This window comes from Nicotiana tabacum, chromosome 7 (assembly GCF_000715075.1).
Source record: "Nicotiana tabacum cultivar K326 chromosome 7, ASM71507v2, whole genome shotgun sequence".
Classification (NCBI taxonomy): domain Eukaryota; kingdom Viridiplantae; phylum Streptophyta; class Magnoliopsida; order Solanales; family Solanaceae; genus Nicotiana; species Nicotiana tabacum.
In genome coordinates, this window is record NC_134086.1 from 46,281,847 (window position 1) to 46,426,025 (window position 144,179).

The 144,179-nt window shown below is 39.5% G+C and overlaps 2 protein-coding genes and 3 long non-coding RNA genes across 10 annotated transcripts; all 5 read right to left on the reverse strand.

Moving 5' to 3' along the window:
- Positions 1–549: 549 nt before the first annotated feature.
- On the reverse strand, positions 550–2,286 carry LOC107773414 (uncharacterized). Its single transcript, XR_001645291.2, has 3 exons — positions 1,901–2,286; positions 1,651–1,747; positions 550–1,521 (listed from the first exon to the last, which is right to left on the reverse strand). It is a non-coding gene; the product is annotated as an uncharacterized LOC107773414 (long non-coding RNA).
- A 70,805-nt stretch (positions 2,287–73,091) lies between these two features.
- On the reverse strand, positions 73,092–76,791 carry LOC107773444 (uncharacterized). The gene is made up of 2 exons (XR_001645303.2): positions 75,550–76,791; positions 73,092–74,978 (listed from the first exon to the last, which is right to left on the reverse strand). It is a non-coding gene; the product is annotated as an uncharacterized LOC107773444 (long non-coding RNA).
- A 4,141-nt stretch (positions 76,792–80,932) lies between these two features.
- On the reverse strand, positions 80,933–84,079 carry LOC107773429 (F-box/kelch-repeat protein At3g06240). Of its 4 annotated transcripts, XM_075257189.1 has the most exons (3): positions 82,816–84,079; positions 81,448–81,483; positions 80,933–81,326 (listed from the first exon to the last, which is right to left on the reverse strand). In XM_075257189.1, the coding sequence occupies exon 1, from the start codon at positions 83,931–83,933 to the stop codon at positions 83,019–83,021; it is 915 nt and encodes a 304-aa protein (XP_075113290.1). In that variant the 5' UTR covers positions 83,934–84,079; the 3' UTR covers positions 80,933–81,326; positions 81,448–81,483; positions 82,816–83,018. The 4 variants fall into 4 exon arrangements, with proteins under 4 accessions (XP_075113290.1, XP_016448342.1, XP_016448339.1 ...); XM_016592856.2 differs by lacking the exon at positions 81,448–81,483; XM_016592853.2 differs by having other exon boundaries at positions 80,933–81,483.
- Positions 84,080–85,830: 1,751 nt separating this feature from the next.
- LOC107773421 (uncharacterized) lies at positions 85,831–94,690 on the reverse strand. Its single transcript, XR_001645296.2, has 2 exons — positions 92,728–94,690; positions 85,831–86,231 (listed from the first exon to the last, which is right to left on the reverse strand). It is a non-coding gene; the product is annotated as an uncharacterized LOC107773421 (long non-coding RNA).
- A 2,776-nt stretch (positions 94,691–97,466) lies between these two features.
- On the reverse strand, positions 97,467–100,532 carry LOC107802282 (F-box protein CPR1). Of its 3 annotated transcripts, XM_016625749.2 has the most exons (3): positions 99,314–100,532; positions 98,421–98,614; positions 97,467–97,827 (listed from the first exon to the last, which is right to left on the reverse strand). In XM_016625749.2, the coding sequence occupies exon 1, from the start codon at positions 100,027–100,029 to the stop codon at positions 99,367–99,369; it is 663 nt and encodes a 220-aa protein (XP_016481235.2). In that variant the 5' UTR covers positions 100,030–100,532; the 3' UTR covers positions 97,467–97,827; positions 98,421–98,614; positions 99,314–99,366. The 3 variants fall into 3 exon arrangements, with proteins under 3 accessions (XP_016481235.2, XP_016481233.2, XP_016481234.2); XM_016625747.2 differs by lacking the exon at positions 98,421–98,614; XM_016625748.2 differs by lacking the exon at positions 97,467–97,827 and having other exon boundaries at positions 98,043–98,614.
- Between the last annotated feature and the right edge of the window lie 43,647 nt (positions 100,533–144,179).

Here is a 144,179-nt window from a genome sequence, read left to right on the forward strand (position 1 = left end):
AGGATGAGATTTGTTGTTAAAAATCTCTCTTTTTTTCCTAGAAATTCAAAATTTCCGATCGAATTCGGTCGGAAATTATGAATTTTATTTATTTTTTAAAATAAATTAACAATTTACAAATAATTATTTAATTAAATAAAATTATTATTTTTAAAAATTTTCGATTGAATTCGGTCGGAAAATGAAAATTAAAAAAATATTTAATAATTTTCGACCGATTTTCAGTCAGAAATTTGAAAATTAAAAAATATTTAATAATTTCCGATCGATTTCGGTCGGAAAATAAAGTTTGATAGTCAGTCAACGTGTTGAAGTTTTCGACCGTTTTCGATCGGAAATTTCCAACCAATTGCGGTCGGTAAACGTTTGCGACCATCATTTTCTCGTCCAATTAAAATCGGTCGGAATTTGGTCGGAAATTGCGGCGAAAATCGAAATCACCTGATTTCTAGTAGTGTTTCCAAGTGGCTTTTTGCATGAAGTCTTGTGGCCAAATACTCTTACATAATTGGTACATGGCAAGAGTTTTTACATGTAGCATTTTTTTAAAAAATTGCTTGACAAATGGCCTTGCTAAGCCAAATGTCATTTTGCATGGGATGTGTTGTCATCTTGCATAAAGCAAATTTGACAAGTAAAACACTTGTCTTGTGTAGAAGCTTTCCTTAGGCGTATATATAGCCATGATTAGGCTATCATTCTTCGATCATCGAACACCAAGAAAAGCTAATCATTAGCAAAAGAAGAAATTCTTCTATCTTCTTTTCCTCCTACGGCCCTCTCCTTCTAATTTCTTCTTCTATAATATTTTAATTGGCATAAAATATTAGTTGCTCTTTCTCTTCTAACTTTGCTGGATTTATTATTTAATTTTGTTGATTTCTGTATCCTCTAAATAAATAGAGATGGGCTTGTTTAATCATGGGAAAATATTTCACATTGCTGAAATAGTTTCTTAGGATAGTGTCTAACCTTACTCAAGTAGTTGGTGTATTTCCGCTCACAAATAATTTTATTACAGTATTATTATTATTTTTCCGTATCATTTCCATACAAACAATCCCTCTTATTCGCATCATCAGTTATTGATGACAGCGGGATCCAGGACAGTAAGCATAATCTTCATAGTCTCTCAAATACAGCAAGTTATGGCACGTAAGATTGTCATGCAGACAGTGACATGAATTTCCAAGTGTAAGCTAAACTTAATCAGCAAGTAAGTTTTCTAAACAATAGAAAGAATCAGCCATTCATGTCGTTACAACTTCCACCGAGTCCCAGTAACATACATGAGTTTGCTAGTTCTAGCACAAACATATAAATGCGAATATATGCCAGAAGAATGATTTAAGACTTTTGTATCTCCATACTTACCAGTTTTTTTTGGCTAATTCCACCTCTTTCTTCTGGAAAGATGCCTCGTCACCAAGGAACACTAAGGAACACTGATGAACCATCCCCCTCAAACACTGTACTACCTTCTTCTCGGTCATATATGTATAACAGAAGTGATTATTTGCTCTATCAAAAATAATAAAATTGATTACTAGGGCCGCAAAATAACACATAGTAAGCACGTATAAACTGCGGAGGGAGGTCATACGACTTGCTTCATAATACTGTAGGTATTATAAATGGAAAGATAATTACCAGGCATGATCAGAATTATACTCCATGTCTAGACACGTACTTTCAGTAATCTCTTGATTTTGATCTTCAGAGGCACCATTGTGTCATCTACTCCATCCTAGAAGGAAGTAAAGCATAGGTAAAAAATTTAAACAATGTCCCTTATTAAACTATTTGACAGCACACAGATGGCCTCATATTTAGCAACATAGTGCCCCCAAGCCCAAAAGAAGGAAGGAAGAAAGATGGAAGTTTGACTACAAAGCACTACCTCGGACAGAGAACATTTTGTAGAAGACATAATCAAATTGGATTTTCCACCATATCTAGAACTTGAAGATCTTGCTGATGACCCAGATGAACTTACCACACTGTCCCACTGTGGGGTCCATCCCATAAATCAAGGAAGAAAATTTCTTCCTTGATTAGCAGCCCATGTTTCTTTCCGCATTTGTCAAATATGGCAAGCGTGCAGGTGAAAAATGTCAAGCGTAGTAGGCGAGGTTCTGCCCATAAAAGGAGAGCTTCGGCTCTCATTTTGTACACCAATCTCAGAGGAAAAATATATCTGAGAGTTAGAAAGAAAGAATGAGGTTTCACAGACAGGGTATAAGAAAATAGTCTGTGAGAAAAATAGAGAGTGAGTGATATTGTAGTGAGGTGGAAATATCAAAAGAGGGTTATTTCTTTTGAGTGTTGTATTGGTCTTTTAAGTATTTTACTCGGATCTATAAAGTATAAAATTCCTTGCTATAGTGATATCAGTTGCTCTTCTTAGGGTCGTGGTTTTTTCCCTTATTCAAAAGGGTTTCCACGTAAAAATCTTGGTGTTGTTGTTACTCTTTTATTCTTGTTAATTACCGTATCTCGGTGCTACGTTATTATTCCGCTTTTATTACCGTAAAATTATTTTTGTAGAGGGTTTATTCCCAACAACTGGTATCAGAACACAGGTTCTGCTCGTTCACTGAAATATTATTCACTATCGGTAGTACTATACTCGGTGAAAAATAAAAATGTCCGGAGTAAAGTGCGAGGCATCAAAATTTAACGGAAATAATGGTTTCTCAACATGGCAAAGAAGGATGAGGGATCTGCTCATCCAACAAGGATTACACAAGGTACTAGATGTTGATGCCAAAAAACTTGATACTATGAAAGTTGAGGATTGGGCTGACTTAGATGAAAGAGCTGCTAGTGCAATCAGGTTGCACTTATCAGATGATGTGGTAAATAACATCATTGATGAAGACACTGCACGTGGAATTTGGACAAGGTTGGAAAGCCTATACATGTCCAAAACGCTGACAAATAAATTGTACCTGAAGAAGCAGTTATACGCCCTACACATGGGTGAAAGTACGAATTTTTTGTCATATTTAAATGTATTTAACGGACTAATCACATAGCTTGCCAACCTCGGAGTGAAAATTAAGGAAGAAGATAAAGCCATCTTGTTATTGAACTCATTTCCATCTTCGTACGATAATTTGGCAACAACCATCCTGCACGGTAAGACTACTATTGAGTTGAAAGATGTCATATCGGCTCTTCTACTCAATGAGAAGATGAGAAAGAAGCCTGAAAATCAAGAACATGCTCTCATCACAGAAGGTAGAGGCAGGAGTTATCAAAGGAGTTCGAGCAACTATGGTAGATCCGGATCTCGTGGGAAGTCAAAGAACTGATCCAAATCAAGAGCAAGAAATTGCTACAACTGTAATCAACCAGGTCACTTCAAAAGAGATTGCCCAAATCCAAGGAAGAGCAAAGGTGAAACCAGTGGCTAGAAGAATGACGACAACACAGCCGCAATGGTGCAAAACAATGATAATGTTGTCCTCTTTATAAATGAGGAAGAGGAATGCATGCACATGTCAGGCCCAAAGTCGGAATGGGTGGTTGACACAACGGCATCTTACCATGCCAAATCGGTAAGAGATCTTTTTTGCAGATATGTAGTAAGTGATTTCGGCACAGTGTGAATGGGTAACACAAGTTACTCAAAGATTGAGGGGATTGGTGACATTTGTATCAAGACAAATGTCGGATGCACATTGGTTATAAAGGATGTGCGGCATGTACCTGATTTGCGGATGAACTTGATCTCGGAAATTGCTTTAGACCGAGATAGATACGAGAACTATTTTGCAAATCAAAAGTGGAGACTTACTAAGGGATCATTAGTGATTGCAAAGGGAGTTGCTCGTGGCACGTTGTATAGGACAAATGCAGAAATATGCCAAGGTGAATTGAACGTGGCACAAGATGAGATTTCTGCAGATTTGTAGCACAAAAGAATGGGTCATATGAGCGAAAAGGGATTGCAGATTCTTGCCAAGAAATCACTCATTTCTTATGCTAAAGGTACAACGGTAAAACCTTGTGACTACTGTTTATTTTGTAAGCAACATAGAGTCTCATTTCAGACATCGTCTGAAAGAAAATTGAATATACTTGATTTAGTATATTTTGATGTTTGTGGCCCAATGGAAATTGAATCAATGGGCGGTAACAAATATTTTGTTACTTTTATTGATGATGCTTCACGAAAATTATGGGTTTATATTTTGAAAACCAAAGATCAGGTGTTTCAAGTTTTCCAGAAGTTTCATGCTCTAGTAGAAAGGGAGACGAGTCGAAAGCTAAAGCATCTCTGAAGTACAATGGAGGTAAGTACACTTCAAGGGAATTTGAAGAGTACTGTTCAATTCATGGGATCAGACATGAAAAGACAGTTCCTGGAACCCCACAACACAATGGCATAACCGAGAGAATGAATCGCACCATTGTGGAGAAAGTGAGAAGCATGCTCAGAATGGCTAAACTGCCTAAGTCATTCTGGGGGGAAGCAGTTCAGATAGCTTGTTACCTAATCAATAGAAGTCCATCAGTTCCGTTGGCGTTTGACATCCCAGAGAGAGTTTGGACCAACAAAGGGGTGTCCTACTCACATATGAAGGTGTTCGGTTGTAGAGCTTTTGCACATGTACCAAAAGAGCAGAGAACAAAGCTGGATGATAAATATGTTCCCTGCATATTTATCGGATATGGAGATGAAGAGTTCGGGTACAGATTGTGGGATCCTGTAAAGAAGAAGGTCATTAGAAGCAGAGATGTAGTCTTCCGAGAAAGTGAAGTTGGAAATGCTGCTGATATGTCAGAAAAGGCGAAGAATGGTATAATTCATAACCTTATTACTATTCCTTCTACTTCTAACAATCTCACAAGTGCAGAAAATACTACCGACGAGGTTGCCGAGCAGGGGGAGCAACTTAGTGAGGTTATTGAGCAGGGGGAGCAACTTGATGAAGGTATCGAGGAAGTGGAGGACCCCACTCAGGAAGAAGAACAACCTCAACCTCTGAGGAGATCAGAGAGGCCAAGGTTAGAGTCATGCAGGTACCCTTCCACAGAGTATGTCCTCATCAGTGATGAGGGGGAGCTAGAAAGTCTTAAGGAGGTGCTGTCACATCCAGAAAAGAACCAGTGGATGAAAGTCATGCAAGAAGAGATGGAATCTCTACAGAAAAATGGTACGTATAAGTTGGTTGAACTTCCAAAGGGTAAAATACCACTTAAATGCAAATGGGTCTTTAAACTCAAGAAAGATGGAAATGGCAAGCTGGTCAGATACAAAGCTCGATTGGTGGTTAAAGGCTTCGGATAGAAGAAAGGTAATGATTTTGATGAAATTTTCTCACCCGTTGTCAAAATGACTTCTATTCGAACAATTTTTAGCTTAGCAGCTAGCCTAGATCTTGAAGTGGAGCAGTTGGATGTGAAAACTGCATTTCTTCATGGAGATTTATATGGAGCAGCCAGAAGGATTTGAAGTACCTGGAAAGAAACACATGGTGTGCAAATTGAATAAGAGTTTTTATGGATTGAAGCAGGCACCAAGGCAGTGGTACGTGAAGTTTGACTCATTCATGAAAAGTCAAACATACCTAAAGAACTATTCTGATCCATGTCTATACTTTAAAAGATTTTCTGAGAATAACTTTATTATATTGTTGTTGTATGTGGATGACATGTTAATTGTAGGAAAAGACAAGGGGTTGATCATAAAGTTGAAGAGAGATTTTTCCAAGTCATTTGATATGAAGGACTTGGGCCCAGCACAACAAATTCTAGGGATAAAGATAGTTTGAGAGAGAACAAGTAGAAAGTTGTGGCTATCTCAGGAGAAGTATATTGAACGTGTACTAGAACGCTTCAACATGAAGAATGCTAAGCCAGTCAACACACCTCTTGCTAGTCATCTAAAGTTGAGCAAAAAGATGTGTCCTACAACAGAGGAGGAGAAAGGGAACATGGCTAGAGTTCCTTATTCTTCAGCAGTCGGAAGCTTGATGTATGCAATGGTATGCACTAGACCTGATATTGCTCACGCAGCTGGTGTTATCAGCATGTTTCTTGAAAATCCTAGAAAGGGACATTCGGAAGCAGTCAAATGGATACTTAGGTACCTAAGAGGTACCACAGGAGATTGTCTGTGCTTTGGAGTATCGCATCCAATCTTGAAGGGCTATACAGATGCTGATATGGCAGGTGACATTGATAATAGAAAATCCACTACTGGATATTTGTTTACATTTTCAGGGGGAGATATATTATGGAAGTCAAGGTTACAGAAGTGTGTCGCACTCTCTACAACTGAAGCGAAGTATATTGCCATTACTGAAGCTGGCAAAGAGATGGTATGGCTCAAACGGTTCCTTCAAGAGCTTGGATTGCATCATAAGGAGTATGTCGTCTATTGTGACAGTCAAAGTGCAATAGACCTGAGCAAAATACCATGTATCATACAAAGATGAAGCATATCGACGTGAGGTATCATTGGATTCGAGAAAGGATAGATGATGGGTCTATGCAGGTAAAGAAGATCCATACAAGTGAGAATCCTTCGGATATGCTGACCAAAGTGGTACCAAGAGACAAGTTTGAGCTATGCAAGAAACTTGTTGGCATACACTCAAACTAGAACCTCCGGTGTTACCTCCTTCAGGTGAATGGGACTGGAGGGGGAGGTTTGTGGGGTCCATTTTGTAAATCAAGGAAGAAAATTTCTTCCTTGATTAGCAGCCCACGTTTCTTTCTACATTTGTCAAATATGGCAGGTGTGCAGATGAAAAATGTCAAGCGTAGTAGGCGAGGTTCTGCCTATAAAAGGAGAGCTTCGACTCTCATTTTATACACCAATCTCAGAGGAAAAATATATCTGAGGGTTAGAAAGAAAGAGTGAGGTTTCACAGACAGGGTATAAGAAAATAGTCTGTGAGAAAAATAGAGAGTGAGTGATATTGTAGTGAGGTGGGAATATCTAAAGAGGGTTATTTCTTTTGAGTGTTGTAGTGGTCTTTTGAGTATTTTACTCGGACCTACAAAGTGTAAAATTCCTTGCTATAGTGATATCAGTTGCTCTTCTCAGGTTTGTGGTTTTTTCCGTTATTCAAAAGGGTTTTCCACGTAAAAATCTTGGTGTCGTTGTTACTCTTTTATTCTTGTTAATTACTGTATCTCGGTGCTACGTTATTATTCCATTTTTATTACCGTGAATATTATTTTTGTAGAGGGTTTATTCCCAACACCCACGGGGAAGCAACCCTGCAGGTATGAAGGTTTCTTATTAATCATGTGCTGACAAAATTTTGCAAGACAATGCCAGTGTTAGAATTTACAACCCCTATACCAACAGAATGAGGAGTACGATCCCCCAGCCATGGAGAAACAAGCTGAGCATTAGGGAAAGCACCAAGAAACATTGGGGAAGGTGAAGGCTCATGATGCCTGCTACTACTATTTGGAACGACTATCACGATGAGGGGTATCTTGCCCAAGCCTTCGCGAAAGCGATCCTTCCTACGCAGACGCAATGAACAAACTCCCAGGGTCCCAGCTGCTCCAATTTCTCTACGCGAACGCGACGCCTCTCACACTTTCGCGATTCATTGGAATCCAAACCTACATGAACGCATCCCCTGACTCACGAACGCAAAGAGCATTTTCTCCCCTAAACCAAGCTATTCTTCGTGAACGTGGGACAAACTTCGCGAATGCGAAGAACAAACCTCTACAACAAAAATACCAGAAATCTGCTACCTTTCTAAAGTCCAAAATGATCTGTTAACCATCCAAAACTCACACGAGGCCCTCAAGACCTCAACCAAACATGACAACACATCCCATAACATCATTCAAACTTGTTCCAACCTTAGGAACACTCAAAACAATATCAAAATATCGAATCACCATCGAATTCAAGCCTAAGGATTTCCAAACTTCCAAATTCTGCAAATAATGCAAAAACCTATCAAACCTCATCCGAATGGCCTGGAATTTTGCACACGCGTCACAAATGAAACAACGGACGTACTCCAGTTTCTGGAATTCCATTTCGACCCCAATATCAAAATTTCCACTGCCGACCGGAAAATGCCAAATTTCCAATTTCTACAATTCAAGCCCAAATCTTCCACAGACCTCCAAAATACATTCTGATCACGCTCCTAAGTCTCAAATCACCTAATGAAGCTATCCGAACCATTAGAATTCACATTTGACACCTTTTTCGCATAAGTCAATATCCGGTTGACTTTTCCAACTTATGCTTACTCAAAAGAGATTAAGTGTCTCATACCTATCCAAAACAACTCCGAACCTGAACCAACCAACCCGATACCACATAATATAGCTGAACAAGACATAAAGAAGTAGAAATGGGGGAAACGGGCTGAAATTCATAAAACGGCCGGCCAGGTCGTTACATCCTCCCCCTCTTAAACAAACATTCGTCCTCAAACGAGTCAAGAAACATACCTGAAGCCTCAAACAGGTGTGGATATCTGCTCTGCATCTCCCGCTCTATCTCCCAAACAGCCTCCTCCACGAGCCGATCTCTCTACTGCACTTTCATTGAAACTATATCCTTTGATCTCAACTTTCGAACCTGACGCTCCAAAATAGCCACTGGCTCCACATCATTAGTCAAATCATCATCTAACTAAACTGTGCTGAAATCCAAAATATAAGACGGATCACCAATATACTTCCAGAGCATAGAAACATGAAACACCGGATGCACACTCGAAAAGCTGGGTGGCAAAGGAAGCTCATAAGCCACCTCCCCAATCCTCCGAAGCACCTCAAAAGGCCTAATGAACCGAGGACTCAATTTACCCTTCTTCCCAAATCTCATAACACCCTTCATGGGTAAAACTCTCAGTAGAACCTTCTCCCAACCATGTAAGATACATCGCGGACCTTCTTGTCAGCATAACTCTTTTGTCTCGACTACGTTGTATGAAGCCGTTACTGAATCACCTTCACCTTGTCCAAAGCATCCTGCACCAAGTTTGTACCCAAAAGCTAGCCTCACCCGGCTCGAACCAACCAACTGGAGATCTACACTGCCTCCAATACAAAGCCTCATATGGAGCCATATGAATACTCAACTGGTAGCTGTTGTTATAAGCAAACTCTGCAAGCAATAGAAACTGATCCCATGATCCTCCGAAATCAATGACACAAGCATGCAACATGTCCTCTAATATCTGAATAGTGCAATCAGACTGCCCGTCCGTATGAGGGTGAAAAGTTGTGCTCAACTTAACCTGAGTACCCAACTCTCGTTGCACAGCCCTCCAAAACTACAAAGTGAACTGAGTACCTCTATCTGAAATGATGGAAACTAGGACACCATGCATGCGGACAATCTCTTGGATGTAAATCTCTGCTAACCGCCCTGAAGAATAGGTAGTACACATAGGAATGAAATTTGCGGACTTGGTCAGCCGATCCACAATCTCCCAAATAGCATCCAACTTCTTCAAAGTCCGTAGGAGCCCAACTACAAAGTCCATGGTGATCCGCTCCCACTTCCACTCTGGAATATCTATATGCTGAAGCAAGCCACCCGGTATCTGATGCTCATATTTCACCTACTGACAATTGAGACACCGAGCTACAAATCCCACAATATCCTTCTTTATTCTTCTCCACCAATAATGCCATCTCAAATCCCAATACATCTTTGTGGAACCCTGATGGATGGAATACCGCGAGCTATGGGCCTCCTCCAGAATCAACTCCCGAAGCCCATCTACATTGGGCACACATATCCGGCCATGCATCCTCAATACTCCATCATCACCAATAGTCACATCTCTATCATCGCCGTGCTGAACTCTGTCCTTAAGGAAAAGGAAATGAGGATCATCATACTGGAGCTCTCTGATGCGATCAAACAAGGAAGACCGAGAAACCACACAAGCTAAGACCCGATTGAGCTCCAAAATATCCAACCTCACAAACTGATTGGCCAGGGTCTGAACATCAACTGCAAGAGATCTCTCTTCAACAAGAATATACGCCAAACTGCCCATACTCACCGCCTTCCTATTCAACGCACCGGCCACTACATTGGCCTTCCCCGGATGGTACAAGATAGTAATATCATAATCCTTTAGCATCCCCAACCATCTCCGCTACCTCAAATTGAGATCCTTATGCTTGAACAAGTGCTGGAGTCTACGAGGATTAGTAAACACCCCATAAGACACACCATAAAGATAATGCCTCCAAATCTTCAACGTGTGAACAATGGCAGCCAACTCTAGATCATGAACAGGGTAGTTTTTCTCATGGAGCTTTAACTAACGAGAAGTATAAGCAATCACTCTACCCTCCTGCATCAACACACACCTGATACCAACTCTCGAAGCATCACAATACACTGTATATAAACTTGAAGCTGATGGTAGAACTAACACTAGAGCTATGGTCAAGTCAGTCTTGAGCGTCTGAAAGTTCTCCACACACTCATCCGACCACATGAAAGGAGAACCCTTTTGAGTCTTTTTTGTCAAGGGTGATGCTATAAATGAAAATCCCTGAACGAACCGACGGTAATAGCCAGCCAAACCAAGAAAGTTGCGAATCTCTATGGTTGAGGGTGATCTAGGCCAACTCTAAACTGCCTATATCTTCTTCGAATCAACCTGAATACCCTCACTGGACACCACATGCCCCAAGAAAGCCACTGAACTAAGACAAAACACATACTCTTGGAGAACTTTGCAGAAAGCTTCTCCTCCCTCAACCACTGCAACACCACTCTCAAATGTTCTGCGTGTTCCCCCTGACTATGCGAGTACACTAGAATATTGTCAATGAAAGAATATCATCAATGAATACAATAAAAAACGAGTCGAGATAAGGCCGAAACACGTTGTTCATCAGATGCATGAATGTTGTTGGGCCATTGGTCAGCCCAAAAGACATCACAAGGAACTCATAATGACCATATCGGGTCCTGAAAGCTGTCTTAAGAATGTCTGAGTCCCTGATCTTCAACTAGTGATACCCTGAACGAAGATCAATCTTGGAGAATACCCTCGCTCCTCGAAGCTGGTCAAATAAATCATCAATACGAGGTAAAGGACACTTGTTTTTGATTGTGACCTTGTTCAACTGCCTGTAATCAATGCACATCCTCATAGTGCCATCTTTCTTCTTCACAAATAGAATAGGAGAACCCCACGGTGACACACTAGGCCGAATAAACCCCTTATTAAGGAGTTCCTAAAGTTGCTCCTTTAACTCTTTCAACTACGTCAGTGCCATACGATACGGTGGAATAGAAATGGGTAGAGTGCCCGGCACCAAATCAATACCAAAATCAATATTCCTGCCCGGTGGCATGCTTGGCAAGTCTATAGGAAACACATCCGGAAAGTCCCTCACTATAGGAACTGAATCAATGGTAGGAGTCACTGCACTAACATCCCTCACGAAGGCCAGATAAGAAAGATAACCCTTCCCAACCATCCGCTAGGCCTTCAAAAATGAAATCACTCTACTGGGACAATAATCTGTCGAACCTCGCTACTCAATCCATGGAAACCCCGGCATATCCAATGTCATTATCTTAGCATGGCAGTTCAAAATAGTACGACACGGAGATACCCAATACATGCCTAATATCACATCAAAATCAACCATACTAAGCAATAAGAGATCCACTCGAGTATCCAAACCCCTAATAGTCACCACATATGACCGATATACACGGTCCACAATAATAATATCGCCTACTAGAGTGGATACATGAACAAATAAAACAAGAGACTCGCGAGGCGTATCTAAGTAATGAGCAAAATATGATGACACATATGAAAAAGTGGAACCTAGATCAAATAATATAGAGGCATCTCTGTGGAAAACTAAGAAAATACCTGTAATCACAGCATCTGAAGCAATAGCATCTGGTCTGGCTGAGAGGGCATAGAAATGGGCCTGACCACTACCTGATCGACCTTCCCCTCTAGGGCGACCCCTAGCTGACTGACCTCCACCACGAGCTAACTGAGCGGGTGGGGAAGTAACTGGTGTTGAAGTTGAAGGCTGAATCCTCTGCTAACATGAACCTCTCGTAAGACGGGGACAAAACCTCTTAATATGACCCAAATCTCCACACTCGAAGCAACCTCTCCTAGTAAATGGTGGTGGGAACTAAAGGGATCCCCGAGCACCGAGATGCTCACTAGAAGAACCAGGCATAGATGGGCCCTGAACAGATGGTGCTTGAGTCAAACTCTGAGCTGGAAGGGAACTGAGAGATGAGTGACCCTGGTGTGAACTGTGAGAACCATGGCCAGATAACCCACCACGGTGGCCCGAATGTGCTGGCTGAGCATGTCTGAATGGATGGCCTTTGTCGTGCTGAAACTGACCTCCCAAAGGAACACTACCAAAACTACCAGACCCCCGAGGCCTCTTGACCTACCTCTCAACTTGCTCCTGGCGGCGAACCAACTCTATCTCTCGATAAATATCAATCACCTCCTCAAAAGAAGCATCATACACTTTCTCTCTAGTCATAAGAATATGTAGCTAATTAACGAGCCATCTATGAATCTCCTGATCCTCTAGGAACCAACCAAACAGCATGATGGGCTAAATCAAAAAACCTCATCTCATACTGCATCACAGTCATATCATCCTGGCGCAACTGCTCAAACTGCATGTACAGCTCCTCTCTGCGGGACTGCGGCTCATACTTCTCTAGGAAGAGAGCGGAGAACTGCTGCTAAGTAAGAGGCACTGCACCAATAGGCCTATGCCTCTCATAAGCCTCCCACCAAGTGAAGGCAGCTCCAGAAAACTGAAAAGTAATAAATAAGACCCCACTAGTCTCCAGAATACCCGTTGTACGTAACATCCTCTAACACTTGTCGAAGAAACCCTGAGCATCCTCGCTCTCTGCATTACTGAAAGTCGGAGGCTGAAGTCTACCAAACCACTCCAATCGATGCTGCTCGTCATCAGGCATAACTGGAACTACATAATCCTGAGCAGGTGCAACCGGTTGGGCTGGTGGTACCTCCGGTGTCTGCAGTCCCTGAACAACCTGCTCAGGTATACGGGCGGTGGGAGTCTGAGTGCCTCCCACGGCCTGAGAAGTAGCTGCTGTAGTAGTAACTGTGACTGCCTAAGCAAGACTGGTGCACACGGTCAGAATCTGAGCCAAGGTCTCCTGGAGACCCGAAATAATAATAGGCACAGTCGGAGCCTGAGTTGGTGCTGCTGGAGCATCCGCCGCTAGATCCTGATCATGAGCTGGGCCAACTAGTGGATCTGCAGGTGCTGCCCTAACTGCGGTATGAGCTACACCCCTGCCCCTACCATGACCTCGACCGTGGCCTCGGACTCTAGTAGCCCCAACTGGTGGTACTGGCGGTCGTCCATCCTGACCGGTAGCACATGTCCTCACCATCTGTGAGAGAATAGAATAGCAGAAGTTTAGTACTAGAATCAACAGATTCGCATGACAAGAATTCATGAATGTGAACTTTTTCCTAAAGGTTCTGCAGCCTCCCGAAGATAAATACAAACATCTCTGTACTGATCCGCGAGGCTCTTCTAAACCTACTCAGGACCCGTGAGACCTATGTAACCTAGGCTCTGATACCAACATATCACGACCCCAAAACCGATCCGGTCGTGATGGCGCCTATCGTGAACTAGGCCAGCCAACACATTTCCAAATAATTCATACTTCATTTAAAATTTAAGTAAAACCATGTTTCCAACTGAAATTCGATAAAAGATATAAAGTAAAATTCAAAACAAAGCGGAAAATACAAGCCCAACCTTGGGTGTTACTAAGTCATGAGCAAAATACTACAACTGTTCGGAATAAAATAAGGCTAGCATAGTCTAAGAATAGCCAACAATACATTAAGAGGAAGATAAGGAAGGAAAAGGCGGGACTGCGATCGCCAGGCAGCTACCTCGCCATCTCCAAGGAAAATCCACAACTAAAATGATCAGCAGCCACCACCGTGGCCCAAGATACCTGGATCTGCACACAAGGTGCAGGGGGTAACGTGAGTACACCAAATCAGTAAGTAACAAGTCCAAACTATGGACTGACAGGTAGTGACGAACCAAACCTCAACAGGTAATACAATTAAACTGTACAGAAAAGTAGACATGCTTGCAGTTCAAGTAAAAACTCAACAGTAAATAAATACAGTCTGAATAGTACGAAGTATAAAGCTTAGGAAATCTCTATGTACAAATGCATATATAGCATGATCAATGTTCTGTGTACCTCCTCTCACAAGTGCTCGACCACTCGGTACTGTATATGGTCATCCGGCCCAGGGAAGATCCATCCCAGAATATATACACATCACTGACCGCAGTCATCCAGTACCGAGGAAGGCCATTTCAGCCCTATGGAGAAGATCCATCTCCAGGTATAAATACTTCGGACAAAATCCATGTCCAGGGAAGATTCATCCCTCAATATCATCAACTACGCTCACTAGGGTGTGTTATAGATTCCGAAGGGGGTCCTACAACCCAAGCACTATCATAATCATCAATATAACCGCTGCGGCATGTAGCCCGATCCCTTAATTGTCACTCACAATCAGGCTCTCGGCCTCACTCAGTCATCACTCTCCAGTCTCACAATCACGGACTCACAATGTCATGAAACTAGCCCGAAAGAATGATATGATGTGCCAAATAATTATAACTGAGACAGAGACATGATATGATAAGCATGAGGAAGACTGAGTATAGAATATAATGAGATGACAGCAAGAAACGACCACTCGGGCCTCAACAGTATCAGCGTAAAGCCCTAACAGGATACCTAGCATGTTTTTATAGAACATTTACTTAATCACATGATAGAAATACGGATATCAATAAGAAAGAGTTACTAAGTGGTGCATTGGAATGATCCAAGCCGCAATTCTCATAGTGCACGTCCACACGCCCGTCACTTAGCATTTACGTCACCTCAATAGTAGTCATAGAACACATAGTTCGGGGTTTTGAATCCTCAAAACCATGTTTGGAAGCGTTACTTACCTCAAGCCAAGCCAAACTCTAGCCCGCGACGCCCTTGCCTCTCGATTCAGCCTCCAAATACCCTGAATCTAACCAAAATCAGTATTTATCATCAATATACGCTAAAGGAATAAAACCCATACGTAAATTATCAAATTAACTCAAAAATTCCGAAATTGGCCAAACCTGACCCCTGGATCCACATCTCGGTATTCGATAAAAATCACATCATAAAAATCCTCATCTTCCCACGAGTCTATACATACCAAGAACACCTAAATCGGACCTCAAATGGCCCCTCAAATCCCCAATTTAAACTCTCCAATTCAAGCCTTAATCCCTCAATTTTTAACCCTTAAATCCCACAAATTTCATGTCTAATTAGGTAGAAATCACCATAGAATCGAGTATTGAGTTCACAAATCTTACCTCAAAGCGTTATGCCTTGAATCCGTCTTCAAATCCTCTCAAAAAGCTTCAAAGCCGTTAAAAATGGTGAGAAAAGAGCTGAAAATCGCGAAGACCTCTATTTATACTTTCTGCCCAGGTGCTCCCTTCTTCGCGAACGCGGTCAAAGCCTCGCGTATGCGAAGCACAAAATCACTGCTCAATCATTTCCTCTTTCGCGAACGCGAGCTCCTTCTTATGAACGCAAAGCTTTAGCTGCCCAAGCCTTCGCGAACGCGATCCTTCCTAAGCGGATGCGATGAACAAACTCCCAGGGTCCCAGCTGCTCCAACTTCCTTACGCGAACGCGACGCCTCTCATGCGTTCGCGATTCACTAGAATCCAAACCTATGGGAACGAGTCCCCTGACTCATAAACGTGAAGAGAATTTTCTCCCCTAGACCAAGCTCTTCTTCGCGAACGCGGGACAGTCTTCGTGAACGCGAAGAACAAAACTCTATAACAAAAATACCAGAAATTTGCTACCTTTCCAAAGTTCAAAATGATCCGTTAACCATCCGAAATTCACCCGAAGCCTTCGGTACCTAAACCAAACATGCCAACACATCCCATAAGATCATTCAAACTTGTTCCAACCTTCGTAACACTCAAAACAACATCAAACATCAAATCACCATCTGATTCAAGCCTAAGGATTTCCAAACTTCCAAATTCCGCAAATGATGCAAAAACCTATCAAACCTCTTCCGAATGACCTGAAATTTTGCACACACGTCACAAATGATACAACGGACCTACTCTAATTCACTACCGACTGGAAAATGCCAAATTTTCAATTTCGCCAATTCAAGCCTAAATCTTTTACGGACCTCTAAAATACATTACGATCACGCTCCTAAGTCCCAAATCACCTAACGAAGCTATGCAAACCATCAGAATACACATCCGAGACCTTTTTCACATAAGTCAATATCCAGTTGACTTTTCCAACTTAAGTTTACTCAAAAAAGACTAAGTATCTCATACCTCTCCAAAACTACTCTGAACTCGAACCAACCAACCCGATGCCACATAATACAACTAATTAAGACATAAAGAAGTAGAAATAGGGGAAACAGGGCTAAAATTCATAAAACAACCGGCCGGGTCATTACACTATGACTCTGTAATTACGATACGGATCTAATGCTTCAATAAAAACAGAAATTGGAGATCATTTGTTCAATGTGGTACCATTTATGCTTGAAGAACGACGTCGAAACATAAGAAAAATGAGTGCAGCACAACTCAAACCTATCTGAAACTCACCTGAGCCTCTCTAGACCTCGTCTAAACATGCCAAAAAGTTCCATATCATAATACGGACCTACTCGAGGCCTCAAAACACACATAACAATGTCGAAATGATGAAATGCAGCTCAAATCAAACTTAATGAACTTTCGACTTCCAAAAACTCACGCCGAAACATATCAAATCAACTCGGAATAAACCCAAATTTTGCACACAAGTCCTAATACATATACGGAGCTACTCGTACCCTAAACTACCGAGCGAAGTGCAATGCTGGCCGTCGTTATATTCATCATCAGTTAATGGGTGCCGATTGCAGCTCAAGCTCTAGTTGAAGAGACTAAATGTATTTCTTGATACAATGTGTATGACTAGCTTTCTGGTTTCATTATCTAGAATGAGAACAAAAGTTGGCTCAGCATGTAATTTAGATTCTGACCAGGTTATTCTACAAATTAGATGATGCATGACGTAGAGATGCACCTTCTTAGAAGCAAATTGCTTTTTAAAATGAAAAGTAATATAGTTCATTTTATGTAAATACTGAAGAAAGGAACTTAAATTCTGTTTATTTTGATTGTCATTTGCTGGTTAACTGCCCAATGTTTCACAGGAATGATAAGGAGCAGTAGCATAATGTTGTCCCCCCCCCCCCCTGCTTGGTTCAGAAAATTATTTTGCGCATGGTGCAAGGGTTGGTGTAGCCTATGTGTTGAGTGGATTGGCTTTGAAGCTCTTTTGCTGTCAATAAAAGTTGATTATGCAAATGGTATTGTAGTTTTGCTTGTTACTTTGTTTGTACGTTTGACAAATCTGCATCATCTATATTTATACTATATTAAAATTGAAAAGCTTTTAAGTGAAAAGTTAAATTATGATAATGCCCTTCTTATTAATTTAAATATCTTATTTAATTTTTAAAAAAAATTAATACATATGAAGAGAAGCAACGCTTCAAAACCCTACTTTAAAGAACACACACCTGTTTACCTTTACTAACGTGCTTCGACTGATAGTTACTCTCTCACTAACCAATTTATGTCGTACTTCTCTTCTATCACTCTTACTGAAAATTCATGGTTCATTCTTTTCCCATCTGAAATCATGTAATTTATTTCATTCTTTTTTCATCCTTCACAATTTATTGTTAATAGATTCAATAGGACAAAAAGGGTTAGGGGGTGGGGGAGAAAGATTTGCGAAACTTTTTAGATTGGTAATCTAAAGAGTCAATGGAGAAGAACTGCGCTTAGAAAATAAAATAAAGTACTAAGACACAATAGAATAATGAATCTTGAACTGAATACGGAATTTTATGGATTTAGTATACTAAGAATGAGTGTATAATCCTTTATATATATTTTACTTGAATTTCGTTTGTGGTTTAACTGGTCTATTAAGTTAAACATAATTCAGTAACAACTATTTGTCTGCACTACTTGTGCTTGTTGAAAATCTTTAGAAGCTTGAGAATCACCATCTGAAGGTGTCCTTATTTAGAGGTTATTTGATGCGAAACTTGTTACAGATATTTTCGTAAGACCACAGAACCTTATTTAGGGGTTTTACGGTATGTTGATAATCTTATTTCTTGAAAAGAACATTATCTATTTTGACTTTTGATGATGCACTCTTTGATAACTTCTATTTTGTGTTACTGACAATGGCTTATGATATAGGTGTATTACATTAGAAAATTTAATTTATGCTGTTGTTAAGGAATACCAACAAACTTCAGTAATGAGTAGTACAATATAGTGGTGTAGTCATTTTATAATGAAAAGCTTTATTATGAAATATGTAACTCTGTTGCCAAGTTATTGAAGTTCAATTTCTTTGAACTATTTGTCATTTCCTCTTGATGCTCTGTTTTACGTTTTTAGTTTAATAAGTTCTTTTGGGTGTTGTGTATAGGATCACTCTTCTTATAATATATAATATCAAATTGCTGAGAATTTAATTTTCAAAGAGAATCACATTTACTCCGTTACAAGATTATTTAAAACTTAAAATATATGTTGTATTAATTTGTATTACTGTTGCGCTTCACTCCCATAGAATTAGCTGTAATTTTTTTTTTATGATCGGAGTGTTGTCGCAACTGCATCATTCCCTTCACTCTAATTAATTTACTTTTTCCCATTCCTTTGGAGTAAGACATAAGGTCTGTCATGGGCTGCTTTCCAGACACGCACCATGACCCCTTGGCCACGCCCCATGGCGGCCTAGCAAGCCTCACAATGTCTAGCGCCATGGTCGGCCCCGTGGTCTTGGCTGCGCCAAGTGACAAGCGCGCATGCGCCTCTGTCGCCCCACCGATGCCTCTCGCCAGTGCCCAAGGGCTGGCCAATGACAACAGCGCCGCGTGCCCTGACAATGCCGCGCGCGCAGATCCTGATGCCTCGCCAGCGCCCAGCTGCAGACCCATTCCAGCAGCGCCTCGCGCACAGACCCTGATGCCAAGCACCAGCGCCCAGCCTCAGGCCAGCACATCAAGTGTCGCGCGCGCCCACAGCAACGCGCGCGCAGACCCTGACCCGCAAGACAAAGTTGCTGCCATCGGACTTAGTTTTACCTTGTAATAATCTAAGTCCTTTTCATTGTAATCATAGGCTAGTTTACATCATTTTCATTTCAGTGTGCTTCTACAGCTTTATTAGGACTAGTCATGTAATGTTGGTTTATTTTTTTTAAGCATTATTAAGGGGGACCAAACAATCAAACATTTTCAAGCAAGCATTTTCTGGTGTCTCTCCCCCTCGACACCGCATCTTTGTAATCAGCATTTTCATTCATCAATAAAATCATCATCATCATTCAAAACCCAATTCTCTCTCAGCTTCCGCAATTGCTCATGACATTGGTTTTCCCGCACGGCACTGACAATCTAGTCTAGCGTGCGGAGGGGACCTCATTGGCGGACAACAACCGCACTGACATCGGTTGCTTAGCCTTACGTTGCCCTTCCAAAGAACATCAGGAAGGCATTGCGTAACAGTTGGTATCAGAGCCTAGGCTCGACATCGGACGAGGGAACACATTTGCCATTATCACCATTTCTGACCATGGTGAATCATGGGGAGCGTCTAGCATCCCTAGAAGAGACGGTTGACCGATTACGACCCATCGTGGATACGGTGCCTGATCAAAACAACAACCTAGTGCAAAGGTTGGACGACCTGGACCGCCGAATGCGGCAGGCCAAAAATGACATTGCAAACATCAGTCGTGACTCTGACGACGACCGACAAACGACAGCCATCGAAACTGCCAATATTCATGGAAAATTTGAGGACCTCCAACAGGAGCGTGCCGAAGATTTAGCCCATCAGCAACAAGAGGCAGACAGACTAACTGCCATGCAGCAAACCATAAACAACTTGACAGACAAGCTCAATGTTGTTAATGTTGCCTTACAGAGCCTACTTCGAGAAGGCGACAATCACATCAGGGGTGCAGCAAATCTCACCCCCATTCCACAAAAGCTTAAGATACCGGAGCCAAAGCCATACGACGGATCCTGGGATGCTAAAGAAGTGGAAAACTTCATCTTCGACATCGAACAATACTTCGAGGCCGTGGGCCATTTTGGAGGAATCCAAAAAAGTAGCGACTGCTGCCACGTAGCTTCAGGGCGATGCCAAACTTTGGTGGTGGGTCAAATACGAAGCCATCAAGGCCGGTGAAGATACTCTCCAGGCATGGGATGAATTGAAGGTAGCCATACGCCTACAGTTCTTCCCTGAAAATGTGGAATACAATGCAAGGAGAAAGCTACGGGAACTCCGCCACACCAGATCAGTGCGGGAGTACGTGCGCGAATTCTCCGCACTCATGCTAAACATACGCGACATGGGGGACAAAGACAAACTCTTTGCATTCATAGAAGGTTTGAAACCTCATGCCCGTATGGAACTACAAAGACAACGGGTAGACACCCTGCCCAAGGTCATTCAAGCTGCAGAATGCCTTGGCGATTATCATTTGGGAACTCAGAACGACAGGCCCCAGCCGTCTGTCCGAGGGGGATTCAACGGGAACCATCCCAGCAATGGTGGCCCAAGCAAAAGTGGGGGAGATCGGAGTGCATCCAAAACTAAGACTCCTCCCTCCAACAGCAACAGTGTTGCATCCATCAACAACAATCAGGGGAGAAAGCCTCCCTCAGAATGCCATCATTGCGGCGGGGCACATTGGAACAATGAATGCCCAAACATCAAGGTCAATGCTCATCAGGCTGTCGAGGATGAGGCAGACGCATCAGACACATCAGAAGACGACCAGGTAGGCGCCTTAAATGCAATTGTTGGCTCTATCCCACATGCCTTAGCGGGGACCAGTGCATGTCCTCCTAAGAAAACATCAGTCCCGATCACCAAGAAAGGGAAAGAAAAGATGGACAAGAGACCTCCTAAACAAGCGAGGACCCTAATGTTCGTTGAATTGAAAGTGAACGGCAAGCCCCTTCACGCATTGATAGATACAGGTGCCACCCACAACTACTTGTCATCAACGCAAGTAGAGCGCCTAGGTCTTGTTTTACAAAAGAGCAAAGGCCGCGTCAAGGCTATCAACTCACCACCCCAGACATTGGGTGGAACAGCTACAAATATCCCAGTGAAACTTGGCCCATACAAAGGAAGCATCGACCTGCGCATCGCAATCATAGATGACTTCGACATCATAGTGGGTTTGGAGTTCATGAGGCAAACCAATACCATACCGGTACCATGTTCCAACATGCTCCTGATGATGGGAGAAAACGGGGCCAAGCCCTGCACCATACCATGCTTTCCCATAAAGATGGCCGCTGAAAACATCTCGGCCATGCAGTTGGAGAAGGTAGTCGACAGACATGAACCCCTGGTTCCGACTACCCTTCGCAGCAACAATCAGTCATCATGCCATCGGCCTCAAAAGACTGGTGACGCTCCTCATCGTGTGAAGACTTGTCAGCCATGCCACAAGGACAAGTCGGATCACTCATCACAGACGGGACCCTTACATCCATTACATGTCTCGCAGAGACCATGGGAAAGTGTTTCCCTCGGATTCATCACGGGATTGCCCCAAGTCGGTAATCTTGCATCCATCATGGTTGTCATAGATCAATTTTCAAACTATGCAACCTTCATAGCAGCCCCGCAAAATGCATCAGCAGAAGATACAGCTCGACTCTTCTTCTCGCACATTGTCAAACATTGGGGCCTGCCCAAAGACATTGTTAGTAGGCGCGACTCACGCTTTACTAGCAACTTTTGGACCCATCTCTTCAGGTGCTTTGGGTCAACATTGAGTCTCAACCCAGACATCCATCCACCATTGGATGGCCCGGTTCGATGACATGTTGGAGGAATATCTCCGCAACTTTGCAACCGGATCACAGAAGCATTGGGTGAAGCTCCTGGATGCTGCTCAACTGTGTTTCAATTCTCAAAAGATCCATCATACAAACAAAAGCCCTTTTGAAATTGTTACCTGACAGCAACTGCTTCTCCCGCAAACGGTGAATGCATCAACCATGCCGAAATCTCCTCGAGCTGCCAATTTCTCGAGCGAATGGGAGCGCAACATGGGGATAGTGCGGAGCTATCTCATCAAAGCCCAAGAGCGGGCAAAAAGGTTCACCAAACAGAAGCTTTGCTTTGCCCAACATCAACTAGGGGACAAAGTAATGCTATGCATCCCAAAGCAGTACTTGTTTGCAGAAATGACCCATGACCCTCGCCTGCAACAAAAATACATCGGGCCCCTGCCCATTGAAAAACGCATTGGGAAGTCCACATACCAGGTAAAAACTCTATCCTGGTGGAAGATCCATCCAGTCTTCCATGTCAGCCGCATGAAATCATTGCGTCACCATAATAGCAAGCTCACAGAACAGAGGGGCACAGACCTCCCATCCAACAACCGTCAGAAACATCATCATCATCGTCATCATCATAAGGCTACGAGGACGACGCCAACTCAGGTGGGGGAGAATGTCATGGGCTGCTTTCCAGACACGCACCATGACCCCTTGGTCGCGCCCCATTGCGGCCTAGAAAGCCTCACAATGCCTAGCGCCATGGTCGGCCCCGTGGTCTTGGCTGCGCCAAGTGACAAGCGCGCATGCGCCTCTGTCGCCCCACCGATGCCTCTCGCCAGCGCCCAAGGGCTGGCCAATGACAACAGCGCCACGTGCCCTGACAATGTCGCGCACGCAGTTCCTGATGCCTCGCTAGCGCCCAGCTGCAGGCCCATTCCAGCAGCGCCTCGCGCACAGACCCTGATGCCAAGCACCAGCGCCCAGCCTCAGGCCAGCACATCAAGTGTCGCGCGCGCCCACAGCAACGCACACGCAGACCCTGACCCGCAAGACAAATTTGTTGCCATCGGACATAGTTTTACCTTGTAATAATCTAAGTCCTTTTCATTGTAATCATAGGCTAGTTTACATCATTTTCATTTCAGTGTGCTTCTACAGCTTTATTAGGACTAGTCTTGTAATGTTGGTTTATTTTTTTTAAGCATTATTAAGGGGGACCAAACAATCAAACATTTTCAAGCAAGCATTTTCTGGTGTCTCTCCCCCTCGACACCGCATCATTGTAATCAGCATTTTCATTCATCAATAAAATCATCATCATCATTCAAAGCCCAATTCTCTCTCAGCTTCCGCAATTTCTCATGACATTGGTTTTCTCGCACGGCACTGACAATCTAGTCTAGCGTGCGGAGGGGACCTCATTGGCGGACAGCAACCGCACTGACATCGGTTGCTTAGTCTTACGTTGCCGTTCCAAAGAACATCAGGAAGGCGTTGCGTAATAGGTCGGATGTCAGTGGTGGATATATAGTTTATTAACCAATAATGAACAATCAAAAACTTAGAAAGCACGGAAAACAAATACTATTAAAGTTAACTATTTATATGAATTTGTGGACGATGAATTAAGATATTCGACCAGCATAGACCTAAGCAACCTAGAGCTCTAATACCAACTTGTCACGACCCGGATTTTCCACCCTCGGGAGTCGTGATGGCGCCTACTCGTGAAAGCTAGACAAGCCAACTATTAAGGTTTTAACCCATTAGCAATCAACCCAAACGGATATAAATAATAACTATAGCTAAACAAATGAAAAGCGCGGAAGAGTTATAACAAAACCACATAATTCAATACATGTCTACCCATGAATCTGGTGTCACAATTTCACGAACATCTATGAATTACTACAAACACTGGTCTGAAAAGAAAAATACAACTGTTCTCGGAATGAAAAGAGACAGCAGTAAGCTAAAACAGGGAAGGGGGACTTTAGACTCTACGGACAACAGCAGATCTACCTTGGTCTCCCTGGACTGAAGGCAACTACCCCAGCTACTCACCGGGTCCAGTACCGAAATCTGCACAAAAGAGTGCTGAGTGTAGTATCAGTACAACCGACCCCATGTACTAAGTAAGTATCGAGCCTAGCCTCGGCAAAGTAGTGACGAGGCTAGGATACGACAACCAAATAAACATGTGCAGTTAAATCATGTACAAACATAATCATAGTAACAGGAATCAACAGAATAAGGTGGGAAGGGGACATGCTGCGGGGAATATCAGATTCTAACAATAAGCCAATAAAGACGTAGCAATAAACGAGCGTAATGAATATCATATCTAAATAAATAAAATAATGAAATGGTAACACGTGCACGACATCACCCTTCATGCTTTTACTCTCGCCCTCACCATATGAAACAATAGAAACGGCACGACATCACCCTTCATGCATTACCTCTCATAATCATGGCACGGAATCACCCTTCGTGCATTATTCCTCACAATATAGTCACGGCATCACCCTTCGTGCATTAACTCTCAAATCATGGCACGACATCACTCTTCGTGCATTAACACTCATAATACCGGCACAGCATCGCCCTTCGTACATTACACTCACTCATAATATCATGCACGACATCACCCTTCGTGCTTTACACTCTTCCTCACCCAAACAATAGAAACCATACGTCCCGGCAAGGGAATCAATAATATCAATGATAATATCCCGGCAAGGGATTCAGCTATAACCAATCTCGTTTTCAACAATTAATTTACAAAATAAAATTCAACTTGAACCAATATTCAACAATAGTCAATTACCAAGAAAATTTCATAAGCTTTGTTCAATATCGATAATTATCAATTTAAGCATGGACGATGCATAACAGAGTCATAACAATCATGGTATAAGACCCACGGGCATGCTTGGCACCAACGTATAGATACTCGTCACCACACCTATATGTCGTACTCAAACTAACACATAGCAAATAAGACCACAACTCCTATTCCCTCAAGCTAAGGTTAGGCGAAATACTTACCTCGATTCCATAGACAAGATTAAGCCTCAATTACCGCTTTACCTCTCGGTTCCACTTTCAATTCGCTTGTATCTAGTCATAATTTACTTAGTAACGTTAATAAATGCTAAAAAACCAAATCTAATGCATGAAAATAGATTTCCCATTGTTTTTCCCAAAAAGTCAAAAATTGATCCCGGGCCCACTTAGTCAAAACCCGAAGTTCGAACAAAAACCCGATCACTCATTCACTCACAAACTCAAATATGTATATAGTTTTGAAATCGGACCTCAAATTGAGGTCCAAATCCCCAAAATTTAAAAATTCTAACTTCTACCCAAAAACACCCAATTGCCCATGAAATATCCTCGATTTTGAAGTGAAATCATGTAAAAAGATGTTATAGATTGAAGAAAATAAGTTAGATATCGTTTACCTATGATTTGGGGAAGAACTCTCTTCAAGAAAATCGCCTATGGGAGTTTAGGTTTTGAGAAAGTTGTAAAATGATGAAAAATCCCGTCAAAATCCCACTTAACAGGTCGCAGATGTCACAATTGCAAACAGGGGTTCGCAATTGCGAACCCTTTGAAAACCTCCTGGTTTCGCATTTGCGAAGGGGACGTTTCATTTGCGATAATGGACCTTCGCAATTTCCATCCCAGTGTTCGCATTTGCAATGAGGGCCTGCCCAGGCTTGCTTCGGAATTGCGACACTTTGGTTGCATTTCCCAAGCCTGACCACTTCGCAATTGCGAAGCCTGATCTCGCATTTGTGAGATCAGAGGCCTAGGCAAAAATATCAGATGCACAGCTACAATTTTCCTAAGTCCAAATCACCCCGTGACCTATCCAAAACTCACCCGAGCCCTCGGGGCTCCAAACCAAACATGCACGTAAGTCTAGAAACATCATACAGCTTTGATCGTGCGATCAAATCATCAAAATAACATCAACAACTACGAATTTAACCTCAAATTTATGAAATTCCTTAAGAACATTGAAATTTCTCAACTAAAGGTCCAATTTATATCAAATCAACTCCGATTCTTACCAAATTTTACAAATTCGACTTAATTATTATTTTAAACTTGTATGGGGCTCCGGAACCAAGATACGATACTGATACTATCAAGAACATGCATCATTTCACTTCTAAAAGACTTTATATTTTCCAGCAAATAATTTTCTTTAAAAATTCTTTTCTCGTACTAGGGACCTCAGAATTCGATTCCGGGCATATGCTCAAGTTTCATATTTTATTACGGACCCTACGGAACCGTCAAATCATGGGTCCGGGTTTGCTTACCAAGATTGTTGACCAAAGTCAACTTTAATCAATTTTAAAGGCCAAATTCATTATTTTTCTTAAATTTCACATAAAAGCTTTCCGGAAACGCGCCCGAACTGCGCATGCAAATTGAGGTGAAATGAAAGGAGGTTTTTAAGACCTCAGGACTCAATTTTGACTTCTAAAACAAGAGATGACCTTTCAAGTCATCATATTCTCCACCTCTAAAATAATCGTTCGTCCTCGACGGACATAGAAAAGTACCTGAGTCGGTGAAAAGATGAGGATAACGGCTTGGCATATCAGAATCGGACTCCCAGTTAGCGGCCTCAATAGGATGACCTCTCCACTGCACACGAACTGAAGAGAAATTCTTCGATCTCAACTGACGAACCTGCCAGTCTAGAATAGCTACCGGCTCCTCCTCATAGGTCAAGCCCTTGTTCAACTGGACAGTGCTGAAGTCTAACACGTGGGATGGATCGATGTGATACTTCCAAAGCATGGACACATGAAACACTGGGTGCACGGCTGATAAACTCGGCGGCAACGCAAGTCTATAAGCCACCTCTCCCACTCGATCAAGGACCTCAAAATTACCGATGAATCTAGGGCCTAGCTTGCCCTTCTTCCCAAATCTCATCACACCCATCATGGGCGACACCCAAAGCAATACATGCTCCCTGACCATGAATGCCATATCATGAACCTTACGGTCAGCATAACTCTTTTGCCTGGACTGAGCTATTCAAAGCCTATCCTGAATGATCTTAACGTTATCCAAGGCATCCTGCACTAGATTCGTACCCAACAACCGAGCCTTTCCCGGCTCAAACCATCCAACCAGCGACTAATACCGCCTACCATATAAAGCCTCATAGGGAGCCATCTGGATGCTCGACTAGTAGTAGTTGTTGTAGGTAAACTCTTCTAATGGCAAGAATCAGACGAACCTCCAAAGTCAATAACACATGCTTAGAGCATATTCTCCAAAATTTGTATAGTACGCTCGAACTGTTCGTTCGTCTGAGGATGAAATGATGTGCTCAACTCGACCTGAGTATCTAACTCACACTGAACTGCCCTCCAGAAATGCAAGGTGAAATGCGTACATCGATCAGAAATGATAGACACGGGCACACCATGAAGGCGAACGATCTCCCGAATATAAATCTCTGTCAACCGCTCAGAAGAATAGGAAACTACGACAAGAATGAAATGCGCTGACATGGTCAGCCTATCCACAATTACCCATACTACGTCAAACTTCCTATGAGTCCGTAGGATTCCAGTAATGAAGTCCATAGTGATACGCTCCCACTTCCACTCAAGAATCTCAATCTTCTGGAACAAACCACCAGGTTTCTGATGCTCGTACTTTACCTGTTGACAATTCAAATGCCGAGCTACATACGCAACAATATCCTTCTTCATGCTCTTCCACCAATAATGCTGCCGCAAGTCCTGATACATCTTAGCAGCGCCCGGATGAATGGAATGCTGGGAACTATGGGCCTCCTCTAGAATCAACTCACGAAGTCCATCCACATTAGGCACACAAATATGACCCTGCATCCTCAAAACTCTATTATTTCCAACTGTAACCTGCTTGGCACCCCCGTATCGCACCGTGTCCCTAAGGAGAAGAAAATGAGGATCATCATACTATTGATCTCGGATACGCTCAAATAATGAAGAACAAGCAACTGTACAAGCTAAAACACGGCTGGGCTCAGAAACATCCAACCTCACGAACTGATTGATTAAAGCCTGAACATCCAAAGCAAGCGGTCTCTCACCGATCGAAATATACTCAAGGCTGCCCATACTAGCTGACTTCCTACTCAAAGCACCGGCCACCACATTGGCTTTTCCCGGATAATACAAGATGGTGATATCATAGTATTTCAATAGACAAACTACCTCATCTGCCTCAAATTTAGCTCCTTCTGCTTGAACAAGTATTGCAAACTCTTGTGATCCGTGAACACCTCACATGACACGCCATATAAATAATGCCTCTCTTCAGCGCGTGAACAATGGCTGCTAGCTCCAAATTATGAACTGGATAATTCTTCTCATGGATCTTCAACTGTTGCGAAGCATATGCAATAACCTTGTCATTCTGCATCAACACCGCACCAAGTCCAATACGAGATGCATCACAATATACTATATATAGCCCTGAACCTATAGGCAATACCAACATCGACACCGTAGTCAAAGTTATCTTGAGCTTCTAAAAGCTCGTCTCACATTCGTCTGACCGCCTGAACTGGGTACCCTTCTGGGTCAACCTGGTTATCAGGGATGCAATAGATGAAAAACCCTTCACAAACCAACGGTAATAGCCTGCCAAACCCAAGAAACTCTGGATCTCTATGGCTGATGTGGGTCTAGGCCAGTCCCTGACTGCCGCAATCTTCTTAGGATCCACCTGAATACCCTCTGCTGATACAACATGACCCAAGAATGCAACTGAACTCAGCCAAAACTCACATTTCAAAAACATAGCATATAACTGACTGTCCCTTAGAGTCTAGAGAACGACTCAACGATGCTGTTCATGCTCCTCCTGGATGCAGCAATAGATCAAAATATCATCAATGAAGACAATCACAAAGCAATCTAAATAAGGCTTGAACACTCGGTTCATCAAATCCGTGAAAGTTGTTGGGGCATTTGTCAACCCAAATGACATCACTAAGAATTCATAATCCCCGTACCGAGTGCGAAAGGTTGTCTTAGGGACATCGAATGCCCTAATCCTCAACTGATGGTAGCCAGATCTCAAATCAATCTTCGAAAAGACTTTGGCACCCTGAAGCTGATCAAACAAATCATCAATCCTCGCCAATGGATACTTATTCTTGATTGTGACCTTGTTCAACTGCCAATAGTCTATGCACATCCTCATCGATCCATCCTTTTTCTTAACAAACAACATTGGCGCACCCCAAGGCGAGACACTAGGTCTAATAAGCCTTTATCAAGCAGTTCTTGCAGTTGTTCTTTCAATTCTTTCAACTATGGCGGGGCCATACGATATGGCAGGACAGAAATGGACTGAGTGCCCGAAGCCAAATCAATGCAAAAGTCAATATCCCTATCGGGTGGCATCCTCGGCAAGTCTTAAGGAAATACCACTGGAAACTCATGAACAACGGGCACAGAATCAATAGAAGGAACATCAGCACTAGAATCACGAACATATGCCAAATAGGTCAAATTCCCTTTATCAACCATATGTCGAGCCTTTATATAAGAAACAACCCTACTGACAGAATGACTGGTAGCCCCTCTCCACTCTAATCGAGGTAAACCCGGCAAGGCTAAAGTCACAGTCTTGACGTGACAGTCCAATATAGCATGATAAGGGGATAACCAATCCATACCCAATATGATATCAAAATTAACCATATCCAGAAGTAAGAGAATACACGGGTCTTAAGACCCCTAATAATAACCACACACGAGCAATAGACTCGATCTACAATAATAGAATCACCCACTGGTGTAGACACATATACAGGTGCACTGAAAGAATCACGGGGCACAACCAGATAAAGGCAAAATAAGATGACACATAGGAAAATGTAGACCCCAGATCAAATAGAACTGAAACATCTCTATTGCAAACTGAAATCGTACATGTGACAATTGCAGTGGAGGCTTCAGCCTCAGGTCTGGCTGGAATAGCATAACATCGGGGCTGGGCCCCACCACTCTAAACTACATCCCGAGGACGGCCTCTTGCTGGCTAGCCTCCACCTCTAACACCTCGACCCATACCTCTAGCTAGCTGAGGGGGCAGTGGAACACTTGGTGCCTAAACCATGGCATGGGAACCCTGATACTGAGAGCTGCTCGGTGCTCGAGGGCAAAATCTAGCAATATGCCTCGTATCGCCACAAGTATAACATGCCCTCGTCTCCTGGGACTGTTGACCCTAACGGCTTGAGTAACCATCCTGAAAACTCTGAAGCGGAGGTGCACTGATAGGAGTAGGTGGTACACTATAGGGCAACTGATCAGAATACTACATATGAGAACCACGGCCACCTAGAGCACCGTGAGAAGCCTGAAGTGCTGAATGAAATAGCTGCCCCTACCAAAAGAATCCCTACCTCCAGATGAGGCACCACTGAACTACCAGAATGACGGAGCTTCTTGTCAGACCCCTGATCACTCCCCAGTAATAGAACCATCTCAACTCTCTTGGCCACATTGGATGCATCCTGAAAAGAAATCTCACTCCTTATCTCATTAGCCATCTGCAATCGAATCGGTTGAACGAGTCCCTCAATGAACCTCCTCACCCTCTCTCTCTCTCGGTGGGAAGTATAATAAGAGCATGATGGGCCAAGGCAATGAATCTGGTCTTGTACTGAGTGACGGTCATAGAACCTTACTGGAGACGCTCAAATTGCCTCCGGTAGTCCTCCCTCTGAGTGATAGGAAGAAACTTCTCTAGAAATAATTGAGAGAACTGATCCTAAGTCAAAGCTGGTGACCCAACTGGTCTAGCCAAACAATAATCCCTCCACCAAGTCTTGGCGGAACATGATAGATGGAAAGCAGCAAAGTCGACCCTATTGGTCTCCACTATCCCCATGTTCCATAGAACCACATGACAACTATCCAAATAGTCCTGGTAGTCCTCTGAAGATGTACCGCCATAAGTAGTAGTGAAGAGCTTGGTGAACCTGTCCAACCTCCACAAAGCATCATCAGACATAGCTGCCCCATCACCGGTCTAAGCCACAACACCCGGCTAAACTACCCCAAGTGACTGAGCTACTGGAGTCTGAAATTGGGGAGCCATCTGCTCCGGAGTGCGAGTAGGGGGAGTTTGTGCTCCTCCCCCAGCCTAAGAGATGGTTGGTGCTACAGGAAGTAAGCCTGCCTGGGCGACATACTCCATAAGGCCCACTAGACGAACCAAAGCATCCTGAAGTACCGGGGTGGCGATGAACAACTCTAGGACCTGAGCTGGCCCCACTGGAACGGTCTGGGTTGGAGCCTCCTCCTCAAACTCTACCTGAGGCTTCGCCACTGGTGCTGCTACTCTGGGCTGAGATCTGCCCCTACCTCGGCCTCTAGCATGGCCTTGGCCTCGTCCTCTACCCCTTGTAGGAGCTGCCACTAGGGGCTCAGGCTGCTAATCAGCGGATAAAGAAGCACGTGTTCTCATCATCTGCGGAAGAATAGAGTAGAAGTTCAATTAGCATTGAGAAGTCAAATTGCACGACATAGAAGAATAGATGTGAAGTTATTCTTAAACTTTGTAGCCTCTGGGAATAAGCACAGACGTCTCTGTACCGATCCCTCAGACTCTACCTAGCTTGCTCGTGAATTGTGAGAACTAGGCAACCTAAAGTTATGATACCAACTTGTCATGACCTAGATTTCCCACCCTCGGGAGTCGTGATGGCGCCTACTCGTGAAAGCTAGACAAGCCAACTATTAAGGTTTCAACCTACTAGCAATCAACCCAAACAGATATAAACAATAACTATAGCTAAACAAATGAAAAGCGCAGAAGAATGATAACAAAATCACATAATCCAATACATGTCTACCCATGAATCTGGTGTTACAACTTCACGAACATCTACGAATTACTACAAACACTGGTTTGAAAATAAAAGTACAATTGTTCTCTGAATGAAAAGAGACAGCAGAAAGCTAAAATAGGGAAGGAGGACTTTAGGCTCTGCGGACTCTAGCAAATCTACCTTGGTCTCCCTGGACTGAAGGCAACTACCTTAGCTACTCACCAGGTCCGGTACCAAATCTGTACAAAAACGTGCAGAGTGTAGTATCAGTACAATCAACCCCATGTGCTGAGTAAGTGTCGAGTCTAACCTCAGCGAAGTAGTGACGAGGCTAGGACACGACAACTAAATAAAACTATGCAGTTAAATCATGTACAAACAAAATCATAGTGACAGGAAACAACAGAATAAGGTGGGAAGGGGACATCCTGCAAGGTATATCAAATTCTAACAATAAGCCAATAAAAAAGCATCAATAAAGGAACATAATGAACATCATATCTAAATCAACAAAATAATGAAACGGTAACATATGCACGACATCACCCTTCGTGCTTTTACTCCCGTCCTCACCATATGAAACAACAAAAATGGCACGGCATCATCCTTCGTGCATTACCTCTCATAATCATGGTATGGCATCACCGTTCGTGCATTGTTCCTCACAATATAGGCACGGCATCACCCTTCGTACATTAACTCTCAAATCATGGCACGACATCACCCTTCGTGCATTAACACTTATAATATCGGCACGGTATCACCCTTCGTGTGTTACACTCCCTAACAATATCATGCACGGCATCACCGTTCGTGCTTTACACTCTTCCTCACACAAATAATAGAAATAATACGTCCCGGTAAGGGAATCAACAATATCAACAATAACATCCCAGCAAGGGATTTAGCTATAATCAATCTCATTTTCAACAATTACTTTACAAAATGAAATTCAACTTGAGCCAATACTCAACAATAGTCAATTACCAAGAAACTTTCATAAGCTTTGTTCAACATCGATAATTATTAATTTAAGCATGGACGGTGCATAATAGAGTCATAACAATTATTGTATAAGACCCACGGGCATGCTTGGCACCAACATATAGATACTCGTCACCACACCTATATGTCGTACTCATACTAACACATAGCAAATAAGACCACAACTCTTATTCCCTCAAGCTAAGGTTAGGCCAAACGCTTACCTTGATTCCACGGACAAGATTAAGCCTCAATTACCGCTTTACCTCTCAGTTCTACTTCCAATTTGCTTGTATCTAGTCATAATTTACTTAATAACGTTAACAAATGCTAAATAAATCAATTCTAATGAATGAAAATAGATTTCACATTGTTTTCCCCAAAAAGTCAAAAATCGACCTCAGGACTGCTTAGTCAAAACCCGAAGTTCTAACCAAAACCCGATCACCCATTCACTCACGAACTCAAATATGCAATTAGTTTTGAAATCGAATCTCAAATTAAGGTCCAAATTCTCAAAATTTGAAAATCCTAACTTTTACCCAAAAACACCCAATTTCCCATAAAAATCCCTAGATTTTGAAGTGAAATCATGTAAAAAGATTTTATAGATTGAAGAAAATAAGTTAGAAATTGTTTACCTATGATTTAGGGAAGAACTCTCTTCAAGAAAATCGCCTATGGGAGTTTAGGTTTTGATAAAGTTGTAAAATGATGAAAAATCCCGTCAAAATCCCACTTAACAAGTTGCAGATGTCGTAATTGCGAATTGCGAACCATTTCAAAACATTTTGACTTCGTATTTGCGAAGGGGACGTCGCATTTGCGATAATGGACCTTCACAATTTCCAGCCTAGTGTTTGCATTTGCGATGAGGGCCTGCCCAGGCTTGGTTCTCAATTGCGACACTTTGGTCGCATTTCCCAAGCCTGACCACTTTGCAATTGCGAAGCCTGATCTCGCAATTGCGAGATCAGAGGCCTGGGTAAAAATACCAGATGCACAACTACAATTTTCCTAAGTCCAAATCACCCCGTGGCCTATCCACAAAAGTGTCAATTTTCATGCCCAATATCAGTATAATAGAAAGAAAGAGTAACCACCTTATAATCATCACTAGCGAAATCATAGCCTTGACTAGACATGTTATAGCTACCAGGAACGGAAGATGAAAATGAAAGATTGGAATTATCTGGTACTCTAAGGTTGTGAGGTTGATTAAATATTTAACCATTTTGTCACTAAATACCAAGATCAAACCATTACATGAGCCAAAAACTTCTAGCTAGTTATCTAAGAGCTGTGGAAGATTAAGCTTTCTTTATATGCCATCAGTTCCATTTTGGGGGTTTTGGTTAAGCGTGATAGAGTGAAGGGCTCGAGATTTAGACACGTAAATAAGTTTTTCTTCGTCTTCTTTACAGGCATGAATATTGAGGTGAGCTTTGATGAAGTGTAGGACACGCACCTGAATTGGCCTATGAATTTTGCAAGCAGCCGCAAAAGTATGCCATTTATCATGACATCTTGGGATAGGATTTCACTTTCTCTCATGGCCATTGTTGGATTTGGAGAAAAACCCTAGATTCTTTTCACTATGGTAATTTGCTTGAATCTGTACATAAATGTACTCTGGTGGTTGTAATTTTGCAAAAATTAGAAAATTGTTATGGAATAATATAAAATAAAGTAGAACAAAAGGAATTTAGAGATAGATATTTTCTTAATAATGTGTCTCATATTTATAAGAAAGTTGCTTGGTGATCAAATAACTAATCTTGGTGGCCAAGTAAACAATCTTAATGACCAAGTAACTAGAATAGTTTATGACTAACTAACTTGCTCTCAAGTTTCATGATACATGGACATTCAATCTTAATATTAGTTATAACACCCCTTTGAATGTTCATTAGTAGTTAATGTAACAAGTTAAAATATTAACTAAACTAAAATCTAGTGGAAAAAAATTCTGGTGAAGGAAAAAGAGTACTCATATTTAGAAATACGTCTTTTGGTTCCTCGTTAAAGACTTTACAAGGAAAATCCTGTAGGACAAATCCTTGTAAGGAAAAGTAATACAATGTGTATTAACTCCCCTTGATGAAAGCATCAATTCACATCTTTGAGCATTTGCATCCTAATCTTGTACACTAGTTTCTTGAAGGTTGACGTCGGTGGAGATTTGATGAACAAATCAGCCATACTATCACTTGAATGAATTTGTTTTACATTGATATTATCATTCTTTTAAAGATTAAGTGTGAAAAATAACTTTGGTGAAATGTGTTTTGTCCTATCTCCTTTTTGAATCCTCCCTTCAATTGGGCAATGTATGTTGCATTGTCCTCATGGGTAGTTTGTCATTCTTGAAACTACATTTTTCTCAAATAAGATATATTATACACCTCAACCATACACATTCTCGACTTGGTTCACGATTAGAAATTATCTCTGCATGATTAGATGAAATAGTCACAATTGATTTCTTAGCCGGTCGCTAAGATATAGAAGTACCTCCACATGTTAAGGCATAGCCTGTTTGAGATCGAGCCTTGTGTGGATCAGATAAATACCCAGTATCGGCATAACCAACAAGATCGGGACTACAATTATTGCCATAAAATAAGCCCATATCGCTAATCCCTTTTAGATACTACAATATGTGTTTAATTACTGTCTAATGTCTCCTTGTAGGAGCAGAGCTAAATCATGTTAAGACATTAATTAAAAAGTTATGTCAGGCCTTGTAGTACTAGCAAAATACACTACTGCACAAATTACACTAAGATATGGTACTTCAGGACCAAGAAGCTCTTCATTCTTTTCTTGAGGTCGGAATAAATCCTTATTCACATCAAGTGATTGAACAACTATCGGAGTACTTAACGGATGTGCTTCATCCATGTACAACTGTTTCATTACCTTTTCTATGTAGGCAGATTGATGAACAAAAATTTCTTTCGCCAAATGTTCAATTTGCAATCCGAAACATAATTTTGCCTTTCTGAGATCTTTCATCTTGAATTGCTTCTTTAAATAAACAATTGCCTTTTGGAGTTTTATAGGAGTTCCAATAAGGTTTATGTCATCAACATATATGGCAAGTACAACAAAATTCGATGTTATTTTCTTTATAAAAATATATGGACAAATGACATCATATAACATACCTTTAATAAATACTCACTAAGGCTGTTATACCGCATTCGTCCTGATTGCTTTAGACCATATAAAGATCTTTGCAATTTAATTAAAAATATTTTTTGGGACTTTGAATATGTGCATCAGGCATTTTAAATACTTCGAGAATTTTCATCTGTCTCTCATTATCAAGTGATCCATAAAGGTAGGTTGTAATCACATCCATTAAATGCATGATTTTCATGGAAAACAAAACTAATAAGATAACAAAATGTTATTGCATCCATAATAGGAGAATATGTCTCTTCATAATCGACACCAGGCTTTTGTGAAAATTCTTGTGCAATAAGGTGTGTCTTATATCTTTGTACCTTATTTTATCATTCTTCTTACGTATAAAGACCCATTTATAGAAACCAGGAATAACACCACTTGGTGTTTGAACTACATGCCCAAAAACTTCACGTGTCGTAAGTGAATTCAACTATGATTGAATTGCCTCTTACCATTTTAGACAATCTCGTCTTAGTCGACATTCTCCAACAGATTGAGGTTCAAGATCCTCACTATCTTGTATAATTCTACATGAAACATTATGCGCAAAGACATAATCCACCACTATATCTATTCTATTCAAATTTATCTCAATATCGATTGAATTTATTGATAGTTCCTTATTTTCTTGAGTCACGGGATCAGTGATTTTCTCATGAATCTCAAGATTGGTTAAATTATATATTTCTTTATGAGACTCTTTCGTAGTGTCATCTTGATCATTTATTTTTATTTTTCTAAGATTTCGATCCTTAGAATCTAATAGTCTACCACGCTTTAGGCATGTTTTTGACTCATTAGCTATGACACTAGAAGATTGCCCAACAGGAACATCAATACTGATTGGAACATTCTCTGCAGAGATATGTGATTTTATTATTTTTTTCAGATCTGTAAATGTGCCTGGCATTTGATTTGCTATTATCCACAAACAAATAATCTTTTGCACCTCTTTTTCACAAAAAGAGGCACATGGATCAAGATGAGACAATGATGGATTTTTCCATTGTAACACCTCGTACATTCGGACTAGGTGTTGATATGTTAACTGGGTATTAATTTGATAATTTAGACATATGAAGTCCTAGCGGGATGAGTACGGGTGAAAATAGTTATTTCCGAATCAAGATGGAGAGCGAGGCGCATATGATTTGACAAAATCGACTAAGTTTACAAAAGGTACGTCTTCCAGCTAGATTTAGTAAAACTATGTAAGGAATTTTGGAAAACTCAAAGTATTAAAGTTGTATCCCTTTGAAATAGCTTTCCAACGATATATTATGTATCCTAAACGGATCTCTGTGCAAAAAGTTATGTATATTTTATAGAACAATGTGCAATATGCATGCCCAGGAGCGTGCCCGGAGGGTCACGTGCACATCTGCACACTTGTGGCAGTGCTACTGCAATTTTGCGCGATCAGGTGTGTGGTCAGACCTTCAGGTGCATGGGGGTGCACCTAGGAGGTCATTTTTAAAGCCCTACTTCATCCCCCACACCCCAAAACACAAAAACTTGCTCTAGAACGGGAAGCTCTTAAGAACCTAACTCCTTAAAGGTCCCTCCACCATCCAAGGTAAGTTCTAATGATGATTCTAAGTTTATTTCAATTCTTCAATGCCTTATTAACATAGGTAAACCCTTCAAATCATTAGATATTCGATTCGGGCATCATTGTTGAGAGAAAAATCCTAGAACTCGAATTCAAGAAGATCGAACGTCAAGAAGGTAATATTTTCACCCTCTAATTGATTATAGCGTTGGATTAATAATTGTAGACTACAAGTTTATGAGATATGAGTTGATGGGTTTGATAGAAAAGCATGAACAATTATAGGTTTGGCTTGTTGATTGTTAATTATTGGTTAAGGGTATTGCTTATCTTATGGGTGAAGAAGAATGATATTGATAATAAGAAATTTGAGATTTTAGAATTTATCTAGGAGCAAGAGAATGACTTGTTGGGTGTAGAAATACCATTAATAAGGGCTATGAATCTTTATGCTACCAAGTGTTTGAGAAAATGCCTAATGACCAAAATATGAGTATTATGGCTAATATGGAATTCCTTTGACTTGTATTGATATAGATTAAAGTTGAAAGGGTTGGCGAACGTTGTATTACACTCAAGAATAGGAAGTTAATGTATGTGAGGCTAACTCTCTAAGTTTGGGAATGTTAATGACTCTCCCTACACTATGTTTATTTTTACCACGTTACCAATTGTCACAGAAATATAGTTAAGCCTAGTTCCTTGAATAGTTGCAGAACTTCTATTCTCTAGCTTCGTAACTCATTCATGACATTCATTTTGAACGTTGTGAAATCAGTGCATAATAAATATAGACTTGGGTTTGATGCCCATGAGTCTCATTCTAGATTACTCAGCTTGTCATAAATAGTTGAAGTTTCAATTTTCATAATCAGTTCATGAATACATGTCTCAGTCTAGCTCTATTCAGCATTCAAGTATCATGTAACTCAGTATGGTTTAGTATTTCAGCATCATGTATTTTAGCATGATTCTCAGTTCCTGAATGTTGAACGCATGTATTTGGATCTGAGGTTCTCAGTTCCTGTATTTGAACACCTGTATTTATATGTTTTATGCATACTTGGGCCTGAGGTAGTAGTTTATGCTTTATACATTTTTGGGCCTGAGGCCGTAGTTATGTATACGTATACTTGGGCCTGAGGTCGTAGCTTGTGCACATATATATTGGGCCTGAAGCCATATCTTATTCAGATAAACAGGTTGTTCATCATTCAGAAGAGGGAGTATTCATATCCTTACTTCCTTTGTTCAGTTCAATTATTAGTTATCATTTCAGTTATCAGTTATCAGTTATCATTTTAGTTACCAGTTATTAGTTCAGTTATCAGTTATCATTTCAGTTTCAGTTTCGATAGTTATCATTTCCGTTATCAATTATCAATTCTCAATTATCAGCTTAGTTTCAGTTTTGGCATTTATAATTCTTTCTATTAGTTTCTTTACATACCAGTTCCATTTAAATGTACTGACGTCCCTTTTGCCCGGGGCCTACATCTCATGATGCAAGTAATGATTTACAGGTTGACGATTTAGAGTGCCAGGATTCCTGTATCAGCTATTTGGTGATCCCCAGTTCTTTCGGGGCATTATCATTACCTTATAGTCTTTAGTATTTGCAGACGGTCAGTGTTTTCAGTGCTTCATTAGAATCTTCATAGACTAGAGTAACACCTAGACAGAGCCGCAGGCTTTTCATATTACGGAAAAGGGCCTAAAATGCCCCTTTACTAGATGAAATAGGATAGGCTAGCCCTCCGTTAAAAGTTGGTCTCTATTCTGCCCTTGACGTCAACAAATGGGCTCGTATATGCCCCCATCACTAACGGGAGACTCATAAAGCCACGTAGAATATATGTGAGGGCAAGTTAGACCTAGTTCGAATTGTACAGGGGCATATATGAGTCAGTTATAATAGTCATTTCTCAAACACTTCATAACTCCATATCAGTTTACTTAGACACCTATTTGACAACACCAAACTAATTATCACAACAAATAAACTAAGTTATAGAAACAAACATTCAAATGAACGACAATGACTTCATTAAAGGGGTCGAATCATAACAAAAGGCAACAAAAGACAATGTCGAAATGTTCTAATAGCTCAAAGGGGTCGAATAGGAGGTGTCATTACGGACTTACTGCCAATTATTTCATGGCGTGGACACCTTTAAATGCTAGGAGAAGCTAGGTTTTTCAAGTGCCCGAAGCATGAGGCAAATAAATATGATGGGTTCTTTTAATTATTCTGATTTGCTTGTAAATTTGTTTTATTTATTTTTGATTTTTAGGATGAAAAATATTCCTATTGGGAATGGCAAGATGAAGAGCTTCCTCCTAGAGTTTCAAATCTCATATGTAGTTTAAAGAAGGAAAAGGAAGCTCTAATCCGTAAAAGAAATGTTCTCCAAAGAAAAATTTGATCTTGAGAATGTTATGATGCTCGTCGATCATGGAGGAATAGAAGCCTTGGAATTGGAAAGAAATGTTCTAATGAAGAAAGTGACCGATTTAGAGTACTCAGTTGTGCTTGATGTTAAATTTCGGAAGAAGATGTTGATTTTCATGTGTGTGATATTGGGATGTCTTTTTATGTTCTTTGGATCAGTGGGAAATGATATGTAATGTTAGTGTTATTATGGCTTAATTGTTGTGTTTTATTATGTAATGAAGCTTTATGTTTTTGTACAAGGATTTAATGAAATCATTGTTGTTCATTTGTTGTGTCTATGACTGAGTTTATTTGATATGATAATTAGTTTGGTGTTGTCAAATAGGTATCTAAGTAAACTGATATGGAGTTGTGAAGTGTTTGAGAAATGACTATTATAACTAACTCATATATGCCCCGGTACAATTCGAACTAGGATAACTTGCCCTCACATATATTCCACGTGGCTTTATGAGTCTCCCGTTAGTGATGGAGGGCATATACGAGCTCATATATTGACAGCAAGGGTAGAATAGAGATCAACTTTTAATGGAGGGCTAGCCTGTCCTATTTCATATAGTAAAAGGGCATTTTAGGCCACTTTCAGTTCATATTAAGTTATGTTGGCTACAAATATATTTCAGAATTGTATTAGTATTTCCACACTTTGATTTATATTATCTAGACTTTTAGTGTATCAGCATGTGCTAGTTTATCTTCCGCATTCAGTATGTTATGATATCACATGTTGATTCAGTCAGCCAGTTGGTTCGCTCAATCGCATGTAGTCAGGCACTGGATGTCGTGTTACGTCCAGGCCCAGGTTCGGAGCGTGACATTCATAAAGTTTCCCATTTGGTTTCACCACTTTCTCCCCTAATTTGAGGGAAATTATATCATCAAATCAGTAATCTGCACAATGAACAAATCTCCCGTTAATGTTTTGAGGTAGTGAATAGTGGAGGCTTAGTGGAGGCCGATTCAAACCAAAGATATATTCCTAGCCTTCTTTGATGACCCATCTTGGTGCGATATAGCTGTGCTATAGGTACATATGATGAGCATTCAAAAAATTTTAAATGAGATATATTAGGTTCATGACCCAAAACTAATTGCAATGGGGAATATTTATGATAATTTATCGGTCTGAGACGAACTAGCATTGTTACATGCAATAATAAGAGATTTAGAGTTGGGAAGAGTGACATTGGTGGAGTTAGATATAAATGTGATATTGGATGTCCTTTGTGTGCTTAATATCAAAGGATAATAGAGAAAATATTTTAATATCAAGACTATGAAATTGATCATAATTGTGTTCCATCATATAAGAATGGAAGAGCTACTCCAAATATATTGATACACTATTTCAAGAACAAAGTCCAAAATAGGTAGGCCTAGAGGATAGATTCAGCCTTTATATTAGTTATTCAAAGATGAAGAGGGTTAAGAGACATGTCTTAGAGAAATTGGAGGGTAGCTACATTAATGATTACAATAGGCTACAGGCCTATGCTCAAAAATTGAAGGACAATAATTCATGCTCTGATATGGTTATAAATATATCTAAAGATGATTTCACAGAAAGAAAAAAAGATATTTCTTAGAATATATGTGTGCTTCCAAGCTTTGAAGAGTAGCTGGAAAGCTGATTTGAGACTAATAAGTTTGGATGGCACATTTTTTAAAGGAACTACAGGAAAATTTTACTGGTTGCTATATCTCAAAATTCAGTGAAACACTTTTACCCACTTTCTTGAATAGTGGTGGATAAAGAAATATATAGTACTTGAAAGTGGTTTATAGAGCTATTGAGATCTTCTTTAGACCTAGAAAGTGGTAAAGGAGTGACATTTTTGTCAAATATGCAGAAGGTACAAGATTTATAATTTTGATTTTTACTGTTAGCTTACATTATGTACTAATAAACTTTCTTTAATATTGCAGGGTTTGCTGGATGTTGTATTTACTGTGGTACCTAAATTAAATCATAGATGATGTGTTAGCCATATTTAAGCTAACTAGAGTAAGAATTGGAGGGGTGTAGAGATGAAAAAACCAGTATGCTAGTGTGATTGGAGCACTTACAAAGAAGAATTCAAGGATCATTTGAAGACAAAGGGTGATATTTCTATAAATGCTGCTAAAGATCTCATATGGTACCCACCTCAAAATTGATGTAGGACTTATTTTGACACCACATGTGAGAACAACATGGTTGATAATAACTTTACAGAATCATTCAACAAATAGATTCTAGAGGCTAGACAAAAGCCTATTATCAATGTTGGAAGATATTAGAGTCAAGGTAAATTTGTAAGATCTTTTTATATATATTGTCACTGTTTTATACATTTGACTATGATTTTTTCCTTATTTGTAAGGTAATGACTATATTGAAAAATCGTGAAAAGGAATGTAAAAATTGGAGAGGAGAATTCAGTCCATATGCGATGGAGTTGCTGAATAATTTTACAGAGAATGCAAAAAGATATGAAGTTATTTTTAATGGAGACCATGAATATGAAGTTGTTGAAGGTGCAAACAAGCATACAATTAATCTTCTACTAAAGAAGTGTGCATGTAGGACATGAGACTAGTCAGGAAAACCATGTCCTCATGCCATCAAAGCTTTAAATCATAATAAAGAAGATTTATTGAGTGAAGTGCATTGGTGGTATTCAAAGGAAGCCTACATATTAGTGTTTATGGATAAAATACAACCAGTAAGAAGTGATAAATTCTAGAAGTTGAGCCAATCCATGCAATGGATCCACCAGAAGTACATAGGATGGTTGGTAGGCCAAGAGTAAAGAGAAAGAGAAAAAAAATGAGGCAAGTAAGAGAGATGGAGTTCGGTCAGCGCCAAGAAAGGGGTTTGTGATGACATGTGGATACTGTGGCAACAAAGGTCACAATATCACAAAATATTCTTTGGTAAGTATAATTTTCTCTTTGTTTCTTAACTGAAAATATACATGAATAAAATTCTTCTTAACTGAAAAATACAATTATTGCTATTGTAGGTTGGAAGTTCTTCTCAAAAAGTACAGGATGTACCTCTGACAACACCTCAGGACAGTCAAAATTCAGAGTATGCATTTATGCCTGTCCTGAAATGAGGGTGTTTACCAGTCAAGAAAATAATACATATGAAGCATCTCAAGGAAGCTCCTCCATTTAACCAGGAAACCAGCAGACAAAAACATTTATTGCACCTCAAATTAAACTTCAACAATCTGCTCCACCTCAAAACAAACATCAACAATCTACTCCATGTTCAAACATTGTTGATGATGAAAGTGAATATGAAGATGATGAAGCTTCTGAGGTCTAAAGTGATATCTGAAGCTAAGACTAGGCTTCAATAGAAAAAGTTGTTACAAAAACCAACTGTAAGTAGAAAGATTAACTTCAAAGGAGATGAGACTAGTGTCAATATGCCTATCAACTTGCCCTATTCACCAAAGAAAGTCATTTGAAAAGGCAAATCAACAATGATTTCTAACCAGTTGGTGGCAGAAAAGAGAAAAAAGTTGGTAAACTGAAGGCTAAGAGGTCCAAATGTTAGGGAAGATGATAAAAGACTGTTTTTCGTAATGACTAATTCAAGACTACTAGTTTTTTGTTGTTTTTTGTGGTGAATCGGTTGTGGATATATTAATTCACCCCAAATATCTTTTAGTGTGCTTAATGTAGGGTGAAACACTATGTTGGCAGTTTACTTATGTTTATGTTTGGCTATATGTGACAATGTTGATAATTTGTATGCAAAGCATATTTGAATTGCAGAAAGCATTTAACCAAAATAATACATATTTAAATTGCAGAATTTGACAAAAACTACATATTTTGTTCATTAACAGTGAGAACCCCAACTAATATGGAGTACATTACATAGAACCTGTAGATCATGAATATTCTTGGAATTGCATTAGACAAAAATTGCACATCAAAAAGTCAACATATGCAGAATAATACCTGAAGCACTAGAACACTAATATGCAATTTACCCAGAATGTGAGAACCCAGCTGGTCGTCTTAAAAATTTATGCCCCGATTCTCCATTAACTGTTTTTTCAAAATTTATTTCTGCTATTTTGATTTACCGGGATGTTTGGTTTTGAGTTTCGGAGAGTTTTGGGACACTTAGTCACTAAATGAGAGCTTAAGTGTTGGAAAGTTGACTGTAGTCGGAACAGTGTGAAGATGGCCTCGGAATAGAAACTCGATAGTTCAGTTAACTCCATTGGGTGATTTCGGGCTTAGAAGCGTCTTCAGATTGTCTTTTGGAGGTCCGCAGCTAATTTAAGCTTGAAATACCTAAAGGTCGAATTTTGAAGTTTCCGGTTCGATTGTGAGATCTTGATCCGACGATCGGAATGAAATTCCGAAAGTTGGAGTAGCTTCGTAGTATTAAATGTGACGTGTGTGCAAACTTTTAGGTCATTCGGACGAGGTTTGATAGACTTTTTGATCGAAAGCGTATTTTTAGAGTTTTTGAAATTCTTAGGCTTGAATCCGATGAAAAATAGGTGTTTAATATTGTTTTAAGTGTTCTGAAGGTTCAAACAAGTTTGAATGATATTTTAGGATTGGTTGGCATGTTTGGTTGAGGTCCCGTGGGCCTCGGGTCTGTTTCGGATGCTCAATGGGTCATTTTTGGACTTAGAGAATTGCAGAAAAATGCAGCAGGTCTCCAGTTCTTGTTTCCTTTTTCGCGTTAACGAGTAGGGTCTCGCGTTGACGAAGAGGGGCTGGGGCTGGTGGAAGCTTAATGCTTTGCATTCGCGATGATGGCCCCGTGTTCGCGAAGCTGTGAGGTCGTATGCCTACGCATTCGCGAAGAGGGTCCCGCGTTCGCGTAGGTGGGAGAAGCCTGCTACCGTGTTCGTGATAGGAGCATCGTGTTCGCGATGAAGGAAATCTGGGCCAAGCGAAGTTGTGCTTTGCGAACACGAGGGTCCTTCCGCGTTCGCAAAGAAGGATTTACCTGGGCAGATTATAAAATTTCAAAGTCGAGGGTTTAGGCATTTTTATCAAAACTAGAGTTTGGGAGCTTGGATTTGAGCAAGATTTTGAGGACTTTTTAGAGATATCAATTGGGTAACGATTCCTTACTCCTTTTTTCTTGTAACTCATTAATCTAAACATGAATTCTTCATTTAATTTCGGATTGGAGATGAAAATTGGGGAAAAGTTGGAAGAAAGTTCTTAGACCTAGAATTGGACTTTTGATTGGGAATTTTACCTTAGATTTGCATAATTTTGGTATGTATGAACTCGTGAGAGCGTGAGGATTCTGAAAATAAAAATTTTACCCGATTCCGAGACGTGTGCCCGAGGGGCATTTTGGTCATTTTACCTAATTTCGCGTATTAGCTTAGAATTTCTTTGTAGAATTAGTTACTTGAAGTATTATTTACATTATGAAATTGAATTGAATATATTTGGGTCATTTAGAGTCGAGTACTCGTGGCAAGAGCTTGGTTTCGGGTTGATTTGAGCCGGTTCGAGGTAAGTGGCTTGTTTAACCTTGTGTGGGAGACCTTCTCCTTAGGATTTGGTATATTTGGTATTTTAAATACCTTGTACGTGAGGTGAAGAGTGCGTACTTGAGCTAATTGTTGAAAATCCGGTTTCTTTAAGTAATTTCAATTGTGTTCCTTTTCCTGTTTTATTTTACTTGCAATTTAAACCTGTTGTTAGCTTCGAAAAAGCATGTATAATTGACTTAACTGTTTATTTGCTTAAACTGCGTTAATTGAATTATGTGAAGCATGTTAGATTAGCATTATCTGTTACTTGATACGAAATTGAGCTTAATTGATTATTCTTGTGTTGTTGTTGTGTGTTTTACTTTGGTACTACGAGACGGCATCCCGAGAGATCCCCTGTATGTATTTATGATTTCAACTAAGGTGCGGGATACCGAGAGATCTTTGACACGTATATTGAGGATACCAAGAGATCCTCGGGATACCGAGAGATTCCTAGCATATATTGAGGATACCGAGAGATCCTCGGGATACCAAGAGATTCCTGGTATATATTGAGGGTACTAAGAGATCCTCGGGATACTGAGAGATCCCCGGTTATTTCTTTGTGATTGTTTTTGCCTCTATTTCAGTTATTGAATTCCTTGTTTTTCTGTATCAAATTCTTCGTGTTAGTTTTTCAACTATACTGCTTATCTTATACTGTCATATCTTATATTTGTATGTTATCTCAGTAGGGCCCTGACCTTTCTCGTCACTACCCGACCAAGGTTAGGCTTGGCACTTACTGAGTACCGTTGTGGTGTACTCACGCCCTTTCTGCGCATGTTTTTCATGTGCAGATCCAGGTACCTTGACTCAGACTTACCATCCTTGAGGCGAGGCGACCCTTCGGAAACTTTGAGGTATATTTGCAGCGTCCGCAGACCGAGGAGTCTCTCTCTCTATTCTCTCTTGTAGTTATAGCCCTTCTATATTTACTTGTTTTAGACTATTCTGGAGTTAGAGCACTATGTAATATCCCTAGCTTGTGATTCATGGGTTTTCGGGTCATGGAAATATGTATTGGTTTCTGAGAGTTAAATATTGTGTATGCCGAGCGACACTTTTAATCATTGTCTTATTACTCTAATTCTGTTTTAAATTGTTTTACTTCCGCAAATTGGTTTATCTTCCGCAATTTAGGCTTACCTAGTCGTAGGGACTAGGTGCCATCATGATGGTTCACGGAGGGTGAATCGGGGTTGTGAAAAGTTGGTATCAGAGCTCTAGGTTCATAGGAGTCATGGATCACAAGCCAGTTTATTAAAGTCTCGCTGATCGGTACGAAGACGTCTGTACTTATCTACGAGAGGCTATGTAACTGTTAGGAAAATTCCACTTCATTTGATTTCCTTGTCGTGCGAGATTTTGATATCACAATTCTAAACTTCTGTCTTCTATTCTCTCACAAATGGTGAGGACACGCGCTACCTGAGATGATCAGGCACCCGCGCCCCTACTGTAGCCGTTAGAAGCCGGGGCTGGGGTAGAGGCCGAGGACGTGCACGTGGTGTAGCCAGAGCACCTGCGTGAGCTGCCACCGAGGTACCACCAGCAGATCCAGCCGGAGTTCATGCACCTGATACGCTTACTTCTACTACTACTCCAGCACTTCAGGAGACTCTGGCATAGTTCATGAGCATGTACACCACTTTGGCTCAGGCAGGGTTGCTTCCCCTTGCTGCAGCTACATCTCAGGCTGGGGGAGGAGCACAGACTCCCGTCGCCCACACTCCTGAGCAGCAAGTGCATGTTGAGCATGTCCATAAGATTATTCCTGTACAGCCTGCAGTCTGAGGACAGGGCAACGGCTTCCGAGGATGAGCAGTTGAGGCTTGAGAGGTTCAAGAAGTACAAGCCTCCTATATTCAGTGGTCTAGTATCGGATGATGCTCTGGGATTTCTAGATAAGTGTTACCGCATTCTCCGTACCATGGGTATATCAGGATCGAGCGGGGTTTCCTTCACTACTTTCCAGCTTCGAGGAGCCACCTATGAGTGGTGGCGCACCAATGAGTTAGACAGTCCGAATGAGGCTGCTTCACTGACTTGGACTCAGTTTTCAGATCTGTTCCTGAGAGAGTATGTTCCTTAGAGCCTCAGGGGCCCATGGCGCGTAGAGTTTGAGCATTTGCGCCAGGGTGCTATAACTGTCTCAAAGTATGCCATCCGTTATACTAGTTTGGCTAGGCATGCACTAGCCTTGGTTTCTATTGTTCGTGAGAGGGTTCACCAGTTTATTGAGGGCTTTATTCCCAGCATCAAGTCTAGCATGGCTCGTGAGTTGGAGATGGATATTCCTTACCAGCAGGTGGTGAGCATTTCTAGGAGGATCGAGGGTATGCATGTTAGGGAGAGAGAGGAGAGGGAGGCCAAGAGGTCTCGAGAGTTGGGCCATTTCTCTGGTGTCCGTGCCCCAGCAGCAGGTCATCATGGTAGGGGTTATATGAGTCGCCCTATTCATTCAGCTCTTCCAACAGTCAGTGGTATTCTAGCTCCTCCTAGACCTCAGGAGCCTTATTATGCACCTCTGGTATCTAGCGTGCCTTTTGCGCAGGGTGCTTTCAGAGGTCAGTCCAGCAGACCTGGCCTGAGCCAGTCATAGCTACCACGTCCTCCCAAAGCTTGTTTTGAGTGTGGTGACAAATGCCAAGTGGTGAGGGATTGCCCTAGACTTGGAATTAGTGTGCCTCCACAGACTTCTCAACCACAGTGCGCCCCGCAGAGCTCTCAGGCTATGGTTACAGCTCCAGTTGCTACCCCACCTGCTTAGCTTGCTAGAGGTGGAGGTCGGGGAGGTAGAGGTCGCCCTAGAGGGGGAGTCCAGGCTAGATACTATGCCCTTCCTACCCGTACCGAGGCTGTTGCCTCTGATTCTATCATTACAGGTATTATATTGGTTTGTCACAGAGATGCATCAGTTCTATTCGATCTAGGCTCCACTTACTCTTATGTGTCTTCTTATTTTGCTCCGCATTTGGGTGTATCTCAGGATTCTTTGAGTTCCCCTATTTATGTTTTTACTACTGTGGGAGATTCTCTTATTGTGGACCGCATCTATCGGTCGTGTTTTGTTGCCCTTAGTGGTTTTGAGACCAAAGCCAATTTATTGTTGCTCAGCATGGTAGATTTTGATATTATCTTGGGCATGGACTAGTTGTCGCCCCATTATTCTATTCTTGATTGTCATGCCAAAACCGTGACGTTGGCTATGCCAGTGTACCGCATGTTGAGTGGAGGGGTACTTTAGATCCCACTCCAAGTAGAGTTATTTCTTTTCTTAAAGCTCAGCGTATGGTTGAGAAGGGGTGTGATGCGTATTTAACTTATGTGAGAGATGTCAGTGTTGATACCCCTTCAGTTGATTCAGTTCCAGTAGTACGGGATTTTCTCGATGTGTTTCCAGCTGATCTTCCGGGTATGCCGCCTGATAGAGATATTGATTTTGGCATTGATCTATTGTCGGGCACTCAGCCCATTTCTATTCCTATGTATCGTATAGCTCCTCCTGAGTTGAAGAAGTTGAAGGATCAGTTACATGAATTGCTTGATAAGGGTTGTATCCGGCCCAGTGCATCACCTTGGGGTGCTCCAGTCTTGGTTGTGAAGAAAAAGGATGGTTCCATATGTATGTGTATTGATTATCGCCAGTTGAACAAGGTTACAGTGAAGAACCGTTATCCTTTGCCTCATATTGATGATCTGTTTGACCAGCTTTAGGGCGCACGGGTGTTTTCTAAGATTGACTTGCGCTCAGGTTACCATCAGTTAAAGATTCGGGAGCTAGATATCTTGAAGACTGCTTTTAGAACTCGGTATGGTCATTACGAGTTCCTTGTTATGTCATTTGGGCTGACCAATGCCCCAACAGCCTTTATGCATTTGATGCACAGTGTGTTCCGGCTGTATCTTTACCCGTTCGTCATTGTCTTTATTGATGATATTCTGGTGTATTACCGGAGTCGGGAAGACCATGAGCAGCACTTGAGGATTGTGCTTCAGACTCTGAGAGAGAAGAAGTTATATGCGAAGTTCTCGAAATGTGAGTTTTGGTTGGATTTTGTGGCATTCCTAGGCCACGTGGTGTCAAGTGAGGGTATTCAGGTGGATCCGAAGAAAATAGAGGTCGTGCAGAGTTGTCCCAGACCATCCACAGCTACAGAGATCCGCAGTTTTCTTGGCTTTGCGGGTTACTACCGTCATTTTGTGGAGGGGTTTTCATCGATTGCAGTCCCTATGACTAGGTTGACCTAGAAGGGTGCTCCGTTCCAATGGATGGAGGAGTGTGAGGCGAGCTTTCAGAAGCTCAAGACAGCTTTGACTACAACCCCAATTTTGATACTGCCTACAGGTTCGGGGTCTTATACGGTCTATTGTGATGCCTCAAGGATTGGCCTCGGAGCGGTGTTGATGTAGGATGGTAGGGTGATTGCCTACACGTCTAGACAGTTGAAGATACATAAGAAACATTTCCCTGTCCACGACCTTGAGTTAGCTGCCATTGTTCACGCCTTGAAGATCTGGCACCATTATTTATATAGTGTGCCTTGTGAGATTTATACTGACCATCGGAGCTTGCAGCACTTGTTCAAGCAAAAGGATCTGAATTTGCGCTAGAGGAGGTGGTTAGAGTTGCTGAAGGACTATGATATCACTATTTTGTATCACCCGGGCAAGGCCAATATGGTGGTCGATGCTTTGAGTCACCGGTCGGAGAGTTTGGGTAGTTTGGCTTATTTACCAGCATCAGAGAGGCCTATGGCGATGGATGTTCAGGCTTTAGCCATCCATTTTGTGAGATTGGATCTTTGGAGCGCAGTCGGGTTCTAGCTTGCGTGGTTTCTCGATCTTCCTTATTTGATCATATCAGAGAGTGGCAATATGATGACCCTCATTTGCTTGTCCTCAAGGACAAGGTTCAGCATGGTGATGCCAGAGATGTGACTATTGGTGATGATGGGGTATTGAGGATGCAGGGTCGGATTTGTGTACCCAATGTCGATGGGCTTCGGGAGTTAATTTTCGAGGAGGCCCATAGCTCGCGGTATTCCATTCATCCGGGTGCCGCAAAGATGTATCAGGATTTGAAGCAGCACTACTGGTGGAGGCGGATGAAGAAGGATATAGTTGGATTTGTAGCTCGGTGCCTCAATTGTCAGTAGGTGAATTATGAGCACCAAATACCGGGTGGATTACTTCAGCAGATAGAGATTCTGGAGTGGAAGTGGGAGTGGATCACCATGGACTTTGTAGTTGGTCTCCCACGAACTTTGAGAAAGTTTGATGCTAATTGGGTGATTGTGATTGGCTAACCAAGTCCGCTCACTTTATTCCTGTATGTACTACTTATTCCTCGGAGCGGTTGGCGGAGATCTATATCTGGGAGATTGTTCGTCTGCACGGTATTTCAGTTTCCATCATTTCAGATAGAGGTACTCAGTTCACATCACGATTTTGGTGAGTCGTTCAGCATGAGTTGGGTACTCGGATGGAGTTGAGTATAGCATTTCACCCTCAAACGGACAGACAGTCCGAGTGCACTATTCAGATTCTTGAGGATATGCTCTGTGCGTGTGTGATAGAGTTTGGAGGGTATTGGGATCAGTTCTTGCCATTGGCGAAGTTTGCTTACAACAACAGCTATCAGTCCAACATTCAGATGGCACCGTATGAGGCTTTATATGATAGGCGGTGTAGATCCCCGGTGGGCTGGTTCGAGCCGGGTGAGTCTAGATTATTGGGCACAGACTTGGTTCAGGATGCTTTAGAGAAGGTAAGGTGATTCAGGATAGACTCTTGTATAGCCCAGTCCAAATAGAAGAGTTACGCGGACCAGAAGGTTCGTGATGTTTCCTATATGGTTGGAGAGTGGGTTCTACTTCGGGATTTGCCTATGAATGGTGTTATGAGATTTGAGAAGAAAGGGAAGTTGAGTCCGAGGTTTATTGGCCCTTTTGAGATATTGAGGCGTGTTGGGGAGGTTTCTTATGAGCTTGCCTTAACTCCTAGCTTGGCAGGAGTTCATCCGGTATTTCATGTCTCGATGCTCCGGAGGTATCACGGCGATCCGTTGCACGTGTTGGATTTCAGTTCAATCCAGTTGGATAAAGATCTATCTTATGTTGAGTAGTCAGTGGTAATATTGGACAGGTGGGTTAGAAAGCTGAGGTCAAAGAACATTGCATCGGTAAAGGTTCAGTGGTGGGGTCAGCCGGTCGAGGAGGCAACCTGGGAGACCGAGCAGGATATGCGCAGTCTTTACCCTCATCTTTTCACTACTTCAGGTATGTCTTTATGCTTGTTCGAGGATGAACGAATGTTTAAGTGTAGGAGGATGTGATGACCCGGCCAGTCGCCTTAAGAATTTACGCCCCAATACCCCATTAACTGCTTTCCCCAAGTTTATTTATACTATTTTGATTTTCCGAGATGTTCGGTTTTGAGTTTCAGAGAGTCTTGGGACACTTAGTCCCTAAATGAGAGCTTAAGTGTTGGAAAGTTGACCAGTTGGAATAGTGTGAAGACGGCCTCAGAATGGAAATCTGATGGTTCCTTTAATTCCGTTGGGTGATTTCGGGCTTAGGGGTGTGTTCGGATTGTGTTTTGGGGGTCCATAGCTAATTGAGGCTTGAAATACCGAAAGGTTAAATTTTGAAGTTTCCGGTTCGATAGTGAGATTTTGATCCGAGGATCGGAATGAAATTCTGTAAGTTGGAGTAGCTCCTTAGTGTTGAATGTGATGTGTGTGTAAAATTTCAGGTCATTCGGACGGGGTTTGATAGACGTTTTGATCGAAAGCGTATTTTTAGAGTTTTTGGAATTCTTAGGCTTGAATCCGATGAAAAATAGGTGTTTTGATGTTGTTTTGGGTATTCCGAAGGTTGCAACAAGTTTGAATGATGTTTTAGGATTGGTTGGCATGTTTGGTTGAGGTCTCGGGGGCCTCGGGTATGTTTTGGATGCTCAATGGGTCATTTTTGGACTTAGAGAATTGCAGAAAATGCAGCTGGTCTCTAGTTCTGGTTTCCTTCTTCGCGTTCGCGAGTGGGGTCTCACGTTCGCGAAGAGGAGCTGGGGCTGGTGGAATCTTAACGCTGCGCATTCGCAATGATAGCCCCGCGTTCGTGAAGCTGTGAGGTCGTATGCCTACGCGTTCGCGAAGAGGGTCCCACGTTCGCGTAGGAGGGAGAAGGCTACTACTGCGTTCGCAACAGGAGCATCGCATTCGCGATGAAGGAAATCTGGGCCAAGCAAAGTTGTGCTTCGTGAACGTGAGGGTCCTTCTGCGTTCGCGAAGAAGGATTTACCTAGGCAGATTATAAAATTTCAAATTCGAGGGTTTAGCGATTTTTATCAAAACTAGAGTTTGGGAGCTCGGATTTGAGCGAGATTTTGAGGGATTTTCAGAGATATCAATTGGGTAACGATTCCTTACTCCTTTTTGCTTGTAACCTATTAATCTAAACATGAATTCTTCATAAATTTCAGATTGGAGATGAAAATTGGGGAAAAGTTGGAAGAAAGTTCTTAGACCTAGAATTCAACTTTTGATTGGGAATTTGACCTTAGAATTGGATAATTTTTGATTGGGCGTTTTGGTTATTTTACCTAATTTCGCGTATTAGCTTAGAATTTCTTTGTAGAATTAGTTACTTGAAGTGTTATTTACATTATGCAATTGAATTAAATAGATTAGGGTCATTTGGAGTCGATTACTCGTGGCAAAAGCGTGGTTTCGGGTTGATTTTGAGCTGGTTCGAGGTAAGTGGCTTGTCTAACCTTGTGTGGGAGACCTTCCCCATAGGATATGGTATATTTGGTATTTGAAATGCCTTGTACGTAAGATGACGAGTGTGTACTTGAGCTAATTATTGAAAATCCGATTTTATTTAAGTAATTTCAATTGTGTTCCTTTTCCTGTTTCATTTTACTTGCAATTTAAACCTGCTGTTAGCTTAGAAAAAGCATGTATAAATGATTTAACTCTTTATTTGCTTAAATTTCCTTAATTGAATTATGTGAAGCATGTTAGATTAGCATTATCTGTTTACTTGATACGAAATTGAGCTTAATTGATTATTCTTGTGTTGTTGCTGTGTGTTTTACTTTGGTACTACGGGACGACATCCCGGGAGATCCCCTATATGTATTTATGATTTCAACTGAGGTGCGGGATACCGAGAGATCCATGACACATATATTGAGGATACCAAGAGATCCTTGGGATACCGAGAGATTCTTAGCATATATTGAGGATACCGAGAGATCCTCGGGATACCAAGAGATCCCTGGCATTATTGAGGGTACTAAGAGATCCTTGGGATACTGAGAGATCCCCGGTTATTCTTTGTGATTGTTTTTGCCTCTATTTCGGTTATTGAATTCCTTGTTTTCCTGTATCAAATTCTTAGTGTTAGGTTTTCAACTATACTGCTTATCTTATACTGTCATATCTTATATTTTTATGTTATCTCAGTAGGGCCCTGACTTTCCTCGTCACTACCCGACCGAGGTTAGTCTTGGCACTTACTGAGTACCGTTGTGGTGTACTCATGCCCTTTCTGCGCATGTTTTTCATGTGCAGATCCAGGTACCTTGACTCAGACTTACCATCCTTGAGGCGAGGCGACCCTTCGGAGACTTTGAGGTATATCTGCCGCGTCTACAGACCGAGGAGTTTCTATCTATTCGCTCTTGTAGTTATAGCCCTTCTATATTTACTTGTTCTAGACTATTCTGGAGTTAGAGCACTATGTAATATTCTTAGCTTGTGATTCATGGATTTCCGGGTCTTGGAAATATGTATTGGTTTCTGAGAGTTAAATGTTGTGTATGTCGAGCGACACTTTTAAATATTGTCTTATTACTCTAATTCTGTTTTAAATTATTTTGCTTCCGCAAATTGATTTATCTTCCGCAATTTAGGCTTACCTAGTCGTAGGGACTAGGTGCCGTCATGATGGTTCACGGAGGGCGAACTGGGGTCGTAATATAGAAGCTACTAAAATTAGATCAACCAACACTAATAACCAAAACAAACACCACTACCTCTACTAATAAAACACTAATATGCTCTTCCCTTCACTTAACAACCCATCCAACATCGACACAAATGACCAAAATAATAACTAATTGACATAAAAAAGTAGAACTATGCATAATCTTGTAATACTTCATCAACAGTTGCCACCAACTTCTCAATTTATCATCTTGATCGCGGCAAAAAAATACAATAGTAGCCTATGACCGTAGCAGTAATTTTATCAATCGATTCACTTTTAATTCCAAATTGGAACCTTTCTCCTCCAAGGTAGATACTTTATTCGAAGTTGTGGCTTTGCAAACCATATCAACCGCATTATGCTTCAACTTGTTCCTTTCTTGACGAAAGGCATCCAATGAATTTTTTTTTTGGGTTTTCCACCCGGTGTCCGATACCCGCATTGGGGCCCGACTATATCCAACGAATTTTTTTGATTATGGATAAATATTGACGCATGAGGTAGAAAGTTTTCATCATGCCATTCCCAATAACGATAATCATTTTTTTCATAATGACAACATTTGTAGAATCTATGACCACCATTCATAGGTGTCATAGCAGTAAAATGGTTGGCAATTAATCTGCAATAACATATACGAGACTCACCTTGGTCAAGAGAAGAAAGAAGAAGAGTATTATAGAATTTTGAAGCTAAAGGAAGAATAATTATTAATGTAAATTTCAGAAGAAAATACAAAGTTGGGAGGTAAGAGATGGGAGATGGAGAATTTGAAGAACCTTAATGAAAAGAGGAAGAAAACGAAGAAGAAGATGTTGCATCTTTAAAGAATAAAGGATTCAGGTTAAAATGATTAAAGGTTAGGGGGTGGTTCAGTAATGGGGCGGGTTACATGTGGATTAGTGTATTATGGCTGGTTTTTAAGTTCAGCCAATAACAAGCCGACACGTAGAATATACATGATTTTTTTTAAAATAAAGGATCGTTAGATATAAAGGCATGGATGTGCCAAAATATAAATGGTAGGTGCACTTTTATTCGAAAAGGTGGAAGAAGGATATTATTGTACCAAATCCAACACTTGAGGGGTAGTTTTAGCTCTTTTCCGATAAAACAATATTACCTATAAGTTTATTGGGAAAAAGGCCATTATTTCCCCTGTACTATTGGAAATAATACACGTTTGTCCTTCGTTTCACTTTATGTTTAATACCCACCCTACTGTTAACAAAGTTGATGTAGTTTCCCCTAACATTAACGGATGGTCGATGTGGCAGCTGACCCACTCCATTTTTTCCAAGTCAGCTTTCAATTAAGTCGAAAGCCCCAAATCGACTCCCAAATTAGATTGACCCAATTTCACTCCCAAAATTTTGACCCGTAACCCGTAACCGTTTGCCTACTAAATAAATACGAATAACCCGTGTAGAAAGAGTAGACCTTCTAGTACTTGAAAGAAAACGAAAGAACCAAACCCGTCAGAATCCTTGCGTCCAATGCAGATTTCAAGCGAATGTAAGAAATTATTACCAAAAACTAGATGTTTCTGTTAGTTTTATCTCTTTGTACGTAACTGAAGTGAAGTTTTACTGGGGTTTCGAAGGGATTTTAGTTCCCCCTTTCTTTATCGATTATTTCAAGCTGATAGGGGTGTGTAACCGAAGTGTAGTTGTCATAGGATTTCAAATTTGTTGTTTATTGGAGTAGGGTTTTTAAAATTATTCTTGGTTGGCTAGGGTTTTCACTTCTCCCTTTCTTTGTCGATAATTTCAAGCTTGTAGGTGTGTGTTTTTGTTTGTATTCACTTGCATGTGGTTTTTTCATTATTAAACCCTAATTTTGTTCTTTTTATTTGCATGTGCTTCATATCTAGTTTATGCTTTCTTGGTATTGAAAAGTCCTTTGGTGATTTAGGATTTCAATTTTAATATTTTGTGATCCCAATTTCCTTTGGGTTTTTTTTGTAGAAAATAAGTGAATCAGATTTTTTGTATTGGCTTTCATTTGTTCTTTTCTGCATTGTTTATTGGAAGGTGAGGCTGAGGACACTTTATTTGTTACTTTAATACTTTAATGTATGGTCCCTCATATCCATGGATACGTGTATTAGTTTATTGAAGTTGACTGACTTCTTCAATGTGTGGTACCTTCTATTTTATTTTGTCTTTATCTGCCTATATCTCTGTACCTTCAATTATTCTATTTTATTTTGCCTTCCATTAGTCTTTGTTTGTTTATGTTGACTGGTTTTAGTGTGTATTTTATATTGTTTCTATATTTTTTACCTTATGTGATTTTAGTTTGTCTTAAATATGTATATTCTTTATTTTGCAGTTTAATAACAATGGTCCTACTTGATTTGGTCTTTTATCATGATGGAGAGTGGGTCAAGAAACCACTCGTGGCATACTCAAGAAAATTTTTGCACACCAAACAAGGTTTTGACTCTGACTTGCTTTCCTATAATGATTTAGTGGATGAATATGTTTCTAACATGGGGTATATAGGAGTCCAACAACTGATAGTTAATGGTCCTTCTGGTACATACTTTAAAATAGAAGGTGATTATGGCATTAAGATTTTATTGGACTTTGTGAACAACCATTTTAATGTTATTACCATACTTGCTATAGAGGAATAATAGTCAAGTATTAATGCACCTAATATAATCCATTACAATGAGCATGATAAACCTGATGAACTTGAAGCTGCCACAGATTGTGATGAAAGTGATAATTGTGATGATAATGAATATGTTGTTTCTTTAGACTATGATTCTGATAGTCTAGAGAAACTTTTTACACAAAAGAAGAGAGACATTAATGATAAATTGACTGACTATAAAGAGTTTGATAGGTCCATGATATTCAAAGATATTGTTGAAGCTAGGAAAGTGATAAATATGTATGCACTTGCAAATGGTTATGGGTTAGAGCAACTTAAAAGTGACTCAACTGGGCTTAGGTACATTTGTGAAGTTGGTTTCCCTTTTGTATGTCACATTTCTAGGAATTCTTCAGGGGGTGAGGCTGAATTCAGGACCTTAAATTCTGAGCACACTTGTGAACCTGCATATGAGAATCATAGAGTTAATGCTAAGATCATTGCTGCATACTTCAAGAGAGGGTTGCAAGATGATCCAAAAATTAAGATTAGAGAGATGAGGGCAATCTTGAAGGCTCCATTTAATGTAAATGTTAGTGAGACAAAGTGTAAGAGGCCAAAGAGATTGATTTTAGAGAGTCTGTAAGGGAGTTTTACTGATGAATATAATAAGTTGGTGGTTTATGTTAATGAATTGAAGTTAGTAATCCTGGAAGTGATGAGATAGTTAACTTATCAAAGGATGCTCTTGCTGAAGGCAAGAGAAGGTTCCTAAGGATGTACATATGTTCTAACACAATGAAGATGGAGTTTAAGAGTGGATTGAGGCCCTTTATAGGGTTGATGGAACTTTTTTGAAAGGAAAAGTTAAGGGTCAGCTTTTCATGGTAGTTGGTCAAGACTCTGCAAATCATTTTTATCCATTAGCTTGGGCTATTGTGGATAAAGAAACAAAAGTCACATGGAACTAGTTTTTAAGTCATCTACAAAAGTCAATGGACCTTAAGATGGGTGAAGAAATCACTTTTATCTCAGATATGCATAAAGTATGAACACTTTCTTTCATTATTTTATTGTTTTACCAATATATATATATATAAAGATTTTATTCTTCTTCCCTTTATTTGCGAGGGCTGATTGATTCAATCTCAGGAGTTCTTCCTGAGGCACACCACAAATTCTATGTAAGATATATAGAAGAAAACAGATGCAAGAGATGGAGGTATGGGGAATACAAGAAATATCTTTAGTGGGCAGATTGAAGTACCTATGAAGACAATTTCCAAGATTAATTAAAGTGTGTGAGCCAAGTGGATGATGATGGTAAGGCTATTGTTGAAGATCTGTTAAAGCATCCACCTACTTGCTGGAGTAGGGCATTCTTTGATACTACCTGTCACGACCCTAAACCCGGACCCGGTCGTGATGGCGCCTCTCGTGAAGACAAGGCCAGCCGACACTTCCCATTTCCAATTATTAACAGTTAAACCATATGAAATAAATCTAAAGCAAGATAAGATAATCCAAAGTAAACAGATAATAGCAAAATTTGCGGAATACAACCCAACACAGCCCGATACCGGAGTGTCACAAGTCATGAGCATCTAAACAATCCGGAATACTCCAAATCAAACTACAGGGTTTAATACAAAAACTAAGAACATGAATAAATAAGATAGGGAATAGCTTCAGGCTGTGAACGCCAACAGCTACCTAGAGACTCCTCGGATCCGCCTGAGCTGGAAATGATCATCACTCGAGAGCGGGACCAGATATGCCTGAATCTGCACACAAGGTGCAGGGAGTAAAGTGAGTACTCCAACTCAGTGAGTAATAATCATAAATAAGGACTGAAAGCAGGAAATCACGTAAGGCACAAGGCATGTTATAATGAAGTAGTAAAACCATTTAAAATAGTAAACCAGTGAAAGATAGGTAAAAATCCTTTAAATCAAATTTAACTTTATAAAAAGCCTTTTTCAACAATCAAGCAGGTAATTAACAGGCAATTAAGAAAAGATAAACACATAAAGGTTCGCCCCTCGAGCACAGTATCAACAAATCCGCCCCTTAGGCAACATCTCAGAACAATACCAGCCCCTCGGGCTCAATCTCACATCACAATGGGTACCCGCGCTCACTGGGGGTGTGCATACTCCTGGAGGGGCCCCTTACGGCCCAAGCACAATATCAAGCCATCTCGTGGCGTCATCACTAGGCTCTCGGCCTCATATCAACAAGCCACCTCGTGACATACATATCTCAGGCCCTCGGCCTCATAATCAATATCAAGTGTTTCCTCACAACATACGCCCTCAGCCTTACTCAGTCAAATCCTCACAAGTCACTCAGGCAATAGTAAAACATGATTTTAAACCCAAAATATAATTTAAAAGATAATTTAAGTGTAAAACAGAGTAAACATGGCTGAGTACGAAACAATGAAATATGACATGACTGAGTTCAAGTATAAAGTCAAAACAGTGAGGAAATTTCAGTAAAAATCCCCGAAGGGTCCAAATAGTTGGCACAAGGCCCAGATATGGCATTCAGTCCAAATCATGATGATAGCAAATAGATTTCAGTCAAATACGCGGTAAAATAGTCACTCGGGACGGACTAAGTCACAATCCCCAATTATGTACGACCCCACGCTCGTCATCAAGCGTGTGCATCACCTCAATATAGCACAACAATGCGTAATCCGGGGTTTCAAACCCTCAGAACATCATTTACAATCACTGCTCCCCTCAAGCCGGACAAATCTCTAGCTCGCGACGCCTTTGCCCCTCGAATCGGCCTCCACTCGCGTCGAATCTATCCAAAATCAGAATCACGGTGTCAAAATATGCTAAGGGAATGAAGCCCAAGCGAAAATAATCAATTTACAACATAAATCCGGAAATTACCATAACGCAACCCCCGGGCCCACGTCTCAAAATTCGATAATTTTTACATTAATAGATTCCTTATCTCCCCACGAGTTCATACATATCAAAAGTTCTAAAATCCGACCTCAAATGGTCCTTCAAATCCTCAATAAAAGGTCTAAGTTTCCAAGGTTCTTCAATTTTTGGCTTAATTTCCATGATTATTTAGGTGGAATTCATATTAGAATCGAGTTTTAAGTCCAAGAATCTTACCTCTAAGTGAATCCCCTTGAATACCTCTTCAATCCTCTTCAAAATGCTCCAAAAACGACCAACAACGGAAGAAATAAACCCCAAAATCGTGGACAAGATAAATATTTAAACATTCCACCCAGGCCTTAATTCCTTCTTCGCGAACGCGGTCAAAGCCTCGCGTTCGTGAAGAACAAAAATTCCATTGACCAAAACTCTTCTTCGCGAACGCGATCTCACCATCGTGAACGCGATGCCTCAGCTTCACCAACCTATGCGAACGCGGCCAGGCTTCTCGCGAATGTGATGCTTACCATTCCGGCCCTTCGCGAATGCGGGACTCCCTCTCACGAAATCGAAGGCCAAACCTGATGCCTCCCTTCATGACCCTTCGCGAACGCGAGGGTCCACTCGCGAAAGCGAAGAGCAAAATACCTGCAACAACTGAAACCAAAATATGCAACTTTTCTTTAATTTAAAATGATTCATTCAACCCTCCGAAACTCACCCGAGGCCCCCGGGACCTCAACCAAAGGCACAAACATATCCCAAAACCTTGTTCAAACTTGTATCAATCTTCCAAACACCTCAAACAACATCAAATCAACCAAAACACATTGGATTCAAGCCTAAGTTTTCAAAATCTTCCGAATTCTGCTTTTGATCAAAAACCCAACCAAACCACATCTGAATGACTTGAAATTTTGCACACGCATCCCAAATGACACAACGGAACTACTACAACTCTCGAAATTCCATTCCGACCCTATATCAAAATCTCGCCTACCAACCGGAAATCGCCAAAATCTCAACTTCGCCAATTCAAACCTAAATCTACTCCGAACCTCCAAAATTCATTCTGATCATGCTCCTAAGTCCCAAATCACCTCCCATAGCTAACCAAACAATTGGAACTCACATCCGAGCCCTCTAACACAAAAGTCAACACCCGGTTGACTTTTCCAACTTAAGCTTCCTCAAAATAGACTAAGTGTCTCAAACCTTACCAAAATCATTCCGGATTCGAATCCAACCAACCTGATACCACATAATACGAATAAACAAAGCATAAAGAAGCAGAAATGGGGGAAACGGGGTGGTAACTCATGAGACGACTGGCCGGGTCGTCACATCCTCCCCAACTTAAACAAATGTTCGTCCTCGAACGAGTCAAGAAACATAGCTAAAGCCTCCAATAGGTGAGGGTATCTTCTCCGCATCTCCCACTCGGTCTCCTAGGCAGCCTCCTCTACGGGCCGACCTCTCCATTACACTTTCACTGAAGCTATATCATTTAACCTCAACTTTCGAACATGACAACCCAAAATAGCTAACGACTCCACATCATAGGTCAAATAATCATCCAACTGAACCGTGCTGAAATCTAGAACATGAGACGGATCCCAATATACTTCCGAAGCATAGAAACATGAAATACCGGATGCACACTCGACAAGCTAAGTGGCAAAGCAAGCTTGTAAGCCACCTCCCCAATCCTCCGAAGTACCTCAAAAGGCCCAATGAACCGCGAACTCAATTTCCCTTTCTTCCCAAATCTCATAACAGCCTTCATGGGTGAAACCTTCAACAGAACCTTCTCACCAACCATGTAGGACACATCTCGAACCTTCCTATCAGCATAACTCTTCTGTCTCAACTGCGCTGTACGGAGCCTCTCCTGAATCACCTTCACCTTCTCCAAAGCATCCTGCACCAAGTCTGTCCCCAAAAGCCTAGACTCACCGGGATCGAACCAACCAACTGGAGATCTACACCGCCTCCCATACAAAGCCTCATATGGAGCCATCTGAATACTCAACCAGTAGTTGTTGTTATAAGCAAACTCTGCAAGTGGTAGAAACTGATCCCATGACCCTCCGAAATCAATGACACAAGCATGAAACATGTCCTCTAATATCTGAATGGTGCACTCGGACTGTCCGTCCGTCTGAGGGTAAAAAGTTGTGCTCAACTCAACCTGAGTACCTAACTCTCGCTACATAGGCCTTCAAAACTGCGAAGTAAACTGAGTGCCCCTATCTGAATTGATGGAAATGGGGACACCATACAAACGGACAATCTCCCAGATATAGATCTCTGCCAACGGCTCCGAAGAATAGGTAGTACATACAGGAACGAAGTGCGCGGACTTGGTTAACTGATCCACAATCACCCAAATAGCATCGAACTTCCTCAAAGTCTGTGGAAGTCCAACAACAAAGTCCATAGTGATCCTCTCCCAATTCCACTCTGGAATATCCATCCGCTGAAGCAAGCCACCCGGTCTCTGATGCTCATATTTCACCTGCTAACAATTGAGACACCGAGCTACAAATCCCACAATCTCTTTCTTCATTCTCCTCCAACAATAGTGCTACCTCAAATCCTGATATATCTTCGCGGCACCCGGATGAATGGAATACCGCAAGCTATAGGCCTCCTCCAGAATCAACTCCCGAAGCCCATCCACATTGGGCACACAAATCTGGCCCTGCATCCTCAACACCCCATCATCACCAATGGTCACATCTCTGGCATCATTGTGCTGAACTCTGTCCTTAAGGACAAGCAAATGTGGATCATCATACTTGCTCTCTCTTATGTGATCATATAAGGAAGACCGGGAAACCACACAAGCCAATACCCGACTGGGCTCTGAAATATCCAACCTTATGAACCGATTGGCCAAGGCCTGAACATCAACTGCAATAGGTCTCTCCCCAATTGGAATATATGCCAAACTCCCCATACTCACAGCCTTTCATCTCAAAGCATTGGCCACCATATTGGCCTTTCCCGGATGGTACAATATAATGATATCATAATCCTTAAGCAACTCCAACCACCTCTGCTGCCTCAAATTGAGATCCTTCTATTTGAACAAGTACTGGAGGCTACGATGATCAGTAAATATCTCACAAGACACATCATATAAGTAATGCCTTCAAATATTCAACGCGTGAACTATGGCAGCCAACTCTAAATCATAAACAGGGTAGTTCTTCTCATGGGGCTTCAACTAGCGGGAAGCATAAGCAATAACTCTACCCTACTGCATCAAAACATAACCAATACCAACTCTCGAAGCATCACAATACACGGTATATAAACCTGAAGCTGATAGCAGAACCAACACTAGAGTTGTGGTCAAGGCTGTCTTGAGCTTCTGAAAGCTCTCCTCACACTCGTCCGGCCATACAAATGAAGCACCCTTCTGAGTTAACTTGGTCAAGGGAGATGTGATAGATGAGAATCCCTGAACAAACCAGCGATAATAGCCTGTCAAACTAAGAAAGTTGTGAATCTATGTAGTTGAGGATAGTTTGGGCCAACTCAGAACTGCCTCTATCTTCTTCGTATCAACCTGGATACCCTCGTTGGACACCATGTGCCCCAAGAAAGCCACTGAACTGAGCCAAAACTCACACTTGGAGAATTTTGCATAAAGTTTCTCCTCCCTCAATCTCTGTAACACAACTCTCAAATGCTCTGCGTGCTCCTCTTAACTACGTGAATACACCAGAATATCATCAATAAAGACTATGACAAACGAGTCAAGATAAGGCCGGAACACATTGTTCTTCAAATGCATGAACGCTGCTGGGGCATTGGTCAGCCCAAAAGACATCACCAAGAACTCATAAAGACCATATCGGGTCCTGAAAGTTGTCTTAAGAATATCCAAGTCCCTGATCTTTAACTGGTGATAACCTGAATGTAGATCAGTCTTGGAGAACACTCTCGCTCCCTGAAGCTGGTCGAATAAATCATCAATACGAGGCAAAGGACACTTGTTCTTAATTGTTACCTTGTTCAATTGCCTATAATCAATACACATCCTCATAGTGTCATCCTTCTTCTTCACAAATAGAACCGGCGCAACCCCAAGGTGACACATTAGGTAGAATGAACCCTTTATCAAGGAGTTCCTGAAGCTGCTCCTTTAATTCCTTCAACTTCGTGTGTGCCATACGATACAGCGGAATAGAAATGGGCTGAGTGCCTGGCACCAAGTCAATACCAAAATCAATATCCCTGTCCGGTGGCATGCCCGGCAGGTCTGCAGGAAACACATCGGGAAACTCCCTCACAACTAGAACAGAATCAATACTAGGAGTCTCGGCACCGACATCCCTCACAAAGGCTAGATACGAAAGACAACCCTTCCCAACCATACGCTGGGATTTCAAGAATGAGATCACTCTACTGGGAACATAATCAATCACACCTCGCCACTCAATCCATGGCACACCCGGTATAGCCAATGTGACTGTCTTGGCATGACAGTCCAGAATAGCATGACATGGAGATAGCCAATCCATGCCCAAAATGACATCAAAATCCACCATACACAATAATAAAAGATCCACATGGGTCTCCAGATCCCTAATAGTCACCATACAAGACCGGTATACATGGTCTACAATAACAGTATCACCCACTGGGGTAGATACATGAACAGGTGAAGCAAGAAACTCATGGGGCATACCCACATAACGAGCAAAGTATGATAACACATAAGAAAAGGTAGAACCGGGATCAATTAATATAGAGGCATCTCTGTGGTAGACTGAAACGATACTTGTGATAATAGCATCTGAAGCAATAGCATCGGGTCTGCCTAGAAGTGCATAGAAATGGGCCTGATCGCCACCTGATCGACCTCCCCCTCTAGGGCCAGTTGACTGACCTCTACCCCTAGCTGGCTGGGCGGGTGGTGGTGAAGTAACTGGCGTCGAAGCCGATGATTGACCCCTTTGCTGAGATGAACTCGCAAGACGACGAGGGCACTGCCTCCCCATATGACCCATCTCGCTACACTCATAACAACTCCCAGGTGATGGAGAAGGGGACTGAAGGGAACCCCTCGTAGCGGAGTAACTAGCAGATGCGCCTGGCATAGAAGAGCCTGAACTAATGGAGCACGGGACAAACTCTGAGCTGGAAGGGCACTAAGTAATGACTGACCCTAATGAGAACTGTGAGAACCATGACCCGATGATGCCCCACGATAACCTGGGCGAGCTGGCTGAGCATGCCTGAATGGACGGCCTCTACCGTGCTGAAACTGACCTCTCGAAGGAGTACCACTGTAACTACCAGATCCTCGAGGCCTCTTGGCCTCCCTCTCGTCGTGCTCCTAGCAACGAACAGACTCAATCTCCCAAGCGATGTCTACAACCTCCTCAAAGGTAGTACCAATCACCCTCTCCCTGGTCATGAGAATACGAAGCTGATAAGTGAGGCCATCAACAAACCTCCTAATCCTCTCTCTATCTGTCGAAACCAACCAAATAGCATGACGAGCTAACTCGGAGAACCTCATCTCATACTACGTCACAGTCATCTCTCTTTGACGCAACCACTCAAACTCTCTACGGAGCTCCTCTCTATGGGACTGCAGGACATACTTCTCCAGAAAGAGAACGGAGAAGTACTGCCAGGTAAAGGGTGTTGCACCAACAGGCCTACGCCTCTCAAAAGCCTCCCATCAAGTGAAGGCGGCTCCAGAAAACTGATAAGTAGTGAAAGCGACCCTGCTGGTCTCCAGAATACCTGCTGTACGAAGCATCCTCTGACACTTATCTAAGAAGCTCTGGGCATCCTCTCCCTCTGCACCACTGAAGGTCGGAAGCTAAAGTCTACCAAACCTCTCCAACCTACGTTGCTCGTCCTCTAGCATGGCAGGAACTACATAGTCCTGAGCAGCTACAATCGGCTGGACTGGATGTGCCCCCGGCGTTTGAAGTCCCTACACGACTTGCTCAGGTGTGCGAGCAGCGGGAGTCTGATTGCCTCCCCCGGCTTAAGAAGTAGTTGTGGCTATAGTGGCTAAAACCTCCTGAGCTAGGCCAGTGCAAACTGATAAGATCTGAGCCAAGGCCTCCTGAAGACCCGAAATCACAATGGGCACAACTGGTGCCTGAGCTGGTGCTGCTGGAGCACCTATAATTGGGACCTAATCCTGAACTGGGGCGACTAGTGGATCTGCAGGTGCTGCCCTAGCTGCTGTGTGGGCCACACCTCTGCCCTTACCATGACCACGATCGCGTCTTCGGCCTCTAGTGGTCATAGCTAGTGGTACTGGTGATCGTCTATTCTGGCCGGTAGCGTGTGTCCTCACCATCTATGAGAGAATAGCACAACAGAAGTTAAGTACTCCGATCAACAAAGTCGCACGAGAAGAATTTCAAGAATATGGAGTTTTTCCTAAAGGTTCTGCAACCTCTCGAGGATAAATACAGACGTCTCTGTACTGATTCGTGAGACTCTACTAAACCTGCTCATAACTCGTGAGACCTATGTAACCTAGGCTTTAATACCAACTTGTCACGACCCTAATCCCGAACCCGGTCGTGATGGCGCCTCTCATGAATACAAGGCCAGCCAACACTTTTCATTTCCAATTATTAACAGTTAAACCATAAGAAATAAATCTAAAGCATGATAAGATAATCCAAAGTTAATAGATAATAGCATAATTTGCGGAATACAACCCAACACAGTCTGATACCGGGGTGTCACTAGTCATGAGCATCTAAACAATCCGAAATACTCCAAATCAAACTACAGAGTTTAATACAGAAACTAAGAACATGAAGAACTAAGATAGGGAAGAGCTCCGGGTCGTGAACGCCAACAGCTACCTAGAGACTCCTCGGATCCGCCTGAGCTGGAAATGATCAGCACTCGAGAGCAGGACCATATATGCCTGAATCTGCACATAGGGTGTAGGGAGTAAAGTGAGTACTCCAACTCAGTGAGTAATAATCATAAATAAAGACTGAAAGCAGGAAATCACGTAAGGCACAAGGCATGTTATAATGAAGCAGTAAAACCATTTAAAACAGTAAACCAATGAAAGATAGGTAAAAATCCTTTAACTCAAATTTAACATTATGAAAATCCATTTTCAACAATTAAGCAGGTAATTGACAAGCAATTAGGAAAATATAAACACATAAAGGTTCGCCCCTTGGGCACAGTATCAAAAAATCCGCCCCTCGGGTAACATCTCAGAACAATACTAGCCCCTCGGGCTCAATCTCACATCACAATGGGTACCCGCGCTCACTGGGGGTGTGCAGACTCCTGGAGGGGCCCCTTATGGCCCAAGCGCAATATCAATCCATCTCATGGCATCATCATTAGGCTCTCGACCTCATATCAACAAGCCGCCTTGTGGCGTACATATCTCAGGCCCTCGGCCTCATAATCAATATCAAGTGTTTCCTCGCAACATAGGCCCTAGGACTTACTCAGTCAAAATCCTCACAAGCCACTTAGGCAATAGTAAAACATAATTCTCAGCCTAAAATATCATTTAAAATATCATTTAAGTGTTAAAACAGAGTAAACATGGCTGAGTACGAAAACAGTAAAATATAACATGATTGAGTTCAAGTATAAAGTCAAAACAGTGAGGAAATATCAGTAAAAATCCCCAAAGGATCCAAATAGTTGGCACAATGCCCAAATATAGCATTCAGCCCAAATCATGATGATAACAAATAGATTTCAGTCAAATACACGATAAAATAGTCATTCGAGACAGACTATGTCACAATCCTCAACTGTGCACGACCCCACGCTCGTCATCAAGCGTGTGTGTCACCTCAATATAGCACAACGATGCGCAATCCGGGGTTTCAAACCCTTAGAATATCATTTACAATCATTATTCACCTCAAGCCGGACAAATCTCTAGCTCGCGACGCCTTTGCCCCTCGAATCGGCCTCCACTCGCGTCGAATCTATCCAAATTAGAATCACGGCATCAAAATATGCTAAGGGAACGAAGCCCAAGCAAAAATAATCAATTTACAACATAAATCCCGAAATTACCAAAACCCGACCCCCGGGCCCACATCTCAGAATTCGATAATTTTTACATTAATAGATTCCTTATCTCCCCACGAGTTCATACATATCAAAAGTTCTGAAATCCGACCTCAAATGGTCCTTCAAATCCCCAATCAAAGGTCTAAGTTTCCAAGCCCTAGTTCTTCAATTTTTGGCTTAATTTCCATGATTATTTAGGTGGAATTCACATTAGAATCGAGTTTTAAGTCCAAGAATCTTACCTCCAAGTGAATCCCCTTGAATCCCTCTTCAATCCTCTTCAAAAAGCTCCAAATGACCAACAATGGAAGAAATAAACCCCAAAATTGCGGACAAGACGAATATTTAAACATTCTGCCCAGGTCTTAATTCCTTCTTCGTGAATGTGGTCAAAGCCTCGCGTTCGCGAAGCACAAAAATATCATTGACCAAAACTCTTCTTCGTGAACGCGATCTCACCATCGCGAACGCGATGCCTCAGTATCACCAACCTATGCGAACGTGGTCAGGCCTCTCGCGAACGCGATGCTTACCATTCCAGCCCTTCGCAAACGCGGGACTCCCCCTCGCGAACGCGAAGGCCAAACCTGATGCCTCCCTTCCTGACCCTTCGCAAACGCGAGGGTCCTCTCGCGAACGCGAAGAGCAAAATACCTGCAACAGCTTAAACAAAAATCTGTAACTTTTCTTTAACTTAAAATGATCCGTTCAACCCTCCGAAACTCACCCGAGGCCCTCGAGACCTCAACCAAAGGCACCAACATATCCCAAAACCTTATTCAAACTTGTACCAATCTTCTAAACACCTAAAACAACATCAAATCAATCAAAACACATCGGATTCAAGCCTAAGTTTTCCAAAATCTTCTGAAATCCGCTTTTGATCAAAAACCCAACCAAACCACGTCCGAATGACCTGAAATTTTGCAGACACATCACAAATGACACAACGGAACTACTAAACTCTCGGAATTCCATTTCGACCCCTATATCAAAATCTCGCCTACCAACCGGAAATCGTCGAAATCTCAACTTCGTCAATTCAAGCCTAAATCTACTCTGAACCTCCAAAACTCATTCCGATCATGCTCCTAAGTCCCAAATCACCTCCCAGAGCTAACCAATCCATCGAAACTCATATCTGATCCCTCTAACACATAAGTCAACATCCGATTGAATTTTTTAACTTAAGCTTCCTCAAAAGAGACTAAGTGTCTCAAACCTTACCAAAATCATTCCGTATTCGATCCGACCAACCCAATACCACATAACACGGATAAAAAGCATAAAGAAGCAAAAATGGGGAAAACGGGGCGGTAACTCATGAGACCAACTGGAGTAGGACATTCTTTGATACTACCTGCAAGAACCAGTCAGTGGATAATAACCTGACTGAGTCCTTCAATGCATGGATATTGCAAGCCAGACACAAGCCAATTATAAAGATGTTAGAGGAGATCAGAATCCAGGTTATGAATATATTGACTGATAATGAAACTGAAGTGGTGGGGTGGGGAAGTGAATACAGTCCCAAGACTCTAAATTTGTATAACCAATTCATGAGGATTGCACAAAAGTATCATGTGAATGCCAGTTCTGACCAAGGGTATGAAGTAACAGAAGGTAGTGATAGGCACATTGTGAATCTAGGGGCAAAAAAATGCACTTGCAGGACATGGGTCCTTTGTGGAATCTCATGTCCTCATGCAATCTGTGCCCTACTGTATAAGAAGGTTGACCCTTTAAGTGATATTCACTGGTACCTTTCCAAAGAGGCATATCTCCAAATATTCTCATAAGTTACAACCTATGAGAGGAGAAAAGTTCTGAAAGATAGACCCCTCACAAAATATGGAACCACTTGAATTTATAAAAATGGCTGGCAGCCCAAAAGTAAAAAGAAAAAGAAAGACAAATGAGTCCCTTAATAGGTAAGGGCAATGGTCTCAATCCATAAAAGGAAGAGTATATTACATGTAATAATTGTGGAGAACCTGGACATAATGCTAGAGGATGTGCCAAGGTAATCTATCTCTTGAACAATAAATTTATGCTTCTATTTTATTCTGCGTTGTTCTAACATATAATTGTGTGTGTTGATAATAGCACTTTAAAGGAAAACAGCCAAAGAGTGGCAAAACAAGGGGAAAGCAAGAAAAATAATAAAGAACTTTAGTTGATAAACCTGATAATGAACAGCCTATATCTTTCCCAGCTGCTGCAGATATCCCAACTGAAGATGACTTCCATTTATCAGCACCCCAGCCAAGTCAAAATAGTCAAGCTAGTGAATCAGCAACTTTGTGTTTATGCCAACCCCTGCAGTACAAAGGCATCTTCCAACTAGCAATGAATGTCCAGATTTTAAGATCCCTAATTTTGAGCCTAAGCCTGACATAGCTATAAGACCAAAGAGTATCTTAGAAGCAAGGACAAGACTCCAGCTGAGGCAATAAAGTATACCCACTGCAACCAGGCAAATTGGATTTGTTGGTGATTCAAGCGGTGCAATTCAGCTATTGAAGCTTACTTTCTCAATAAAAGGCCTAACATGGCTGGAAAATTCTGCCATCACTGGAAATCAGTTGAACAAACAAAGGTTGACAAAGTTACAAGCAAGAAATGGTAATGGTAAGGAGCAGAAGTGATGAAAATTTGCTTCTAGTGAACTTTTATGATGTAAATTTTTGGAAGTGTTGTAATTACTGCCATGATAGTAAACTTTATATTTTGGTTGCAGTTCTTTAGTTGTGACAGTTGGATGCCATGTTATAACTAGGTGTTGACATCTTTTTGGGGTTATAATATGGTATCCAGTTGTCTTATTAAGCGCACTTTATGAATGTTGATAGTTGGTACATTATGAATCAAGGTGAATGTTTGTTGATAAATGTTTAGTTTATAATTTTCTATTTTGTTCCCTTTTCAATTTCAGTTTTCCAATTATCTAGTTACCATTTTTGCAACTGGAATTTAAGTTTTTCAGTTTTACACTTGCTGTCTTTTATGTCAAATGAATTGGATTGGAAGCAATTAAATGACTTAGTTATTCAACATGTCATTTAGAACAATCAAATATGCAGAACATATACTACTAAGGGAAAGCAACAAATACTACTGCACCAACATCATCAAATATGCAGAACATGGCTGGAAAGCAACAAATACTACTACAACATGGCTTAATTGACCTAAAAGTTAGCTACACATATATAACTCAAAATCAGCAATCTTGTCTTTGCAAAAAAATCACTTCATCATCGAGGCTGCAAAAAAAACAAGAAATAGTCCTCAAGAAATCATAAGCAGCATCCTTGTCTTTGCAAGTTTATCTTCAAACTTGATGACTTTATTCACTTCATATTGGTGTATAGCCTTCATGGAAATTACTTCTTCCTTCAATTTGTCCCTTTGCATCTTAACCTCATCCATTGACGATGTTACATCTTTAATATTAGTCCAATCACTTTGCGGGAAGATTTTATCTTCCCATTTCCAAAACCTACATGAACTAGGTTGTCAAACATAATTCAAAAAGAACATTTAGCTAATCATTATAAAACTCTAAACCTGTAGATTTCATAATTACACTAAACTTAAAAAAAATAAGAAAATTGAAATTAAACAACCTTAGGCCTCGGACATTTATAGATTTTCTTCCAGGGTTATATGGAGTAGACGAAGTGAAGTGGTTGGTTATAATGCCACAGCGACACCTAATCTGTGAGGAACGGCTGCCTTGTAACATTTATCAACCAAAGCTACGACGAGAATGAAGAAAAGAGAAATTTTGGGAAGATTTCAGTCGAACCCTAAGTTCTCCGCAATGGAGTGTCTTTTGGGGGAGAAGAAGAAGACGTTGGGTTACGGGTCAAAATTTTAGGAGTGAAATTTGGTCAATCTAATTTGGGAGAAGAAGAATCTGTTAGGTTTTGGGGCTTTCAACTTAATGGAAAGCTGACTTGGCAGCTGACTTAGAAAAATGGAGTGGGTTAGCTGTCACATTGACCATCCGTTAGGGTTAGGGGCAATTACATTAACTTTGTTAACGGTAGGATGGGTTTTGGACGTAAAGTAAAACGGAGGACAAACGTGTACTATTTACAATAGTACTGGGGCAATAATGGCCTTTTTCCAAAGTTTAATCTATTGTACATGATACTCACCTTTTTATTTTGGATTTTCAACTTACACATAATATATAATAGTTATTTCTGTCTTTTAAATAACCTGATAGTGTATAAGTTTTTTAAACTTTATGCATATATAAGTTAAATCGGCTTATTGCATAGTTTACTCTTTCCAATTTGATTGCACTTCACATTATGTAAAGAAAGGTCTATGTGTTAGGTATGTGCTAATATATATATTTAAAAAAAAAATTGTAGGTCGGAGGGCAATCACGTTGTGCGTATGAGTAAGTGCATCATATATTGGCCAATGTGACGGAGAAGAAAATGATAGAGAAATTCAGCACGGTGTTCATTGAACTTCTATAGTATCTAATGAGTTGAGCTTTATGATGATCATATAGAACACCAGCATTTTGAAAAGGCTTGAAATCAGTTAATTTTATTTGATATCGTTTTTGTTCAGTGAAAGGAAATTAAGGAATGAAACATGCATCTAAATAGCTATGGGTAATCCCATGAAATTTCATGACAGTACTGTGCAAATAGGTAATCCCATGAAATTTCATGACAGTACTGTGCAAATAGGTAATCCCATGAAATTTCTACCTTTAAACTACATACTCTATATCATTAAGTGCGCTACTATCCTGCTCCCATTTATTTCTTAAACTTTATGTTCAATTAAACAACATCACTATATAAATGAAACAAAGATCTGCCATGAAACCTCATTAATTATATCCTTGCTTTTCTAGCTATCCAAGACACAGCTGAAACTAGTATTTTGTCCAAAAAATGGAGATAAATCTGGGCCATGCTTTTAAATCTGGTGTTGAACAAGCTCTTTTGCAATAAATTAGCAGTAAACTATTTCTATTTTGCAACAAATAATACACCTATGCAACAAAATACACCTATTCACCTTAACTATGAACTTTGTAGATGCGATGCAGGTCATTACCAACTGAATAGAAGACTCTGGGAAACCATATCCTCTCAGAGCTTCCTCAATAAACTCCCAGCTGACTATGTTAGAGGCCTTTCTTAGGTCTATTTAGATCGGGTGAGGTGTCTTAGCAGATCACGGCAAATCATAACATTATGCACCAGTGTCTCGCCTCTACAAAAGCTGCCTGGTTCTCTGCTACTATTGGAACAATTGTGCTTTCCTCAATCTCTTACAAATCATCTTGGAAATGTATTTATAGATAACATCACAACCTGCAATAGGTCTGAATTGAGCTGCTTTCTGAGGCACATCCATATCCCACACTTGGAAAGCAAGAAACTGGAAACAGTTTAAGGAGACAACTGTTAATACAGAGTTAGTTATAACACAGATTCAACAGGAGATCAAAGAAAGGATAGATCATTTGAAGTATTCAAAGAAAGCTTATAGGAGTAATTTTTCGATTCAGAAATTTTTGGTTCTATTTGTACATTATGCCCCTTTACAATTTATAATTTAAGAAAACGACCGTTTTAGATCTCTTACCTATAAAAGACATATCTCTTATGTGTAAAAGTAAATCTTCAATGTGTAAAGAAAGATGTAGGGTCATAAAACTAAAAACAAATTTGTAAAGAGCCACAAAACCCATTGATCCGAAATTTTGTAGCTAGTATGTTCTGTTGGAGGCTTGAAAGATGTTAACACCCTTCCTAGAAGGTGGTTACATATTTTAAGTGCTCTATAGGTGTATTATTTTGAGGTGTCAATTAATGAAAAAATATATAAATTATTTGAAGTGGAAGCATAATGTCTTGTCATATTAAGCTGGTAACATCAATGTTTTCTTTTTCTTTTATAAAATCTATTACTTCTGTGCTATCGTTCCATCATATAATCTAACTTAAATGCTAGCCATTGTCATCTAGTACTATCCAAGATTCAAGGTAGCCAATTGCATGTTAAGTTTCTACCCTGTTCTAGTGATCTGTAACATTTTCCAGCCAACAACAGAAAGAAGAGAATTAGACAGTTCTTTCTAATAAACTAAAACATAGCAAAAATACAACTTTTGGTACTGCAATACAAAGGGCAATATTGCTACTTTCACATCAACAAATAATCTCAAATATGAGGGTTTGCTAAAAAGGGGACTTTTCTCCTGCCGACGCTACAGTACTGCTTCTATGTACTTCACCATATACAAACAATAAATGCAAGTCTTCTGTCGAAACAAATTTTGTTCCTATGCAAGCATATGAACGGTGCAATTGTATGTGGCATAACAAGAAACCGATGTAAAGCCATGAAATGCTGCCCTTTCCCTCGACTATTAATTCTAATTAATTAAACCAAAATTTTCAGGGGAGTTGGGAGAGGGCAGGGGGATTCTTCAGGCTACAGGTTCATACACTATGTTTCGTAACATGATAGCAGCTTGAGAAAGAGGACAAAGATGTATCATTGATACTACTGCAGAAATAGTTACTTATCAGAACGGCAAGCATAGTTTCTCTAGACAAAGCAAATACAGCGGCTTTTGAATAATCTACAGGAGAAAGAGGAGAAAGGTGGATAATTAGCAAATATTTTTTCCCTCCCCTTTGATTCCCCGTTGATCCCTTTTTGTTGGAGCTATTGCTCTTTTGGTGACTCGAACCCACAACCCTGGGATTGTAGGTGGTGAGTGCTGACCATCTGAGCAACCCCTCTCATCGGCAAATAAGTTAAAACCTGAAATTAACAGCATATTTCTGCATCAAGAATTCAGCAAGTATTCGCTTTCTAAACTTCTTATACGATAAGTAATACCAAATCCTGATCTATAAAGTCTTTAGAGTCTAAATCAAGGAGATAGACAATATAAACTTCTTCTCCAGAATTTAAAGCAGCTAGATAGCAGTTTTACCCTCACATTGCTTTAAAATGTAAAGCACAGAAGATGAGCCAAAAATAATTCTAGATGAGTTACTTTATTCTCAGATTAGCTCATGATTTAGAGAAGAGATGAAACATTTAACACTTCCTTTAAAGACAGCATATGCTCAAAGTTAAATTACTCTTCTTATACTTCACATTACAAATCTAATAAACTGGAAAACAAGTATTATTTTGCGAACCACTGTATATTTTCAGATAAAGTAATCACTGTATATTTTCTCCAGGAAGGAAGGATTTTCATACAGAAAACTCTACGGGCAAGTAGCATTCATTTTACCGAATCATATATAGGGGACCAAATTCAAAAATCACACTAAAGATTATAAAAAATGAACAAGAAAACGTGAAAATGTCTTTGTAATACCTGGATACAGACAAGCATTATCCAGACAATCATTTCGCGCATCAAGCATTATATTGACCCTCGGTTCCATTGCCAAAGGAAGGACAGACAAGACTTTCTATGAAGGTTCGAGTTTTATACAAAGAAGGACTTACATCAACTATCAGATCCCACAACTCATTCTCTTTCATATTGTAGAGAACCAACTTTTCTTCGACATCCATTACAATATCATCATCAGTCATTGAACACAATGGTGTCCAAAAATAATCATGTAAACTCGGTGCCATAAGCCTAAATATGGTCCAAGACTCCTTAACCCCATAGTCTTCCATCAAACAGATCGTGATTGTGTCTACAGTTAAATTGGTGAACATGCAAAGACGCCCTCGAAGAGCCACAAGTTCAAACAAAGAGTAATTGTAATCCATAGAAGGTACTGGCACCTCCAAGAATTTCTCATCACTTAAATGAAAAGCAGCAATTACACATGACTCATCAGAAGTTTTACTACTAGCCAACCAATGAAAAGCCCCATTTACCAAAACCCCAGAAGCAAGGTCAGTTACTGAATGATCATAACGAGAAATCTCAAGTCTCGTCCAAAGACCCTTTCTCACAGAGTAAATATCCACAAAAGTGTCAACTATAACAGTCTCATCCACATCATTATAATAAAAAATCGTAACCACCTTATAATCATCACTAATGACATCGTACCCTAAACCGTACATGCTAAAACTACCCGGCACAGGAAGAGCCAAATGAAAATTTGGAATTTTATGGTACTTTAAGGTAGTGGGGTTGATCAAATATTTCACACCTTCCCTATTAATCGCCAAGGCCAAGCCATTACATGAGCCATCAACACTTACCCAATTGTTTGAGAGTTGCTGAAATCAAGCTTTCTTGATATGGCATCAAAATCATCTTTGGGATTGTGGGTAAAGGTGATAGTGAGAAGAGAACAATCAACAACAATGAGCTTATCTTCTTCATGTTTGTGGGAATGGAGAGCAAGGTGAGCTTTAATGAATTGTGGGTCTGAGAGAAATTTGCGCCATTGCTTTGACACGCACCTAAATTGGCCTATGAACTTTGCAGGCAGCCACAATAGTATGTCAAATATGATTTCTTCAGGTATTTTTGCAGCGTTGTTCCTTGCCATAGTTAGGTGAATTTGGAGGAGAAACTACGGAGTCTCTGAAGTGCGGATTAGGGTTTTAACTAAATGCTTTTGCTAAACTTCAAAGTAGGGGTGGGCGGGCAGTTCGAGTAAGATATAAAAATTTCCGTTTAGATATTGACAATATAATATTCAATCTAAATGATCTGATTTTTTAAATTCGGTTTTGAATTAATTGATTTGAATATTTTGGATTTTTGGTTTTGCACCTATAAATTGATATACTTCTTCTTGTCATAAAAATTAATATCCAAAGAAAGCATTTATGTTAAATGGCGAAATACCTTAAATCACCCCTAAACTTGGCTCAGATTATTAGTAGCATCCCCGAACTATGCTTAGTCTTAATTACCCTCTCAACTTGGCCTTTTGAGAGTCATTACCCCCTAGACGCTAATGTGGCAAAAAATGTGTGTGCACTCACCTGCCATGTAGATTTTTCTACCTATGTGGCATTTTTTTGAAGAAAAATTAGTTTTTTACTTTTTAAGAATATTACTTTTTAGATAAAAATTTTCGAATACAATTTATAATAAAACTTGGATATAACTACATTATTTAGGCTAAATATTTTTATTTGGCCAAAAATAATAAAGTTTCAGTTAATCTTTTTTCGAAGTTAACCTGAAAATAAAGATTTATACAATTGAAATAAATAGTTAAGGCATCTTTAAAGTTATAAAAAATACATAGTTTGAAATTAATTATTTTGGCTATAAATTTTTATATAGCTCTAAATTACTGTGCTCTAATTTTATTTTACTTTTTTTTTTTACAGATTTTACCTATAAAAGTAAAAATACACAGTTGAAATAAATAGTCATTGCATCAAAAGAGGAAATAAAACGAGTGTATAATTGAAGATTACAAGTGCAATTCTACACTCTTTTTATTTCTTCTTTTGATGCAATGACTATTTATTTCAATTGTGTATTTTTTATAACTTTTTTAGATGCCTTGACTATTTATTTCAATTATATAAATCTTTATTTTCAGGTCAAATTCAAAAAAAGATTAACTAAAACTTTATTATTTTTGGACAAATAAAAATATTTAGCATAAATTATGTAGTTATATCCAAGTTTTATTATAAATTTTATTCGAAAAAAATTATCTAAAAAAGTAATATTCTTAAAGGGTAAAAAACATTTTATTTTTAAAAAAAATGTCACATAGACAGAAAAATCCACGTGGCAGGCGAGTGCACCTACACTTTTTGCCACATCAGCGTTTAGGGAGGTAATTACCCTCAAAAGGCCAAGTTGAGGGGGGTAATTAAGACCGGGCATAGTTCATGGAGGATACTAATAATCTGAGCCAAGTTTAGGGGTGGTTTAAGGTATTTTGCCATGTTAAATTACAAAGTTCGTCATTCTCACTATAATTATTTAAATAAAGTATTCGAATAATTAAATCATCATCAAGAAAATACAACAGAGACATTAATAAGGCCGATAAGAAATAGCAAAAGTAAAATCATGTCCAAATAGAAAATATTCTGCGAGTAACTTAGTAATTAATATTGAATATGAGATAATTTATAATGGGTAGGATATCGAACTTATTATTATTTGTATATGGATAATGAACTAAATAAAGTATAAAAAATTCTAATTTTCTAATATCCAAAAATTTAAAGTACCAAATCCAACATCTAATTCGAAATCCAATCCGCAATTCAAAAATTCAAAAAAATCAGATTTCAATTTGAATTTCTTATTTGCCCAAACTATGCTCACTCCTACTTCAAAGAAAGTATATAAGTGTTAGACACTCGATTTGTGATTGCAAGGGTACATTTGCTTTTAAATTTTAGGAAAGGTCAAATATCTAAATTGACGCTTTTAGTTGTCCCCATTTTTAAAGTTGTCACTCAAATATTTTTATTTTATTTAAAAATAGTTGAAGAAGAATTGAATAAAAATACATTTTTCTTTTATGGATGAGATGGTAAAATTTGAGTAATCTCAAAGTACAGAAGTTCATCATTTGTACTCAGTAACAGTCAATGGAAATATTACGGCAAACATTGATTATACGTCATATTGACATGTTTTCCTAGATCAATTCTCTTCGTATTCATCACTTGTAAATGATAAACTAGTCTATGGATATAGAAAATACATTATATTTAAATCCTTCTATGTGTGTCGGGCTCAGGTTCTGGTGGTGGTGATGGTACTGAGAGATTGAGCCAAATTACATGGAGTAGTTAGACTTAGTATATGGGACGAGAACTTGCTCGTTTTATATCCCGATGTTGATCAAATAAGGTTGCTCTAAGACCGAGAACACTAACAAAGCACTCTCTTAACCCCCACTGACTAGCTACTATGCATGTACGCTACCTTGTCTCCACATTGGATCAAGAATAAGATCAAAAGTATCAAAAATCAAAATCGCTAATTCATATAAAGTCATCGAATCGGCTCGATCAACAATCAGAGAATCACGCATTATATGAACATAAATTAACCGACCAGGATCATTAATACAACGGTATAAAACACGATGCCAAGGCATACTCATTGAAAGACTAAGTAGGATATTAAAAATAAAAATACAACAAAAGACTTTCACAACTTTGTTATATTGAAATCAAGTGGCCTTTTCTTGTTGAACTCATTCCTTTATGTTCCAAATTGACTCTAACAAGTTAAGGTAAGGTAGATACACCTGACAGAGAGTTTGCTTGTAGTTTTGAAAATGGACCAATTTTCTTTCTCATCAAATATTTTATCTACAGATTTTTCCGTTAGCCTCAATAAGTTGCCCCATAGGGTCAAGGTCCTACGAGGTACCCACTACTCGGAGGTGTCATTTTATCAACATCTTTCAATATGTGTTCAATTATGTATATGTCGGAGTGTACATGGACCGAGTTGGTTCGATTTTTATCAAAACCAAACCAAACCAACTATATCAGTTTGGATTGTTTCGGTTTTATCGTATTTTTTCGGGTATTTTGTTATATGAATATTATTCAATCTTACTTTGTTAAATTTTTATAAATAAATGTTTAGTAAAAATTGAAAAAGTTGACAAATATATGATCTATTAAAATATTCTTATGGAAAAATTTTCTTAGTAATACATGATAGTTATTTCTTAGTCGTCTAACAACAATTTTACGTTGATGTACACTTTCAAGGTTAATCGAATTTAATAATTAAACATAAAAATAAATATGAATCTATAAAATGATATGTTCTATTTAATTTTAAATTTTCGAAATACCATTTCAAATTCGAAAAAGATATAAGAACTTAATAGATCTTACAACAACAACAACAACAACAACAACAACAACATACCCAGTAATATCTCACACTGTGGGGTCTGGGAAGAGTAGTGTGTACGAATACCTTACCCCTACCTTGTGAGGATAGAGAGGATGTTAGGAAAGCATAAGCACCACATTAATGAAAATATAGACAAGAAGGAACAGTACCAAAAAGCCATATAAAAGCAGAATAAGAACAAGACAACAAGGTGATTTAATAGATCTTGACATATGAATATGGAAGAACAAAGAGATTGACGCATTTCACTAACACTTGATAAGAAAGTGATCATATAACCCATTATTTAAAGTTAATAAATATGGAGCACTTCATATTTAACTAAATATTACATCCCATAAGAGAATCACAAATATTTCTAGATATTTTTTAAAGAAAATTCTATAAAAAGTCTTAAAAGTATATATAAAAATTATATATTTATATGTCGGTTTGGTTCAAATTTTTGTATTCAATACCAAACCAAATCAAATCAATTCCTAATCGAATTTTTAATCGATTTGGTTTAACATTTCAGTTTGATACGGTTTTCAACCCCAATGTATAAGTTAAGCAGGGCCATGTCGTCGGCTGCCTATCATGTCTTCCAGTTTTTGGCAAGGCAAAATAGATGTTGAGTAGGATATGACGGAGAAAATGTCTATTTTCAAAAATTGGAAGAGAATTTTTTATTGTTAACACAAAACTGGAGGGCGAAAATGATTTTCACCCTTTAGATATTGGGTTTATAAACCTAAATAACCTCATACTCCATCTGTTCTACTTTATAGGACTCTCTTTATCGTTTCTTAAGAAAAATGCCATCTATTTATATTTGGAAACTCTTTAATGTTAAACTTCTTATTTTACCTATTCTAGTGGCAACAGCACACCAGGAGATAGGTGATTTGTAACATCTTCCACCAACAGAAAGAAGAGAATTAGACACAGGTATTTCTGATAAGCTAAAACATAACAAAGTTAGAATTTTTGGTACTGCAATATAAAGGAAAATGTTGCTGCTTTCACATGATAGGAAAACATAATGTAAACCCTCTTGTCAAATGAGCATGCATCATTCCAATGTTGAGAAACTTAGCGGAGATATAAGCATTCGACAAATAAATCTTCAAGTTTGCTCAAAAGGGGACTTTTCTCCGGATGGTGTTGCAGTGCTTGTACTACACCAGATACAAACCACAAATGTAAGTCTCTCTTGAAAACTCTCCGATCATGGTGATCTTTCTTCAGATGTGAAATCATAATGATTGTATAACATCATACTGAAGAAATAACACCCTTGAGATAAAATTATTTAGAGATTGAGGCCTCTGCACAAACACAACATTGCATTCAATAGAAGCACCAGGACAGGTCCAACAACAACATACCCCATATATCCCACATAGTAGGATCTGGGGAGGGTAGTGTGTACGCAGACCTTATCCCTACCTTGTGCACCAGGACATGTCCGCGGAAACTTAATTCCTATGCAAGCATCAAAACAGTGTCAATACGGTTATATGTGGCAGTTCAAGAAACCAATGTAAAGCCATGAAATGATGCCCTTTACCCTCGACTATTAATTCTAGTTAATTAAACCAATTTTTGCAGGGGCGTTGGGGTTTTGGGGAGACATAGTGTTAAATTAGCATATTAGAGTTGAAATTTTAAGATTCTTATGTTATATTCTCATATAGTTAAGAATTAAGATAATATTATAATGTTTTTATAAATAATACTAGAGAATATAACATAAAAAACTTAAAATTTTAACTCTAATATGCTCATTTAACACTACGTTCATTTTGTAGCAGCTTGATCTATAGTCTTTAGGGTCAAAATCAAGGAGATAGACCATATAAACTTCTTCTCCGGAATTTAAAGCAGCTAGATAGCAGTTTTACCCTCACATTGCTTAAAAATGTATAGCACAGAAGATGAGTTACTTTATTCTCAGATTAGCTCATGATTCAGAGAAGAGACGGAGCATTTAACACTTCCTTTCGAGACAGCATATGTGCCACCAATAAGAGAGTGTTCCGTTGGTGTTCTCGTGCGACCTTGCTTGGTCAACAAGGGGATAAAAATGAGAAGGGGTAGAGGTAAACCGAGCAAGAATTGGGGAAAGATGATTAAACTGAACATGATACATCTTCAGCTCACCAAGGACAATAACCCTAAATAGGAGAGCATAGGCATTGAAGATTAGCATAGAAGGTTAGTAGATAGTCGAGCAATTTCTCTCTTTTCTACGGGAGAGCTTGGTCCTAGTTTAGAGCACCTTATTTGCTCCCTATTCTCCTTATCAGTATTATTATTAATCAGTTATTATCTTATTATTCAATTTTATTACTATTGTTGTTTCTTTTAATTTGGTTATCTTTACTATATTTACTATCAGTATTTTTCTTTTCTTCAATAATTTCATCTTATACTTTTTACTCTTGCATTTTCAAACTTGTTTTGAAAACAGTTTTCTTGAGCCAAGGGTCTATTGGAAACAACTTATTTACCTCATAAAAGGTAAGGGCAAGGTTGCATACACCCTACCTTTTCCCGACCCCACTGTAAAAATTATTCATTATACTTCTCATTACAAATCTAAAAAACCGGAGAAAAGATGGATTATTTTGTGAACCACCATATTTTCAAATAAAGTCTTCACTGTATATTTTCTCCGTGATAGAAGAATTGCCATTCACAAAATTATATGGGCCAGTAGCATTCATTTTATTGAATCAAATATGGGGACCAAATTCAAAAATCTCTATAAAGACTAAAAATGAATAAGAAAACGTGAAAATGTTTTTGTAATACCTGTACAGACAACCATTTCGCGCATCAAGCATTATATTAACCCTCGGTTCCATTGCCAAAGGAAGGACAGACAAGACTTTCAACGAAGGTTCGAGCTGTATGCATATCAGAACTAACATCAACCCCCAGATCCCACAAATCATCCTCTTTCATGTTGTAGACAACCAACTTTTCGTCAACCTCCATTACAAAATCATCATCAGTCATTGAACACAATGGTGTACAAGGAGAATCATGTAAATTTGCCTAAATATGGTCCAAGACACGTTAACCCCATAGTCTTCCATCAAACAGATTGTTATTGTGTCTTTACTTAAACTGGTGAACATACAAAGACGTCCTCTAAGAGGCACAAGTTCAAAAAAAGAGTAATTGTAATCCGTAGGAGGTACTGGTACCTCCAAGAATGTCTCATCACTTAAATCAAAAGCAACAAGTACACATGGATTATTAGAAGTTCTACTAACCAACCAATGCAAAGCCCCATTTACCAAAACCCCAGACGCAGGGTCAGTAAGTGAATGATCATAAGGGGAACTCCCAAGTCTCTTCCAAAGACCCTTTCTCAAAAAGTAAATATCCACAAAAGTATCAACTATATCAGGCTCATCTATATCATAGTAAGAAAGAGCAACCACCTTATAATCATCATTAACAACATCGTACCCAAAACCATACATGCTACAGCTATCTGATACAGGAAGAGCCAAATCAAAATTTGGAATTTTATGGTACTTTAAGGTGGTGGGGTTGATCAAATATTTAGCCTCTCCCCTACGAATCGCCAATACCAAGCCATTACATGAGCCATCAACACTTAACCAGTGGTCTGAGAGCTGCTGAAAATCAAGCTTTCTTGATATGACATCAATTTCACCTTGGGCGTCGTGGGTAAAGGTGATAGTATGAAGAAAATGACTAGCAACAATGAGCTTATCCACTAGATGTTTGTGGGAATGGAGAGTGAGGTGAATTTTGATGAACTTTGGGTCTGAGAGAAGAGAACACCAGTGCTTTGATACACACCTAAAATGACCTATGGACTTAGCAGGCAGCCGGGTAAATATGTCATATATGATTTCTTCAAGTATTTTTGCAGCAGCATTGCTGTTTGCCATAGTTGGGTTTGGAGGAAAAACTGTAGAAGCACCTAAAGTGGCGTTCTTTGACTAGGGCATTTTCTGCTCCTGGGCTGACCTCAAAGAAAATTGGGGAGGAATTCAAAAATAGCCAGATTTATATGCATAGTTTAAAAGTAATCGAAATTTAGCCACGTTTCATGTAAAGATAAATTTGAGCGAAAATATTTTTTAAATCCCGAAAAATACGTCAGTATATTATACTGGAGTTCCAGCATAAGTATGCTTGAACTCCAGCATATTATACTGGAGTTTCAGGATAAGTATGCTGGAACTCCAGCATAATATGATGAAGTTCCAGCATAAGTACACTAGAACTCCAGCATAATATATTGGAGTTCCAGCAAGTATAATTGTCAAGTATAATATATTGGAGTTTGGAGCACAGTTGTTCTAGTCTCCAGTATATTATACTGGAATCAGCAAAGTATACCGGTCCAGCATAATATGCTGGAGTTCATACACAAGTGTACCGAACTCTAGTATATTATGCTAGACCGGTCTCTGTTGCAACAAAATAGTGGCTATTTTTCATTTACTTCGTAAACGCTGGCTATTTTTGAATGATCCGAAAATTGGCTATATCGTGCTATTTTTACCGAAAATTGGAGTAAAAATAGCACGGGCTAGCCAGTTTTCGGACTGGTCATTCAAAAATAGCCATTGTTTTCAAAGTCATTGAAAAATAGCCACTATTTTGCTGCAACATGGAAAGTTCCAGCATAATATACTGGATATCGGTGCACCTGTGTATGAACTTCCAGCACATTATGCTGGAACTCTAACATGCGAAAAGTTCCAGTATAATATACTGGAGATTGGAGTGCCGGTGCTCCAATCTCCAATATATTATGCTGGAACGGTATCCAGTATATTATACTGGAGTATTATTCTGGATTTTGAACAGTGTTTTCGTTCAGATTTATCTTTACATGAAAAGTGGCTAAATTTTGATTACTTTTGAAACTGTGGCAATTTTTGAATGATCACTTGTAAATCTGGCTATTTTTTTAATTTCTCCCAAAATTGGGAGTGTTCGAACTGCGATTTCTGATTGCATCTTTTTTCTGCCAAATAAGAATTACTTCATCTGTCGTAAAGAAAATGATATATTTCGAGAGTTAAGTTTTTAAATTTTGACCGGATATTAAATTATTAAATTTTTTGAAATAAAATTTACAAAGTTAGAAACTACATAAAAAGTATTACAGGTCAAAATAATTCAAAATTTTAAAAGGCATGTTAAAAAGTTGTGATAAAAAAAAGAAACTCGTTTGACTCCTCATATCCAAGATGTATAATTTTTTTGGGGACATAAGAAGTAATAGATGCCCCTAACACATTAGCGTCCACATCAAATAAGTGTCATATATTTTTATTTTATTTAAAAATATACTCCAAAACCACACCGATTCCGTCTCGATTTTGACCGTCATCCTTCCCCTATTTTAGCCATATCAATGTGAAATCCACGCCCTTTAGCTATATTACCTAAACAAATGTATGGATGATTATCAGCTAGAGATGTTTACAAATACTCATTTTGTCAAGTAAAGATGTTAAAATGGGAAAACGAGAGCTAAGAGTCAGAGCTAACTTTCCAGACATTTGCTTTGCATTCACATCTCAATCTATGCAACTATTCTATTGACTTGCACTGATTTGAATTTGCTTGTCATTTTTGCTCTATCGAGCACATTTATATACAACAGCAACAACAAACCTAGTGTAATCCCACAAGTGGGGCCTGGGGAGGGTAGTATATAAGCAGACCTTACCCTTACCTTACAATGATAGAGAGGTTGTTTCCGGTAGACTCTCGGCTCAAGGAACAGTGAAACTAAAGCCAGAGCACAGTTATATCTGATAAGCAATAAAACATACAACAGAGCTAGAAATTTTGATATTGCAACACAAAGGACAATATTGCTGCTTTAACATGATTGGAAACATTAGAACACCTCTTGTCAAATGAGTATGCAAATACTTACTCAGATCATCTACTCATCTAATGTCGAGAAACTCAACTGAGATATAGACAGTCAACAATACAAAACTCAAGTATGAGGGGGTTTCTCAAAAGGGAACTTTTCTCGAGACGTTTTCTGTAGTACTGCTTTTGTGTACTTCACCATATTCAAATCATAAGTGCAGGTTTTCCTCGAATACTCTTGTTCTATCATGGTGATTTGTCTTCAGTTTTGAAATTGTAACAGTTGCAACATCATAATGAAAGAGTAACACCCTTGGGATTAAAGTATATAGAGATTCTGGCCTCTGCACAAACACAACATTCCAATCAATAGAAGCACCAGAAGCAGATTAATTCCTGTGCAAGCAACAGAACAAAATCAATTTGGTATTATGTGGCATTACAAGAAATCGATATATGATAAGTTTGATTAAGAGTTGACTATACCCTTTTTATGCCAGACTCAGGTAATTTTTTCACTCAAGTTTATGTTACTTTGATGACAGGCTGAAACAAAAAGAGGGAAAAGAAGAACAGGTTCAAGGTTCACGGAAGACTCACAAATTTGGGAGTTTCTCTTCAATGGTTTAAATTATCCTTGCCTTGTAACAATGAGTTTTTGTAGTTTAAATAATACTTTTATTGGATTAAAAAGGCCAATGATTTAGCTAAAGGTGCATCTTTGATACTTAGAAATTAGAAATGCAAGCATAGTTTTCCCTAGAGTCCTAAACAAAGCCAAAAACAGCAGCTTTTGAATAATCTTGAGGAGAAAGATGACAAAGGTGGATACTACTACCAACAATCCACTCATACTGTAGCAAATAAATTAAGCATTCGCTCCGTCTATAGTTACCTTCTTAAGCGATAAGTACTGCCAAATCTCGATCTTTAGAGTCTCGGTATTCATAATCAAGGAGATAGATGATATAAACTCTTTTCCAGAATTTTGAGCAGCTACATAATAGTTTACCCTCACATTGCTTAAAAATGTAAAGCACAGAAGATGAACCGACAATAATTCAAGTTGACAGATTAGCTTATGATTCAGAGAAGGGCCTAAACATTTAAAACTTTCTTTCAAGACTGCATATGCTCAAAGTTAACTGTTTTTCTTCCTTAAAGCAGCAGCATCCAATAATGCTGAATCAACACCAATTCAAGTACGATGTGCATGCGTGACTACTTTATGTAATACAGTTTACCATTGTATATTTTCCAGCAACAACAACATACCCAATAAAATCTCACTAGTGGGGTCTGGGAAGGGTATGATGTACGCAGAACTTACCCCTACCCCGGAAAGGTAGAGAGGTTGTTTCCGGGAGACCCTCGGCTCAACAGAAGAGATAATAATATCAGGAAAAAAATGCAAGAAGAGATCTGTAACAACAAAAGAAGCAAGAGAAGTAATAATAATATCTTAAAATACACCAAATAAGTGAAAGGGAGTGCAGTAATACAATCCTATGCAAAACAACAAAATAGTGTGAACACAACATAGACCGCTACCAAACATAGGCAAAGCTCTATCATACTACCCGGTACAAAGAGGGAAAAACTATGCACTACCCCCTAGCCTACAACCCTAATGCTCGACCTCCACGCGTTCCTATCAAGAGCCATGTCCTCGGAAATCTGAAGACGCGTCATGTCTTGCCTGATCACCTCGCCCCAATTCTTCTTAGGCCGCCCTCTACCTCTTCTCGTACCTGCCAAAGCCAACCGCTCGCTCCTCCTAACCGGGGAATCTATGGTTCTCCTCCTACCACTGTATATTTTCTGATGAATTAATCACTGTATCTTCTTCAGGAAGGAAGAATTCTTATTAAAAGATTTCTTCAGGAAGGAAATTACCATTCACAAGACTCTGAGTCAGTAGCAATGATTTTAGTGAATCAAATATGGGGACCAAATTCAAAAATCACTACAGAAAAAGAAAATTAGAAAGTTAACACTAAAACCCGAGAATGTTTAAAGATGAGGAAGTACTTGATGTCATTAACCAGTGTGCCTGCGATAAAGCTCCAGGCCGAGGTGGATACACCATGGGTTTCTTCCAAAAATGTTAGTCAATTGTGAAAGAAGATATTCTGAAGGCGATTCAGTATTTCATAAACAAGAGAAGCTTGAATAGAGTTTTAAGGCTACATACATTGCTCTTATCCCCAAAAGGAAGGCAGCCAGGGAGTTGAAAGATTTTTAGACCAATTGGCCTAGTAGGAAGCTTCTACAAAGTTGTGGCTAAGTTACGAGGCACAGGAAGAGGAAGAGCCAAATGAAAGTTTGGAACCGTATGGAGCTTTAAGGTTGTGGGTTTGATTGAAACATTAATAGTTTTGTTATTCACCACCAAGACCAAGCCATAACATGAGAGAGCAACACTTACCCAGTTGACACGCACCTATATTGGCAGATGAACTTTGCAGGCAGTCGGGTGAGTAAGTTATAATTTCTTGGGGTGCGATTTCAGCTTTGCTCATTGCCATATAGTTGGATTTAGAGGAGAAACTACTAGGATAATCCTGCAGTGGATTTGTTAAACTAGGGTATGTTCTTGAATCAATGAATCCAAAGGGTCCTTAGGCTTACAGGCTAGTTATACAGAACTGACAATATATGGATTGTATAATAATAACATAGGGATTGTTATGCCATAGATTCTTGAACAATAACCTGAGGCTGTTTACTTTAAAGGCCTTTTTTCATTGTTAGTTACTCTTATCAATGTATTGTTAATACAGATATCTGTCTTGAGAGTTTTGTAGTAATAGAAAATACGATGAACCGCTAACCAGCAGGGTGGTTAGCTTCTAAAGTTGTGATAAACCTGATATCTATCTTAAGAGTCTTTTTAGTGATAGATCTTGACAACTAACAATCAAGGAGGTAAACGGCTTACCCAATATAAATCTTAAGAGTCTTTGTAGTGATAGACTTTAACAATTACAATCAAGGAGGTAAACAGCTACCATTATCTATCGTAAGAGTCTTTGTAGTGATAGATCTTGACAATTATACAACCAAGGAGGCAGACAACTTAATTTTTAATTTTTTTTTTTTTTTGGGTTTCTAGAGCAGCTAGATCACAGTTCTACCATTGGTATTGCTTAAAACAGTATCCATAGAGTGGCCAACAATAATTTTACATGAGTTACTTGTGATTCAAAGAAGAGTCAAAACATCTAAAACTATTACTTTTCAAGACTGCATGTGCTCAAAATTGAACTATTCCTTTTCCTTAAATAGCCACCATTCTATGATGTTGAATTGAAGCAAGTTACAATTCCAAGCATTTCCCTTTTTAATTGATTCAGTCAATCATTGTATATTTTCTTCACGATAGAAGAATTACCATCACAAAGCTCTATGCTAAGTTGCTTGGACTCGGGTGCGGGTATCCAATATGTGTGCGGATCTAGAGGTCGGATTGTTCGTGATCTAAATTTAAGATACAGATCCAGGTACAGATACGGGTGCAAGACTTGGCAATATTTAAAAATAGAGCTACAAAAATATGCCTAAATATGAGACATTATGTGGAAAATTTACATTAACTTGTAGAGTGCAGTAACTCAATCTTTTGTTCTCTAAGTTATAGGTAACTATCTAGAGATCTAGAGTAGATGTTGTCTTGAGAAATCAACTTGCCAAATCTTATCTCTAATTTCTCTGTATGTGGTCAAATTGCTCAATGTTGATCGACCGGATCCGATACGTATCCTATACTAATACTAGTGTTGGTATCGTGTCGACGCCGGTGCGACACCACAAATGAAGAGTCCACGCAACTTAGGCTCTATGAGGAAAGAATTACCATTCACGATACTCTATGGGATTTGTTTTATTGAATTAAATATGGGAACCAAATTAAACATATTAAACAAAATACACCAAAATGAATGAGAAATCGTGAAAATGTCTGTCTCATACCTGAATACAACATCATTTTAGAATTTTGCATCAAGTAATGAAGTTACCATCAATGTCCTTGTCAAACGTAGGACAGACAAGACTTCCCATGAAAGTTTTAGTTCCTTCACACATAGTAGTTATTCCATCAACCATCATATACCTCCACTGATCTTCTTTCACATTGTAGACAATCAACTTGTCTCCATCCACATCCAATACAACATCATCATCACTCATTAAACACAAGGGACGGCAAAGACTCATACCATAATCTATATTAGGTCCTGTAATCTTAAATCTGGTCCAGGACTCCTTAACTGGATACTCTCTCATTGTCTAGATACCAATGTTGATTTCTTGAGTCCAAGTGAACATACAAAGACATCCTCTAAGACCCACAAGCTTAATCCAAGCACAATAACCTTTATCAAGGGTAGTAGGTGCTGGCACATCCAACAATTTCTTATCAATTAAATCAAAAGCAACAATTATCTATGAATTATTAGGAGTTTTTATAGTCAACCAATGCAAAGCACCATTTACCAAAATCACAGAATAGCGCAAAGGAGCTTCATGATCATAAGTTAAACTCTGAGATCTCCTCCATACACCCATTCTCGCAGAGTAGATATCCACAAAAGTGTCCAGATTTTCATGCTCAATAACAGTGTAATAAAAGGAAAGAGTAACCGCCTTATAATCATCACAGCAAAATCACAGCCTAGACCAGACATGTTATAGCTACCAGGAATGGGAAGATTAAAATGAAAAATTGGAGTTCTACAGTACTGCAAAGTTGTGGGATTGATTAAATTCTATCAAAAATTGCCAATTGCTAGAGCAAAAATGAGGGCCCTCTTTCCAAAGACAAGTGAAAAGAACTTCATATGGTTTTTTATCTTAAGAAAGTGCTAGCTTTCAGCTCTGTTTTGGATGTTTTTAGTGGCAGTTCCAGTCAGCCTTTGAAGTTTTTAATTTAGTGGCAGATAGGTTTTAGAAGAAATTTGAATCATGGGGAACTAGAAGATTTTTGTCAGATACTCTAGCAGGTGAACTCAGTCCAGATTAATCAAAGTCGGGTGGATTCCTTGAGTTGGACAGCTAGTAAAGATAAATTATTCTCAGTTAAAAGTTGTTACAGCATGCTGTTAAAGGAGTTAGGTCATTGGAAGATGATTTGGAAAACAAATGCTCCAGTTAAGGTAGCATGTTTAGAAAGGACTGCAACCTGGGGAGCATGTATAAAGCAACTTGCAGAAGAGGGGCTTTTCTCTGTGCAGTAGATGCTACTTATGTGAGGAATATCAGGAAGCAGTTGATCATCTATTCCTTCATTGCAAATTCTCTAAACACTGTTGGGAACTTTTTCTGAACAGACGTGGTATCTTATGGGCAATGCCTAAAGATGTAAGGGTATTATTAGAAATTGGCAGTCTCAAAGGGTTTCCAGAGGGCTGAAGCAGATATGGAAGACCATCCCACTTTGCATCTTATGGACCTTATGGATGGAGAGGAACAAAGCTTTTTGAAGGACAAGCTTTGTTGGACATAGATATCATATTTCTAGAGTCAAGAATATATGTTGCATAATCTGATTTTCTGGTGAAACGCGATCTATTAGTTAGCATGGACCAATACATGGATTTTCTAGAGTTGTTAGGAAGAAAAGAGTAGCAGCTTGTCTGGTTGGTCTTTGCATGAATTCTGTTTTCTTTTCTACCAGCTTGGTACAAATTTTACCTTATCAGGAAAGAAAAAAAGGTACTTCCTTTCAGCTCATGAGTTGTAATATATTTTGTGTTATCTGTCCTCAAATATTGTGGGATTTTTTGTTCATATAACACTTTTTGGAACCTATCTGTGAATTCAGCATTTATCTCAACATAACTAGTTTGCTAAATGCTCAACTAAACTGAGTCTTGAACCCACTCTAGCATGAATTGCCAAGATTCTAAAGGACTTAGACCTGGATAAAGAGATGAATGACTCGACTCAATTCTCTTTTTTTTTTTTAATCAGGTAAGAGTAATTTAATTTATGACAGTACCAAGAAGCAATGACTTGACTCAACTCTTCTTTAGACAAATATGTCCTAATATATAATCTAACATGAAGCATAATATAATGCCAAAAGCAACAAAAAATTAAATGATATATACAAGCAACATTAAGATAAGAAATTCTCACATCCAAATATTCTATCCATCACATCCCTTGCGGAAAATTAAGACATACTACACTCAACAAAGTTACCCTATCCAAAAGTGACCTTAATTTTTCACATTGTTTTCGTCGTAAGATACTAAATTTACAATGACATTTCACTTCAAATAATTAACAAAACTTTGAATTCTCAATTCTCTACGACGTCAGAATGACAATGAACCAAGACATGATGAAGCGCAATGTAATTTCTGGAGGCCTCAGACAGTGAATGATGAACAATCTTTAAGAAACAGCTTGAACTAAGAGGAAGCAGTTTAATTTCTGTGCAAGCATCAGAACAATGTGAATTCGATTTATCAATATAAGAATCTAGATGATTACTAATTATTCAACAAATTTGATTGGTCGATATGAGTTAATATCCTGTTACGGCAAATTGATGAAAGGTGTTATGCAGCATTACAATAAACCGATGTAAAGCCATGAAATGTTGTAGTTTACACTTTAGGCTACATCCTAGAGGTTAATAGACTATATTTGTAACATGATAGCAGCTTGAGAAAAATAAAAAATAAAAACTGGCTATACTCCTTAGAAAGGCAACTTATTTGGCTAAAGGTGCGTCCTTGATAGTACTGTTGAAATACAACCGCTTTTGAATAATCTAATGGAGAAAGAGAATAAAGGTGGATAATACAACGGAAAATGTTCTCGTAATACCTGTATACAGAATCATCTCGCGCATCAAACAATAGATTAGCCCTCAGTTTCCTTCGACAAAGGAAGGAGAGACAAGACTATCCATAAAGGTTCGAGCTTCACACATAATAGGGGATGCATCAACCATCAGATCCCTACGTTGATTCTCTTTCATATTGTATACAACCAACTCTTCTTCAATATCCAATAGAACATCATCATCAGTCACTGAACACAATAGTGTACACATAGATCTATCTAAATTTGGTTCTGTAATCGTAAATTTGGTCCAAGACTCCTTAACCCCATACTCTTTCATCATCCAACATGTAACTGTGTCCATGTCTTTACCTATACCGGTGAATATACAAAGACATCCTCTAAGAACCACAAGATTACACAGTGAGTAATTACTACCAAGACCAGTAGGTCCTGCTACCTCCAAGAATTTTCATCACTCAAATGAAAAGCAGCAATTACAAATGAATACTGAGAAGTTTTACAGACCAACCAATGCAAAACCCCATTCACCAAAACCCCAGAAGCACGGTCACTAAGTGGATGATCATAAGGAGAACTCTCAAGTCTCTTCCAAAGACCCTTTTTCAGAGAGTAAATATCCACAAAAGTGTCCATAATTGCAGGCTCATTTTCATCAAATGAATCATAATAAGAAAGAGTTACCACCTTATAATCATCGCTAAGTGTATCGTACCCAAAACCATACATGCTACAGCTACCTGGCACAGGAAGAGCCAAATCAAAATTTGGAATTTTATGGTACTCTAAGGTAGTGGGGTTGATCAAATATTTAGCCTCTTCCCTCTTAATCACCAAGACCAAGCCATTACATGAGCCAGCAACACTTACCCAGCTGTTTGACAGCTGCTGCAAATTAAGCGTCCTTGAGATCATATCGATTCCATTTTCGGGGTTGTGGTTAAACGTGATAGTTTGAAGTTCGCGATACTAAGAGACATAGATGAGTTTCTCTTCTCCTTTATGGGCATGGATTGTTTGGTGAGATTTGATGAATTGTGGGTCTGAGAGAAGGTTACACCACTGCTTTGACACGCACCTATATTGTCCTATGAACTTTGCAGGTAGGAGGGGAAGTATGTCAATTATGATTTCTTCGGGTAGTTTTGCAGCTTTGCTCATCACCATAGTTGGATTTGGAGTACGGTAGTTACCTTTGGCTAGGGTATTGTCTATGCGTCTTTGCTCTGGAGCTGGTTTCAAATTTCAGAGGAAGTTTGGGAAAAGGGTCAAATTGCCCATTGAACTCTCACAAATTGTTCAATGTCGCCTCCTCAAATGTATTTTTTGTCTTATTAAAACGAGGCTGAGATGATTGCGTGGAAGCCTCACTTAGTACGTGTGAGAGTTTGATAATAGTGGGTACGAGGAGAGTTAGATCGAAGAAGTATTTGGAAGAGGCGATTAGGCAGGACATAGTAAGATTAGTAGGCAATCGAGCATCTTTCTTCTCGTACTAGTAATGGTAGCGTTAATCTCGTATTTTCATATTCATAGATTTCTATTACTATCTATGTTATTTATGATTTGATTTTATTAGTATAGCATACTCACTATACTCCACAGATACATCGATATATTGTTGTTATTGTTGTTACACTGTGAAGCTTTTTTATAAAGCGAAAATAGAGTCATATAATATGTGACAGAGGAAAATATTTGTAGTAGTGGCATTTTTAGAGTTTGTACTTTTGATATAGATGTTTTAAAAAAAATTATGAATGGGAACTTGAGATCGGTTATAATCGAAATTTGAAAAATGGTAAAGCTAAGAAGTTATTAGATAAAATGCTTTTGAGATTTTTACCTAATCATCCTACATTATAAACCTATTTACACTAACTTGAGAGAATTTTCACTTAATTACTTTTAATAGCAAAGGTTTCTTGCCACATGGGGTTATGCATATAAACGATCCCAATCTCTAGTAAGTAGGTGAGGTAAATCAAATTTATCCAATCCCCCCCCCCTCAATGTAGGTAACTTCATTTACTTTATGTTCATCTTCTATCATTGGAAGTCATTAGTTGATCGACTAATTGAATAGCAACTTTTGACTCGATAGATTTTGCCAGCTTTAGTTGATCGACCATATTTTAGTTGTGACACTAATAGGCAGATTAGTACTATATTTCCAGCCAGATACTGAAAGGACATGTCACGACCCAAATCGATGGGCCGTGATGGGTGCCTGAGTCCTACCTGTCAAACACTCCTAAGCATGCATCTAAGATACGAGTCTGAATAACATCTGCTGAGTTACGAAAGTAACATACAAGAAGGAAACCTGTCTTCAAGGCATATGTACGTATATAGGCAGAATACAGTGGGCGAGCCAGCAAGGCTACTATAGACAACTATACATCCAAAATTGAAAGCTGACAAGGTCACATACAACCTAACTAGACATACTGTATATAGATCTCTAATGGAAACATAACTATACAAAGACGGGACTGAGCCACGTCATACCCATATATATATATATAAAAAGATATCGTACTAAAATCAAAAGCAGCTACGGATCAAGTGGAGCATGCCAACTCTCGCTGATCAGGGATCCTAAGAAGGGTGACTGTCAGCCTAAGGAGGGGACCGTCAGCTTGCCTACCTGCACCCGCGGGCATGAAACGCAAAGCCCCGTGAAATAGGGTGTCAGCATGAAAAATGTACTGAGTATGTAAGGCATGAAAATTAGTACGTAAAAGACATAGTGAAACATGGAATACAAAAACACATCTTTAAATCTGAATAACTTTGTAAATTCTGAAACGTTTATAATGTCATGCACGTGCGTATAAATGTCGTGTCATGCATAGGTATGGGTGTACATAATATCATTAAGCCACTGAGGGCATCCCATCATATCATCTCGGCATTGTGGGCAACATCATCAACATATACCAGCAAATCAGGTGGTGGTACGTATATAACGCTGTAACCTTTTTCCCATATCCCATATACATATATTTACATATATACGCGTATATAACGTCATCTGGTTATGGGTCAATGCACATGTATGAAATGCATGAAAAATACGTAATAATCTCAATATTCCTTCCGGATAAACTTTTCCAACTGCGTATTATTCTGAGACCCATGAATAGAAAATAATAATAATTTTCATGGGGAATCAAGAATATAGACACCCTTAATAATTTTATGAATAGAATAATTTATGAAAACTGTGTGTTTGCTCATTTCTTCAGTATCATATGGACCATGCCAAAAGAAAGAAGGGATGACCTTAACATACCTGTTTCTTGAATTATTTCAACAAATTTGCTTCTGCGAAGTTCTTGAACGGAATTTATACTTTGAATTTGAAATTGGAACGAAATTCTTAATAGAATAAGATGTAATTGGAACGAAATTCTTGACAGAATGAGATGTAATTGGAACGAACTTCTTGACTTGAATTATTTGAATGAATGTAATTGGAACGAAATTCTTAGCTTTCTTCCAACGTTTTTGTTGGATTTGGTTGAAGCTTCTGTTTCTAATTCCTTACTTTCAGAAAGGATTAAATCAAGTTCCTTTCAAGACTTATCTATTAAGTCACTTTAGACTTAGACACCTATACCTTTATTCAATGAGTCATTTCTCTTAATTAGTGGCCTTGTGCCACGTAGAGACGGGGTGAAAGATTAGAAATCTTTATTCACTTATTAGTTAACTGGGTAATGTCCTGTTATCCGGTAATTAATTAATTACCCGCATGATTTAAAAATTACCACAAATTACTTAAAATTCTATTTATTTTTAAAATACTTCATATTTACTTTATATATTATACTACCGTGGTCATATGGTACCTTGCATGGTACTAGTTCATAATTATCGGGTATTATCGCTCGACCCGTATTTTATTCCAAATTGGCCACTTTCAACGAAACTCATTTTCTTTAATTCGTGTACCCTTTATTCTTCAGGACACTTATTTATCGCTTGTTATAAATAACGTAAATACGTTAACGTCAAAATGAGCTCATCCCCGAGTCTACGTCAATTAACCGAAGATGAAACTTTTAACGTACGAAAACGCGAGATGTAACAGGACAGTATAAGTTCAGTTTTTCCTGTATGCTAATAGAAGGTTGTATACAGTTAAAACCGAGCCTATCCGATTTTACTATTTGATTGAAACCAGAGAATTGCATCGAAGGCCAACCTCGCAGTGGATCAGACTAGAGCACGAAGACAAGGTATCGAGTTCGAGAATCGAGGTGCCTGTCGAGATCGAGGCCAAGCGATCGAGACCAAATACGACAGACTTCGAGCGAAGCGCAATAACGGAAAAGCGGGATATCCGTGAGTGGTCGAAGATCACGGGGAAAATCCCCGAACAGATCAAATCAAAGGCAACTGTTTAGGCTAATCATGAGATTTACTCTACTATATAAAGAGGGCTCTAATCATTTTGTAAACACCTTATATTCATGCATATCAAAGCAATACAATACTTTCTAGCTTATATTCTTGTTCATCAGATTGTTATATTTTTAACTGTTCTTGCATCGATCAGTTCGAGGGTATTCAAACTTGAGGGCTGAATTCCGTTCAAACATTGTTTGCCTTATCTTATTGTTAATTTCTATTACTAGTCTTTACATTTATCAATTGGTATTAGGTGAAATCATGTGTCCTTAAAACCACATTATAAGTTTAATTGTTATCCAATTTTAAGGGTAAACAAAGGCAAAGCTAGAATATTATGCAAACTTAAAGTAAACCCTCTTGTTATATGGGCAAGTAGAATAGTTAGTCAGACCATCTATGATCTATTCACCTGAAAGTTGAGAAACTCAACTGAGATATAAACTCTCTAACAAACAAAATCACATTAGAGGGTTTGCTCAAAAGGTCCCCTTTCTCCTAGCTCTGCAACAGTTGTCTTTACATAACAGCAATATACAAATCAAAGTGCAAGTCTCCATCGAAAACTCTCCTATCATAGTTTACCGAGTAGCACCATTGGGCTTTAAATATAGAGAGATCCATGCCTCCTTAAAAACATGCAGTTCTCTTGACATTCCATTTCATAGGCACCGGGAAAATGTCAGAGAAGTAGACTAATTCCTGTGCAAGCATCAGAGCAGTGTCAATTTGGCATTAATTGCATTACAGGAAGATGTAAATCCATAAAATGCTACTCTGTAGTCTGTACCCTATAAAATCTATTCTTCAATTAATGAAATCAATTCTTTTCCATTTTTGGAAGGGGAGCCCCACCAGGGAGGTGGGAAGATTCTTTAGCCTGTCCATAGATTATATTTTATAACAGGACAGAAAACTTGAGAAAATAAAGAATAAATATGAAAACCAGCAATGTTCCTTAAAACTTACAAGGCACGTTGCATCCTTCATAATACTGCTAAAATAGTTACTACTAGGCAAAGAAAATAGTGGTATAATCCATAAGAAAAATAGGACAAACAAATAAATAACAACCAAAACGTAACATTTTTTTCCATCAAGAGTTCATATGTGCTTCTTAGAAATTTTTCATCTTATGTTCTTAGTGAAGATGGTAAATAAGCTGAACCAGTAACCAGCAGGTTGCCTTCTTAAGCTATAAGTACTACCCAATATCTATCTATCTCCAAAGTCTTTGTAGTCATGGATCTTGAATCGAAAGATAGATTGGGAGGAAATGGCCTATCAATCATGACCTTTGCTTGAACCAGTCAGGGAGCTCTCAACTGAGTTGTTTATGGTTCTCGAACTTCATCTCTAGTTGGGGGCGCCTAGAGGACGGGCAGGAATGCAGTGGAGCGGAGACAGGGGAGCCGGTTCCTACTGGAAGGGGGGGGAGGAGACGGCCATCTCGAGGTACATGACGACCTACATATAACACCGGCAAGACCTGGAAAGACGACACAATTGGGTGTTACTACATTTGTATCGAAGAGATGCGACAAAGTGTTCAGATCATTGTGCAATGTCTTAATCAAATGCCTGGTGGCACGATGAAAGCCGGTGACTGTAAGTTATGTCCTGCATCACGACCTTGAATGATTCCTTTCATTTAGAAAGGACAACGGCATTTGGACTATCTCCGAGATTGAAGACTGATACAATAAAGGAGGTACACAACATAATCACTGTTTTTCTTGTAGTTCAGACTTCAGAGCAGCTAGATAGCAGCCAGTTTTATCCTCAGGTTGCTTAAAATTGCTATGCACAGAAGTGGCGAGCAATTATTCTAAATGAGTTTATTTGAGATTTACTCATGATTCAAAGAAGACTCTAAACATCTAAAACTATTCCATGCTAGAATGCATATACTCAAACTTGAATTATTCTTTTTTCCTTTAAAGCACCACTAATCTGTAACGTTGAATTGAGGCAAGCCACTAAGCCTAGTTTTTCCTTTTCATGTAATACAATTAATCACTATATATTTTCTTCAGGAAGGGCGAATAACCACCACTAAACTCTATGAGGACCAAAGAATTACCGTGTCAATACAATTCATCTTATAGAATCAAATATAGGGCCAAATTAACAGTACAAGGTATAATAAAAACTGAATAAGAACTTGTGAAAAAAATTCATGTAATACCTGCACACAACATCATCTCAAAATATTGCATCAAGAAAAAGAGTAACGAGCTTCTAGCCAAACGTAGGAGAAACAAGACTCTCCCTAAAGATTGCAGTTCCTGCGTTCTCACACATGGTAGGAATCCCATCAACCATCATATTCCTCCACCGATCCTCTCTCATACTGTAGACAATCAACTCTCCATCCGCATCTAGTAAAACATCATCCTCACTCATTAAACACAATGGTATCAGATCAGTCACCGAATCCGGTCCTTTAACTACAAATTTGGTCCAAGACTCCTCAACCCCATAGTCTTTCATCATCCAAACATCAATTTCGTCCTCATCTGTATTAGTGAACATACAAAGACACCCTCTAAGAGCCACAAGCTTATTAAACACAAAATTACCTTTATCAAGAGTACTTGGTGCTGGCACCTCCAAGAATTTATCATCACTTAAATCGAAAGCAACAATTACTGATGAATAACCGGAGGTTTTACTACTAGCTAACCAATGCAAAGCCCCATTTACCAAAACACCAGAAGCAAGTTGAGGAACTACATGATCATAAGGAGAACTCTCAAGTCTCCTCCAAATATCCTTTCTCACATAGTAAACATCCACAAAAGTATAATCTATATCTGGCTCATATTCATTATCCGTATCGTAATAAGAAAGAGTAACCACCTTATAATCACCACTAACAACATCATAGCCTAAACCATACATGCTAAAGCTACCAGGCACAGGAAGAGCCAAATCAAATTGTGGAATTTCAAAGTACCCTAAGGTTGTGGGGTTGATCAAAAATTTGATTTCCTCGTCATTAACCACTAAGACGAAGCCATTACATGAGCCAGCAACACTTACCCAATTGTCTTCAAGTTGCTGAAAACTAAGCTTTCTTGAAATGGCATCAATTGTTCCATTTTGGGGGTTCGTGGTTAAAAGTGATAGTGTGAAGAGAGTGAGAATCAGAAACAAGAATGAGGTTTTCTTCTTCTTTGTGGGAATTGATAGTGAGCTGAGCTGAGATGAATTGGGGGTCTGACAGAAGAGAACACCACTGCTTTGATATACACCTGAATTGACCTATGGACTTAGCAGGAAGCCGGGATAGTATGTCAACTATGATTTCTTGGGGTAGTTTTTCAGCTTTGCTCAGTGCCATAGTTGGCCTAGGGCTGACTTCAAATATAGCGAAAGAATCGGGTTTGATTCTTGATTTCTGGTTGTAAGGAACACTTCCTTTCTTAATCGAATAGACCCCACATCTACCAATTATAAAATATTATTTTTCATTTTTTTTTCTTTCAAAGTTTGAATTTCTTTTTTCTTTTTACTTGCCGCCTTAAATATGGAGCGTTTCAGCTTTTAATAAGCATTACTCAACATGAATCGAATTAATTGGAGCTCCAATGCGGAAAAAAAAAATCTTTTTCAAAATTTGAAAATCTGAAATACAAATACAAAATTTATGAAATGTTATGAATACAAGGAACTAAAGTGGCTGTCCATTTAATTTTTACATCACATACATGAATAACTTATATTTATATGCATCTATTTAATATGTAACTTTATTCTTGTTTTCGAGGATGAAGCTTTGTAACTATAAATAAAGCATTTCTGGCTCATGGATAAAATACTTGAAATAAGAAGAAAAGTCCTCTCCTCATCTCTTGCCTACTCTTATTTAATACTACTAGTTAATTGATCCGCACTTCGCGCGGTAAGATAATTCATTTTTTAAATTTAGTTGATATAGAACAAGAAAAATGCACAAATCTTCATACTTTATCCATAAATGGGTTTCAAGGAAGTCGATTGGCATTCTGGTAAGGAACATTAGAACATAGAAATACAACATGAATATAAATAAACTCAACAATAATTGACCAAAACATCATGAAAAAACTACAATAACGATAAATTATTCATGGAGACAGGCACAATTGCCGTGAATAAATTAAAATACCAATGAAATATCTTGTATGATGTAGCTCCAAAAACAAAGCAAACTATAATAAAACTACTAACAAACAATCAAATTCTAATAAAGTATTTCTCCATCACAATATTTCATATCTATCTATCTATCTATCTATCTATCTATCTATATTAAAAGCACGAAGGCCGTTAGCGAAATATCGTTCACCCTTTTTAACCTTTAAAAATAGAGTACACACTAGACAGAATAGTCATTTAACTATTTTTCTAATATTTAAGACTTCAAAATTACCTTAATTTTTTATATTATCTTTTTCCTTATTTAACTATATAATATACCATGTATGTAAAACAAATATTAGCAAAGTCAAAGTAGGAAACTAGCGTGTACTTAGAAGTCGGACTCCTTTAATTCTTTAGAATATTACTATTTTAGTAAAAATAAAGTGAAATTAAATGAAAGGGAATAAGCAGGGGAAGCGAATAAAGTCTCCTGCCGTGAGAACTCCTTATTCTTTTTTTTTCTTAAATTCAAAATTTCACTATTTAGTGTAAATATTCCAAAGGTTATTCACTATCAACGACTTTACAACAAGTAACTTAAAATAATTAAAGGGTACATGTACATTAAAATTTACTAATAAAAGAATAGATTTAATTTTAACTCAAAAACTATTGAAATTTTCTATACATCATAAATCAAACCTATAAATCATTAATCAAACCTATAGACGTAACATGACGAGCAAAATATACATCTTTACAAAAGACAGGAATACAATTTTCAAAATAATTATACTTATATTATAGTAATAATAAACGATAATGTATTTTAAATTTTTTATTAAACTTATACATGTCAAAGCACAAACCCAATAGATAATTGAAGCATAAACAAGATACCGAAATTTATACATCTAAATTAATAGTAATATATTGTACATATTTCTTTATAAGAAATTTAAGGATAAAATAGTAGAAAATAAATTATATTATAAATAAGTCATCATTTTTAATGTTTTCCTTTTCTGGCATTCAGTCAAACGAATGATAGCCTCACTATATTTTTTATTAAACTATTTATCATAAATACTAATCCAAACGTAATTATTTTTCAGACTTTGTAATTTCAAGTTCACAACTATTGAAGTCTCCTAATACATCGTAAATCAAAGCTGTAAACATATTAGGACGAGTAAAAATATTATCTATAAATAAGTTTACAAATAATAAGACTACATTTGAAAATAATATAATTATAGTAATAATAACTATAATGTACTTTAATTTTTTGCCGAATTTTTACATGTTAAAACACAAACCCAATCAGATAAGTGAGCAACAACAACGATCCAGTAAAATTTCACAAAGTGAGGTCTGGAAATCAAATAAGTGAGCATAAATAAAATATTGGAATTTATATATCAAAATTATACTAATAAATCATATGTAGTTTTTAAGAATTTAAGGATGAAATGGTAGGGAAAAAATGTATTGTAAATAACTTGTCATTTTTTCCTTTTCTTGCATTTAGTCCAACACATGATGATGCCTCACTATTTTTTTTATTAAATTATTTATTATAAGATTAATTCAACGGTAGTCATTTTTAGATTTTATATTTTCAATATTAATTTTTTGGGAGCTATAAGACCAACTTTTTTATTCTCTTTTACATTGTGTTTTCAGTATTAGGTCACTAAATGTGGGTCATTACTTGTTTTAAAAATAAATTATGTATTTCGAGGCCTTAAAAACCTCTTTCGGTCTCACTTCGATTTGCGTGCGCAGTCCAGGCGCGTAATCGGAAAGCCATTATGTGAAAATCTGTAAAAAATAATGAATTTTGTTTTTAAAATGAATTTAAGTTGACTTCGGTCAACATTTTAGGTAAACGGACCTAGGCCCGTGATTTGACGATCCCAGAGGGTCTGTAGGAAAATATGGGACTTGGGCGTATGCCCGGAATCTAATTTCGAGATCCCAAGCCCGAGAAATGAGTTTTTAAAGAAAATTATTTTCTGAAATTATTTATGAGTTTTGGAAATAAAATGTGATTGAAACTTGATGGTATCGGGCCCGTATTCTGGTTCCGGAGCCTGGTATATGTCTTATATGTGATTTAAGTTGAGCCTGTGAAATTTGGTAAGAAACGAACTTGAAATGACGAGAATCAGACCTTATTTGAGAAAATTAGAAAAAAAATTGATATTCTTAAGTGATTTCATGATTTTGATGCTAAATTCATAGATGTTGATGTTATTATGGTGATTTGAATGCACGAGCAAGTCCGTATGATGTTTTTAGGCTGGTGTATATGTTTGGTTTGGAGCCCCGAGGGCTCAGGTGAGTTTTGGATAGGCCACAGAGTGGAATTTTAAATTAGGAATTGCAGGTTTTTCAACTGGTATGATCAGGTCTGCAGGCTTCGCAAATGCGACAAAGCCTCGCAAATGCGAAGATGGACATGGGCAGCCTTAGTTGCAAATGCGACTGTTCTATTGCAAATGCGATTTCGCATTTGCTAATGCTCTCTCGCAAATGCGAAGATGACCAGAAATTTGACTGGGTCGCAAATGCGACATTTCCTTCGCAAATGCGAAAGTGTCAGTTTTCTGAGGGGTTCGCATAAGACCTGTAAATTCACACTTAGACGCATTTTCAATCATTTTTCATATCTTCTCAAAACATAAACTCTATTGGGCGATTTTCCAAAGAAAATTTCTTCTCCAAATTAATTGTAAGTTATTTCTAACTCGTTTTCTTCAATCATTAACATCTTTTCACATGATTTCAACTCAAAATCAAAGGTTTTCATGGGAAAAATTAGGTGTTTTCGTTAGAACCTAGGTTTTTCAAATTTCTGGGATTTGGACCTCGATTTGAGGTTCGATTTCAAAACAAATTATATATTTGGGTTCGTGGGGGAACAGGTAATCGGGTTTTGGTTCGAACCTCGGGTTTTGACCGTGTGGGCATGGGAGCATTTTTTGACTTTTTGGGAAAAAATTTAGAAAACTTATTTTCATGCATTAGAATTGATTCAGTTAGCATTTATTGATGTAATTAAGTAACTTGTGGCTAGATACGAGCAAATTGGTGGTGAAATCAAGAGGTAAAGCGATAGTTGAGACTTGAATTGTGTTCGTGCCATCGAGGTAAGTGTTTGGTCTAACCTTAGCTTGAGGGATTAGGAGTTGTGTCCTATTTGCTATGTGTTACTTGTTGAGTACGACATATAGGCATGATGACGAGTATCTATACGTTGGTGTCAAGCATGCCCGTGAGTCTTAAATTAAAATCGTTGTGTTCTTAATAAGTACTACGAATGCCTAAGTTGTTGACTTTCTGTGTTGGGCAAGAATTATGAGTATTCTCGTGAAAGTTGCTTATGGTTGAGTATTGATGCTAATTGAGGTTTCTTTGTGAAGTTAAATGTTGGAATAAGTTTGGTTATAGCTGACTCCCTTGCCGGGACGTATTTTCTTATATAGTCGGTTCCCTTGCCTGGATAGTGTTGTTTCCTTATTGTTCCCTTGTCGGGACTCTTTTTGTGATTGGTGTTGAATTATATTTGGATCGGATCGCACACCGCAACAGTATTATATTTGGATCGGGTTGCACGCCGCAAAAATATTATATTTGGATCGGGTTGCATGCCGCAACAATATTATATTTGGATTGGGTTGCACGCCGCAATAACATTATAATTGGATTGGGTTGCACGCCGCAACAGTGATAAATGATATGAATCGGATTGCACATCACAACAGCGTTTCATGATTTGGATCGGGTTGCACGCCACAATAATGAATGATAAAAAGTGCTTATTGATTTATTGTTCTTTATGTTTTTCTCCCCAGTTACTGTAGGTAGATGATATTCCCCCGCAGCATGCCCCCCTCCCACCCTTATTTGTGTATTTCTATTTTATTTTTTCGCTGTATATGATATAACTGCACATGTTTATTTGGTAGTCTGGTCCTAGCCTCGTCACTATTTTGCCGAGGTTAGGCTAGGCACTTACCAACACATGGAGTCGGTTGTGCTGATACTACACTCTGCACTGTGTGCAGATCCCGGAGCAGCAACATTCGGACCTTAGCTTGGGTGGCTGCCTTCAATCCAGTCGGAGATTCCGAGGTAGTCCTGCAGACGTCTGCAGGCCCCGGCATCTCCCTCTATCCCTTCATCCTGTTTCATTTACTTATTTTAAAAACAGTGTATTATTTATTTTTTAGCCCTTGTTTGTAGTAAATTCTAGACTATCTATGAAGCGTGACACCAGTTCTGGGTAGATTTGGCTTAAGATGTTGTATTGGATACATATTCAAATGGGTTATCGTTTCTTCCGCTTGTTTTAAATTTTCGCTGTTTACAATTGTTGATTCACACTTGTTAAAGAATTAAAATGGGAAAAAGGTAATTTGTGCAACTGGTCGTCTTGCCTAGCTTTCACTAGTAGGCACCATCACGACTCCCGAGAGTAGGAAATCCGGGTCGTGATAAGTTGGTATCAGAGCTCTAGGTTACATGGGTCTCACAATTCATAGACAAGCTTAGTACAGTCTGAGGAATCGGTACGAAGACGTCTGCATTTATCCCCTAGGGGCTATAGAGTTAGGAAAAACTTCACATCTATTCTTTTCTATCGTGCGGTTTTGGTTTCTCAATGCTAATTGAATTTCTACTCTGTTCTTTCGCAGATGGAGAGAACACGCACTTCCTCATCCACTCTGTTCTTTCGCAGATGGAGAGAACACGCGCTTTCTCATCCACTCTGTTCTTTCGCAGATGGATTCTTTGAGTGCGGTGAGTATGGTTATAGGGCTTGTCCAATATTAGTAGGCATTCAGTCACAGCAATAGGGTTCCCGTGCTATGGTTCAAGCACCGAGTGTTCCACAGCCCGCTCAGCTAGCTAGAGGTGGAGGTAGAGGTACTAGAGGTGGAGGTAAAGGTATTAGAGGTGGAGGTCAGGCCGCTAGAGGTGGAGGCCAGCCAACAGCATGCCGTCCCAGAGATGTAGTTCAGGGTGGTGGGGCCCAGCCCCGATGTTATGCTCTACCAGCCAGCCCTGAGGTTAAGGTTTCCGATGCAATTATTACAGGTACTATTTTGGTTTGTAGCAGAGATGCTTCAGTTTTATTTGATCCAGGATCTACATACTCCTATGTTTCATCTTATTTTGCATCGTATCTGGTCATGCCTAGTGATTCTTTAAGTGCTCCTATATATGTGTCTACACCGGTGGGTGATTCTATTATAGTAGATTGAGTCCATCGTTCGTGTATAGTTGTGATTGGGGGTCTGGAGACTCGTGTAGATTTGTTACTTCTGGACATGGTTGATTTTGATGTCATATTGGGGATGGATTGGTTATCACCTTACCATGCTATCTTGGACTGTCATGCCAAGACTGTGACCTTAGCCTTGCCGAGTTTACCTCGTTTGGAGTGGTGAGGGACTCTTGGTCATTGTACCCATAGTGTTGTCTCATATATGGAGGCTCAGCGTATGGTCAAGAAGGGGTGTTTGGCCTATTTGACATATGTTCGTGATTCTAGTGTCGAGGTTTCTTGTATTGATTCTGTGCCTGTTGTTCGTGAGTTTCCTGAGGTATTTCCTTCAGACCTGCCGGGTATGCCACCCGACAGGGATATTGACTTCTGCATTGATTTGGCTCCGGGCACTCAACCCATTTCTATTCCGCCGTATCGTATGGCCCCACTTGAGTTGAAAGAATTGAAGGAGCAATTGCAAGACTTGCTTGAGAAAGGCTTCATTAGACCTAGTGTCTCGCCTTAGGGTGTGCTGGTGTTATTTGTTAAGAAGAAGGCGGATCAATGAGAATGTGTATTGATTACCGGCAGTTACAAAGTTACAATCAAGAATAAGTATCCATTGCCGAGGATTGATGATTTGTTTGATCGGCTTCAGGGTGCCAAGGTATTTTCGAAGATTGACTTGAGATCTGGCTACCATCAGTTGAGGATTAGGGCATCTGATGTCCCTAAGATAGCTTTCCACACTCGGTACGAGCATTATGAGTTCTTGGTGATGCCATTCGGGTTGATAAATGCCCCATCAACTTTTATGGATTTGATGAACCGAGTGTTCAAGCCTTACTTGGATTCGTTCGTGATAGTCTTCATTGACGATATTTTGATCTATTCCCGCAGCCGGGAGGAGCATAAGCAGCATTTGGGAGTGGTTCTTCAGACTTTGAGGGATAGTCAATTGTATGCTAAGTTTTCAAAGTGTGAGTTCTGGTTGAGTTCAGTTGCATTCCTGGATCACGTTGTATCAGCATAAGGTATTCAGGTTGATCCGAAGAAGATAGAGGTAGTCAAGAACTGGCCTAGACCAGCATCAGCTACAGAGATCCGGAGTTTCTTGGGTTTGGCAGGCTATTATCGTCGGTATCACACCTCCTTTTTTACTACACCTCCGGAAGGGGCATATAAGGGAGTTTTTTCCAACTTAAAGTGACAATCAAAACAGGATTATTTTATTAAAAATTCAGAGTCGCCACTTGGGATAATTATGGTGTCCCAAGTCACCGGTTTTAAATCCCGCATCGAGGAAAGATTGACTCTGTATTACAGTTCGCGAATACAGAAATCCGGGTAAGAAATTATGTTAACCCGGGAGAAAGTGTTAGGCATTCTCGAGTTCCGTGGTTCTAGCACGATCTCTCAACTGTTACAATTGGCCTATTATCTGATTTTAGTACACTTTTAAACTTATGCACATTTTTAACTTTAAACCGCTTTTAATTATTTTTAAGGAAAATTGCAACGTCATTTAAAATACGCCTCGAACCACGTCACATAAATGCACCCGCAGCCCGCAACACATTTTATCTAACGTTGAGATTTGGATTTGGGTCACATAAATGCGCACCCGAGTTTAGGAAGGTAAATTATTAAAACAACGCGCCTAAAGCAATTACGCGTTTGCCACTTTGCGAGGGCCATGAAAGTTCCACTAGATGGCACGCCTCGAATTCTAAGGATAAAATAAAATTAATTAAAGCGAGGGTCGTGAAATTGTAATTTTTGTTCGGCACGGGACACCCCGATCTACTTAGCAAGAGGTTTCTAAACTACATTATGAGGGCCATAAATTATTTTATGTTATTCAATATCGCTCGCCTCAATTTCTTTAAAAGAAACAAGCTAATTAAAGGAAAAAAGGTTTTTTTTTTGTGATGTCAAAATCCCAACTTAAATTTACAGAATGAATAATTAAATGCCCATTCTCCTTTTTACTTGGACCCAAAAGGGAGCCCAATGACTCGTTGCATGCTGCTGAACCGCCAATTCTCAAGGGCTTAAACTAATCTCCAAATGAAAAGCCCAGCTGACCAACGTAAACAACTGTAAAGAGGGACTCAAGATCGACTACCTGCAAAGGCCAAATGTCGTACGTTGCTGATCGGAATTGAAATCGAACCTAGGACATACATGTGAATTACCAATTAGCTATGAGATTTAATTTCAGCACGACATGAACAAACAATCATTTTTGGAACTCGCAACTTTGATGATTATCCAATCAGGCTTGACTCCATCTTTCAAAAAAACTAACTTCAAAAGACAATTTATACAATTTCACACTAATTTCAAAAGACAACTTCAAAAGACAATTTCAAAGCTAAACCAGTGTGACTTCACAAACATCATTTGGCATCTAACAATACTTGAAATGGAACTTTCAAAGATCAGAACCCAATCAACTCCCATTTGAACCTCTCTTATTCTCGGAGAACTTAAGACATTCGCAAAAATAACTCAAGCCAATCTCTAAGGCTATGCAAGGACAGGCTTTAGCAGGATTGTTGGAAAACTACTTTAGTAACTCATAATTGCAATTAAAATGTATTTAAAACCTATGATTATGGGATCAAAATAAAACACTTCAACCAATTAAACTTATAGATCACAATCCATGATTATTACGTGTCTCACCAGGTCTAAAACATGAATCTCCCATACTCACATGAAATCTAGATTTAACATCTAAATCCAAACTATATTTCATGATAAGTCGGGATAGGCTAAACTAAATATGAGCAACATAAAACTGAATCACATAGTAGTTATAGTAGAAAACTGGCTTGTTTTATTCAAATCTGATTCATATTCACAGATCCTTACAACCTCAATAAAAATTTCAAGAGCATACCTGGATATAGAAGAAACAGAGAAGAAGGGTAAGGAATCAGCAGCAACAAAGCAGCAATCAACAACAATTTAAGTCCAATTTCAAGCCCAGTAAATGATATAAAGTAGTCCAGGAATCAGTTTCAAGCACATAACACACCAGCAAACATCAAACCAAGCTTGAATGACTCGACCTCAAACTATTTCGACCCCAAATAGGTAGAAACTAATTCAGGAAATGAAGACCTTAAACTTTAAAGCATAAAGCTCAATAGAACAGTATTTTTCTATCAAAATCTTCTTTTCCTTTTTTTTAGCCGTTTGCAGTATTTCTGGATTTTTATCACTTAATTTCTAATCTCTAAATTTCTCTTAGCTGTTTTAACTTTTAGATTTTTCAAAGTGTTCCTTGCTGCTCCATATGAAGAGAAAGAGGTCTTTATATATGCATCCCTAAGGCATCCCTAACCTAGCTGACCATTTCCCATTTTACCCCTTTAATTCCTGATCATTTTACCCTTTTTAGCCTTTTAAAATATCTGAAAATCCCATGCCCTCAACAAACCAGCTCTCATCTTATTCTCTAGAACTTTTCCCCAACAGAAAATGATTCCCTTAAGACCCCAAATGTCCAAAAATACCCCCTGACATCCCTTTTTTTTACGTTTAGCAGGCCAACCTGGGTCAATTTAACCCAAGGCCCAAATAAAGTCTTGAGCCCAAAGGAAAGATCAATTGGCAACTTAAACCAATAAACCCATAGATGAAAAAATGGACTTTAAAGAGATATCCAGAAGCAATAACTTGTAAACAATGCACCTAACAAATCGATATCACAATTAACTAAGGCAACAATTAATAAACAAGCCTAATTCAACCTAGGATGCAATCAAATCAAACATGGCACCAAGAAATCAATAAAAAAACTGCCGTTCCAGCTCTCTCATCTCACTCTCCGATGAATGCCTTTTGGGCTTGAGATGCCCTGCCCATGAATGCACGGTTTAAACCATGCCGAACAAACCCAAAATCAAAAATGAGAACCAATCACAAATTGAAAATAGAAATTTCCCTTTTCATCAATTAACTTAAATTAACCTAATGAACTGGATTAAACTTTGAAAATCACTTAAAACGCAGACTAGAAGAAGAGCATACCAATTGCGACGCGTCTTGAACTCGAATGCGCTCTGCCCAGTCAAGGCAAATCGACCAAACTTTGACATATCCAGAATGAGTCAAAACTCCCATTAATCAACGGCTTTTGATAAAAGCCATTAACTAATATTAGTTTTGACTCAAATCATGCCGAAAATTCAACAAAAGATTGGAGAACAGAGGCTTGACACTTCCGGCCTATTTTAGATCTGAAACTTAGGGAGTCCTAGGGTGTTTCGAAAGAAACTGAAGTGGGATATGAGATGAGGGAAGTGTGGGGGTTGTCTGGTATCGATTTGGGGTTGATTGGGTCATGTCGCCGCCGGTGGAGGCTTGGGATTTTTAGGGCGGCGGCTAGGGTTCATCGTATCTGAAGGGGTGGGGTTCTGAGAAAGACAAGTAAGATGGGGGGGGGGGGGTGAGAGGTTTCAAACACTTTTATATTTCCAAGAGGATCAGTTCCCTACCATTGATCTGATCGAGATCGAACGGCTCAGAACAAGGATCACTAAAACGGGACCGTTTGGTTTTAAAGAAACGGACTGGGTATTGGGCCGGGTTAGACGTGGACTTGGGCGGGTATTAGGGGTAATTTTGATTGGGCTGCGGTGGAAAATCAGAAGGCTTGGCCCAAAAAATCCTTCTTTTGTATTCTTTCTTTTTCATTTCTTCTTTCTCTCTTTTTTTTCTTTTACATTAAAACTAAAAATAAAACAAAAATTAATTCCTAAAACAAATTGTCCTACCACATTAAATTAATTGAATTCTAAATTATAATTATCACAACTTAATTAAATACCAAATTAAGGGAGAATTACCAAAAATCAAAATTAAAACTAAAAAGTAAAATAAACTATTTAATGTGATTTTCCATTTTTGTAAAGCAACTTAATTACTAATTAATTCTTAAAAATGCAAAGTTAAATCCTAAATGCAAATGCAGCCTATTTTGTATTTTCCATTAATTAAATAAAATAAACATGCCCAGACAATATGCAAACAAAAACAGAAAATGCCACAAAAATCTACAAAATTGCAAACAATGGAAAAAAGTGTTTTATTTTGAATTTATGGGAGTAATTCATATAGGGCAAAAATCACGTGCTCACAGCTGCCCCTCTTTGCTCGAAAACACGAAGAGTTTTCGTGCAAAGATGAAGTGAGCGGATACGAGCAATTTTTGCCCGTTTGAATATTCCGTGGGAAGCATTTTTTGAAAGATTTGACCGCACCCTACTTCCGAGGTTGCCTACATATCCTTGGCTAAAAAGGAATTAGGTCAGTGTAGTTCGGGAAATTTTGGTAGCTGGGACTACCATGAAGATGTGATTTCACTGTTGCTGCTGCTGCTACTACTGCTTACTGAACCCCTTATTACACCATGACAAAATAAAGAAAAATTAGACTAGACTATGATCTATAAATTACAAAAATCCTATCTATATCTTAAAACTTGATCTTGTGATTCCTGTTACCTTTTGACTTTTATTCTCCAGGTGAAATCCCTTTATTGCTGACTCGAATTATAGTATGAGATGCTTTCCCTTTATCTAGGTGGACGCCTGATTGCTGAACTCGAACTGTACTCTGAGATGCTTTCCTTTTCTCCGGGTGGATGCCGGACTGCTGAACTTGGATTATATTCCCGTGCTCTCCAGGTGGGCGCCTGACGGCTGAACTTGAACTGTACTCCCGTGCTCTCCAGGTGGGTGCCTAATGGCTGAACTTGAATTGTATTCGCGTGCTCTCCAGGTGGGCTCCTGACTGCTGAACTTGAATTGTATTCCCGTGCTCTCCAGGTGGGCTCTTGATTGCTGAACTTGAATTGTATTCCCGTGATCTTCAGGTGGGCGCCTGATTGTTGAACTTGAATTGTATTCCCATGCTCTCCAGGTGGGCACCTGACTGCTGAACTTGAATTGTATTCTCGTACTCTCCAAGTGGGTGACTGATTGCTGAACTTGAAATGTATTCCCGTGCTCTCCAGGTGGGCGTCTGATTGATGAACTTGAAATATATTCTCGTGCTCTCCAGGTGGGCTCCTGACTGCTGAACTTGAATTGTATTCCCGTGCTCTCCAGGTGGGCTCCTGACTGCTGAACTTGAATTGTATTCGCGTGCTCTCCAGGTGGGCGCCTGATTGCTGAACTTGAATTATATTCTCGTGCTCTCCAGGTGGGCACCTGATTGCTGAACTTGAATTGTATTACCGTGCTCTCCAGGTGGGCGCCTGACTGCTAAACTTGAATTGTATTCTCGTGCTCTCTAGGTGGGCGCCTGACTGCTGAACATGAATTGTATTCCCGTGCTCTCTAGGTGGGCGCCTGATTGCTAAAATTGAATTGTATTCCTGTGCTCTCCAAGTGGGCGCCTGACTGCTGAACTTGAATTGTATTCCCGTGCTCTCCAGGTGGGCGCCTGATTGCTGAACTCGAATTGTACTCCCGTGCTCTCCAGGTGGGCTCCTGACTGCTGAACTTGAATTGTATTCCCGTGCTCTCCAGGTGGGCACCTGACTGCTAAACTTGAATTGTATTCCCGTGCTCTCTAGGTGGGCGCCTAATTGCTGAACTTGAATTATATTCCCGTGCTCTCTAGGTGGGCGCCTGATTGCTGAACTCGAACTGCTTCTCCCTGTTCTCCAGGTGGGTGCTTGATTTCAACAAAATAGACAAAACAAAGAAAATTTTCTGCCCCAGTTTGGTAGTTGGGTACATCTGTGAGTGTTAAACTGAATCATGTTACTAAATATTATCAAGAATTTGAAAGCTAGATCCTGTTATCCAGGAGGGTCCTGACAACTCCTATTTAAATGACAATTTTAAAGCTAAATTATGTCTTCTGAAGGTATGTCTTATGCTAAGTCTTGTTATCCAAGCAAGTTTTAAAACTACATCTCATTATCTAGGAGGGTCATGAAAACTCCTAATTGAGTCCTATCTTAAACATGCAAACTTTGAAGCCAACTTATATTCCTTGGGGTATATTTATGCTAGTTTTTACTACTCATGATTGTTTTGAATTTTAAACTAGGTCTCATTTTCTAGGAAGGTCCTGAGAATTTACGGTCAAACCTGTCTGGTGCTTGCCTTTCCTTACGAAGGGTTTCTCCGAAACAAACAAAATTTTCTACCCCTGTTTCAATCAAAAAAAATCTTGTCAGTTTAAAAATATGGTGGTTGGTTTGTGGCCTTGATTTTGAGGGCGATTGCTCCTTCACTTCCCATGATAACTTTGATTTCCACTCGAAAACCTTGCTTGTTTATTGACTAACCACTTTTTTTTTGTCAATCTTATCACAGAAAATACCTTTGATCCGTTCACCTAACACCCTCCATCTGTTGCATTGTTCATGAATTGATATATACCAAACCTTTGTATTTCACATGGATCCCAAAGCATGTTGATTGTTACCAACTTAGTGCGCTTGTTGTTCTTTCTTGACTTATGCCACTTTGATGTGCTAGCCAGATCCCGTTTTGTGCAATTGGAAAGCTGGTAGCAAATTTTGAAGTCATTTCTCACTTGTTCTGACCAAATAGACTCAGGAAGAGGAAGTAAACAAGATAAAAGGAATAGAGTAAAGGACAATGGAAAGAGATGATTCCTAACAAGAAAACTACAAAGTAGAAACCTATCAGATGTGGATACCAACTCTAATAACCATGACATACTCCTATGGATATTCTATCAAGCAAGTTTGATGTTCAACTCCTGTTATACCCCCAAACCGCGAAACTGAGCTTCAATGCTCCGATTATCCAATCTGATTCACAATCCCTATTCGACTTGTAGTGCCCGAAGGGTTTTCACCATCAAGCCTCTCTCATTTTGTTCTTTCTCTCAACTTACAGTCGCCTCAAGGTGCGTGTGAAGGTTCTCACCAATAAGACTCTCTCATTTTTGATTTCTCTCAGCTTTCATCGCTTTACGGTGCCCGTGAGAGTTTTCACCAATAAGACTCTCTCATTTTCCATTTTCCTCATTTGGACCGGAATGTTGCCCCTAATATGATTCACCTCTACTTGCTCGCCTCGACATCTCTCGAAGACTGATTGTAAGGTCTTTCTCTAGACCGTAATGTGGGCTTTTAGATGGGGTTAGAAAGAAAGGGTATCAAAAGGCTCAAAACAAACTCAACCGGGTTCAAAATTACAACTTTTGGAACCAGATTTTCTCACGACAACCGCAAATTCTGCCCCATTTTCTTTGCTTGGGGACTTTTGGATTTTTATTTTGATGGGACCGAACCGTGAGGCTGCCTACGTATCCTTAAAAGGAATTAGATCGAATGTAGTTCATGACATAGGAATTGCTTTGTTGTTATGATTTTTTTTTCTCTTTCTTTTCTTTCTCTTCTTTTCTTTCTTTTTCCATTTTTTCTTTCTCTTTTTCTCTTCTTTTTTTTTCTTTTCTTTCCTTTTTTTTCTGTATCCTATTTCTAAGCTCTGCTTCTGATTCCAAAAAAGGGATATGAAAGAAAATAAATAAGGCTTAAAGTGGTGACAAAGGAAAAAGTGTTTAGATAGCAGGATAAAATGCCTTCGTCTTTCCAATCTTCAAAGCATGCCAAATACAAACAACACAATTAACAAACCAAAGAAATCATACGTAATATCTATTGACTACATCAGAATCGATAGCCATATCCACACATTTGCCTTCTACATTTGTTAAATACAAAGAAACATTGGACAACACTCTCATTACCATAAATGGCCCTTGCCAGTTAGGGCAAACCTGCCTTTAGCTTCAACCTGATGCGGCAAGATGCGTTTCAATAGTGTTTCTTTATGTTCTATCTGCCCCAATTTCACACAATTCGGGCTTGAAATGATCTCAAAATGCCTTTACTTATTTCCCTCAAATGTCCCTATCATCTTCAAAATTGTTTCATTGCTTCATGACTAGACTAACTTTTTAAGACTAGGATGAGAATTACGCGTGCATGTCATGTCACTAGAGTCAGCAGGAAAAGAACTATAAAAGGGAAAGAGAACTAAAATAAACACTGACTAGAAATAACAGAAAATAAGAAATTGCATTAGACAGATGGTGAAAGGGTTTGAACAACAAAATAAGTAAACTAAGCTAGGGTTACAACCCTGGAACAAAACCAGACAATACTAAATGAGCTACTACGACTAAACAAACTGGGAAAAATAAAAGGATAGAAGGGTTTGAGTCACAAGACAATATTAGGATTACAACCCTGAAAATAACCCGGACAACAGAAATGACAACAAAATAAACCACCAAAACTCCTCCCCTGCTTGCCAAGAGATGGGGCGTCTTTCCAATTACCAAACAAGATATCTTAGCCACTAGATTCCACATAAATATTGCCAATACCATTAATAACTTCAAAATCATTAACTTCAGTCAGCAGGTTCCCAAGAGAATTTGCATGCTCCCTGTCACTGTCCTTGATCACAATTACCCCCTCTTGAATCATTCTTTATATTTCCCTTTTCAAAGCACGACAATCTTTAATGCTATGACCTTGGACGTTAGAGTGGTACATGCATCGTATAGTAGGATCAAAACCTTTTGCATATGGGTCTGGAGTATAGCCGAGAAGCGGCTCAATCAGGCCAGAATGCTTTAACCTTTCAAACAAGCTTATGTAGGACTCCCCGATTGGCGTGAAACTATTTCTTTGCCTTTGCTCCCCTCCCTGCCCCTGTTTTCTAGGGTTGTTGGGTGCTCGAAAATGTTGTGAAGGCAAAAGTGCATTATGCGGTACTGGCGCTCGCCATAAGGAGTGACCTGGTGGTTGGACAGATGACCGGACATTGTTCGGAGGATGATACTGAGGTGGATTATGTGGAGCTCGAGGATAGGTTTGGGGTTGGGGTTGAGGTTGAGGCTGAGTATATTGGTGAGGCGGACCCATTGAACCATGTCCTGATCCTGAGACAACTATGGCAACATCATCATGTTCCTTCTGACCCAGCATGCTTCCTATGTTGTTCTGATTGCTTGTGTTGTGGCTTTTAAAGCAGAATAATTCATGATCTTTCTAGACTTCAGCCCATCTTCTACCATTTCTCCCATTTTTACCACATCATTAAAAGGCCTACCCACAGCCGTGATTAAATGCCCAAAGTAAGTTGGCTCTTGAGCTTGGAGAAAGTACTCGACTATCTCTTTTTCTTCCATCGGGGGATTCACTCTAGCAGCTTGCTCTCTCAATCTAAGCATGTATTCCCTAAAGCTTTCATTAGGCTTATTTTCCATCTTGGTGAGGGACATGTGATCCGGGACAATTTCTATATTGTACTGAAAGTGCCTGGAAAAGGCCTGAGCCATATCATCCCACGTGTACCACCTGCTAGCATCTTGGCGGGTGTACCACTCCAGAGCTACCCCACTCAGACTCTAGCTGAAATATGCCATCAATAATTTGTCTTTCCCACCGGCGCCTCTTATCTTACTGCAGTAGCCTCTCAAATGGGCCACGGGATCTCCATGTTCGTCATATAAATCAAACTTTGGCATCTTAATCCCATCAGGCAGTTGGACATCAGGAAACAAACACAAGTCATTGTAAGCCACGCTCATCTGGCTCCCTATCCCTTGCATGTTTCTTAAAGACTGCTCTAAAATTTTCACCTTCCCGGATATCTCATCTTGCTCCACTGTCTTAGCAGGCTTTTTAGTTTCACCGGGAGGCTCAAAATGAGGAATGTGAGGATATGGATCCGAGACTTTGAAAGTTTGTTCTGGAGCATAGTGTTGGGCATTGGGGACTTTGAACACAATCTCGTTAGAGGATCGAGGAAAAATAGCTGGTGGAGGAGCTGCAAGAGCATGAGTGGCCAAAGAAGCGGGATATGAGGTAGTTTTGGCGGGTAGAGTGTGAAAAAGTCGTGGGGAGATATCAGCAGCAGTGGGAATCTGGATTTGTGATAGTGGTGGGATAGTTGCAGGGTTTTCAGTGTAGTTAGTAGGGAATGAAGGTGGAGGATGCCCCCTGATCCTAGACTGATACATTTCTGCCATATGTTGTTTCACCCTTTGGACCTCCTCTTTTAATTCAGATTCTGATTCCAGAAACTCCCTTGACGGGTCAACAACTCTTGTGCCCAAGTTTTTGCTAGCCATGGCTACCTTGCCCTTTGACCTTGTGTTGTATGGACGAGTTACCTTAAGAACTACAAACCAACCACCCTTCTGCTATAATGAGGAGAACAAAGAGGAACAAATGAAGTCATCATGTTTGCGTTAGGGCATTTAACAGCTAAAAATATCATATTTCGTGCAATGCACCTAGCAACAACTAACGGTTCAAGAATGACTTCGAGGGTCACAAGGTCACTTGGCATCATCCCAATTTGTTCATTTCAATCCTCTCTTTTCTTTGCTTTTCTAGCACTTGCTTGATCATTTTCCTTCCTCTTTTTCTAATTTCACTCTTTTTTTTCCTCTCATTTCTCACATCCTACAATTTCATCTTTTTTTCTCTCCTTTTCCCTTTTTCCTTTTTTTCTTTTCTTTTAACAGTAAAAAAAATGATTCGATCGAACCCTATGTAGGTTGCCTACGTATCATGACGCCGCATGAATCAAATCTTTGCGTAGTTCTAGAAATAACTGCAAAATAAGTAATAAAATATTTTGGGATTTTCAAATTTTCATAAAAAGAAAATGTTTTAATTACAACGACTTAAAAAACTAACAGACTCAAAAAGACACTAACGGACTTTGATGAAAAGATGAAAATACAGACTCCGAAACAAACTCACAAACTTCAATAGAAAGATGAAAATATAGACTCGAAAACAGACTAACAGACTTCTATGAAAATTACGAAAACATCAATGCATCAACTGCTCCTGGGGCCCGCGAGACATCATTCGGTCTCGCCACGGGCCTACGCGCTAGATCCCCTTGGAGGTAGTAGAGATCTTCCATTATCTTACGGACAAAGGTCATCACAGTGGCAAAGAACATGGATCTAGTCATATCCTCACAACTATTGCACTTCATCGCAATGTAGTCGGCGATCCTTCTGACTCTCTCTCTTATGACACCCTTTTCTTGCAACAAACGCCCAATCTACTGGGCCCTGGCTTCCAAAGTTTGTTCGGCTACTTGATTCTGTTCTTGGAGTTGTTGCAAGTCTCTTTCTAACTGTGCCATTGCTGTATAACAGTGTTCTCTTTCAGCCTTAAAGTTTTTCGCTTGCTTGATCATTTTGTTCTCAACGGTGATGACCCTTTTCTCCAACCCCGCAACCTCATTGTCGTATTTCTCCTTTAACTGTTTAACCAGGCGCGCTTGTTCTTCCGCATTCTTAGCCAATTTTGTTTGAGCCTTGGCTAGTTCACCCTCTACTTTGTTCAGATCAAAACCATACTCATCCACCTTCTGCCTAAGGTTCTTTATAAACTTTTCATCCTTTTCACTTCTGGCAGGATTTTCAACTGCTGTTTTCATTTCTAAAATCTAGGCTCGAAGAGCTTCATTTTCTTTGGCTAGATTTTCCTTTTCACCCTTATCCGCTGCGGCTTGCAAACCATTCTTGAATTGGAGATCCCTGACTTGCTTTTCCAGCTTTCCTATTGTGGCCCTGTACTTATTCTCCTTGGCCAACCAAGCCCACTGTTCTTGTGATGCCTCGACAAATTCCTAAAGATGGGGTCTTTTGGCCGGCCTCCCAAACTCAATTTCCCTTTTATACCAAGCAAGGTACCCTGGCGAAACTTCACCTTTGGATCGATCATGTACATAGGTATTTGCCGTCAAGTATTGACACTCGCTCCAAATCTGGCGGACTGCTGCTTCATGAAACTGACCATCAGGACCAATCTCGACTACTTGAGCACTAAGATCTTCATCTTTTGGAACTATTTGGCATCTCCCCAACTATCTCAAAACCCGGTATGAGACATAAGGCTGGATACTCCTGAGACCCATCAAGAGGAAATAAGGCCCGATAGCTGGCATGTATATGATCTCATCTACAGGAAGTCATCCAAACGTCCACTCTATTTGGTTTGCAGTGATGGAAAGGAATTGTGATACCCATTTTGTGACCCCTTCTGGCAAGCTGATCCTTCAACCCTTGTATAAAATTCCTCTATGCAGGTTTTCTCTGTCGACCCATAACTCATGAATTGAGGACGATGGCATAGATGTTCGATCATCCACATCTAGAGCAACAAGTTGTATCCCTCAAAAAAGTCTCCTCCGGCTTTGTAGGCTGTGAGAGCGCGGAAGATTTCAGCTACTATCATGGGTGTGAGGGTGATTTTGGTTTGAGTAAGCAAAGTGCTGACGACCCCAACTATCCGTATATCGATATTTCCATCTTTCCTAGGAAACACCAGAAGTCCCAAGAAGACCACCATAAAAGCAAAACACCTATGTTCTTCCCATTTGACACGGTTCCATTTGCTACAAATTTTGTTTTCTGGATTGCTAAATCCTCCTATGTGACCGTATCTCTGGTATATAAACTGTGGAGTGGAAAATCCCACGGCCAAATCTGGGTTGTGGACCCCCTGCTTATCTTCAAGGAATCTAGGAATCTGTGCACAACGACGACTCTTGGAGCGACCAGATACTTGTGTCTTAGAGGAACCTCGGCGTTCCCAATATATCCGGCTATTTCTTCCAAAGTTGGGGTGAGTTCAAAATCTGAGAAATGAAACACGTTGTGGGTCGGGTCCCAGAATGTAACCAACGCCTTTATGATGTCTCTTCTAGGCCTAATCTTCAATAACGCGGTGAGACCTCCCAAGTATGGATTGACCATATCTTGCCCTGATTTACCCAGATCATCCCACCACATATGCAGCTCCCAAGGGATTTTGTTCATGACCGTTATTGGCAAATTTTGACTCGTGCTCATTCTGCACATTTATTAAGGTGATTAAGCAAAATCATGACTCATTTGACTCAAGAAAAGTTAATTTTTTTTTTCAAATTAACATTTCAAAAATAAAACCCGTCTTTGCAAATACGGCCTTTCAACACTTCCGGTGAGAAGATTTTAAGGCTGTGCTTGCTAACCGGCCAAAAATTCGAAAAAGAGACCAAAGGTGGCTATTCTTGCAAAAACAGCCTTCAGGCGTCCTTTTAGGGACATTTGGCTAATTTTGACAAGAATGACATCGCCTTACTTACCACAAAGGCAATACAATTTTGGTTCTTTTTGGGCTATTTTTGCAAAAAGGGAAGTTGAACCCGATGGGGGTTGCCTACGTATCCCACATCCGGTGAGAATCAAACTGGCGTAGTTCAGGCAATTTTGACAAAACAAAAACCAACTCTTTTTTTTTTCAAAACATAACAAATTTTTTTCTTCAAAATTTCAGCAGAGTTCCAGTATATTTTGGGACATCGGTTTTTCAAAACAGAAAATTATCTCTCTCAGCTTTCTCATTGACTTTCCCTAAGTTTTTCCCCTACAAGCCGGTCAGCATGCAAATCCGAAGCAAATGAATGCACAAGTAGCCAGTAAGATGCATCAGGATGGTCTTTTCATTTCGGGTACACCTGTCCTAGACAGACCCAACCCCTGTGTTGAGTCTCCAAAGTCAAATGCACATGATGCAAACAAATGTTCCTACTAAGGATCCGGCATGAGGCTGAGTTATTCTAGGTTCAAAACTTGTGTAGTTGTTCTAGACTTGTGTACCTGAGCGGACGACTCGAGCCGAGGAGGGGGCTACGTATCGGGAACCAAAAGGCTATCCGGCTTAGTAACTTGTCCGAGCCTCTTTCTTATTTCAAGGTATGACACTAACAGAATAGGGAGTCTCGACTAGCGAGCACATCCCCGAAGATGAGAAGAGAAGGGTTTCGTGGCAGTTTATATACAGTTCCAGATAATATCAAAGCGGTAAAAGCAACATTTAGCACATTAGACCCAAACATGTAATAAAATCAGAAAACAGATAAAGCCAAATATAACAATTCATCTAAGCTCGAATTCTGAACCCTGAACCAGAGATTCTGGGTTCTAGTCCCCAGCAGAGTTGCCAGAGCTGTCACACCTCCTTTTTTACTACACCTCCGGAAGGGGCATATAAGAGAGTTTTTTCCAACTTAAAGTGATAATCGAAACGGGATTATTTTATTAAAAATTCAGAGTCTCCACTTAATTTCTAATCTCTGAATTTCTCTTAGCTGTTTTAACTTTTAGATTTTTCAGAGTGTTCCTTGCTGATCCATATGAAAAGAAAGAGGTCTTTATATAGGCATCCTTAAGGCAGCTCTAACCTAGCTGACCATTTCCCATTTTACCCCTTTAATTCCTGATCATTCTATCCTTTTTAACCTTTTAAAATATCTGAAAATCCCCTGCCCTTAACAAACCAGCTCTCATCTTATCCTCTAGAACTTTCCCCCAACAGAAAATGATTCCCTTGACACCCCAAATGTCCAAAAACACTCCCTAACATCCCCTTTTTTATGTTTAGCAGGCCAACTTGGGTCAATTTAACCCAAGGCCCCAAATAAAGTCTTGAGCCCAAAGGAAAGACCAATTGACAACTTAAACCAATAAACCCATAGATGAAAAAATGGACTTTAAAGAGATATCCAGAAGCAATAACTTGTAAACAATGCACCTAACAAATCGATATCACAATTAACTAAGGCAACAATTAATAAACAAGCCTAATTCAACCTAGGATGCAATCAAATCAAACATGGCACCAAGAAATCAATAAAAAAAACTGCCCTACCAGCTCTCTCATCTCACTCTCCGATGAATGCCTTTTGGGCTTGAGATGCCCAACCCATGAATGCACGGTCTAAACCATGCAGAACAAACACAAAATCAAAAATGAGAACCAATCACAAATTGAAAACAGTAATTTCCCTTTTCATCAATTAACTTAAATTAACCTACTGAACTAGATTAAACTTTGAAAATCACTTAAAACACAGACAAGAAGAAGAGTATACCAATTCCGACGCGTCTTGAACTCGAATGCGCTCTGCCCAGTCAAGGCAAATCGACCAAAATTTGACAAATTCGGAATGAGTCAAAACTCCCATTAATCAATGACTTTTGATAAAAGCCATTAACTAATATTAGTTTTGACTCAAAACATGCCGAAAATTCAACGAAAGATTGGAAGAACAGAGGCTTGACACTTTCGACCTATTTTAGATCTGAAACTTAAGGAGTTCTAGGGTGTTTCAAAAGAAACTGAAGTGTGATATGAGATGAGGGAAATGTGGGGGTTGTCTAGTATAGATTTGGGGTTAATTGGGTCATGTCGCCGCCGGTGGAGGCTTGGGATTTTTAGGGCGGCGGCTAGGGTTCATCGTCTCTGAAAGGGTGGGGTTCTGAGAGAGACAAGTGAGATGGGGGGGGGGGTGAGAGGTTTCGGACACTTTTATATTTTCAAGAGGATTAGTTCCCTACCATTGATCTGATCGAGATCGAACGGCTCAGAACAAGGATCACTAAAACGGGACCATTTGGTTTTAAGGAAACGGATTAGATATTGGGCTGGGTTAGACACGGACTTGGGCGGGTATTAGGGGTAATTTTGATTTGGCTGGGGTGGAAAAGTCAGAAGGCTTGGCCCAAAAAATCCTTCTTTTGTATTCTTTCTTTTTCATTTCTTCTTTCTTTTTTTTTCTTTTACATTAATACTAAAAATAAAACAAAAATTAATTCCTAAAACAAATTGTCCTACCACATTAAATTAATTGAACTCTAAATTATAATTATCACAACTAAATTAAATATCAAATTAAGGGAGAATTACCAAAAATCAAAATTAAAACTAAAAAGCAAAATAAACTATTTTTTGTGATTTTCCATTTTTGTAAAGAAACTTAATTACTAATTAATTCTTAAAAATGCAAAGTTAAATCCTAAATGAAAATGCAGCCTATTTTTATATTTTTCATTGATTAAATAAAATAAAGATGCCCAGACAATATGCAAACAATTAACATAAAAGGCCACAAAAATCCACAAAACTGCAAACAATGGAAAAAATTGTTTTATTTTGAATTTATGGGAGTAATTCATATATGGAAAAAATCACGTGCTCACAGTCAGTTTGTGGAGGGGTTTTCATCTATTGCAGCCCCGATGACCAGGTTGACCCAGAAGGGTGCCCAATTCAGGTGGTCGGATGAGTGTGAGGCGAGCTTTCAGAAGCTCAAGACAGCTTTGACTACGGCACCAGTGTTGATTTTGCCCACAAGTTCAGGGCTTTATATGGTTTATTGTGATGCATCTCGTATTGGACTTGGTGCAATATTGATGCAAGATGACAAGGTCATTGCCTATGCTTTGCGGCAGTTAAAGATTCATGAGAAGAACTATCCGATTCATGATTTGGAGTTAGCAGCCATTGTTCACGCGTTGAAGATTTGGAGGCATTATCTGTATGGCATGGCGTGTGAGGTGTTCATGGATCACAAGAGTCTGCAGTATTTGTTCAAGCAGAAGGTGCTAAATTTGAGGCAGAGAAGGTGGTTGAAGCTATTAAAGGACTATGATATCACCATCTTGTATCATCTGGGAAAGGCCAATGTGGTGGCCGATGCTTTGAGTAGGAAGTTAGCTAGTATGGGCAGTCTTGCTTATATTCAGGTCGGTGAGAGACCGCTTGCTTTGTATGTTCAAGCTTTGGCCAATCAGTTCATGAGGTTGGATGTTTCTGAGCCCAACCGTGTGTTAGCTTGCACAATTGATCGTTCTTCATTATTGGAGCGTATCCATGATCGGCAGTAGGATGATACTCATTTGTGTGTCCTTAGAGACACGGTGCAGCACAGAAGTGCCAAGCAGGTCACCTTAGGAGATGATGGAGTTCTGAGATTACAGGGTCGAGTTTGTGTGCCTAAGGTGGTTGGACTCTGAGAGTTGATTTTAGAGGAGGCCCATAGTTCCCGGTACTCTATTCATCCGGGCACTGCTAAGATGTATCAGGATTTGTAGCAGCATTATTGGTGGCGGAGAATGAAGAAGGGCATTGTTGCATATGTGTCTCGGTGTTTGAACTGTTAGTAGGTTAAGCACGAGCATCAGAGGCCTGGTGGTTTGTTCCAGAAGATTGAGATTCCTGAGTGGAAATGGGAGTGTATCACTATGGACTTCATTGTTGGACTCCCACGAACTCAGAGGAAGTTCGATGCAATGTGGGTCATTGTTGATAGGCTGACCAAGTCAACACATTTCATTCCTGTGGCAGTCTCCTATTCTTCCGAGAGTTTAGCTGAGATCTATATCCGGGAGATTGTTTGTCTTCATGGTGTGCCCATGTCTATCATTTCGGATCGAGATACGCATTTTACCTCATATTTCTGGAGAGCAGTTCAGTGCGAGTTGGGCACACGGGTTGAGTTGAGCACAGCATTTCATCCTAAGAAGGACGGGCAGTCCGAGCGGACCATTCAGATTTTGGAGGATTTGCTCTGAGCTTGTGTCATTGACTTTGGAGGCTCATGGGATCAATTTTTGCCTTTAGCAGAGTTTGCCTACAACAACAGCTACCAGTCGAGTATTCGGATGGCTCCTTATGAGGCTTTGTATGGTAGGCAGTGTCGGTCGCCGGTTGGATGGTTTGAGCCGGGGGAGGCTCGGTTGTTGGGTATGGATCTGGTTCAGGATGTCTTGGACAAGGTCAGGATTATTCAGGATAGGCTTCGTATAGCTCAGTCAAGACAAAAGAGTTATGTCGACCATAAAGTTAGTGATTTGGCTTTCATGGTCGGTGAGTGGGTATTGCTTCGAGTGTCGCCTATGAAGGGTGTGATGAGATTTGGGAAGAAGGGCAAGCTTAGCCCTAGGTTTATTGGCCCGTTTGAGATTCTTGATCGAGTGGGAGAGGTGGCTTACAGACTTGCATTGCCGCTGAGCTTATCAGCCGTGCATCCAGTATTCACGTGTCCATGCTTCGGAAGTATCACGGCGATCCATCCCACGTGTTAGATTTCAGCACTGTCCAGTTGGACAAGGACTTGTCCTATGAGGAGGAGGTGGTAGCTATTTTAGACCGGCAAGTTCGTCAGTTGAGGTCGAAGAGTTTTCCTTCTGTTCGTGTTCAGTGGATAGGTCAGCCTGCTGAGACATCGACCTGGGAGTCTGAGTCCGATATGCAGAGCCGTTATCCTCATCTTTTTCCCGACTCAGGTACTTCCTTCTTATGTCCGTTCGAGGACGAACAATTGTTTTAAAGGTGGAGAATGTGATGATTTTAAATATAAATTATGTGTTTCGAGGCCTTAAAAACCTCTTTCGGTCTCACCTCGATTTGCATGTGCAGTCCGGGCGTGTAGCCGAAAAGCCATTATGTGAAAATCTGTGAAAAATGATGAATTTTGCCTTTAAAATGAATTTAAGTTGACTTCAGTCAACATTTTGGGTAAATGGACCCGGACCCGTGATTTGACAAACTCGGAGGGTCTGTAGGAAAATATGGGACTTGGCCGTATGCCCGGAATCGAATTCTGAGGTCCCAAGCCCGAGAAATGAGTTTTTTAAAGAAAATTATTTTCTGGAATTATTTATGAGTTTTGGAAATGAAATGTGTTTGAAATTTGATGGTATCGAGCCCGTATTCTGGTTCGGAGCCCGGTATAGGTCTTATATGTGATTTAAGTTGAGTCTGTGAAATTTTGTAAGAAACGGACTTGAAATGACGAGAATTGGACCTTATTTGAGAAAATTAGAAAACATTTTGATGTTCTTAAGTGATTTCATGATTTTGATGCTAAATTCATAGATGTTGATGTTATTATTGTGATTTGAATACACGAGCAAGTCCGTATGATGTTTTTAGGCTGGTGTGCATGTTAGGTTTGGAGCCCCGAGGGCTCGGGTGAGTTCTGAATATACCACAGACTGTAATTTTAACTTAGGAAGTGCAGGTTTTTCAGCTGGTATGGTCAAGTCTGGCGAATCCTGGCTTGCAAATGCAACAAAGCCTCGCAAATGCGAAGATGGACCTGGGCAACCTTAGTCACAAATGCGACTATTCTATCGCAAATGCGATTTCGCATTTGCGAATGGTCTATCGCAAATGCGAAGATGACCAGTAATTTGACTGGGTCGCTAATGCGAAAGTCTTTTTCTGAGGGGTTCGCAATTGCGAACCCTGGTCGCAATTGCGACATCTGAGACCTGTAAATTCAACTTAGACGTATTTTCAGCCATTTTTCATATCTTCTCAAAACATAAACTCTCTTGGGCGATTTTCCATTGAAAATTTCTTCTCCAAATCAATTGTAAGTTATTTCTAACTCGTTTTCTTCAATCCTTAACATCTTTTCACATGATTTCAACTCAAAATCAAAGGTTTTCATGGAAAAAATTAGGTGTTTTTGGTAGAACCTAGGTTTTTCAAATTTTGGGGATTTGGACCTTGATTTGAGGTCCGATTTCAAAACAAATTATATATTTGGGTTCGTGGGGAAATGGGTAATCGGGTTTAGTTTGAACCTCGGGTTTTGACCATGTGGGCCCGAGGGCGATTTTTGACTTTTTGGGGAAAACTTTAGAAAACTTATTTTCATTCATAAGAATTGATTCAGTTAGCATTTACTGATGTAATTAAGTAACTTTTGTCTAGATACGAGCAAATTGGTAGTGAAATCAAGAGGTAAAGCAATAGTTGAGACTTAAATTGTATTCGTGGCAGCGAGATAAGTGTTTGGTCTAACCTTAGCTCGAGGGATTAGAAGTTGTGTCCTATTTGCTATGTGTTACTTGTTGAGTACGACATATAGGTATGGTGACGAGTATCTATACGTTGATGTCAAGCATGCCCGTGAGTCTTAAATTGAAATTATTGTGTTCTTAATAAGTACTACGAATGACTAAGTTGTTGACTTTCTGTGTTGGGCAAGAATTATGAGTATTCTCGTGGAAGTTGCTTATGGTTGAGTATTGGTGCTAGTTGAGGTTTCTTTGTGAAGTTAAATGCTGGAATAAGTTTGTTTATAGCTGACTCCCTTGCCGGAACGTATTTACTTATATAGTCGGTTTCCTTGCCGAGATAGTGTTGTTTCCTTATTGTTCCTTTGCCGGGACTCTTTTTGTGATTGATGTTGAATTATACTTGGATCGGGTTGCATGCCGCAACAGTATTATATTTGGATCGGGTTTCACGCCGCAACAATATTATATTTGGATCGGGTTGCACGACGCAACAATATTATATTTGGATCGGGTTGCACGCCACAACGATATTATAATTGGATCGGATTGCATGCCGCAACAATGATAAATGATATGGATCGGGTTGCACGCCGCAACAGTGTTTCATGATTTGGATCAGGTTGCGTGCCGCAACAATGAATGATAAAAAGTGGTTATTGATTTATTGTTCTTTATGTTTTTCTCCTGAGTTACTGTAGGTAGATGATATTCCCCCACAGTATGCCCCCCTCCCATCCTTATTTGTGTATTTCTGTTTTATTTTTCTGCTGTAAATGATATAACTGCACAGGTTTATTTGGTAGTCTAGTCCTAGCCTCGTCACTACTTTGCCGAGCTTAGGCTAGGCACTTACCAGCACATGGGGTCTGTTATGCTGATACTACGCTTTGCATTGTGTGCAGATCCAGGAGTAGCAACATTCAGACCTTAGCTTGGGTGGCTGCCTTCAGTCCAGTCGGATATTCCGAGGTAGTCCTGCAGGTGTCCGCAGGCCCTGACGTCTCCCTCTATCCCTTCATCCTGTTTCATTTACTTATTTCAGAAATAGTGTATTATTTATTTTTAGCCCTTGTTTGTAGTAAATTCTAGACAGTCTGTGAAGCGTGACACCAGTTCTGGGTAGATTTGGCTTAAGATGTTGTATTGGATACATATTCTAATGGGTTATCATTTCTTTTGCTTGTTTTAAATTTCCGCTGTTTACAACTATTGATTCACACTTGTTAAAGAATTAAAATGGGGAAAAGGTAATTTGTGCAACTGGCCGGCTTGCCTAGCTTTCACTAGTAGGCGCCATCACGACTCCCGAGGGTGAAAAATCCGGGTCGTGACACTAAAATAACAATAGTTTTCATAAGACCACATATTTCCTTATAAATCACCTTAAAACATCTAAAAACTTATGTCGAAAATGATTTCTTCATTTATTGAGCTTACGAAATAGGAATAACATTCAACATTTTCTAGAATATTTCTTTAACTTTTATTATATAATTCATATTAGTCAAATACATAGTTTGATAATATTTACTTAATTTAAAAATTATGTATTCATTAATATAGGTACACGCGCAATGCGCATACTATAAAGCTAGTATATCCCAAAAGTAAGACAACTATCAAAGATAATGAATACTTCAAAATTAATAAATTAAAGCACTAAAATCAGTAATATAAATTTCAACTTCATAAAGAAAATTATTAACCTCAAAGAAAAAATGAATTGTTGAAGAACTTTCAAAACCTTTTTCCTTTTTAGTGATCCAGGTTATTATTCACACCAATCTGGTATAAGAAAGCAGAATTATAAACTAAAATGGACAACAGAGGGAGATGAAAATGACAAATCAATAACATATGACTGGTCACCATGGCCGAAGAAGAAATTTGAAAGAAAAACTTGGTTAGTAATGGATTTAAGAGAGAAATGAGCAAAAAAGAAAGATGAGTCAAGGGTAAAAAGAAGATTCGGTAGGATGATAACTTATTTTATAACTAAAATTTTTTGTGTGGAATTTGAATAGGAAAACAAAATTAAATAGATTATGGAATTGTAACTGAAATTTGTACAAAAATTGCAAGAGAATTCAAGTGTAATTATAGCCTATTATGTAATTCCAATTCAATCGTTGTAACCGAATTGTATGTCTTAAGTGTTGGAACGGTTACACATAAGGAAAAAATAGATGTTTGAAGTAGATAAATGAGAGAAAAAAGTAAAAAATTGACAAAAAAGATAAATGCCTTTCCAAGCCTAAAAGAGGTGCCACATATACATTCCTATTCCCATTTTTATATTTTTATAAAGATTGTTCTATATTTCTTTTATTTTATAACAAGAAAGTGGATAAAATTTCAAGTAAATTTCCAACCAAACGTCAATGATCGTCTCCTCTAAAAAAGAATGATTGGTTTTTACCTCAAAACATCTAATCTTACCTGTAACTTGAGACATTAACTATTCAAAACTTTTACAATAAATTAATAGAATTTAAAACTGAATGGTGAAAATTAAAAATCAAACTTAATTAACAAACCTATTTTTGTTTTCTTTTTTTAACAAAATTATTTGAGTACAAATCTATATTTATATTAAAAGCACGAATGCCCTTAGCGAAATATTGTTCGCTTTTTTAACTCATTTAAAATAGAGTTCACACTGAACAAAATTGTGATTTAATTTTTCATTAATCATTTAATTATTTGTCTAATATTTAGGAATTCAATATTATGTATTAGATTTTTCCTTATTTGATTATGTAATATACCTTATTTGCGAAAGAAAAATAACAATACATAACACAAGAAAATCACGTTTTTAGGGTTTAGAGTCTTTTTGTGTAACGACCCGACTGGTTGTTTTGAGTATCTGCACTTCGCTCGGTGATTTAGAACCAAACTTTGTATTTCAAAGCCTTTATAGCCTCATTCTAGCCTTCCTTGATTTATGTGCGCAGTCTGGGTATTGACTCGGGAGGCTTATATGCTAAAAAAACTAATAAAAACAAGAATTTTTGCCTAAAAAATTAATTTTAGTTGACTTCGGTCAACGTTTTGAGTAAATAGATCAGGACCCGTATTTTGATGGTCCCGATGGGTCTGTATTGAAATATGGGATCTGGGTGTATGCCCGGAATCGAATTCCGAGGTCCCTAGCTTGAGTTATAAATTTTTATTGAAAATTAAAAGTCTGAAAAATCTAATGTTTTTAAGAATTGATTGAATATTTAGCATTGTTGATACCGGGTTCGTATTTTAGTTCTAGAGCTGGTACATGTCCAATATAATATTTTTGACTTATCTATGAAATTTGGTAGTAAACAGAGTCGGTTTGATGTGATTCGGACGTTCGGTGGTAAAAATAGAGATTTTAAAGCTTTCTTGAAAATTTTATTTGATTTGGTGTTCAATTCGTAGTTGTAAGTGTTATTTTGGCGATTTGATCACGCGAGCAAGTTCGTATGATGTTTTTAGACTGGTGTGCACTATTAGTTTGGAGTCATGAGGGGCTTGGGTGTATTTGTGGATCATTGGTTGAGAGACTAGTAAAGTTTGGAAATTTGGGAGTTTGACCATGGTCAATATAGGGTTAAGACGACCTCTTTTTAGTGTTTTGAGTACGCGAGCTGGTCCGTAGCGTGTTTTATGATTGAAATTCATATATGGTTTGTGTCTGGAAGGTTCAGGATGAGTTTCGGGGTGGGTTCGGATCATTTCGGAGAAGTTTGGGTTTTGCTGGTTTCTGCTGCGATACTGTTCATTCCTAATTACGAACCTTTTATGGCAATTGCGAAAACACTGTTCATCCGCAACTGCGAACCTTTTATGGCAATTGCGAAAACACTGTTCATCCACAATTACCAACCATTTATGGTAATTGCGAAAACACTATTCATTCGCAAATGCGAAGTTTTGTTGGAAAATGCGACCTGCAGCTAAACAAAAGATGACTTAGAAGGGATTTTTGATTCATTTTCTAAATTTTCAAAACCTAAACCATAAGAGGCGATTTTTCCAAAGAACTTTTCTTCCCCAAAACGTTGGTAAGTGATCTTAAACTAATTTCTTTCAATCTTTCACTACTTTTTCATAAGATTCAACTAAAAATCTAAGGTTTTCATGGTGAAATTGGGGATTTTTGGGTAGAAACTAGGGATTTGATAAATTGGAGATTTAGACCTCAAATTGATGTCAGATTCCAAAATAAATTATAAATTCGGGCTCGTGGGTGAATGGGCAATCAGATTTTGGTCTGAATTTCGAGTTTGGACCAAGCTGGCCCGGGTATTGACTTTTGTTGACTTTTTTAAAAAATTGCCTAAATTGAATTCTTTGCAATCGTGGGTAGTTCCTAAAGCTTAAATTGAATAGTTTGGTTGGTAGTTTGCTAGATTCTATTGGTCCAGAGGATTTTGTGAAGGGATTTTTGTAACGACCCGGCCGGTCGTTTCATGAGTTACCGCTCCGTTTTCCCCATTTCTGCTTCTTGTTGCCTTGTTCAGTTGTATTTTGTGTTATCAGGTTGGTTGGCTCGGGTTCGGAGAGGTTTTGGTAAAGTTTGAGACACTTAGTCTCTTTTGAGTAAGCTTAAGTTGGAAAAGTCAACCAGATGTTGACTTATATGTTAAAGGGCTCCGGATAGCTTCGGGAGGTGATTTGGGACTTAGGAGCGTGATCGGAATGTGTTTTAAAGGTTCGGAGTAGATTTAAGCTTGAATTGGCAAAATTGAAATTTTGGTGTTTTCCGGTTGATAGGTGAGATTTTGATATAAGGGTCGGAATGGAATTTCGAAAGTTGCAGTAGGTCTGTTATTGTAACGACCCGACCGGTCGTTTTGAGCTTTTGCACCTTGCTCGTCAGTTCTCAAGCATGACTTGCTCCGTGTGACGTATTATGACTTATGTAAATCGTTGGTTTTGGTTTTCAGGATAATCGGAATGAATTTGGAAGAACAGTTCTTAGTTTGAAGCTTGAAATTTGAAAAAAAATTGACCAAGATTTGACTCGTTGGTATATGATCTCGGATTAGAATTTTTATGATTTGGTTAGCTCTGTTAGGTGATTTAGGACTTAGAAGTGTGATCGGAATGCATTTTGGAAGTCTATGGAAGGTTTAGGCTTGAATTGGTGAAATTGAGATTTTGGCGTTTTCTAGTTGATAGGTGAGATTTTGATATATGGGTCGGAATGGAATTCCAAAAGTTGCAGTAGCTCCGTTGTTTCATTTGTGACGTGTGTGCAAAACTTCAGGTCATTCAGATGTGGTTTGGTTGGATTTTTGATCAAAAGCGTAATTTGGAAGTTCTTGAAATTCTTAGGCTTGAATCCGATGTGATTTTGGTGTTTTGATGATGTTTTGGGCATTTCGAAGGTTGAAACAAGTTTGAATGAGGTGATGGGATATATTGGCATATTTGGTTGAGGTCCCGAGGGCCTCGGGTGAGTTTCTGGTGGTCAATCGGACCATTGCATGTTGTTTAGAATTGCAGAAAATTGTTGATTAGTGCTGCAGAGAAAGGGCCTTTGCGTTCGCGAGTAGGCCCTCCCGTTCGCGAAGGGTTAGTTGATGAAGGCTGGGAGTTAAGCCTTCACGTTCGCGAGGAAGGCTACGCGTTCGCGAAGGGCTGGATGTTTGGTCATCGCGTTCGTGTAGAGTGGACCGCGTTCGCATAGAGTAATTTGGTCAGCTGGACTTGAGGCATTTTTACTCATCGCGTTCGCGAGTGGTGTAACGCGATCGCGAAGGTTTAGTCTGAGGAAGCATCGCGTTCGCAATGGGCAGGTCGCGATCGCGAAGAGGAAATTCTGGTCAAAGTTATTTTGTGCTTCGCGAACGTGAGGCTTTGACCGCGTTCGCGAAGAAGGATTTCAGGCCTGGGCAGAATGTTTAAATAGTCGTCTTGTCCGTGATTTTGGGGTTTATTTCGATCATTTTTTGTCGTTTTTGGAGCTTTTTGAAGAGGATTGAAGACGGATTCAAGGGGAATCACTTGGAGGTAAGATTTATGGACTTTATACTCGTTTCTTATGTGAATTCTACCTAATTAATCATGGAATTTAAGTCTAGTATTGAAGAACTAGGGCTTGTGAATGGAGACCTAGAATTTGGGATTTGAGGGGCCATTTGAGGTCAGATTTTGATGTTCTTAGTAGGTAAAGACTCGTGAGAAAATGAGGATTCTATTGATATAACTTTTATCACATTCCGAGATGTGGGCCCGGGGTTCGGGTTTGAGTAATTTCGGGATTTTTGATGTAAATTAGATATTTTCGAGTGGGCTTTGTTCCCTTAGCATATTTTAATAGTTATGTACTGATTGTGGCTAGATTTAGAGCATCCGAAGGTCAATTCGTTAGGGCAAAGGCATCGCAGGCTAGAGTTTGGACCGGATTGAGGTAAGTAATGATTGTAAATGTTGTCCTGAGGGTTTGAAACCCCGGATTTCACATCGTTGTGCTACTTGAGGTGACACACACACTAGATGACGAGCATGGAGTCGTGCACTATGGGGATTGTGACTTGGTCCGTCCCGTACAACTGTTAAGTCGCGTATTTGATTTGAAATCTTATGATATTCCGTATTTTAGAGATTGATATTTTTTGGGTTGTATGCTATGTTTGGGGCCTCGTGCCAACCTGTTGAGACCCTTAGGGGCATTTGTACTATTTTTCCTCACTCTATTTGTTTTGAAAGCATATCCTCAGATATGATTTACCTGTTTATTGTTTAAACCTGGTTTTATCACTTTAATTCTTAAATTGTGAAAGCTGATTGGGCTGAGTTCCCTATTTTACTGATGGTCCGAGTGATTGTGAGGTTGATGACTGAGATAGACCGAGGGTCTGATTGTGAGGGTATTGACTGAGATAGACCGAGGGTATGATTGTGAGGTTAATGACTGAGATAGACTGAGGGTCTGATAGTGAGGTTAATGACTGAGAGAGGGCGAGGGCCTGGTTGTGAGGATTATATATATTTGGATCGGGATGCACGCTGCAACAATATATATATGTGTATATGGATCGAGCTGCACGCCACAACAATATATTTATATATATATATATATATATATATATATATATATATGGATCGGGCTGCACGCCGCAGCGATATGTTGGATCGGGTTGCACGCCGCAACGATATAGCGCTTGGGCTGTAGGAGCCCCTCCGGAGTCTGCCTACCCCCAGTGAGTGCAATTGATTATATATATGGATCGGGCCGCACGTCGCAGCGATATATGGATTGGGCTGCACGCCGCAATGGTTATTATATGGTACTTAGTGAGTGTGAGTGCTGAGTGTGAGCACTGATTGATGAGAGTTGAGTCTCGAGTGACTGAGAGGCTTGCCCGAAGGGCTGTATACATATATGAGTGATGCTTTGCCCGATGGGCTTGTTTTTATGTAATTGCTGTTTTCCACTCCTCTTTATACTGAGCCTCTATTGAAAATTTTGAACAAATACTTTTAAACAACTTTCATTTAAGCTAGAGTTTTTACGAGATGTTTGGAATTTGATCACTGATTTGGCTTTGTTATATCCACTAAGAATTTTATGTTATGAGGTGTTTATGATTCCTGTTTTGCCCGAGGGGCTGTATACGAACTATGTTTTGCCCGAGGGGCTGATTATGGTTTTCATCTCTTTTATTATTAATGGTATTGAACCCCTACTAAAACTGTTGGAAAGCATTTTCAAATGATTTTTTACCAAAAGCTGGATTTTTAATGAGACGATTGACTCGTATTCTGATTTGAAAGCCTGTTGTGCTTATTGAGTTTATCATAAATGTAGATTCATCGTTTCCTACTGCTCAGTCTTTATTTACTCTTATTACTTACTGGGTTGGAGTACTCACATTACTCCCTGCACCTCGTGTGCAGATTCAGGTATTTCAGAACCCATTAGCGGGTGTTGATTGCTCAGGGGCGAAGTCATTGGAGTTAGCAAGGTGGCTGCACGACGTTTGCAGCATTGCTTTCCTTCCCCTTATTTTCATTACTGTATTTAGTATATTTTTATACTTTTGTTGCATTCAGACCTTGGTAGATGCTCATGACTAGTGACACCCCAATGTCGGGCTTGTGTAATTATTCCGCACTTCTCTTTAAAATTTCATTATGAGAATTATTGTTTATAAATGGTATAAAAACAATGTTTATTGGAAAATGGTTGATTCAGGAGTTGTGTCGGCTAGCCTAGTTTTACGATAGGCGTCATCACGACCGGGTCGATTTTTAGGTCGTGACAAGTTGGTATCAGAGCCTAGATTACATAGGTCTCATGAGTCATGAGCAGGTTTAGTAGAGTCTCACGGATCGGTACGGAGACATCTGTACTTATCCTTAGGAGGCTGCAGAACCTTTAGGAAAAACTTCACATTCTTGAATTCTTATCATGCGTCCTTGATTCTGCTTGAAAAGTAACTCTTTGAATTCCTTCCACGCATTCGTATGCGCGTATGAGCACTCAGTATCAGATGTGCATCGATGGCTTATGATTCCCTGATCGATGGGCAAGATGTCATCCCTGGGTGTTGATGTTAGGCCAGTCTGGAAGACTTGAGGCCGGATTGTTGCCTATAGCTTGAGCCCTAAGCTGTTGATTGCGTAATGCACGTGTTTTTGGATCTATATGTGTTGTTTTGTCTCTATTAAGGGAAGTAATGAATGGATATCTACGTGATGAGTATGGTATGAGTGCGAGGAGTATTCATATGTTTTGGAAACGACGAAAAGGGTTTGCCGGAGGATAGAAAAACTATTAGGTACTTGATTTTCATCTTGATTTAAGGTATAGCCCCGAGTTATGGGTGTGTGAAGAATCTTTTTATGTTTCCTAGTTGGGAGTGAAGTAAATTTCATGTTGCGGTATGAGTTCAGACTCAGGAAGACTAAGTGACTGCGTAATATTTATGACGGTGGAAGGTATACAGAAATGTTAGTTAGAGGCAAAGCAGGTGGGTTATCTCCTGCGGAGTGTTCTGAGGTTGTGTGATCCTTATGTTGTGTGTTAGGAGATCTTATTTACAAGTGTAATATACGTGTTGCAATTTAAATTTGGGTCGCTTAAGAGAGTGGGGTTCAGCTGTTACGAGAGTGAATGCGAGATTTGCATAAGATTTAAAGTACTAGGTGGTCTGTGTTTCACGAATGTGTGAAGGGTTAAGTTTAATCTCACTATGGTATTATGGCATCAATAGAGTATATGCACTATGAGTTATTGAGTGTGTTTTGATCTATGGCTTCGAGCCAAGTGGTGGAGTCTGCTATTGATTAGTTGATTGCACGGTTATGTGCTATGTTGGTTCCAGTTTGAGGCATACTGGTGAATCAGTTATGGCCTAGGAGATTGAGACCGAGGATGGCCCGAGTAAGGGAATTTTTTTTTGACAAAGGTGGTAGTTTGCTTCATAGGTGTGTGAGAATCACGGAATGTCTTGAGTTGTTGTTGGTAAAGGATGCTCGGTGCATAGAGCAGGAAGTTGCATGGTTGTTTTGGGATGAGGTTGCATTCTGCAGTGTCTGAAGTGCTAATGAGGCACAGGTTGTTCGATTCTTTTGATCGGGCTAATTGCGGTTTGAGTAGAGTGGATGACTCTCGGGAATGGTTCTAATGCGCTCAAGATTTTGCATGTAATAATTGGAGATTTTCAAGTTGTATGTGTGGCTAGAAACTGAGTTTTCATTGGAAGATGTCAAGATTTGTGGCATTTCTATATCAATTATGGGATTCTATGTATCAGTATCAGGAAGGTAAAGGTAACGGATTTCGATTCGCAGGAAGTCTCTTCAAAGTAAAGTATTTTGAATGTGGTGCTTTTGGGAATATTAAGAGAGAGTATTCAGCGGCTTATGAGTCTTAGACGATGTGGTTTTGTGCTTGGGTCTCGTGTGGTGAGTCTGGGTTAAGGAATTGTGGTGTTGTAGCAAGAAAAAGTGTCAAGCTGTCAGTGGATCAGAAGGAAACTCGGATAGATGGGATAGCTTGGTAGTAGGCCGGATCGGTGTGGTAAGGATATGATTAGTTCTTTGGATGCTTATGAGGTAATGAGTTTATACAGGTGTTTTGCGACAATGCTCTTGGGTTTTAGTGGCCTGCGTAGCTTGGTTGAGTTAGAAGGATTCAGTCCTGATGGCTTAGTTTTGTGCAAATAAAATTCGGAGAGTTCTTGATGGCTTTCTGCCACGGTTTAGAGGTATACGTTTTCTACTAGCATGAGGAGCATGGGAGGTGTAGTGATTTTCTTCTAGATGGGTTCAATGGAAAGTTCTTGGCTAATTGAGTACGTACCTTCTTGTGGCCTGGAAGGGATATGAAGTTGTCGTGGTTATCCTAGGATGGTACGGTTTATGTGGTATGTTGTGTAGGATTGAGATTTGCATGTGTAAGGACACGATTCAGATTTGAAAAGAAGGTCACAAATTCTTAGATATCATGGGCAGGTTTATGTGACTAGATAAATGAGATCACTGATTGGTGTGGCTTAATGAGGGTATAACATTTCAGAAAGGGCGATGTGTTTGAGATACAGATGCTTTATTGGTATTGCGGCACTATCTTGTCTGATCGATGGATGATATTCGAGTTTGCTTGGTGGCTCAGAAGAATTATAGGTGTACCTCTCATGAGATGATTGAGTACTAGAGGTATGCTATATATGCGAGTGGCGGAATGGGATCAGATATGGTAATTCGTGTGCTTTATGAACCTGAAGACTAGAAGTTGTCATATACAGGTTAGCTCGTGGTTGTGGATGGCAAAGATGTGGGTAAGTTAATCAGATGATAGTGTGTGCTATGATTTAGTCATTGTGAACCTTCGGAGGATTATTTATCTGTTGTGTATGACTAGAGTTGATGTGTGGTTCAGTGGTAGACCTATATAGATATGTGTTTTGCATCGAGACGGCTTTGTTGACTTCGAGTTGCCATTGGTGAGGGATGTGTTGATTCGGTTGTTATTGAGCTATTAGTAATCAGGGGGATCTATGAGTTACCTTTCCGTGTTGCGAGCCATCAGGATTTGTTGATTATAGGCACATGTGGTGCGATGTTATTAGGGCCTCTCAGTGGAATTCGAGCGGGAAGAGCACTGGGTATTACTCGGTGGATGGCGTATCGGTTATGTCCTTTCGAGTTACGTGGTGTTATGTAATTGCCTCGCGGTGGTTATGATGATTGCTTTGGTTTTAGACATCATATTGCACACGATTATCGATTTTGAGCATAGTAACTTAAGGTGCCTCATGTGGACCAGTGTTTGGATGAGGTCGCGCATTGGAGCGAAGCTATGTGGAAGTACGATCCTGCGGGTTAGATTCGTGTGTTCTGTTTCTACAATGTGTGGCGGGTTCTCAGCCTTGTGTTGTGGTGGTACTAGTGAGCTTGCGGTACAACTCTTTCTTTTGCGTCATTTTTATGATTTGAGTAAGTTCGGATTGTGGCTTATTGGTGAAGGATTGCACAAGTCGTGGCTTTAGTCTGTATTGATGTGTCAATGTCACCAGAGTAGTTGTGTTGGATTAGACGAGATCGTCGGGATCTTTAATGACTGCAAACGAATTTGATTTCAGCATGTTGGAAGGATAACATCGAGGTTCGGCGTAGAAATTTGCTATGGTCTTTGCCAAAGGAGAAATGGCTTCATGAATGGTTGATCTGAGAAAACGGTTAAGGCTTACTGCGTGTTTCATTTATCATTGGTAGTGTATGAAAGTGTTGGATTGAGGTTGTAGTTGATAAGAGGTTTCCTATCAATATTCAGTTGTTGTGTGCAGCTGCTGTGATTAGAAGTTATCGCTGCAGGCGTTTGAGTTATATGGTATATCATGTAATTGCACCGAGGTTGCAGGTATGGGCTATTACAGCTTGTTCGGGCTTAGTCAGAGTATAGATGTGAGATTTTGATCTTATGGATGATTTCAAAAGTGAAAAAATGGTTCTAAGGTTCATGGGCTAGGTTGGACTGTGAAATTTCAGTTACATTGTGTTATCGGACCTATACGAGATAGGGTGACGTGGGATCACCCTCGGGTATGTGCATGGTAAGGTTATTCAGTGATTGGTTGGCTTTTGGAACAACTCTGGGCACGTTCGAGGATGAACGCATGTTTAAGTGGGGAGGATGTAACGACCCGACCGGTCGTTTTGAGCTTTTTCACCTTGCTCGTCAGTTCTCGAGCATGACTTGCTCCGTGTGACGTATTATGACTTATGTAAATCATTGGTTTTGGTTTTCAGGGTAATCGGAATGAATTTGGAAGAACAGTTCTCAATTTGAAGCTTGAAATTTGAAAAAAAATTGACCAAGATTTGACTTGTTGGTATATGATCTCGGATAAGAATTTTTATGATTTGGTTAGCTCCTTTAGGTGATTTGGGACTTAGAAGCATGATCGGAATGCATTTTGGAAGTCCGTGGAAGGTTTAGGCTTGAATTGGCGAAATCGAGATTTTGGCGTTTTTTGGTTGATAGGTGAGATTTTGATATAGGGGCCAGAATTGAATTCCGAAAGTCGCAGTATCTCCGTTGTGTCATTTGTGACGTATGTACAAAATTTCAGATAATTCGGATGTGGATTGGTTGGGTTTTTTATCAAAAGCGTAATTTGGAAGTTCTTGAATTCTTAGGCTTGAATCCAATGTGATTTTGGTGTTTTGATGTTGTTTTGGGAGTTCCAAAGGTTGGAACAAGTTTGAATGAGGTTATGGGATATGTTGGCATGTTTGGTTGAGGTCCCGAGGGCCTCAGGTGAGTTTCAGGTGGTCAATCGGACCATTGCACGTTGTTTAGAATTGCAGAAAATTGTTGATCTGTGCTGCAGAGAAAGGGCCTTCGCGTTTGCGAGTAGGCCCTCGCGTTCGCGAAGAAGGATTTCAGGCCTAGGCAGAATGTTTAAATAGTCATCTTCTCTGCGATTTTGGGGTTTATTTCCACCATTTTCGGTCGTTTTAGGATCTTTTTGAAGAGGGATTCAAGGGGAATCACTTGGAGGTAAGATTTATGGACTTTATACTCGTTTCTTATGTGAATTTTACCTAATTAATCATGGAATTTAAGCCTAGTATTGAAGAACTAGGGCTTATAATTGAAGACCTAGAATTTGGGATTTGAGGTCCAATTTTGATGTTCTTGGTATGTATAGACTCATGAGAAGATGAGGATTCTATTAATATGACTTTTATCGGATCCCGAGACGTGGGCCCGGGGTTCGTGTTTGAGCAATTTCGGGATTTTTGATGTAAATTAGATATTTTCGAGTGGACTTTGTTCCCTTAGCATATTTTAATAGTTATGTAATGATTGTGGCTAGACTTGGAGGTCGATTCGCGAGGGCAAAGGCATTGCGGGCTAGAGTTTGGAGTGGATCGAGGTAAGTAATGATTGTAAATGTTCTCTTGAGGGTTTGTAACCCCGATTTCACATCTTTGTGCTACTTGAGGTGACGCACACACTAGATGACGAGCATGGAGTCGTGCACCATTGGGGATTGTGACTTGGTCTGTCCTGTACGACTGCTAAGTCGCGTATTTGATTTGAAATCTTATGATATTCCGTATTTTAGAGATTGATATTATATTTTGGGTTGTATGCCATGTTTGGGGCCTCGTGCCGACCTGTTGAGACCCTTAGGGGAATTTTTACTATTTTTCCTCACTCTATTTATTTTGAAAGCATATCCTCAGACATGATTTACCTGTTTATTGTTTAAACCTGGTTTTATCACTTTAATTCTTAAAATATGAAAGTTGATTGGGCTGAGTTCCCTGTTTTACTGATGGTCCGAGTGATTGTGAGGTTGATGAGTGTCACACCTCCTTTTTTCGCACCTGAGAGGGTGCAAGGGAGTTTTTCCAATTAAAGGACAATCGAAATGGGATTGGTTTATTAATTTCAGAGTCACCACTTGGGAGATTTAGGGTGTCCCAAGTCACCAATTTTAATCCCGAATCGAGGAAAAGAATGACTCCATATTACAATCTGCGCACCAGAAATCCGGATAAGGAATTCTGTTAACCCGGGAGAAGGTGTTAGGCATTCCCGAGTTCCGTGGTTCTAGCACGGTCGCTCAACTGTCATATTCGGCTTATTTATCTGATTTTAAATACCATTATGAACCAATGTGCCAATTTTAACTTTTTACCGCTTTATTGTTATTATTTCAAAAGGATGTGAACATCGCTTAAAACATGTCCTTGGACTGCGTCACATGAAATACACCCACAATCTGGAACATATTTTATTTGATGTTTTGGGATTTGGATCTGGGTCGCATGAAATGCACACCCCAAGTTTTAAGAAAGTAGATTATTAAACACGCACCTAAAGAGACTATCGTGTTATTATTTTAGGAAGGGCCGTGAAATTTGCTAAACGGCCCGTCCCGAAATCTAAGTATTTAATATATACATTTAGAGGGCCCCGCAGCTTCTACATTTTTGTTTGTCGAGGCTCGTCTCATTTTTATTTTAAAGGATAAACCTATAATGACTATATTTCCTATTAAGTTCGTCTCTAAAATAAAAGAAAATCTCTTAATTATTTACATGCTTGCAGATTATTTACAGCAGGATCCGAAATGCTTTTACAGAATAAGGAAACATGACCATGCATACGGACAGCTGATCGAACATTATGGGCCCAAATCCAGCTCATGCGGGATGGGCCAGACCTGGGCCACTGTTTATCCGAGGCGGGTCTGTTTGGTCTGTTTTGACCTGGGCTCGACCTTCATAAGGTTGAGGGGCGCGGACTTGTGCTAATTGTTATAAGGGTGTGGCTTGATAATTATAACGAGGCAGTTTATCAAAAGAGAATGAAAATTAACTAAGGCGGATAGTTTTATTCTTTGACATGCATTAAAAGAGAATGCTAATTACAAAACACAACTAATTTCCAAGACATAGCCTAGTATACTGCCAATCCTTTTGTCTGTTAACCTAACCAACATATGATATTAAACCATACTACATTTTTTGTATTCACTATATGAAAGGACCAACTCCAATACCCAAACAAGATTGTAAACCATTACACACTACATAATCATCTATATAGCAACTACATGTGGACATAGATGTCTTCAAATCTTCCCTTTTGTATTCATGCTCGACTTTCAAATTACATGGACAGTATTAGTTGTGTACCTGGTATAGAGGAACAAAAGAAGAAGGAAAAGGATCAGCTGAATAGTACACAGCAAACAACAGCACAGCAGATTCACAGCAACAACACAGCAACAACGACCAGCCAACAATGATGAAGCTTAGCAAGGAGTCGAGCAACAAATAAACAATCCCAGAAAAACAGAGTAGGAAATAACAGCCCAGAATGTTGAATGTAACAACAACAGAAATCCAATGACCACGAGAAAGCTTGGCAAACGACAGAAAAGCAAAAACCACGAAGACAACCTGATCAAACTGGACTCTTACACAGTTTCTTCTAGACAATACTCATTCACAATGTTTTGAAATTTATTCATGTTTTTCTTTTTCAGTTTTCTTACTCACAGAATCTCTCAAGACTCAAAAAAATCAACCTCTTTTCTAATGGAAGGTCTCCTCTTTTATAGCCTAACCTTAACACTTTACAGTCTGTTTTACAACTCAAAATTGCCCCCCTGTTGTTTTTCCACTCACTTGTTTTAAATAACCAAGCTCCCATGAAATCCCTGACAGCCCCTCTCTCTTTTTGGTTGTTAAAGTGTACTGATCACTTGTTTATTTAACCAAAGTATGGGCAGTAGGAATATAATCTGACAGCACATGCTGTCCAATTATTTTAATTCCTTAAAGCTAACCATACACATGCTGCCCACGGTCTAAACCAAATGGCATCGTGTTTTAAAATCAAAGTCTGAATCTGCCATTATAACCTTTCCCCTAGATGTTCTTTAATTCGATTTGAACAAAATCAATAGGCAATACAATTAAGTTCCTAATGGAGACTCAAATACGATCACAGCAGAAATAAGCAATACGAATCAAGTTGTTACCATTAACGATTGAAACTAATTGACGACATATATCGACTCGACTATATTAATCGTAACACATAACAATCAATCGTTCATATAAACAACATGTATAGAGTCCCGAATGACTTCAGACAAATTTGTTCAAACACTGGGAACTTATGTGAATTAAACTCGTTTGACGACTAATCTAATTGATGAGCACGTATATCACAGGGTATATTCAGAACACAAACAGAAGACAATTGGCCAAATAAAAAGGCCTTTAACAGAGATGGAAGAAATCCGAATGAAAAATAACAAAATAACAAACAAACACAAAGAAATATGCTGACAACTTAATTAGAAATAAAACAAAAGAAAGGAAAACTTACCAAAAAGAGTTTGAAATCAAAATGACCCAAATCTGACTCAACTTCGAACTCTTGAAGCCGAACAAACTTTAATCAGGGTGTTCTCACATGAGAACACCTTGATTAAGGTCTATTAGACCTCAAACCCTTGTCAAGGCCGGCCAGATTCCCCAGGTACATGTGTTCTAAGGTCTGGATTTCCAGATCTGATTTTTAGGGAGTTGTGGGTAGATTCGGACCAAACCAAGCTTGGTTTGGTCACGAGGAAGGTCAGGGGAGTGTCTGGTATGAAGATGGGGTGGTTTGGCATAGATCGAGTTTTGTCTCGAATCTTCAAATCCAGATTTGAGACGATAGGAGGTGATTCGAGGTTCGTGGTTAGTGGATTCGTGTTCAGGGTGGTTGGATGCTTTAGGGGTGTGAAGGGGGTGGTCACCGGCGTTCGTGCCGCCGGGTTTTGGTGGAGGGGAAGCTAGGGCGGCTTGCTAGGGTTTGGGGTTTCAGCTCGGGGAAGGAGACGAGTGAGGGGTGGGGTTCGGATAGGGGGCGTGGGGTGAAGGGTTGAGTTTATATATGGGGAGGCTGATTGGATCTGAGCTGTTAGATCAGATGATCTCAACGGCT

Coding starts and splice junctions, on each gene's coding strand:
- LOC107773429 (XM_016592856.2), bottom strand. CDS start 83,933: ATGGCAAACAGCAATGCTGCTGCAAAAATACTTGAAGAAATCATATAT.
- LOC107802282 (XM_016625747.2), bottom strand. CDS start 100,029: ATGTATGGTTTAGGCTATGATGTTGTTAGTGGTGATTATAAGGTGGTT.